The sequence below is a fragment of the Heterodontus francisci genome, chromosome 33 (assembly GCF_036365525.1).
Source record: "Heterodontus francisci isolate sHetFra1 chromosome 33, sHetFra1.hap1, whole genome shotgun sequence".
Taxonomy (NCBI): Eukaryota; Metazoa; Chordata; class Chondrichthyes; order Heterodontiformes; family Heterodontidae; genus Heterodontus; species Heterodontus francisci.
In genome coordinates this window covers 59,376,860-59,498,755 of record NC_090403.1, presented here as the reverse complement: position 1 = coordinate 59,498,755, position 121,896 = coordinate 59,376,860, and the positions used below count along the sequence as shown (strand labels likewise).

Sequence of the window (121,896 nt, the reverse complement as noted above, 5' to 3'; positions counted from 1 at the left end):
ATCCACTTCAGCTAATTTGCCCCTCATACCGTCATAATTTCCTTTGTTCAAATTTAACACCCTGGCTTCAGATTGAACTACCTCACTTTCAAACAAAGTGTAAAATTCTATCATATTATGGTCATTCATCCCTAAAGGTTCTTTAACAGTGACCCGAAACGTTAACGCTGCTTCTCTTTCCACAGATGCTGCCAGACCTGCTGAGTGATTCCAGTATTTCTTCTTTTTATTTCAGATTTCCAGCATCTGCAGTATTTTGCTTTTGTTTTAGTACATTCTCAGTACTGCACTGTAGTCACAACCTGGACCTCAAGGACCTGGAGTAGGGTTTGAAGATTAACTATAGGTATGTATTTGTAAATAAGCCAGTAAATCTAATGCAACACATTTTCTAGTACTAAAATAAGTTGTTTTAATTTTGATAAAGTTTTTACATTTGCACATAAAATCATCTGTATAGTGCAGTAAATGTACACAAAGAGACAGGAAACATGCAGTGAACAGTTAAATTAAAAAATGTTTTTCCATTGCATAGTGAGTTTAAGACACAATAATGAAGGGTAGTCCCTGTGTAAAACCAAAGCTGCCAGCAGCTTTAAACAATGGGCCTGATAACTATAGATGGTGCTGTTTAATAGCAGCTTCAGATTTACGGAAGCTGATCCAATAAATTACCTCCTGGTTCCAGAGGAGGATTTTGTACATGCTGTTTCCTGTAGATCGTTTAAAACAGCACAGTAACCAAAAGGTTCCAGACTGGTTAGCCCACATCCTGTCACCAACAGTCCTTGAGCCCTTTAGCCTTTTGTTCATGTAACAGAGTTGCAGCATTTTTAAAATGAAAGCAGTAATTGTATGGAGTTCTGTTTTTTTTAAAGTAAGAAAGACCAAATTAACTCTCAATGTTTCATGATTTCTGGCTGGATACTAATGTCATCAGACATTGACATTTTGTCTCAATCTTGCATGTGTGACATCAGAAGCGCTATCTGAATTTTAAAGAAATGTTCTAATCCCTACTTTGTTTCCTCTTGCACTTAATCTGTGCCAAAGCAATTAAGTTGTTGTAATCCTCATTAATCAAATGACTATGGTTTGGAGTTAGGAGTCTTTGCAGCTTTTGTTGAGATACCAGGTGGTTCGTTAATGTGAGGATTGATGTACAAGGGAAACATTTCACTGGAATACCTTCCCATTGTTTTGATTTATGCAAAGTGGCATTAAGCTGCCTTTTGTTCTTTTCCAGCCCCAGACTGTCAGGCATTTCCTTCAGAGAGGAGCACTGGATTCATTCACTCCTCTTAACTGCCTTCAAGACAGTCTGACAAAGCAAGACTGCAGCAGGGACCTTTGATTCTGACACCTCCCTGTGTTTCTATGAGGTGTTTTCATAATGGTTCATAAACATCTAGAAAATTATACCGTATGGCAGTCATAGAGTGTGAACTTTGACTTGGAGAAGCCGGTTTGCTCATATGATTTATAGTATATTAAATGTTTGTGATATTACCACAGTGTTGCTTTGCAGACTGTAAAGAGGCTTGGAAAGAAGCTGCACCAACTAGTGTTTCAGTAAATGTCCTAAAAGGGACCAAATCCCTGCTGCAGAAACTTATACATAGGTTGTTAGAAAGAATAAAAGGCACTAGCTGTGTGGTTGCTGAGGCCTACTGATACAGTAGTAGTAAGAACAGGGAATATTTCGCCAAATATAGCTCTCAATGTGCTTTGTTGTGTCAGATGCCTCACAAGGTTAAAGTTTCCTCTGTGTTGGAATCCCTGTATGGGATACGGTGGTGACTGTTGGCCAGGCCACCCGTTGCGATGGCTCTAGTTCGATGGCCACCAGCTTGGGCTTGTGTTCTGACATGATTGGCACTGTAAATTGTCATTAGCTGAGCAATCTCTTGGACCTAAGGATTAAAAAATAAATTAATTTAAAAAGACATCATTCAGAAAATCATTTCTTCACATCAGCCAGCTGTATATTTCGGGAAGCCCGTAGTTTGAAAATAAAAGACATCACATGACTTACATCTGCTGTCATTGTTAAATGAGAGAAAGATCATCCAATGGAACAGAGGATAATGATTACGCTGATTGAACTGAACAGGGAGTCAGTGGGAACACAGTGTCAGACAATTCAAGAGGGAGTTTATTAGCAAAATGAAGTGATTGCATATAAGGGACCTAGTATAGTTTGAGATCTTTGAATCTGGGACTGCCCACATCTATCCCATTATCATCCTTGTGTTCTTGTACTCTTCCAAGTATTAGATTTCACATTTTACAAAGATTTTCTGATTCTAGGCTATTAAAAGTTACAGCTTTTTTTAAAAAAAGTGATTAGTTATCTGTTACTATTTTAACAAATTGCTTCACAGTGTCTCTGAGATTTACTATGTCAGGTAATGAATGCTGAATCAGTGAAAATATTCACAGTGGCAAACAATCACAGAGGGAAGATGCAATGGACTTGGTGGTTAAATAAACCTCACCGTTGCATAAGATCTTGGAAAATGCAGAGCAAACAAGGATGTACATTCTTGACAGTAATGGAAGGTACATACGAGGATAAATTTCCCTGGTTGCCTATACAATTCCTGTCTGCGGGTTTGAGAGAGGTGGGAAGCAAGCTCATCCCCTTCAGGAAGTTAATGAATGCAAGAAATTTGGGAATTTCACATGATTGCAAATTGGTATTTTATTGATTATTACGGATCATAGGTAGGTCAAATTCTATAAGAACCCAGTCTGACTGGAAAGTGTAAGGAGAGTATTCAGATTACAAAGTGGTTTTGTGTTTACAGGAAGTGGGTATTTGGAGTTGGGGGCTAACATGAGCAGAATTTATTTCATGGTAATGGATTTCCTGTGAAACCACTATTTCCCATTGAGGCACCTCAAAGATGATGCATATTGATTAAAGTCGGACTTTACTGGCACCATTTCAAAATAAGGGGTCTCCCATTTAAGACAGATGAGCAGGAAATTCTTCTCTGAGGGTTGTTACTCTTTGGAATTCTCTTCCCCAGAGAGCAGTGGAGGCTGAGTCATTGAATTAATTCAAGGCTGAGTTAGACAGATTTTCGATCTAAAAGGGAGTCAAGGGTTATTGGGGGGCAGGCAGGCATGTGGTGTTAAGGCCACTATCAGACCAACCATGATCTTACTGAATGGTGGATCAGACTCGATGGGCCGAACAGCCTACTCCTGCTGCTATTTCTTATGATCTTAGGTTCGAGATTCTTGCTCCCTGTGTGGACGAGAACAGAGACTTTAGGGAGGATGAGCAAACTGACCATAGCACCGTGGTACAGGGAGCCATTTAAGTGGGGGGAGAAAAGAGAAATGTAGTCCTAATCGGGGATATTATAGTTAGGGGCATAGACACTGTTCTCCGTGGCCAGGATCGAGAGTCCAGAAGGCTATGTTGCCTACCTGGTGCCAGGGTTCAGGATATCTCATCTGGGCTGCAGAGGAACTTGGAGTGGGAGGGGAAAGATCCAGTTGTCGTGGTCCACGTAGGTACCAACGATATAGGTAGACCGAGGTTAGAGGTTCTGCTGAGTGACTATGAGCAGCTAGGGGCCAAATTAAAAAGCAGAACTAAAAAGGTAATAATCTCCGGATTACTACCTGAGCCACGAGCTAATTGGCAAAGGGTCAATAAGATTAAAGAGGTAAACGTGTGGCTCAAAGATTGGCGTGGAAGAATTGGATTAGAATTCGTGGGACATTGGCACCAGTACTGGGGAAGGAGGGAGCTGTTCCGATGGGACGGGCTCCACCTGAATCATGATGGAACCAGAGTCCTGGCGAATTGCATAACTAGGGCTGTAGATAGGGCTTTAAACTAAATAGTGGGGGGGAGAGTTCAGTTGCATGGAAAAACAGGAAGTTAAAGGAGAAGGTAGGAGTGCAGGTTAGTGGTGAGGCTGATTGTTACCAAACTGCAAGAAGTATACTGGTTAAACCAGAAGAGAGAAATAATAAACAGGCAAACAAAGTATCAGTGCTGAGGGACAGGTTAGTGGGTATAGCCCAATTAAGAGTTCTGTATACAAATGCACGGAGTGTAAGAAATAAAGTAGATGAGCTGCAGGCGCAAATTCAAAGGGAAGATTATGATGTGGTTCCCATTGCGGAGATGTGGCTGCAGGATGGTCGGGACTGGGAACTAAATATACCTGGTTATAAAGTTTACAGGAGGGACAGGGAAAATGGCAGAGGGGGTGGAGTAGCCTTACTGATTAGAAATAATATCACCTCATTGGTGAGGAAGGATATAATGAGGGGAAAGCATCCAGTGGAGACCTTATGGGTGGAATTGAGGAACAGAAAAGGATCTAAAACTGTAATAGTTGTTGTGTATAGACCCCCTGGTAGCAGTTCTGAGGTGTTAGATTGTATAAATGCACAAATTAGGCAAGTGTGTAACAAAGGCAGAGTATTAATGGTGGATTTTACACTTAGATTGGGAGAGGCAGACTAGCACCTGTCAGAAAGGTAGTGAATTTCTGGAATGTGTCTGGGATAGTTTCCTACAGCAATATGTCCTTGATGTAACAAGGGGACAGGCAATATTAGATTTAGTTATGAGTAATGAGCCAAATTTAATTAGTAGTCTAACTGTGCGTGAACATTTATCAAATAGTGATCACAACATGATCGAATTCAAGGTAGCGTTTGAAAGTGAAAAGCACGAACAGTTACTAAAATTTTAGACTTGGGTAAGGCTGACTTTACCGGGATGAGACAGAGACTGTCCACGGTAAACTGGGTAGATCTGTTAATGGGTCAAACAAGTGAAGAACAGTGGAGAATATTTAAAGAAACATTTTGTGGGTTTTCGCTGGGTGCTTCGGTTTCCTCCCACCTCCAAAGACTTGCAGGTTGATAGGTAAATTGGCCATTGTAAATTGCCCCTAGTGTAGGTAGGTGGTAGGAGAATGGTGGGATGTGGTAGAGAATATGGGATTAATGTAGGATTAGTATAAATGGGTGGTTGTTGGTTGGCACAGACTCGGTGGGCCGAAGGGCCTGTTTCAGTGCTGTATCTCTAAATAAAATAAATTTAACGAAGTACAGAGCGAGTATATACCTCAGAGAGGAAAAAGCTCTACTTCACAGAAAAAACAGCCATGGACAACTAAAGAGATTAGGGATAGCAGAAAACTAAAAGAAAAGGGCTTACAAAAATGCAAAACGCTGCACAGATCCGGCCGAATGGGATCGATACAAAGACCAGCAAAGGGTCACAAAGCAGCTTATAAGAGCTACTAAAAGGGATTATGAAAGGAAACTTGCAAGGGACATTAAAATCAATAAGAAATTTTATAGTTACATAAAGGGAAAGCAGGTGGTCAAGAGCAATGTAGGCCCACTAAAAGCTGAAAATGGAGATATAGTCATTGATAATGGGGAAATGGCAGACATGTTGAACAATTACTTTGCCTCAGTATTTACACTTGAAAAGGAGGATAACTTGCCAGAAGTCCCAAAAAAAATAAGAGCCGATAGGGGACAGTAAGTAAAACATCAGTAACAAGGAAATTAATGGAACTAAAGAGTGAGAAATCCCCAGGACCGGATGGCTTCCATCAGAGGGTGTTAAAGGAAGTAGGGGAGCACATTGTAGATGCCCTAACTATAGTCTTTGAGTTTCCTAGATTCAGGAGTGGTCCTTCTGGATTGGAAAGTTGCACGTTACTCCACTTTTTAAGAAGGGTGAAAGGGGGAACCAAGGAAATTACAGACCAGTTAGCCGGACATTCGTGGTGGGCAAATTGCTGGAGTTTATAATAAAGGATAGGGTGACTGTACACCTAGAAAAATTTCAGTTAATTAGGGACAGCTAGCATGGATTCATGACGGGAAGGTCATGCCTGACAAATCTCATTGAATTTTTTGAAGGGGTGGCTAAGGTAGTGGAGAGGGGAATATCTATGGATGTTATTTATATGGACGTCCAGAAGACATTTGATAAAGTCCCAAAAGGCAGCACAGTGGTGCAGTGGTTAGCACTGCAGCCTCACAGCTCCAGTGACCAGGGCTCAATTCTGGGTCCTGCCTGTGTGGAGTTTGCAAGTTCTCCCTGTGTCTGCGTGAGTTTTCTCCGGGTGCTCCGGTTTCCTCCCACATGCCAAAGACTTGCAGGTTGATAGGTAAATTGGCCATTATAAATTGCCCCTAGTATAGGTAGGTGGTAGGGAAATATAGGGACAGGTGGGGATGTGGTAGGAATATGGAATTAGTGTAGGATTAGTATAAATGGGTGGTTGATGGTCGGCACAGACTCGGTGGGCCAAACGGCCTGTTTCAGTGCTGTATCTCTAAATAAAAAAATAATAAATATAGCAGCTTTAATGTAATTAAATGTCCCAAGGCACAATTTATTGGAAGGGTTGAGAAAGGCAGAAATAAAAACAAGAAATGCTGGAACCACTCAGCAGGGCTGGCAGCATCTGTGGAAAGAGAAGCAGAGTTAACGTTTCGGGTCAGTGACCCTGTTAACTCTGCTTCTCTTTCCACAGATGCTGCCAGACCTGCTGAGTGATTCCAGCATTTCTTGTTTTTATTTCAGATTTGCAGCATCCGCAGTATTTTGCTTTTATTTGAGAAAGGCAGAGCTAGATGTCATCAGCGTACATGTGGAAACTGACGCTGTGTTTTTGGATGATGCCAAGGGGCAGCACGTAGATGAGAAACTGGAGAAGGCCAAGGATAGATAATTTAGGGCACCGGAGGTAACAGGAGAAGGAAGAGAAGCCATTCCAGGTGATTCTCTGGCTATGATTAGATATATAAGGATGGAACCAAGCAGGTGCAGTCCCACCCAGTTGGACAACAGTGGAGAGGCTTTGGAGGAGGATGGTGTGGTCAACCATGTCAAAGGTTGTAGACAGGTAGAGAAGAACGAGGAGGGTTAGTTTACGTTTGTCACAGTCACATAGGATGTTATTTTTGACTTGAGATCCGTTTTGGTATTGTAACAGGGATAGAAATCTGATTGGAGGGATTCAAACATTGAGTTCTGGGAAAGATGGGCATGGATTTTGGCAACACGTTCAAGGACTTGAGAGAGGAAAAGGAGGTTCAAGATGGGACAGTAGTTTGCAAGGATGGAGGAGTCCAGTGTTTGTTGAGGAGAGTGTTAATATCAGTAGATTTAAAAGTGAGAGAACTGTTCATATCAGTTAACATGGGAACTAGGAATGGAGGTTAGGTGGTCAGTAGTTAAGTGGAAATGGGATCGTGGGAGCAGGAGATTGGTTTCATGGATAAGATGAGCTCACAGACGGAGTGAGGAGAGATAGAGAAACTATAGAAAGATGCAAGTTCAGGGCTAGGGCAGGAGAGAACCTTAGAGGAAGTATGGCTCAGTGGGCTGGTGACAGGGAGGAAAGTGACTGACAGCTGATCTGATAGTCTCAATCTTAGTGACAAAGAAACCCATAAGCTCCTCGCACTTGTAGGTAAAGGTGGAGGAGACAAGGGAGAGAGATTTAAGAAGATGATTTGCAGTAAATAAAAGAAGTTGGGGTTATATTTGCATTCCAGGATGATTCTGAAATAGTGAGCACATTTGGCAGATGAGAGCAGGACCCAATAGTGTTTTACGTGGTCCACCCAGATCTGGCAATGAATGGCTCAACCAGTTATCCGCCATGTCTGTTCAAGTCTGCATCAGTTGGACTTAAGGGAGTTGAGAAGAGGGCTGTACTGGGAGAATGGCCAGGGTGACAGAGTAATGGTTTTAATGGGGACTATCAAAGGTGGAGGTGAGGGTGTGAGTAAGCCAATCAGTAGCTGCAGAAATACCATGTATCATACCATACCTTGCAGGACTCAAACAGCAATTCCTTTTTACTCAGAGTCATTTTGAAGATGTTCCTGTTTGTTGCCCCAAATGATGAAACATGCTGGTAATCAAAACTCTCCACAGACTCCGCATCTCCTTGTTTGTAGAGAGCAACACCCTTTGCTCCTACTGCCAGCCACTGTGTTTGAGCCATGCTCCCGGCAGAATCCTGTAATGTATCAGAGGCCAAACTTTATCCACTCTTAAAACAATCAATTGTCCTGCACTCCCATTGCATCCCAGGGTGGTGCAGTCTAGTTCAGGCCAACATTTGAACCTGGAACCTTCTGTGTGATTCAGACATGAGGAGGCATTGGAAAGTCTGCTACTGGGGTCCTAGGTCGGGATATTTAACTATAAGGAAAGCTCATATCATCAACCTTTGGTTGGGGGTTGGGGGGGGGGGGGGGCGGGTGATAAAATGGAAGACAACTATGACTTAAGGTGAATAAAAATAGAAAGTGCTGGAAATACTGAGCAGGTATGGCAGCATCCATGGAGAGAGGAGCAGAGCTGGTGCTCCAGGTCCATGACAGACCTGAAAAGTTAACTCTGTTTCTCTTTCCACAGATGCTGCCGGACCTGCTGAGTATTTCTAGCATTTTCTGTTTTTATTTCAGATTTCCAGCATCTGCAGCATTTTGCTGTTATGTCTTAAGGTGACTTTCACTATCATGGCTAACACCAATGTATTACAAAGAATTCTCATTAGCTACACCATCTGTTTTGTTTATTTATATCTTTCTAGTATTTGAATTTTGTTTTAACATGAAAGGATGACCATGTCAGTGATGGATTTTCTTGACTGAGTTGCTGAGCAGGATTAATATTACTAGATACAGGGTCATGACTAGGAGTTATTAAGTCCAACAGTATGACTGGACTTTATACCAGTCGAGGTAGCCAGTAATACTGATGTAATCCAGCTTCCCTGTACAATTATAAGCTAGTTAGGCTTCAGTTGTTGCAAACCAATAAGGGTCTATAAAATGGGACAAAATTACTAAATACTTGGAGAAACTTGAGTTAATCAGGATTAGCTAGTATAGAATTCTAGAAAGGCAGATTCCACTTGACCAACCTTGTAGTTATTTATAGTAACAAAGAAGGTAAATAGAGGGTGTGGTTTATATGAATTTTCTAAAATATTTGATACCACTGAGACTTGTAGATAATGGCATGGATTTACAACCACATGGATAGCGTGATGATTGGACTTATAATTGTACAGGTCTCAGTTGGAGCTGCTCTTATTTTCACATTGACTGGGTGGGATAGTAAAGGGTGATGGGGAATGACTGGGTGGGATAGTAAAGGGTGATGGGGAAATGACTGGGTGGGATAGTAAAGGGTGATGGGGAATGACTGGGTGGGGTATTAGAGGGTGATGGGGAATGACTGGGTGGGGTATTAGAGGGTGATGGGGAATGACTGGGTGGGGTATTAGAGGGTGATGGGGAATGACTGGGTGGGATAGTAAAGGGTGATGGGGAATGACTGGGTGGGGTATTAGAGGGTGATGGGGAATGACTGGGTGGGGTATTAGAGGGTGATGGGGAATGACTGGGTGGGGTATTAGAGGGTGATGGGGAATGACTGGGTGGGGTATTAGAGGGTGATGGGGAATGACTGGGTGGGGTATTAGAGGGTACGGAAAGTGAACAGGTGACTGGGCTTTTATTCATTCACAGGTCGTGGACATTGCTGGCAAAGCCAGCATTTATTGCCCAAACCTAACTGCTCTTGAGAACATGGTGGTGAGCCACTGCCTGGAATAAAACTTGTTTGCTAGACCATTTGAGAGGGCAGCAAAGAGTTAATCACATTGTTGTTGGTCTGCAGAAACATGTAGGCCAGACCTGGTAAGGGCAGCAGATTTCTTTCCGTAAAGGATATTAATGGGATTAGAATAGTTAGATGCTTGATGGCCGGCATGGACACGATGGGCCGAAGCGCCTGTTGCTGTGCTGTATAACTCTATGACTTTAGTGGACCAGATGGGTTTTTACAACAATCTGGTAGTTTCATGGTCACCATTACTGAGACTAGCTTTTTATTCCAGATTTACTTAATTAATTGAATTTTAAGTCCCCTGATGCCATGGTGGGATTTAAACTCATATCTCTGGATCATTAGTCCAGGCCTCTGGATTACTAGTCCAGCAGTATAACCATTATGCTACTGTACCGTACAGTATTAAAATGTTGGGAAGTGAGCAAGTGATCGGGTGGTGTACTAAACGGGAGGGCGAGAGTGGGTGGGATATGAGAGGATGTGGAGAGTGTGCAGGAGAGCAGATTACGTATGAGGGTACAGGAAGTGCGCAGGAGAGTTTTGAGCCAGTACGGCGGAGAGCGGGAGGTGAATGAGGGGGTACGGGAAATGAGGGGGTCAGCAGGTGGGGTATGTACAAGACAAGACCTATGGGAAGAACTGGCTGATTTTGCTCCAGACTACTGGTTACAAGAACTGTAGTTGCCTGCACTGATGTTAACATTTTACTCATGTTGATTTCGATATATTTGTTCAAATAACGGTAAAGGGGGTGTTAATGAGAATCTTGATTTTTGATACTTTGAGAGCAGATTGGGTGTTTTAAGAATGTTCTTTTCTGAGGATGGGAATTATGACCATAGTCACTCATGTTTGTTTATCGATTGGCTGAGTGTGTTATGCGGGAACGGTGTGTGTAAAGATATTACACTAAACATATAAATATAGGTATTTAAATTAATATTTTACTGATGCTGAGGTTTGGCAGCTTTCATTCACTTCAAAATGCAGTAACTCAAACCAGCTCTGATCCAACCACTTAACCTCCCACTCTAAGGGTGGGCTGAGGATAGACCCAGTTACGTCAGTATGCAAACATTAATTACATCAGTATAGTTGTGAACCATTAACCATTTTAACCACTTCTGCTTGCTTACACAACCAGATGTGAAACCTGTTTAAATAAATCACTGGAATGTGTATCTCCTTGTAAAGCTGAGTGGCTCAGGTTAAAGCAGAAGGCAAATGGTGTCACGAGAGACTTAGAATATCTATGGCTTTCAACTGGATCATCCGATCAACCTAATTCAGCCAAGTCAAACAGTAGCTTCGGAACTTGTTCTCCCAGCATCTAATTGGAATAAAAAGATCAATGTCTGAGGGATGAAGGAAGCTTTGTCTGAGATCAGCAGCTGTTGTTGATGGAGCCAAACCCGTACAAGCACAACTGTCCCGTCCTTCATATCAGAGTTCCTCTCCCTTGCTGGAGAGGATGTCAGAAATTCCGGGTTTGAAATTTTCATATGACTGTCATGGAATTTCACCGTGCCCCCTTTGCACATTTTTTGCTTGTCTGTTATCTGCAAATGGTTCAAAAGGGAAAATGAACAGAATTACCAGAAAAAAAAGATTCTGCTCAATAAATAAAAGAGAACCTGGATAGTGCTGGATGCTGCAGGGGCAAATAGATCCTCTCCTGTATTAGTGTAGGGAATGTATTTCCCCACGCACTAGATACATAGATTCTGATACAAAAACACATGAAATAAACTATCCAATGCACCTACCATAAATACATCTACTTCAAACAGTGTGGCTCCGTATCCAGACCATTCCCTCACTATGCTGAGATATGTTCTCATAGCCTCCAGCTGGGTCATTCCCTGAAGTTGTTTCCACTGTTCAACGATGGTGGCCATTGAAGCTGCCGCCTCCTCTTTCAGCCGCACTTTTAACAGCTGATCCTCCTCGAGTTTTTGTTTGTGGGTTGTGCTGCCCCACAGGCTCTTCCCCAGGGCTCCTGGCAGGAAGTGACTAAAGCCTTTATTATTTGTGCCATTTGTGGAAAGTAATATCTTTACAGATTGCTGGACCTGAACCTGAAGAACATGCACAGGAAACAACTCCTGGAGTTTAGGCAGTGGCACATGTGTGGTGAAATCACGGATTGTAAACTGCAGTCTCAGGGCAGCCAGCGCCTGCAGAGTTTCTTCCGATGCAGGGAAATAGCCTTTGGTTACCATCTCATGAGCCTAGGCCACAAACAAAGCAAATTTCTTTGATACAATGTATAGCTGCCTGGTACACATAGGGGGATTCAAAAATAGGACTGCGTGCACAAAACACACTAACAGACATCTATGGAATTGGTCAGAGATGTCTGGAACCTGGAGCATAGTTGTTGCACTGCTGATGAGGGCTGGAACTTATGCCCAAGGGTTCCATGAGAATTAAAATCATCGGAGCTACTTGTAAATTTTTCAAGTGAATTATATTCAGCAAATTACTTGTACATTTCAGGTGAAGAGGGGAAAGTGATAATGGATCGTGTTGCATTACTCAGGTGAATTGGAAAATATACTAATGCTGTGGCAGGGGGTTACTGGGGAGGGCAGATCATAGAGAGATACAGCACTGAAACAGGCCCTTCGGCCCACCAAGTCTGTGCCAACCAACAACCACCCATTTATACTAATCCTACATTAATCCCATATTCCCTACCACATCCCCACCTTCCCTCAATTCTCCTACCACCTACCTGCACTAGGAGCAATTTACAATGGCCAATTTACTTATCAACCTGCAAGTCTTTGGCTGTGGGAGGAAACCGGAGCACCCGGCGGAAACCATGCGGTCACAGGGAGAACTTGAAAACTCCGCACAGGCAGTACCCAGAACTGAACCCAGGTCGCTGGAGCTGTGAGGCTGTGGTGCTAACCACTGTGCCACCCCAGATGTTGGGGTTCAGCAGCAATGTGGGGAGGGGAGATGCTCAGGTTCAATATTGATATATCTAGCACAGCTCCATAATTAAATATAAAAATAATTTGGAATTTTAATTATTAAACTGAAGAAAACTCATGTTTTGTCTTATTTTGTCTGAGCTCGACCCATAAGATAAATTATAAACAATTATTGTTTACAGAAAATGCAATGTTAGTTGGAAACAACTTTGATCTTTTGAAGAAGTATACATTTATCTTCAAGATTAATTTAAAATAATTTGGAAAAACACTTATTTGAACAGTTACAGTTCAACATATGTAATGAGATACAACAAAGAATAGAAGTGGTATAATCACTTAGTTTGGATGTGGAGAAAAGATTGAGAATTGGGATTGTAGTGCTTTACTGTTATGGCTAACCAAATGGTGGGGTAGCCCCGACAGGCTGAATGGCCATCCTGGTCCTATTTTACCTGTTCGAACAGGAGAGTGAATTCCATATTGCTCTTTGGAACATTGTCTGAATCCAGGAAACAGTACAGCTTGAAACAAAGCTTCCACTGATTTTCCAGCTCATCCACGTTTGCAGCACAACTGGAAAAAGGAAGCAAAAACCACAAGTTCAAACACGTGTCATCCTAACCCTCCTTGGGGCTGCAGCACGGCTCAGTAACTGAATATAGAACATTTCATAAAGGACCATTTGCTGTTGCAGTGAACAGAAGATCTTGTCTCAAACTCTTGGCGCTTCTCCGAATGACTCTCGTTAAACGGGGCAGGTATCTGTTTTAATTCATTCTCGGAATGTGGGTGTTACTGGCAAGGCTGGCATTTATTGATCACCCCTCGTAGCTATGAGAATATGGTGGTTAACAGAGTCTTGCTTGCTCAGCCATGTTGGTGTGGGACTGGAATCACATTAGTCCCAGACTGCGTAAGAACAGCAGTTTTCCATCCCGAAAGGACATCAGTAAACCAGTTGTGTTTTTCCAACAAGCTCACAGCTTTGCGGTCACTTTTACTAAGACAAGCATTTTTTTTATTCCCAGATTAAAAAAAAAAAAATCACAATTGAAGTTTTCTAATTGCCATTGTGGGATCTGAATTCATGTTCAACGGATTTTTAGTCCAGTAACAATTACACTACTGTACCTTAAAAAAATACTATTTGGGTGTAATTCACCTTAATTTTTCTCATTATTTCAACTGGGGTCAACAATCATGTAAGCATTTTCTTGCTTCCAGTGAATTGAAGTGTGATTTTATACACATAATATCTGCCACTCTAGCATAGTCCAGCATTCATGTAATTTACTCAAGGGAAATATAACTAGCCGTCTTATGGTGGCTTGGCTTAGTAGTAGCACTCTTCACCTCTAAGTCAGAAGATTGTGAGTTAAAGGCCTGCTTTAATGACATGACCATAATCCAAGCTGCACTGACGGAGGGACAGCATCATGGAAGCGACGTAAAAAAAGGACTAGGCTAATTAGACCCTCAGGCCTGTCTGCCATTCAATAAGATCATGGTTGATCTGTGACCTAACTCCATATACCCGCACAAATACAAAAGAAAAATACTGTAGATCCTGCCTGACCTGAGTATTTCCAGTGTTTTCTGTTTTTGTTCCATATACCCACCTTTGTTTATATCCCTTAACGCACTTAGTTAACAAAATCTATCAATCTCAGATTGAAAATTAACTATTATTCTAGCATTAATTTTCATTTGCAAAGAGAGTTCCAAACTTGTACCACTCTTTGCATGCAGAAGTGTTTCCTAATTTCACTCCTGAAAGATCTGGCTCTATTTTTTTAGACTATTCCCTCTAATCTTAGATGCCCCAACCAGCAGAAATGGTTTCTATCAACTCTATCTATTCCCCTTAAAACCTTAAATTTTGATCAAATCGCCCCTTAACCTTCTAAATTTCAGGAAATGCAACCAAGTTTGTGTATTCTGTCCTTGTAATTTAACCTTTGGAATCCAGGCATCAACCTAATTAATCTACGGTGCGCTCCCTCCAAGGCCAATATATCCTTCCTTAGGTGTGGTGCCCAGAACTGCTCACAGTACCTCCAGGTATGGTCTAACCAGGGCTTTGTATAGATATAGTATGACTTCTAACCCTTTGTATTCTAGTCCTAGTTATAAAGCCCAGCATTCCACTAGCCTTTTTGATTGTCTTCTGTATCTGTTGATGACATTTTAATGATCTATGCACTGGGGCACCCTAAGTGTCTTTGGACTGCCACTGTTTTTAGTTTTTTTTTACCATTTAGGAAGTACCCTGTTCTAGCCTTTTTAGATCTAAAGTGGATGATCTCACATTTGCCTACTTTGAAATCCACTTGCCACAGTTTTGCCCATTCACATGATCTATCAATATCTTTGTAATTTTATGCTTCCATTTGCATAGCTTCAAATGCCACCTATCTTTGTCACATGAAAACTTGGATATGTGACTTTCTAGCCCATCATTTCAGTTATTAATAAATATGATGAATAGTTGAGGCCCCAACACATTTCCTTGCGGGACACCACTAGTCATATCCTGCCAATTAGAGTACCTGCCAACTATCCCTACTCTGTCTCCTGCCACTCAGCCAATTTCCTAACCAGGTCATTAATTTGCCTTCAGTTCCATGAGCTTCAACTGTAGCTAACAGTCTCTTATGAGGGACTTTATCAAATGCCTCTGGAAATCGATATAAATAACATCTGTAGACATTCCCCTGTACACTTATTTAGTCACCTCTTCAAAAATTCAATTCAATCAGGTATGACCTACTCTTCAGAAATCCATGCCAGCTCTCTCTGATCAGAAAGTTTTCAAGGTGTTCATTCACCCTATCCTTAATTATACACTCTAGTAATTTCTTGGACAACAGATATTAGACTAACTAGTCTATAATTCCCCATTTTCCTGTCTCTCCTTTCTTAAATAATGGAACGGTGCACAATTTTCCAATCTAAAGGAACAGTTCCCAAATCGAGAGAACTTTGGAAGATAATAATGAGGGCATCTGCAATGATCTCACCTACTTCCTTTAAAACCCTCAGATGGAAGCCATCTGGTCCTGGGGATTTGTCTCAATTTAGTGCCATTATTTTCTTCACTACTGTTATTTTGCTGAGTCCCTGATTCAATATTAGTTTCCTTGGCAAGTCCAGCATGCTATTCTCTTCCTCTACTGTAAATACTGACACAAAGTAATTATCCAAAATGTCCACCATTTCCTTATTTCCATTGACAATATCATCGTTCAGTTTTCAAGGGGCCCCCATTGCCCCTGACTACCCTCTTTTTAATATAATGTAAATATTTAAGTCAATTTGATATTCCTTGCAAGTATTGTCTTCCTTTTTATAGCTCTATCATCCTTTGCTGTTTTTTGTATCTCTTCCAGTCCTAAGGAACTGTGCTACTTTTTGAACGCTTTTTCTTTTGGTTTTGTGTTGTCTGTTACTAGTCATACACAGTTATTTTTCTTGAGCAAGTACAGCTCTTAGGGGTAGAAACTGGTTCTGTATTACATTAAATCCTTTCTTGAACATCTCCGACCGACAGATTTGCCCAGTTTACTGTGGACAGTCTCTGTCTCATCAAATTGAAGTCAGCCTTATCCAAATCTAGAATCTGAGTTGTTTCACATTTCTCTCTGTCAAATACTACGTTGAACTCTATCATATTATGATTATTATTAATTAAATGTTCACGTATTGTTAGGCCATTATCTAAACCTGGCTCATTACTAAATCTAATATGGCATGCCCTCTGTTGGTTCTACGACATATTGTTGCAGAAAACCATCCTGGATACATTCAGGAAATTAACTATATTTGGCAGAACCCTTAGGAGTATTGACAGGCAGAGAGATCTGGGCGTACAGGTCCACAGGTCACTGAAAGTGGCAACGCAGGTGGATAAGGTAGTAAAGAAGGCATACGGCATGCTTGCCTTCATCGGTCGGGGCATAGAGTATAAAAATAAGCAAGTCATGCTGCAGCTGTACAGAACTTTAGTTAGGCCACACTTAGAATACTGCGTGCAATTCTGGTCGCCACACTACCAGAAGGACCTGGAGGCTTTGGAGAGGGTACAGAAGAGGTTTACCAGGATGTTGCCTGGTCTGGAGGGCATTAGCTGTGAGGAGAGGTTGGATAAACTCGGATTGTTTTCACTGGAACGACGGAGGTGGAGGAGTGACATGCTAGAGGTTTACAAAGTTATGAGCAACATGGACAGAGTGGATAGTCAGAAGCTTTTTCCCAGGGTGCAAGAGTCAGTTACTAGGGGACATAGGTTTAAGGTGAGAGGGGCAAAGTTTAGAGGGGATGTGCGAGGCAAGTTCTTTACACAGAGGGTGGTGACTGCCTGGAACTTGTTGCCGGGGGAGGTGGTGGAAGCAGGTACCATAGAGACGTTTAAGAGGCATCTTGACAAATACATGAATAGGAAGGGAATAGAGGGATACGGACCCCGGAAGTGCAGAAGGTTTTAGTTTAGGCAGGCATCAAGATCGGCGCAGGCTTGGAGGGCCGAATGGCCTGTTCCTGTGCTGTACTGTTCTTTGTTCTGTTACACTGGTCTGCTTATCCCAATCTGTATGAACATGAATGTCCCCCAACCTATGCACAACTCCCACTACGGTCTTAAATCCTTTTCTGTTTCTTTATTCTATCCATAAAGCCTCCACTATCTGCTTATCTCTCATTACATCCTGTCATCACTGAAGTGATTTCATCCTTAATCACAAAGGCTATTCCTCCCCCTCTACCATTTCCTGTAGATCTGAACCTGGTGCTGAGGAAGTCAGAGGGGCAGTGCTGAGGGAACACTGCACTGTTCTAGGTGTCATCTTTTGATCCAAGGTAAACCAAGGCCCTATCCTCCCTCTTGTTGGATGAAAAAAATTACATGGATGAAGAGGAATTCTTCCAGTGTCCAGTCAACATTCCTGAAATAGATTATCTGATCATTTAACAGATTGTGGTTTGTGGAATCTTTCTTTGTGCATTTTGGTTCCCACATTACAACAGTGACCATACTTAAACACTTCCTTGAAGTGCTTAGGGATTTCCTAACGATGTGAACAGAGCTCTGTAGATATCTGTAACGATACCATTTTTTTTTCTTTGCATAACCTGTACCTGATGCTGAGTATCAGATAATTAAAAGGCAGAGTTCTGGCCCCTTTGAAAACAGTTGTCGTGAACATTAGTTACTAAACAATATGAAATTTAGAAATCATCTTTGGATATTTACTTTTCAAACCTGGTTATAATATCGGCTACGATAGTGTCATTTGCCACGAGCCGCTGATCAGTGATGTTCTGTTCAAAGAGAGCAAACCTATTGCGACTTTGTTCTAAGCCGAGTCTCACCAACAGAATCTTCACAACCTGCCGAGCAATAGAGGGAAGAAGTGAGCTTATATTGGTTACAGTGGCATGTGGATGGCTGTGTGTGTGTGATGTCTTAGTATGTGTCAGTGTTGTGAACATAGGACTTTGTAGTATGATTGTGTTTTAAAAACTGTGATCTTTAATGCAATGTAAAAGACTCTGAGGAGACATGTTACCTCACACCAAGTCTGCCCAGAAATGGGCCAGGGGTCTTGATTACCATGTCAACAAGGAACCCAGATCAAAGACTGTTGAAAGCAGAGTGTAAGATTGTAACACCGGAAGGACAATGGGTTTTGCTCTCCCAGACTCTCAGATCATAAAGAGGGAGCCAGAAGCTCTAAAAATGCAAATTTGAGTTGCAATTGGTAACACTTGAAAACAAAGGAAGGCCCATGTGGTTTTGCTATGGCCAGACTTATGGACTCTAGATATTGTAAAAGGTAAATGACTATTGAATCGTGTTCTGGATAAATTCAACAGGCTTTCCTAAATCTGACAAGCTGTAAGGAAGGCAAGAACGTGGCAGATGGAATATAATGTGGAAAAGTGTGAGGTTATCCACCTTGGTAGGAGAAACAGTATTTCTTAAATGGTAAGAGTTTAGAAAGTGTAGACCCTGGTCAATAAGTCACTGAAAGCTAACATGCAGGTGCAGAAAGCAATTAGGAAGGCTAATGGTATGTTAGCCTTTATCACAAGAGGATTTGAGTACAGGAGTAGTGAAGTCTTCCTTCAATTGTATAGAACCTTGGTTAGACTGCACTTGGAGTACTGTGTGCAGTTTTGGTCCCCTTACCTTAGGAGGGATATTATTGCCATAGAGGGAGTGCAACGAAGGTTCACCAGACTTGTTCCCGGGATGTCGGGACTGTCCTATGAAGAGAGATTGGGGAAACTGGGCTTGTATTCTCTAGAGTTTCGACGAATGAGAGGTGATCTCATTAAAACCTACAAAATACTTAAAGGGATAGACAGGGTAGATGCAGCTAAGATGTTTCCCTTGGTTGGGGAGTCTAGAATCAGGGGACACAATTTCAAAATAAGAGGGAAGCCACTTAGGACAGAGATGAGGAGAAATCTCTTAACTCAGAGGGTTGTGAATCTTTGGAATTCTCTACCCCAGAGGTCTGTGGAAGCTCAGTCATTGAGTATGTTTAAAGCAGAGATTGACAGATTTCTAAATACAAATGACATAAAGGGATATGGGGATAGTGTGGGAAAAAGGCATTGAAGTGGATGATCAGCCATGATCATATTGAATGGCAGAGCAGGCTCGATGGGCTGAATGGCCTACTACTGTTCCTATGAAGAAAGGAAGACGGGAAGACCAGCAGTGGCAGCCTCAGAAGAGAGAGAGCAAACAGCTGCTCTCAGAACACTGATACAGAGAAAGACTGTTAAGATTTGATCGCAGTTTGAAGGTTTGCAGAGCAGAAAAGACCAACAGGGTCCCATAGATTGCCTCATTAACAGAAGATTAGTTGAGTGTGCTTGGATGAAGTGAGCGAAGAGGACACTGGCTTTGTTAAGGACACTGGCTGATCAAACCCATTGCAAGTGGAGTTTGCAGGCTTTTAACTGCAAGGATACCTTTTTGCTGAGAAAACTGTGCAATGTGTGTGGTTTTCAACTGTTTTAATAAGTTAATGGAAAATACCTTTCTCTTTAATTTAATGTATTTGCTACCTAAGTACTGTTTAGTTAATGTTGGTTTTTAGTTTAGATGTTATAGTAAAAGCCTTAGAATGTGAAATCGTGTCGTGTAATTCTTTAATTGGTCTGGGGAGATCATACCACTTGTTTTAAAGTCAACGGTCTCAACTCAGGTTGTAAAAGTCAGTCATCCCTGACCATGCAACACATTCCTACCACAGCAATAACAGCAAGGCTATAGTGATGCAGTTGGGAGCAATGGGGAGTTAAAAGGGGCGCTACCTCCCACTGAGCCTAAGTACATAATCTGCCTGTTGTGGTACCGAATCAGACCAACCATGAAGTGCCACTTTTGAGTCCCAGTGAAAACAGAGTTAGCTACTCTTGGTCAGGCCTGGCCTCACTGGTTTTGGATGATGGAGGGTAAAATCAGCCAGGGTTCGTGCTCCAAATCACTGCCCACTGACCCTGAAAACACAGAAAAATTTACAGCACAGAAGGAGGCCATTTGGCCCATTGTGGCCACAAAGAACAGTACAGCACAGGAACAGGCCATTCGGCCCTCCAAGCCTGCGCCGATCTTGATGCCTGCCTAAACTAAAACCTTCTGCACTTTCGGGGACCGTATCCCTCTATTCCCATCCTATTCATGTATTTGTCAAGATGCCTCTTAAACGTCGCTATCGTATCTGCTTCCACCACCTCCCCCGGCAGCAAGTTCCAGGCACTCACCACCCTCTGTGTAAAGAACTTGCCTCGCACATCCCCTCTAAACTTTGCCCCTCTCACCTTAAACCTATGTCCCCTTGTAACTGACTCTTCCACCCTGGGAAAAAGCTTCTGACTATCCACTCTGTCCATGCCACTCATAACTTTGTAAACCTCTATCATGTCGCCCCTCCACCTCCGTCGTTCCAGTGAAAACAATCCGAGTTTATCCAACCTTTCCTCATAGCTAATGCCCTCCAGACCAGGCAACATCCTGGTAAACCTCTTCTGTACCCTCTCCAAAGCCTCCAGGTCCTTCTGGTAGTGTGGCGACCAGAATTGCACGCAGTATTCTAAGTGTGGCCTAACTAAAGTTCTGTACAGCTGCAGCATGACTTGCTTATTTTTATACTGTAAGCCCCGACCGATGAAGGCAAGCATGCCGTATGCCTTCTTGACTTCTTGGCCACGCTGGCCAAAAAAGAGCAATCCAGTCTGGTCCCAACTTCCAGCTCTTGGCTGTACGTGGCTGGCGCAGTGGTTAGCACCGCAGCCTCACAGCTCCAGGGACCCGGGTTCGATTCCGGGTACTGCCTGTGTGGAGTTTGCAAGTTCTCCCTGTGTCTGCGTGGGTTTTCTCCGGGTGCTCCGGTTTCCTCCCACAAGCCAAAAGACTTGCAGGTTGATAGGTAAATTGGCCATTATAAATTGTCACTAGTATAGGTAGGTGGTAGGGAAATATAGGGACAAGTGGGGATGTTTGGGAATATGGGATTAGTGTAGGATTAGTATAAAATGGGTGGTTGATGTTCGGCACAGACTCGGTGGGCTGAAGGGCCTGTTTCAGTGCTGTATCTCTAATCTAATCTAATCTCAACTGCATATCCGAGTGCTTTTTTAAATGCTATGAAGATTTCTGCCTCTACCACCTGTTCAGGCAGTGAGTTCCAGACTCCCACCAAACTCAGTAAAAAACATCTCTCAACTCCCCTTTAATCCTTCCACCAATTACTTTAAATCTAATTACTGATCTCTGCTAAGGGAAATAGAGTAGATAGGAAGGACCTATCTCAGCAAGAACTATACAGTGGTGATCCTGGGGGACTTTAATTACCTGAATATTGATTGGGATAGTATTAGAGTAAAGGGAAAGGAGGGGGAGGAATTTCTGAAATAGAAACAGAAAGTGCTGGAAATACTCAGCAGGTCTGGCAGCATCTGTGGAGAGAGAAGCAGAGTTAATGTTTCAGGTCAGTGACCCTTCTTCAGAACAGGCAAAGGTTAGAAATGTAATAGGTTTTAAGCAAGTGAAGCGGGGTTGCGGGGGAAAGAGAACTAAAGGGAAGGTGTGTGATAGGACAGAGGGTCACAGAATAACTGACAAGGAGGTCATGGGGCAAAGGCAAAGAGAGTGTGCTAAAGGTGTGGTGAAAGACAAAGCATTAGTGCAGAGAGAGTGTTAATGACAGAATAATGAGCTGAGAATAACGACAGAATAATGAACAGCTCTGTCCAAAAGCACAAACATGAAAAACACAGTTTAAGGCAGGCAGATGGTAAAAAAAAATGATAAAACAAAATAAAATAATAAAAAAGGCCGAGTCATGCTCTGAAATCACTGAACTCAATGTTCAGTCCGGAAGGCTGTAGTGTGCCTAATCGGAAAATGAGATGCTGTTCCTTGAGCTTGTGTTGATGTTCACTGGAACACTGCAGCAGACCAAGGACAGAGATGTGAGCATGAGAGCAGGGGAGTATGTGTTGAAATGGCAAGTGACAGGAAGCTCGGGGTCATGCTTGCGGTCTGAGTGGAGGTGTTCCACAAAGCGGTCACCCAATCTGGATTTGGTCTCCCCAATGTAGAGGAGACTGCATTGTGAGCAGCGAATACAGTATACTACATTGAAAGAAGTACAAGTAAATCGTTGCTTCACCTGAAAGGAGTGTTTGGGGCCTTGGATAGTGAGGTAAATGGGCAGGTATCACACCTCCTGTGATTGCATGGGAAGGTGCCGTGGGAACAGGACAAGGTGTTGCTATGGGTAACCGCAAAATATCATACTATCAGTAGAAGAGGTGGTAGAGGTAATGGACGGGGTGAAAGTTGAGACAGGAGGTAATGGAAAGGCTGGCTATGCTTAAAGTGGCTAAGTGGCCTGGTCTGGATGGCTTGCATCCCAGGTTTCGAAAGGAAATGGGGGTGGAGATAGCAAAAGGGCTTACCATAATCTTCCAATCTTCCCTAGATACGTGGTGGTGCCAAAAATTGGAGAGTTACAAATGTGAAACCCAGAAAGGGTGTAAAGACAGTCCTAGTAATGACAGCCCAATCAGTTTAACATCAGTGGTGTTGGTAATGTTTCAGAAACAATAATGAAGGATAAAATCAACCAGCACTTGGAAAGGTTTGAGCTAATTAAGGAGCCAGCACAGATTTGTGAAAGGCAGATCGTGCTTGACTAATCTAATGGAATCTTTTGATGAAGTAACTGAGAAGGTAGATGAAGGGAATCCAGTGGATGTTGTCTATTTAGATTTCAAGAAAGTGGTCAACAAAGTACCACATAAAAAGCTGGTTAACAAAATTGAGGCCCGTGAAATAGGAGGGTCAGTGCTACAAGGTTTGGTTGGAGATGCTGGGGTAGTTCTCCTTGCAGCAAAGGAGATTGAGGGAGATTTGATAGAGGGGTACAAGATTATGACAGGTTTAGAAACATATAAACATAGAAAATAGGACCATCACCCTCACCAGTATCCAAAATGGAAAACCAATTAGCAAGCGAGATCGTCACAGGGGACTCCTGCACTACCTTCCTGGTTCTCTTAGACTGCATGGCTGTCACTCATTCCCTATCTGCGTGCATGCTCCAAACTGTCGTGTGACCACCTTCCTAAATGTGCTATCCACTTAGTTCTCTGCATCGCGGATGCACCACAGTGACTCCAGCCACCGCTTGAGTTTCGAAGTTCAGAGCTCAAGCTTGTGCAGCTGGTCACACTTTCTGCGGATGTGTTCATCTAGGACACGTGGCGCGTCCATGATTTCCCACATCACAGGCTGTACATTCCACTCGGTCAAGCTGCCCTGCCATTCCTTAGCTTTACACACTATAGCTTACCAGTTACTCACAAACCAGCTCTTTGCACTGTACTGAAGCAAGAATCAAATACTGGAGGGCGAAGAAAGTAGAAAAAGGAGCACCTCCTCCACCACTCACCAAACTCTAATCTCCACACTCTGTTTGCAATCTGCACACTGTTTGCAGGCTGCACCCAGACCTCTGTATTTATACTTTTTGAAGCTGGAACTGCAGCAACCAGATTGGACTGGTCAGCTACTTAACTAGTACAGCCTGTTAATACCTGCCTAAGACTGGAAGAAACTTACTTTACTTTCTTAACCCTACTTTAGTTAGAAGGTAAATCCCAGTTAAATGCTAACTGCAGACCAGATTTTTTGAAAGATAGCAACACTTAAAATCCCCACTCACCAAACTTGTATCTCCACACTCAACTTGCAATCTGCACTCCATTTTCAAAACTTCATGAAAAGAGGAGCTCAGATACGCCAAGGTCGAAGAGGAAAACAAATCTGCAATATTCGGTTCTGAATATTTTCCATAGTTTCAGATTGAATTCAGATAAGTATTGAAAAGTGACCGAAGGGGCGTAGTTGCTTATCTGCAACCAATTTACGGTACAGTGACTGACGCGCGAGCACCTCACCCAGCCCAAGGAAAGGAGCTGGCTGAGTTAATAATGTTCTCCACCAGAAATGAGAGAGAAATGCAGTAAGATTCAGAGACACAGTAAATGAAGCAGAAAAGAGAGAGTCAAAGGCAGAATTATGACAATAGTCCAAAGATAGTGAGTTGGAGCTTTGAAGCAGAATTCCACCCTCCTCCGCCTGACTGAACCTGTTTTCACACTGAACAACTTCTCCTTTAACTCCACTCACTTCCTCCTAATAAAAGGTATTGCTAATGGGTACTCATGTGGGCCCTAACTCTACCTGCCTTTTTGTGGAACATTCCTTGTTCCGGTTCTACTCAGGCCCCCTCCTTCACCTCTTTGTCTGGTACATTGATGACTGTATCAGTGTCATTTCTTGCCCCGCCCTGAACTGAAAGATTTCATCAACTTTGCTTCCAATTTCCATCCTTCTCTCACCTTCACATTATCCAACTCTTCCCCTCCTCAACGTCTCTGTCTCAATTTCTGGCGATAGGCTAACAACGAATATTCACTATACTGACTCCCATAGCTACTTTGACTACACCTCCTGTTCTGATGATACAACCTACCATAACAGCACTTCTGATGTCTTCCTTTTACCTCAACCGAGGACTCCCCTCACACTGTAACTAACAGGGGCCTCGACCGTGTCCATTCTATTTCACATATTTCTGCTCTCATCCCTTCCCCTTCGTCCCAGAACCATGATAGGATTCCCCTTGTCCTCACCTTCCACCCCATCAGCCTTTGTATTCAGTGGATCATCCTCCACCATTTCCGCCACCTTCAGCATGGTGTCACCAACAAATACATCTTTCCCTCCCCTCCCCTTTCAGCACCCCAAAAGGACCCTCCCCTCCACAACACCCTGGTCCACTCCTCAATTACCCCTTCCCCTTCCCATGACACCTTTCCATGCAAGTGCAGGAGATGAAACAACTGCTCTTTTATCTCCTCTTTCCTCACCATCCAAGGGCCCAAACATGCCTTCCAGGTGAACAGTGATTTACATCTACTTCTTCCAATTTCGTATTTGCTTCTCTCAATGCAGTCTGTTCTACACTGGGGAAACCAAATGCAGATTGGGTGACCACTTTGCGGAAAACTTCTGTTCAGTTCCAAGCATGATCCTGAGTTTCTGTTCACCTGTCATTTTAATTCACCGCCTTACTCTCACACTGATCTCTCTGACCACGGCTCCCTGCAGTGTTCCAATGAAGCTCAACGTAAACTCAAGGAACAGTACCTCATCTTTCAATTCGGCACTCTACAGCTTTCCAGACTCAACAATGTGTTCAACTATTTCAGATCATAATCTCTGTCCCTGTTTTGTTTCCTTTTTCTTTGCAGGTTTTGGTTTTAGTCTCCTTTTTCCCCTTGTTTTTGCTTTCAGACGGCAGCTGTTCATCATTCTGGCCTTCACACCTCCTCTTAAACACGTCTTTTTCTTTTACCTGTCCCATTATCATTCCCTTGGGTCCTGCATCATCAACACTTGTGTCATTTAATCTCTCCTGTCTTCCACCTTATCACCAACCTTCCCTTTTGTTCTTTTCCACCCTCCCCCCTTTCACTTTCTTAATCCTGTTACATATTACAGGAATAAGGAAGTCCTGCTACAATTGTACAGGGTTTTGGTGAGACCACACCTGGAATACTGTGTGCAGTTTTGATCTCCATATTTAAGAAAGGATATATTTACATTGGAGGCGGTGCAGCAAAGGTTCACTAAATTGGTCCCTGGGATGAGGGGGTTGTCGTATGATGAAAGGCTGAGTAAATTGGACCAATATTCTCTGGAGTTTAGAAGATAGCGGCGATCTCATTGAAATATATAAGATTCTGAAAGGGCTTGATAGGGTAGAAGCTGAGAGATTGTTCCTACTGGTCAGGGAATCTAGAACACGGGGACAGAGTCTCAGGATAAGGGGTCAATCATTCAGGACTGAGATGAAGAGAAATGACTTCACTCAGAGGGTTGTGAATCTTTGGAATTCTCTACCCGAGGGTTGTGGATGCTCCATGACTGAATATATTTAAGGCTGGAATAGATAGATTTTTGGTCCCGCAGGGAATCAAGGGATATGGCGAGTGGGCAGGAAAGTGGAATTGAAGCCCAAGATCAGCCATGATTGTATTGAATGGCGGAGCAGGCTCGATGGGCCATATGGTCTACTCCTGCTCCTATTTCTTGTGTTCGTGTTGTGTACATTTATAACTTTTCCTAGTTCTGATGAAAGGTCATTGACCTAAAATATTAACTCTTTCTCTCTCCACAGATGCTGCCTGACCTGCTGAGTATTTCCAGCAATTTCTGATTTTTACTATTATTAATAATTCTTTGTCTATGCACTCAGTGATAAGTTAACACTGTAGTGAGAGGCACAGGATTTTATAGTCTGTTATAAATATATTTCCTCCTCAGGAGTTTGGAAAGCACTGATCTCATGGTTTGATCAATTCCACCTCTTACCTCAACAGCGGTCGTATGAGAATTGATGGTGATCCTGCAGAATTTGGAGCCAGCGTAGTGGATAGTGCAACTCATCTCCCGTCGCTGCATCAAGACCAGAATTTCCTCGGAGGATGGTACACATTCCCTACATTTGGTTTTCTCCAACGAATCTGTGATGAATTCTACGTATTTATCTATTTCAGTCCCTGGAAACTGGTTCTGTGACCTGTGCAGAGTAAAAATGTAACAAAGGAGAAGTTAATCACAAACACAAAGAGAACATTATGACTCCCAACTGACCCAATCCACTCTGAGCTTCCGACAGCTGGTGAAATAGTTACCATCTGTCCTGGAATGGTTTGGGATTCAGCTTCAAGCCCTAGAGACTGAGGGGACTCTGACTCTACCCAGGGAGTACATAGAACAGTACAGCACAGTACAGGCCCTTCAGCCCACGATGTTGTGCCAAACCTTCTGGATGGTGAGAGCACCAAATACCAAACTGCTGACTGAGAACAAGCTGATTCCTAGTCCTACACTTCTGTACAATGTCACTTTGAAGATTGCAGCTGAGAAGCACAAAAACATGGGCTGGGGTGAATGTGTCTCACAAAATCCCACCCCACCCCCATTCCTACTACTTCACCAGACACTGCCAAGATCAGCAGCAAACTATTTGATGAAATCTATTTTAAACTGTTATTTTAATTCCACACTTGAATGTTTAAAGACTTCAATAGTAGGAGCTGAGGTTGGAAATTATGAAACTCTTCCACTCTCTCCAAGTCACAGAAGCCTTTGTGTCTGTGCCAGCTCTCTGCAAGAGCAACTCAACTAATCCCACACCCCTGCTCTTTCCGCATAGCACTGCAATTTATTTTCTTCAGATAATCATCCAATTCCCTTTGCAAAGCCGTGATTGAACCTGCCTCCACCACACTCTCAGGCAGTGCATTCCAGATCCTAAACACTCACTGAACCTGCCTCCACCACACTCTCAGGCAGTGCATTCCAGATCCTAAACACTCACTGAACCTGCCTCCACCACACTCTCAGACAGTGCATTCCAGATCCTAAACACTCACTGAACCTGCCTCCACCACACTCTCAGACAGTGCATTCCAGATCCTAAACACTCACTGAACCTGCCTCCACCACACTCTCAGACAGTGCATTCCAGATCCTAAACACTCACTGAACCTGCCTCCACCACACTCTCAGACAGTGCATTCCAGATCCTAAACACTCACTGAACCTGCCTCCACCACACTCTCAGACAGTGCATTCCAGATCCTAAACACTCACTGAACCTGCCTCCACCACACTCTCAGGCAGTGCATTCCAGATCCTAAACACTCACTGAACCTGCCTCCACCACACTCTCAGACAGTGCATTCCAGATCCTAACCACTCACTGAACCTGCCTCCACCACACTCTCAGACAGTGCATTCCAGATCCTAAACACTCACTGAACCTGCCTCCACCACACTCTCAGACAGTGCATTCCAGATCCTAAACACTCACTGAACCTGCCTCCACCACACTCTCAGGCAGTGCATTCCAGATCCTAAACACTCACTGAACCTGCCTCCACCACACTCTCAGACAGTGCATTCCAGATCCTAACCACTCACTGAAACTGCCTCCACCACACTCTCAGACAGTGCATTCCAGATCCTAAACACTCACTGAACCTGCCTCCACCACACTCTCAGACAGTGCATTCCAGATCCTAAACACTCACTGAACCTGCCTCCACCACACTCTCAGACAGTGCATTCCAGATCCTAAACACTCACTGAACCTGCCTCCACCACACTCTCAGACAGTGCATTCCAGATCCTAAACACTCACTGAACCTGCCTCCACCACACTCTCAGACAGTGCATTCCAGATCCTAAACACTCACTGAACCTGCCTCCACCACACTCTCAGACAGTGCATTCCAGATCCTAAACACTCACTGAACCTGCCTCCACCACACTCTCAGACAGTGCATTCCAGATCCTAAACACTCACTGAACCTGCCTCCACCACACTCTCAGATAGTGCATTCCAGATCCTAAACACTCACTGAACCTGCCTCCACCACACTCTCAGACAGTGCATTCCAGATCCTAAACACTCACTGAACCTGCCTCCACCACACTCTCAGACAGTGCATTCCAGATCCTAACACTCGCCATATTGTTGATATAAATGGGAAGCAGTGGTCACTGGTACTCAACCTGCCCTCCAGTGTTGGAACAGAATGTTGAGGCTGCAGCTGAAATGAGATCCATGAGCAATGGGAGATTGGTAGAAGAAAGGTGAAAATGGATTCCAGCCTGGACTGAGTGTGAGAGTTCACATACATCAGCTCTCAGTTGGTGTAGTCGTGCAGTTCAAAGCTCTGCTGTACGTAGGAATAGGTCACATGGCTGTAACAGATTCCTCCAACTGGTATTTTAACAGAGGCATCAAGCAATTCAAATTTTTTTTTAAAAAGGAGATAAAGGAATTAAGTGTTGTTAAAAAATTGCACAGTATAATTTCCAGGTAGAATTTGTATGGATTGGTCCATTCATCCCTAGTCACAAAGAAGCTAAATCAGACACTGCACACCTGAGCAAGAGAGGGCAATTCTTTAGTGTTGGGCATGAAACAGAATTAATTACTTGCAGGGTTGTTGGAACTATTCTAGCGACAGAATCCCAGGGTTTGATTGAACCATATGGGCTTTAAGCACACATCTCTGATCTTTGTATCCAATATCTTTCACTTTTGGAAAGAAGCAAATCTGTTATTGAACATTTGATTAAACAGGTCACTTTCAAATATGACTATTTTAATAATGTTGATGAATGTGGGATGTTTGCTCAGGGACAGTTGACAAAAGTGAAACCACATTTAATTAAAAAGACTAAATACCCCTCTGGGCAAATTTTGCTCCATTCTGTAATCCTGTGTGCCTGGAAGTTCAGACACTTTACTCAAGGAATCTGGGTTATTCCTGCTGTCCAGCAGCTGTGTTTCTGGACATTCTCACCGTTTGATGTGGAACCTGAGGTATCTGAGAACAGTGGTACTGGGGAGGAAGGTGACACTCATGCAGGTGAGCAGCTGCCAATTCCGCAGGTCACTGATATTTCCCACATGTGGAGGGTTGCTTGTCTGCTTAATCAGCTGACAGTAGATCTCATCCCGAAGAGGTTCCAGGTCAAGGCAGGTTTGCAGGACACCCTGGATGAGTGGGATAGGATCTCGTTCAGTCTCTAGTTGCTGCAGTGAATTGAAGACCTTGACAGCTTCATCCCGGAGAGTTGTGTAACCTTTTGTATTCTTGACTAGAATAAAAGAGCAAAATTAAGCAGAACCAGGCTGTTAACAACCTCTCTACCAGTCCTCTTGAATCCAGCAACTTAGCATTTTATACTTGCTTCAAACAATCCAGCGTCATAAAGTATGTCAAACTCATAAATGCAAAGGATCCTTCAGGCATCAGCACTGCTAAAGCCTCACAGGTTACTGATGAGGTGCAATCTATAACTTTATTGGTTACAAACAGATTGTCTCTTCTTACTATTCTGAAACACACCAACCATTTGCATTTGGTGATCTGTGCAGGCAGTCATTAACATGGAAAAGTTGCCGATTATCATTTAACAATGTAATCAGTTATGGTGGACCCTCAAGTTGTAGCTGAACAATTAAGACAGAGAGGCTTCAGATTCTTTGGCCATCAGCAGATCTCCACTGGGGACAGCAGGTACAGATGCTCGAATTGCTGCCTTGTCCTGAGATTAGAGGAGGGAATAAATTAACAAAGGTTCCTGCTCCTAATTTTTAAAATTTGTTTAATGGATCGTGGGTGTCACTGGCAAAGCCAAGCATTTGTTGCCTATCCCTAATTTCCCTTCAGAAGGTGGTGGTGAGCTGCGTTCTTGAACCACTGCAGTCCATCTGAGAACATAAGAAATAGGAGTAGGAATAGGCCATTCAGCCCTTCGAGCCTGCTCCGCCATTCAATGAGATCATGGCTGATCCTCTACTTCAACACCATTTTCCTGCACTGTCCCCGTTTCCCTTGATGTTGATAATATGTAGAAATCTAGCGATCTCAGTCTTGAACATACTCAACGACTGAGCCTCCACAACCCTCTGAGAATTCCAAAGATTCACCACCCTCTGAGTGAAGAACTTCCTCATCTCAGTCCTAAATGACCTGCCCCTTATTCTGAGACTGTGTCCCCTAGTTCTATACCCTTCCAGCCAGGGGAAACATCCTTCCTGTATCTACCCTGTCAAGCCCGGTAAGAATTTTGTATTTTTGAATGAGATCACCTCTCATTCTTCTAAACTCCAGAGAATAAAGGTCCAGTCTATTTAATCTTTCCTCATAGGACAATCCCTCCATCCCAGGAATTAGTTTGGTGAACCTTCATTGCATCCCTTCTACGTCAAATATATCTTTCCTTAGTAATAAAAACAAGAAATGCTGGAAATACTCAGCAGGTCTGGCAGCATCTGTGGAGAGAGAAGCAGAGTTAACATTTCAGGTCAGTGACCTTTCATCAGAACTGGCAAATATTAGAAATGTAAAAGGTTATAAGCAAGTAAAGTGGGGGTGGGGCAAGAGATATCTTTCCTTAGGTAAGGAGACCAAAACTGCACACAATATTCCAGGTACAGTCTCACCAAGGCTCTATATAAATGCAGTAAGACATCTTTACTCCTATACTCAAATCCTTTTGTAATAAAGGCCAACATACCAGTTGCCTTCTTAATGCTTTCTGTATCTGCAGGATAGTTTTAGTGACTCATGAACAAGGACACCCAAGTCCCTTTAAAGTTCAACACTTCCCAGCCTCTCAGTATTTCTGTTTTTCCTACCAAACTGGATGATTTCACATTTACTCCACATTGTATTCCATCTGCCGAATTTTGGCCCACTCCAAATCCCCTTGAAGCATCCTCCTCAGAACTCACACTTCCACCTAGTTTTGCATCATCTGCAAACTTGGAAATATTACATTTAATCCCCACATCCAAATCATTGACATAAATTGTGAGCAGCTGGGGTCCAAGCACTGATCTTTGCAGGACCCCACTCGTCACAGCCTGCCAATCTGAAAATGACCCATTTACTCCTACTCTGTTTTCTGTCCATTAACCAGTTCTCAATCCATGCCAGTATATTCCCCCCAATCCCATGTGCTCTAATTTTGTTTACTAACCTGTTGTGCGGGACCTTATCAAAAGATTTCTGAAAATAGGGGTGGCGCAGTGGTTAGCACCGCAGCCTCACAGCTCCAGCGACCCGGATTCAATTCTGGGTACTGCCTGTGCGGAGTTTGCAAGTTCTCCCTGTGACCGTGTGGGTTTTCGCCAGGTGCTCCAGTTTCCTCCCACCGCCAAAGACTTGCAGGTTGATAGGTAAATTGGCCATTATAAATTGCCCCTAGTATAGGTAGGTGGTAGGGGAATTGAGGGAAGATGGGGATATAAGAGGGTAATGGGATTAATGTAGGATTAGTATAAATGGGTGGTTGATGGTCGGCACAGACTCGGTGGGCCGAAGGGCCTGTTTCAGTGCTGTATCTCTAAATAAATAAAATCTAAATACACCATGTCCATTGGTTCCCCTTTATCTATTCTGCTAGTTACAGCCTCAAAAAGCTCCATAGGTTTGTTAAACATGATTTCCCTTTCATAAATCCATGTTGACTCTGTCATGTTATCACGTCCTTTATTATAGAATCTGGCATTTTCCCTATTACTGATATAAGGCTAACAGGTCTGTAGTTCCCCGTTTTCTCTCCCCCTCCTTTCTTCAATAGTGGGGTTACATTTGCCACCTTCCAATCTGCAGGAACCATTCCAGAGTCTATAGAATTTTGAAAGATGACCACCAATGCATCCAGTAATTCTGCAGCCACCTCTTTCAACACTCTAGGATGTAGATCATCAGGTTCAGGGAATTTATCTACTTTAAGTCCCATTAATTTCTCTAGTATTAATTTGACTAATTTTAACTTCTTGCAGTTCCTCGTTTACACTAGTCCCTTGAATCTCCATTATTTCTGGGAGGTTTTTAGTATTTTCCTCCGTGAAGACAGACACAAAATATTTGTTTCGTTTCTCTGCCATTTCCTTATTCCCCATTATAAATTCTCCTGACTGCGCTTGTAATGGACCCACATTTGTTTTTGCTAATCTTTTCCTTTTTACATACCTAAAGAAGCTTTTACAGTCCATTTTTATGTTTCTTGCTAGTTTACTCTCATATTCTATTTTCCCTTTCTTAATCTTTTTTCTTGGTCCTTTGCAGAATTCTAAAATCCTCAGGCTTACAATTTTATTTTGGCAACTTTATACTTCATTGTGAGTTCTAAGCCTCTTCCCTGGATCTAATACAATCCTTGATTTCTTTCGTTAGCCATGGTTAGAACACTTTCCTTGCTGGGTTTTTGTGCATTAAAGGAATGTATTTTTGTTGTAAACTATGTATTAATTCTTTAAATGTTAGTCATTGCCTGTCTATTATCATACCTTTTAACATAGTTTCCCAATCCACCATAGCCAATTTGCCCCTCATACTTTCATAGTTTCCTTTGCTTAGCTTTAAGACCCTAGTTTCTGATTGAACTACATCACTTTCAAACTTAATGCAAAATTCGATCATATTATGGTCACTCTTTCCTCAAGACTCCTTTGCAACAAGATTATTAATTAGCCCCCTTTCATTGCACAATACCAGATCTAAAATAGCCCGTTCCTTAGTTGGTTCCTCAACTCTAGAAAACCATCTTGCATACATTCCAAGAATATGTCCTCCACAACATTAGTATTAATTAGGTTTACCCCATCTATATGCAGATTGAAATTCCGCATGATTACTGTATAAACATTGTTACATGCACCTCTAATTTCCTGATATATACTGTGATTTACATTGCCACTGCTATTTAGTGGCCTAAAAACAACTCCCACCAATGTTTTCTGCCCCTTGCTGTTTCTTAGTTCCACCCAAACTGATTCTACATCTTGATCTTTAGAACTAAGGTCATCTCTCACTGCAGTACTAATGCCCTCTTTAATTAACAGAGCTAGGAATAGGAGGATAGAGCAGATAAATGTGTGGCTGAAGAGATGGTGCAGGAGGGAGGGCTTTAGTTTCCTGGATCACTGGGTCTGTTTCTGGCGAAGGTGGGACTGTGTACAAGTCGGACGGGTTGCAACTGAACCGGAACGGGACCAACATCCTTGCAGGGAGATTTGCGAGTGCTGTTGTGGGGGGTTTAAACTAATTTGGCAGGGGGATGGGATACAGATTGGAGGTACAGCAGGGGGTGATGCACAACCAAATATAGAAGATAAACTAAGTCAGTCTGGAAGGCAGAGCCAATATAGACCTCATAAGGCACAAGTGAATAATGCAAGGCTGGATTGCATCTATTTTAACACAAGGAGTCTTACAAGGAAGGCAGATGAATTGAGGGCATTGATCAACACATGGGAATATGATACTATTGCTATCACAGAGACATGGTTGAGGGAAGGGCAGGACTGGCAGCTCAATATTCCAGGGTATAGAATCTTCAGGCAAGACGGGGGGTGGGGCGGTGGGGGGGGGGGGGGGGGGTGTGGTTTGGTGTAAAAGAGGAGGTGGCATTGCACTATTGATCAAGGAGTCAATTACTGCAGTAAGGAGGGATGATATCTTAGAAGGTTCTTCAAATAAGGCCATATGGGTAAAACTTAAAAACAAAAAGGGGACAATCACTTGGCTGGGAGTGTACTACAGACCTCCAAACAGTCAGGGAGAGATAGAGGAGCAGATATGTAGGCAAATCTTAGAGGTGTAAAAATAATAGGGTAATAACAGTAGGGGAATTCAACTTCCCCAATATCAACTGGGATAGTCTTAGTGCCAAATTTGGCAGATGGAGTTTAATGTGGATAAGTGTGAGGTTATCCATTTTGGTCGGAAGAATAGAAAGGCAAATTATCTAAATGGAGAGAAACTTCAGAGTGCTTCGGTGCAGAGGGATCTGGATGTCCTCGTGCATGAATCACAGAAAACTAGTATGCAGGTGCAGCAGGTGATGAGGAAAGCAAATGGAATTTTGGCATTTATTGCTAAATGAATAGAGTATAAAAGTAGGGAAGTGTTGCTGCAACTGTACAAAGCATTAGTGAGACTGCAGTTGGAATATTGCGTACAGTTTTGGTCCCCTTACTTGAGGAGGGATGTAGTTGCATTGGAGGCAGTTCAGAGGAGGTTCTCTAGATTGATTCCAGAGATGAGGGGTTTTTCTTAAGAGAGATTGAGCAGTTTAGGCCTTTACTCTCTGGAGTTTAGAAGAATGAGGTGAGATCTAATTGAGGTATATAAGATGATTAAGGGGATTGACAAAGTAGACGTAGAGAGGATGTTTCCTCTGGTGGGGCAATCTAGAATAAGAGGTCGTAGTTTTAGGATAAGGGGTAGCAGATTTAAAACAGAGATGAGGAGAAATTGCATCTCTCAGAGGGTCGTGAGTCTGTGGAATTCACTACCCCAGAGTGCGGTGGATGCCGGGACATTGAGTAAATTTAAGGAGGAGATAGATTTTTAATTGATAATGGGTTGAAGGTTATGAAGAACGGGCAGGAAAGTGGAGTTGAGACCGACAGGAGATCGTATTGAATGGAGGAGCAGGCTCGAGGGGCTGAATTGCCTACTCCTGCTCCTAGTTCTTATGTTCAAAGGCTTAAAGGGGGCGGAATTCTTAAAGTGCATACAAGGGAGCTTTTTGAACCAGCACGTAGAAAGTCCTCCAGGAGAAGGGGCAGTACTGGACCTAATCCTAGGGAATGAAGACGGACAAGTGGTAGAAGTGTCAATGGGACAGCATTTCAGGGATAGTGACCATAACTCTAAGATTTGAGGTAGTTATGGAAAAGGACAAAGATGGACCAGAGATAAAGGTACTGAATTGGGGGAAGGCCGATTTCAATATGATAAAACAGGATCTGGCCAAAGTGGACTGGGAGCAGCTACTTGTAGGAAAGTCTACATCAGAGCAGTGGGAGTCATTAAAAAAGGAAATAGTGAGAGTTCAGAGCCAACATGTTCCCGTAAAGGTGAAGGGTGGGACCAACAAGTCCAGGGAACCCTGGATGTCAAGGGATATAGAGGATTGGATAAGGGAAAAAAAAAGGAGGCTTATGGCAGATTCAGAGGGCTGAAAACAACGGAGGTCCAAGAGGAGTATAGAAAGTGTACGGGGGTAGAAAAAAAATAATTAGGAGAGCGAAGAGGGGGCACGAAGAAAGACTGGTGGGCAAGATAAAGGAAAATCCCAAGGCGTTTTATAAGTATATTAAGGGCAAGAGGATAAACAGGGAAAGAGTAGGGCCCATTAGGGACCAAAGTGGCAATCTGTGTGTGGAGCCGGAGGACATAGGTGAGGTTTTAAATGATTACTTTTCATCTGTGTTCACTATGGAGAAGGACGAAGTAGCTGTAGAGATCAGGGAGAGGGATTGTGATATACTTGAACAAATTAGCATTGAAAGGGAAGAGGTATTAGCAGTTTTAGCAGGCTTAAAAATGGATAAATCCCCAGGCCCAGATGAGATGTATCCCAGGTTGCTGTGTGAGGCATGGGAGGAGATTGCAGGGACTCTGACACAAATTTTCAAATCCTCTCTGGCCACAGGAGAGGTGCCAGAGGACTGGAGGAGAGGGAATGTAGTACCATTATTTAAGAAGGGTAGCAAGGATAAACCAGGTAATTATAGGCCAGTGAATCTAACATCAGTGGTAGGGAAACTACTGGAAAAAATTCTGAGGGACAGGACTAATCTCCACTTGGAGAGGCAGGGATTAATCAAGGATAGTCAGCATGGCTTTGTCAGGGGGAGATCTTGTCTAACTAACTTGCTTGAATTTTTCAAGGAGGTGACGATGTGTCGATGAGGGTAAAGCAGTTGATGTAGTCTACATGGAATTCAGTAAGGCTTTTGATAAGGTCCTGCATGGGAGATTGGTCAAGAAGGTAAGAGCCCATGGGATCCAGGGCAATTTGGCAAATTGGATCCAAAATTGGCTTAGTGGCAGGAGGCAGAGGGTGACGGTCGAGGGTTGTTTTTGCGATTGGAAGCCTGTGACCAGTGGTGTACCGCAGGGATCAGTGCTGGGACCCTGGCTGTTTGAAGTGTACATTAATGATTTAGACGTGAATATAGGTGGTATGATCAGTAAGTTCGCAGATGACACTAAAATTGGTGGTGTCGTAAATAGTGAGCAGGAAAGCCTTAGATTACAGGACAATATAGATGGGCTGGTAAGATGGGCAGAGCAGTGGCAAATGGAATTTAATCCTGAGAAATGTGAGGTGATGCATTTTGGGAGGACTAACAAGGCAAGGGAATATATAATGGATGGTAGGACCCTAGGAAGTACAGAGGGTCAGAGGGACCTTGGTGTACTTGTCCATAGATCACTGAAGGCAGCAGCACAGGTAGATAAGGTGGTTAGGAAGGCATATGGGATACTTGCCTTTATTAGCCGAGGCATAGAATATAAGAGCAGGGAGGTTATGGTGGAGCTGTATAAAATGCTAGTTAGGCCACAGCTGGAGTACTGAGTACAGTTCTGGTCACCACACTATAGGAAGGATGTGATTGCACTGGAGACGGTGCAGAGGAGATTCACCAGGATGTTGCCTGGGCTGGAGCATTTCAGCTATGAAGAGAGACTGAAAAGGCTAGGGTTGTTTTCCTTAGAGCAGAGAAGGCTGAGGGGGGACATGATTGAGGTATACAAAATTATGAGGTGCACAGATACGGTAGATAGGAAGAAAATTATTCCCTTAGCGGAGGGGTCAATAACCGGGGGCATAGATTTAAGGTAAGGGGCAAGAGGTTTAGAGGGGATTTGAGGAAAAACATTTCCACCCAGAGGGTGGTTGGAATCTGGAACACACTGCCTGAAGGGTGGTAGAGGCAGGTACCCTCAACATTTAAGAAGTATTTAGAAGAGCACTTGAAGTGCCATAGCATACAAGGCTACGGGCCAAGTGCTGGAAAATGGCATTAGAATAGTTAGGTGCTTGATGGCCGGCATGGACACGATGGGCTGAAGGGCCTGTTTCTGTGCTGTATAACTCTATGACCCCACCACCTTTTCCCAGCTCCCTGTCCTTCTTGAATGTCACATACCCTTGGCTATTCAGGTCCCAGCTTTGGTTTCCTTGTAGCCATGTCTCTGTAATGGCTTTTAGGTCATTTCTATGAATTTCTATTTGAGCTGACAATTCATCTGTTTTATTGCGAATGCTGCAAGCACTCAGATACAGAGCCCTTAATTCATTTTTTAAAAAAAACTGTTTTTGTAAACTCTGGCCCTATCTGCTGGAACATTCCTAAATTTCAATCACTGTCCCTTCCTGCCATACTCTGAATACCGTTACCTTTATTGCTACATTGATCTATTGCCTTGTTATTTCCCTTTAATTTACTCAATTTTCCCCTATATGATCTCTTCCCCCTCTATTTAGTTTAAAGCCCTCTCTACTTCCCTACTTATACAACTCGTTAGAACACTGGTCCCAGCACAGTTCAGGTGAAGTTTGTTCCAACAGTACAGCCCCCACTTTTCCCAGTCCAGAGATTATTACCTTTGAGGTCCTGCTTTTTAACTTAGCGCCAAGCTCCTCATACTCCCTGTGTAGAATCTCTTTCCTAGTCCTATCTATGTTATTGGTACCCACGTGGACCATGACAACTGGATCGTCCCCCTCCCACTATAAGTTCCACTCCAGCCCTAAGCAGATGGCCCGAACCCTGGTACCGGGCAGGCAACAAAGCCTTGTGGACTCTTGCTCTCAGCTGCAAAGAACAGTGTCAATCCCCCTGACTATACTGTCCCCTACTTCCACTACATTCTTTTTAATGCCCCCACTTGAAGGGCTCCCTGTATCATGGCGCCAGGGTCAGTCTGCTCAGCCACATTACAGCCCTTACTCTTGACCATACAAGCTGCAAGAAGTTCAAACTTGTTGCTCAATTGCAAGAGCTGAGGCTCCTCCACTTCCACCTTCTCAATGCCCTTACCTGCCTGACTTCCAATCACACCCTCCTGTCCATGATCACTGACCAAAACAGACAACCCTATCCGAAGGGGTGTGACTGCCTTCTGGAACAAAGTGCCCAGGTAACTCTCCCCCTCACTGATGCATTGCAATGTCTGCAGATCAGCCTCCAGCTCATTAACTCTGAGCCAAAACTCCTCAAACCGCAGACACTTATTACAGATGTGCTTGCCACGGATTGCCAACAGTGATGTCACAGGAAAGCTGCAAGGTGATTGGTTGGTGAGTCACTGCTGTTAGGGAATAGCTCTAAATAGATGGGTAAGTATCTAAGGTAAGAAAGATTTACAGTTATTTTCATATATAGCAAGTAGTGTTTTTTTAGGGAGTTCTGTAGTAACGAGGACCAGGGAAGAAGGGCCCTAGAGTAACTGATATTATTTGACATTAAGATCTTCCAAAGGGTTTAATTTAAAGGGTTAAGTCATGGCAGGAGAGCTCAAAGCCGTGGTGTGCTCCTCGTGCTCCATGTCGGAAGCCGGGAACAATTCCAGTGCCCAGGACCAGCATGTGTGCAGGAAGTGTCTCCAGCTGCAGCTCCTGGAAGCCCGGGTTTCGGCGGCTGGGGATACTGTGGAGCATCCGCAAGGCGGAGAGTATCGTGGATAGCACATATAGAGAGGTGGTCACACTGCAGGCTCAGACCCCACAGGCAGGAAGGGAATGGGTGACCACCAGGCAGAGCAAGAGGACTAGGCAGGCAGTTCAGGAATCTCCTGTGGCTATTCCCCTACAAAACAGATATACTGCTTTAGATACTGTTGGGCGGAATGGCCTCTCAGGGGAAAGCAGCAACAGCCCAATTCGTTGCACCACGGTTGGCTGTGCTGCACAGGGGAGCAGTAAAAAGTGTGTGAATGCAATAGTTATAGGGGATTCAATTGTAAGGGGAATAGATAGGCGTTTCTGTGGCCGCAAAAGAGACTCCAGGATGGTATGTTGCCTCCCCGGTGCTAGGGTCAAGGATGTCTCAGAGCAGTTACAGGACATTCTGAAGGGGGAGGGTGAACAGTCAGTGGTCGTGGTACACATTGGTACAAATGGCATAGGTAAAAAAAAAGGATGAGGTCCTAAAAGCAGAATATAGGGAGCTAGGAAGTAAGTTGAAAAGTAGGACCTCAAAGGTAGTGATCTCAGGATTACTACCAATGCCACGTGCTAGTCAGAGTAGAAATAGCAGGATATATCGGATGAATACGTGGCTGAAGAGATGGTGAGAGGGGGAAGGTTTTAGATTCCTGGGGCATTGGGACTGGTTCTGGGGGAGGTGGGACCAGTACAAACTGGACGCGTTACACCTGGGCAGGACCGGGACTGATGTCCTGGGGCAGTATTTGCTAGTGGTTGGGGAGGGTTTAAACTAAAATGGCAGGGGATGGGAACCTTTGCAAGGAGTCAGAGGAGGGGGGATCAAGGACAAGAACAAAAGACAGTAAGGGGAATAAGAAGTGATAGGCAGAGAAATCAAGGGCCAGAATCAAACAGGGCCACAGTAAAAAATAGTGGGAAGGGGACAAGTAATGTTAAAAAGACAAGCCTTACGGCTTTGTGCCTTAAAGCGTGGAGCATTCACAATAAAGTGGATGAATTAATCGCACAAATAGATGTAAACAGGTATGATATAGTCGGGATTATGGAGACATGGCTGCAAGGTGACCAGGGATGGGAAATGAACATCCAGGGGTATTCAGTATTTAGGAAGGACAGACAAAAAGCAAAAGGCAGTGGAGTTGCATTGTTGGTTAAAGAGCAAATTAACGCAATAGTGAGGAAAGATATTAGCTCTGATGATGTGGAATCTGTATGGGTAGAGGTGAGAAACACGAAGGGACAAAAAACGTTAGTGGGGTTGTATATAGACCCCCAAACTGTAATGGTGATGTTGGGGATGGCATTAAACAGGAAATTAGAGACGCATGCGATAAAGGAACATCTGTAATTATGGGTGACCTTAATCTGCATATAGATTGGGCAAATCAAATTAGTCACAGTACCGCAGAGGAGGAATTCTTGGAGTGTATACGGGATGGTTTTCTGGACCAATACGTTGAGGAACCAACTAGAGAACAGGCCATCCTAGACTGGGTATTGTGTAATGAGAGAGGAATAATTGACAATCTAGTGGTGCGAGACCCCTTGGGGATGAGCGACCATAATATGATAGAATTCTTCATCAAGATGGAGAGTGACGTAGTTGATTCTGAGACTAGGGTCCTGAATCTTAGTAAAGGAAACTACGAAGGTATGAGACGCAAGTTGGCTATGACGGATTGGGAAACGTTACTTAAAGGGATGACAGTGGATAGGCAATGGCAAACATTTAAACGGAGCATGGATGAACTGCAACAATTGTTTATTCCTGTCTGGCGCAAAAGTAAAACGGGAAAGGTAGCCAAACCATGGCTTACAAGGGAAATTAGAGATAGCATTAGATCCAAGGAACAGGCATATAAATTTGCCAGAAAAAACAACAGACCTGAGGATTGGGAGCAGTTTAGAATTCAGCAAAGGAGGACCAAGGGATTGATTAAGAAGGCGAAAATAGAGTACGAGAGCAAGCTTGCGAGGAACATAAAAACTGACTGTAAAAGTTTCTATAGGTATGTGAAGAGAAAAAGATTGGTGATGACAAATGTAAGTCCCTTACAGTCAAAAACAGGGGAATTTATTATGGAGAACAAAGAAATGGCTGACCAACTAAATGCATAGTTTAGAGTTTAGAGATACAGCACTGAGACAGGCCCTTCGGCCCACCGAGTCTGTGCCGACCATCAACCACCCATACTTTGGTTCTGTCTTCACAAAGGAGGACACAAATATCATACCAGAAATGTTGGGGAACACAGGGCTTAGTGAGAGAGAGGAACTGAAAGAAATCAGTATTAGTAGAGAAATGGTGTTGGGGAAATTGATGGGATTGAAGGCCAATAAATCCCCAGGGCCTGATGGTCTGCATCCCAGAGTACTTAAGGAAGTGGCCCCGGAAATAGTGGATGCATTGGTGGTCATCTTCCAAGATTCTATAGACTCTGGAACAGTTCCTACAGATTGGAAGGTAGCTAATGTAACCCCACTATTTAAAAAGGGAGGTAGAGGGAAAGCAGGGAATTATAGACCAGTCAGCCTGATGCGGTAGTGGGGAAAATTCTACAGTCCATTATCAAAGATTTTATAGCAGAACACTTGGAGAACAGTGGTAGAATCAGGCAGAGTCAGCATGGATTTACGAAAGGGAAATCATGCTTGACAAATGTACTAGAATTCTTTGAGGATGTAACTAGTAGAGTGATGAGGGAGAGCCAGTGGATGTGGTTTATTTGGACTTTCAGAAGGCTTTCGACAAAGTCTCACATAAGAGATTAGCGTGTAAAATTAAAGCGCATGGGATTGGGGGTAGTGTATTGCGATGGATAGAAAATTGGTTGGCGGACAGGAAAGAAAGAGTAGGGATAAATGGGTCTTTTTCCGAATGGCAGGCAATGACTAGTGGGGTACTGCAGGGATAGGTGCTAGGACCCCAGCTATTCACAATATATATTAATGATTTAGATGAGGGAACTAAATGTAATATCTCCAAATTTGTAGATGACACAAAACTGGGTGGGAGGGTGAGTTGTGAGGAGGATGCAGAGAGGCTTCAGGGTGATTTGGACAAGTTGAGTGAGTGGGTTAATGCATGGCAGATGCAGTATAATGTGAATAAATGTGAGGTTATCCACTTTGGTAGCAAAAACAGGAAGGCAGATTATTATCTGAATGGCTATAAACTGAGAGAGGGGAATATGCAGCGAGACCTGGGTGTTCTCGTACACCAGTCGCTGAAGGTAAGCATACAGGTGCAACAGGTGGTAAAAAAAGGCAAATGGTATGTTGGCCTTCATAGCAAGAGGATTCGAGTACAGGAGCAGGGATGTCTTGCTGCAATTATACAGGGCCTTGGTGAGACCACAAATGGAATATTGTGTGCAGTTTTGGTCTCCTTATCTGAGGAAGGATGTTCTTGCTATCGAGGGAGTGCAGCAAAGGTTTACCAGACTGATTCCTGGGATGGTGGGACTGACGTATGAGGAGAGATTGAGTCGGTTAGGATTATATTCACTGTAGTTCAGAAGAGTGAGGGGGGATCTCATAGAAACCCATAAAATTCTAACAGGACTTGACAGGGTAGATGCAGGAAAGATGTTCCCGATGGTGGGGGAGTCCAGAACCAGGGGTCATAGTCTAAGGATACGGGGTAAACCTTTCAGGACTGAGATGAGGAGAAATTTCTTCACCCAGAGAGTGGTGAACCTGTGGAATTCGCTACCACAGAAAGCAGTTGAGGCCAAAACATTGTATGATTTCAAGAAGGAGTTAGATATAGCTCTTGGGTTCTAAAGGGATCAAAGGGTATGGGGGGAAAGAGGGAACAGGTTACTGAGTTGGATGATCAGCCATGATCATAATGAATGGCGGAGCAGGCTCGAAGGGCCGAATGGCCTACTCCTGCTCCTATTTTTCTATCTTACGCGCAATGTTAATTATTATTATAACCTTCTTCTGCACAGAAGGAAAACCATCCCCCCACTGGACATTGGGATGGGAGAGCAGCTTCCTGCCTTCAGTTCAGACCTGCTGGCTTCTAAACCCCATCTGATTGCAGCCCATCCTCCAACCTTTCCTGAGACTGTCTCCACTTCTGTTATCCCCTGCCACATTGTTGGCTCACCTTCCTCAGTTTACTGTGTGTTGCCCTGTTATACCAGTAATGTGGAGCAGGGGCTCCTCTTTAAAACATTTTTTCAATAATCTAGCTGAGGAAGCTAGTTTAATTACAATTATATTTCATGTGGGCTTTTGTTTTATGAATGTTCAAATAAATAGTAATCAAATTATGTTATCTGTCACAGCCTCAAAAACAATCAGAATGATACATTACAGAAGGAGGCCATTCAGCCAATCAGATCTATGCTGGCTCTTTGGTAGAGCTATCTATTTAACTACTCCCCTGCTGTGTCCGCATAGCCGTGTGATTTTTTTTTGCCCTTCGTGTATTTATCCAGTTTCCTTTTGAAAGTTATTATTGAATCTGCTGCCACCGCCCTTTCAGGCAGCGTATTCCAGATCACAACAACTTGCTGTGTGACAAACTACTTCTGCATGTTGTCATAGAGTCACAACGGCACAGAAGGAGGCCATTCGGCCCATCAAGTCCATGCCAGCCCTCTGTAGAGTAATCCAGTCAGTCCCATTTCCCCGCTCAATCCCCATAGCCCTGCAACTTTATTTTCCTGAAGTGCCCATTCAATCTCATTTCAAAATCATGTCATCTCTGCTTTCACCAGACTCATAGGCAGTGAGTTCTGGGTCATTACCACTCCCTGCGTAAAGAAGTTCTTCCTCACATCCCACCTGCATCTCTTGCCCAAAACCTTAAATCTGTGTCCCCTAGTCCTTGTACGATCAGCGAATGGGAATAGCTTTTCTCTGTCTAATTTATCTAAACCTGTCATAATCTTGTACACCTCTATCAAATCTCTCCTCAATCTCCTTTGCTCCAAGGAGAACAACCCTAGCTCCTCCAAACTAACCTTGTAACTAATATCCCCCATCCCTGGAACCATTCTGGTAAATCTCCTCTGCACCCTCTCAAGGACCCTCACATCCTTCCTAAAGTGTGGTGACCAGAACTGGATGCAATACTCCAGTTGTGGGCTAACCAGAGCTTTATAAAGGTTCAGCATAACTTCCCTGCTTTTCTACTCAATGCCTCTATTTATGAAGGTCAAGGTCCCGCATGCTTTACTAACTACTATCTCAATATATCCTTCCACCTTCAATGATCTATGCACATAACCCCCAGGTCCCTCTCTCCCTATACACTCTTTTGAACTGTGCCATTAAGTCTATATTGCCTCTCCCTATCCCATCTGCCAAAATGCATCAGCTCATACTTTTCTGTATAAGTTTCATCTGTCACTTGTCTGCCCATTCTGCTAGCCTATCTATGTCCTATTACAGTTGATTGTATCATCCTCACTTCCAAGTTTGCTTTCATTGGCCAACTTCAGAATCACAGAATTGTTACAGCGCAGAAGGAGGCCATTTGGCCCATCGAGTCTGCACCAGCTCTCCAAACGAGCACTTCACCTAGTGCCACTCCCCCACCTTCTCCCCATAACCTTGCTCATGTTGGGCAACAAGATGGCAGCTACTAACATATGAATTAGGAGCAAGAGTAGGCCACTCAGCCCCTCGAGCCTGCTCCGCCATTCAATAAGATCGTGGCTGATCTGATTGTAACCTCAACTCCACATTCCCACCTACTCCCAATAACCTTTCACCCCCTTGCTTATCAAGAATCTATCTACCTCTGCCTTAAAAATATTCAAAGACTCTGCTTCCACTGCCTTTTGAGGAAGAGAATTCCAAAGATTCACGATCCTCTGAGAGAAATAATTTCTCCTTATCTCTGTCTTAAATGGGCAACCCCTTATTTTTAAACAGTGATCCCTAGTTTGAGATTCTCCCACAAGGGGAAACATCCTTTCCACAAGGATGACATCCTGTCAAGCCCCCTCAGGATCGTATATGTTTCAATCAAGTCGCCTCTTGCTCTTCTAAATTCCAGCAGATACAAGCCTAGCCTGTCCAATCTTTCCTCGTAAGACAGCCCACCCATTCCAGGTATTAGTCTAGTAAACCTTCTCTGAACTGCCTCCAATGCATTTACATCCTTCCTTAAATAAGGAGACCAATACTGTACACAGTACTCCTGATGTGGTCTCACCAATGTCCTGTATAACTGAAGTATAACCTCCCTACTTTTGTATTCAATTCCCCTCGCAATAAGCGATAACATTCTATTAGCTTTCCTAATTACGTGCTGTACCTGCATACTAACCTTTTGCGACTCATGCACTTGAACACTCAGATCCCTCTGCATCTCAGAGCTCTGCAATCTCTCACCATTTAGATAATATGCTTCTTTTTAATTCTTTCTGCCAAAATGGACAATTTCACACATTATACTCCATTTGCCAGGTCTTTGCCCACTCACTTAATCTATCTATATCCCTTTGTAGCCTCATGTCCTCTTCACAAGTCTTCACATCCTTCTTTAAATATGGAGACCAAAACTGCACACAGTACTCCAGGTGTGGTCTCACTAAAGCTCTATACAGACTTCCTTATTCCTGTACTCCAATTCCCTTTCAATAAAGGCCAACATACCATTTGCTTTCTTAATTGCTTGCTGTACCTGCATACTAACTTTGTGTGTTCCTTGTATGAGTTCACCTAAAGTCCCTCGGAACATCAACATCTACAAGTTTCACGCCTTTTAAAAAATATTCTGCTTTTCTATTCATACTACATAAGAAATGGGAGCAGGAGCAGGCCATTCAACCCCTTGAGCCTGCTCCACTGTTCAATAAGATCATGGTTGTGCACAACTGCATCGCTACCACCAGCTCTTAAACAAATATACCAAACGCTATAACAATGATTGGTAAACTAAACGAAGGATTCTTTATAGAAGAAAAACAGGATTCTAGGAAAGCTCTTCAATACATATGCCACCTGCTGACTAACACTGCTCCAACTACTGTATCACATGCTGACTTGCATCACTTCTTGTGATGATGTATACTAAACTATTTAGATATTCAGTAGTATGTTAATCAGTATTAAAGCAATTAAAACAATATCACAACAGGTTGTAGGATGGTAATCAGCTGGAGGTTTCCTTGCCCATGTTTGACTTGATGCCATGAGACTTCATGAGTCTAGAGTCAATGTTGAGGATTACCAGGGCAACTCCCTCTCAACTATATACCACAGCTCTGCCGCCTCAGGGATGGTGATGGCTCAGTCTGGGACATTAGCTGTAAGGTATGATTCAGTGAATATGACAATGTCCGGCTGTTGCTTTCCCAACTTTGGCACAAGTCCCCAGATGTTAGTAAGGAGGACTTTGCAGGGTCAACTGGGCAGGTTGTATTATCGTTTCTGGTGCTCCATCCAGTATTATTCTTTATTCAACTTTTCTGTAGTGGTTTGGTATAACTACGTGGCAACCACATTCCTGTAGGTCTGGAGTCACACCCGAGCCAGACCGGGTAAGGATGATTTCCTTCCCTTAAGGGCATTAGTGAACCAGATGGATTTTGACAACAATCTTGTAGTTTCTTGGTCACCATTACGGAGACTAGTTTTTAATTCCAGATTTATTAATGAATCCATTGTTCCATTACAGTTTTTCTTGCCAAACATTTTCCCCTGGCCAGATCCCCTCTCATCTCATTGAAGTTAGCCCTCTTCCAATTTAGAAGTTGTAGTTTAGATTGTTCCTTACTCTTCTCCATTACTAATCTAAACCTTATGATACAATGATCACTCTTACCCAAGTGTTCCCCCCCCAGACACTTGGTCCACTTGTCCCACCTCATTCCCCAGCACCAGATCCATCAATACCTCCTTCCTAGTTGGACTGAGAACATACTGATCAAGGAAGGTCTCCTGAACACATTTCAGAAATTCCTCCCCCTCCTTTCCCTTTACTCTAACATTATCTCAATTGATACTTGGGTAATTAAAGTCCCCCAATATCACCATGTTACAGTTCTTACACATCACTGATTTCCCTGCACATTTGCTCCTCTATCTCTCTCTCCCATTATTTGAAGGCCTATAGAATAGGGGCGGCACAGTGGCGCAGTGGTTAGCACCGCAGCCTCACAGCTCCAGCGACCCGGGTTCAATTCTGGGTGTGGAGTTTGCAAGTCCTCCCTGTGTCTGCGTGGGTTTCCTCCGGGTGCTCCGGTTTCCTCCCACATGCCAAAGACTTGCAGGTTGATAGGTTAATTGGCCATTATAAATTGCCTCTAGTATAGGTAGGTGGTAGGGAAATATAGGGACTGGTGGGGATGTGGTAAGAATATGGAATTAGTGTAGGATTAGTATAAATGGGTGGTTGATGGTTGGCACAGTGAAGGGCCTGTTTCAGTGCTGTATCTCTAAAACTAAAAAACTAAGAATACCCTCAGTAGTGTGATCATCCCCTTTTTGCTTCTCAACTCTAACCAAATGGATTACATACGAACATACCGGTAGGCCATTTGGCCCTTTGAGCCTGCTCCGCCATTCGATAAGATCATGCCTGATCTGGTTGTGGTCTCAACTCCACTTTCCTGTCTGCCCCCATAGCCCCTGACTCTCTTGTCTTTCAAAAATCTATCTAACGCAACCTTGAATAAATTCAATGACCTAGCCGCCACTGCTTTCTGGGGAGAGACTTTCACAAACTAACAACCCTCTGAGAGAAAAAAATTCTCATCTCCATTTTAAAAAGGTCTTATTCTTGAACTGTTAACAAAATTATCAATCTCAGATTTTAAAAGCTTCAGATCTAGGGTGAATTGCCATTTGCAGAAGAAAGTTTCAAAAATCCATCACCTTTTGTATGTAGAAGTGTTTACTAATTTCACTCTTAAAAGGAATGGCTCTAAATTTTAGATTCTGTTACCTAGATTCCCCAGCCAACGGAAATAATTTCTCTCTATCTACCCTATCTGTTCCCCTTAATATCTTGGAAACTTGGATCAAATTACTGCTTAACCTTCTAATTGCCAGGGAATACAAGCCCAGTTTATGTAATCTCTCTTCATAATTTAACCTTTGGAATCCAGGTTATCATTCTGGTACCTCTATGCTGCGTGCCCTTCATATCCTTCCTAATGTGTGGTGCCCAGAACTGCTCACAGTGCTCCAGGTGTGGTCTAACCAGGGCTTTATATAGCTGTAGCAAAACTTCTATCCCCTTTATTCTAGTCCTCTAGATATAAAGCCCAGCATTTCATTAGCCTCCTTAATTATTCTGTGTACCTATTCATGACATTTTAATAACCTGTGCTCCTGGACCCCAAAAGTCTCTTTGGACCGCAACTGTTTCTAGCTTTTCACCATTTAGAAAGTAACCTGTTCTATCCTTTTTAGGCCCAAAGTGGATGAGCTCAGAGGGAAACAATGCAATCACTGAGCCAAGTTTATAGTTTCCCTTTGGTCTTCATGTAGTTTGCTGTTCTTTCTTGTTCCTACTTTAAGTTCCATAGTAATCGATTTTAGGAATTGCTTGTTTAGCATCCACAACACCAAACACCTATTCCTGCTGGGGGACTTTAATGCCAGGGTTGGGGCCGACCATGACTCATGGCCCTCCTGCCTTGGGGACTATGGCGTTGGAAGGATGAATGAGAACGGGCAGAGACTGCTTGAGTTGTGTACCTATCATAACCTCTGCATCACCAACTCGTTCTTTCACACTAAACCCTGTCACCAGGTTTCATGGAGGCACCCAAGATCGCGTCGTTGGCACCAGCTAGACCTCATTGTCACAAGGCGAGCCGCCTTAAACAGTGTTCAAATCACACGCAGCTTCCACAGTGTGGACTGCAACACCGACCACTCCCGGGTGTGCAGCAAGGTTAGACTCAGACCAAAGAAGTTGCATCATTCCAAGCAGAAGGGCCACCCGCGCATCAACACGAGCAGAATTTCTCACCTACAGCTGTTACAAAAATTTCTAAATTCACTTGTAACAGCCCTTCAAAACACTCCCACAGGGGATGCTGGGACCAAGTGGGCCCACATCAGAGACGCCATCTATGAGTCAGCTTTGACCACCTATGGCAAACGTGCGAAGAGGAATGCAGACTGGTTTCAATCTCATAATGAAGAGTTGGAACCTGTCATAGCCGCTAAGCGCATTGCACTGTTGAACTACAAGAAAGCCCCCAGCAATGTAACATCCGCAGCACTTAAAACAGCCAGAAGCACTGCACAAAGAACAGCTAGGCGCTGCGCAAATGACTACTGGCAACACCTATGCAGTCATATTCAGCTGGCCTCAGACACCGGAAACATCAGAGGAATGTATGATGGCATTAAGAGAGCTCTTGGGCCAACCATCAAGAAGATCGCCCCCCTCAAGTCTAAATCAGGGGACATAATCACTGACCAACACAAACAAATGGACCGCTGGGTTGAGCACTACCTAGAACTGTACTCCAGGGAGAATGTTGTCACTGAGACTGCCCTCAATACAGCCGAGCCTCTACCAGTCGTGGATGAGCTGGACATACAGTCAACAAAATCGGAACTCAGTGATGCCATTGATTCTCTAGCCAGCGGAAAAGCCCCTGGGAAGGACAGCATTACCCCTGAAATAATCAAGAGTGCCAAGCCTGCTTTACTCTCAGCACTACATGAACTGCTATGCCTGTGCTGGGACGAGGGAGCAGTACCCCAGGACATGCGCGATGCCAATATCATCACCCTCTATAAAAACAAAGGTGACCGCGGTGACTGCAACAACTACCGTGGAATCTCCCTGCTCAGCATAGTGGGGAAAGTCTTTGCTCGAGTCGCTTTAAACAGACTCCAGAAGCTGGCCGAGCGCGCCTACCCTGAGGCACAGTGTGACTTTCGTGCAGAGAGATCGACCATTGACATGCAGTTCTACCTTCGTCAGATACAGGAGAAATGCCGCGAACAACAGATGCCCCTCTACATTGCTTTCATTGATCTCACCAAAGCCTTTGACCTCGTCAGCAGATGTGGTCTCTTCAGACTACTAGAAAAGATTGGATGCCCACCAAAGCTACTAAATATCATCACCTCATTCCATGACAATATGAAAGGCACAATTCAACATGGTGGCTCCTCATCAGACCCCTTTCCTATCCTGAGTGGCGTGAAACAGGGCTGTGTTCTCGCACCCACACTGTTTGGGATTTTCTTCTCTCTGCTGCTCTCACATGCGTTCAAGTCCTCTGAAGAAGGAATTTTCCTCCACACAAGATCAGGGGGCAGGTTGTTCAACCTTGCCCGTCTTAGAGCGAAGTCCAAAGTACGGAAAGTCCTCATCAGGGAACTCCTCTTTGCTGACGATGCTGCTTTAACATCTCACACTGAAGAGTGCCTGCAGAGTCTCATCGACAGGTTTGCGGCTGCCTGCAACGAATTTGGCCTAACCATCAGCCTCAAGAAAACGAACATCATGGGGCAGGACGTCAGAAATACTCCATCCATCAAAATTGGCGACCACGCTCTGGAAGTGGATCAAGAGTTCACCTACCTAGGCTCAACTATCACCAGTAACCTGTCTCTAGATGCAGAAATCAACAAGCACATGGGAAAGGCTTCCACTGCTATGTCCAGACTGGCCAAGAGGGTGTGGGAAAATGGCGCACTGACACGGAACACAAAAGTCCGAGTGTATCAAGCCTGTGTCCTCAGTACCTTGCTCTATGGCAGCGAGGCCTGGACAACGTATGTCAGCCAAGAGAGACGTCTCAATTCATTCCATCTTCGCTGCCTCCGGAGAATACCTGGCATCAGGTGGCAGGACCGTATCTCCAACACAGAAGTCCTCGAGGCAGCCAACATCCCCAGCTTATACACAGTACTGAGTCAGCGGCGCTTGAGATGGGTTGGCCATGTGAGCCGCATGGAAGATGGCAGGATCCCCAAAGACACATTGTACAGCGAACTCGCCACTGGTATCAGACCCACCGGCCGTCCAAGTCTCCGCTTTAAAGACGTCTGCAAATGCGACATGAAGTCCTGTGATATAAAACTACCTCGACTACACTTCTTCACACCCTACCTCCTGTAAGGACTCCATTCCATTCTCCCAGTTTCTCCGTCTCCGACGCATCTGCTCTGATGATGCTACCTTCCATGACGGTGCTTCTGATATGACCTCCTTTTTCCTCAACCGAGGATTTCCCCCCACTGTGGTTGACAGGGCCCTCAACCGTGTCAGACCCATTCCCCGCACCTCTACCCTCACCCCTTCCCCTCCCTCCCAGAACCGTGACAGGGTTCCCCTTGTCCTCACTTTTCATCCCACCAGCCTCCACATCCAAAGGATCATCCTCCGCCATTTTCGCCACCTCCAGCGTGATGCCACTACCAGTCGCATCTTCCCCTCCCTTCCCCTGTCAGCATTCCGAAGGGATCGTTCCCTCCGCGACACCCTGGTCCACTCCTCCATTACCCCCACCACCTCGTCCCCGTCCCAGGGCACCTTCCCCTGCAATCACAGGAGGTGTAATACCTGCCCATTTACCTCCTCTCTCCTCACTATCCCAGGCCCCAAACACTCCTTTCAGGTGAAGCAGCGATTTACTTGTACTTCTTTCAATGTAGTATACTGTATTCGCTGCTCACAGTGTGGTCTCCTCTACATTGGGGAGACCAAGCGCAGACTGGGTGACCGCTTTGCGGAACATCTCCGCTCAGTCCGCAAGCAGGACCCTGAGCTTCCGGTTGCTTGCCATTTCAACACTCCCCCCTGCTCTCATGCTCACATCTCTGTCCTGGGATTGCTGCAGTGTTCCAGTGAACATCAATGCAAGCTCGAGGAACAGCATCTCATCTACCGATTAGGCACACTACAGCCTGCCGGACTGAACATTGAGTTCAATAATTTCAGAGCATGACAGCCCCCCATTTTACTTTCATTTTTAGTTATTTTTTCTTCCTTGTTTTTACATTCTTTTTTAAATTTTTTACAATCTTATTTTTGCATTTATTTCATTTCATCTTAGTTTGTTCAGTTTGCTTACCCACTGTTTTTTTTCAGGTTTGCATTTGCTGCTGTTCAATATTCAATGTATTTACACCTAATCTGTACTAATGCTTTGTCTTTCAACACACCATTAACATATTGTTTGCCTTTGCTCCGTGACCTTTTGGTCAGCTATGTGGCCTGGTCCAATCTACACCTTCTCCTTTGTTATCTCTTGCCCCACCCCCACCTCACTTGCTTATAATCTGTGACTTTTCTAATATTTGTCAGTTCCGAAGAAGGGTCACTGACCCGAAACGTTAACTCTGCTTCTCTTTCCACAGATGCTGCCAGGCCTGCTGAGTGATTCCAGCATTTCTTGTTTTTATTTCAGATTTCCAGCATCCGCAGTATTTTGCTTTTAATGAAGTCCTGTGACATTGATCACAAGTCGTGGGAGTCAGTTGCCAGCGTTCGCCAGAGCTGGCGGACAGCCATAAAGGCGGGGCTAAAGTGTGGCGAGTCGAAGAGACTTAGCAGTTGGCAGGAAAAAAGACAGAGACGCAAGGGGAGAGCCAACTGTGTAACAGCCCCGACAAACAAATTTTTCTGCAGCACCTGTGGAAGAGCCTGTCTCTCTAGAATTGGCCTTTATAGCCACTCCAGGCGCTGCTCCACACACTACTGACCACCTCCAGGCGCTTACCCATTGTCTCTCGAGATAAGGAGGCCAAAGAAGAAGAAGATCTTTCTTGGTCTTATATATCAATGATTTGAGTCTGGGCATAGGGAGCACAATCTCAAAACTTGCTGACAACACAAAAGCAGGAGGTTTGACAAACAGTGGGGAGTGTTACAGTTCAGGAAATAATTGGTGAGCAGGATGGTCTGACAGGTGGTGGATGAAATTGAAAATGGATATAAGTGAGAGGTAAAGCAAAACACGGACTAAGCCACAATTAGAGATTGTGTGCAGATATAGTTTCCATTTAGGTTTACCTTTCATCCCTCATGTGTCTGCCCATTTCACCAGTCTATGTCCTTCTGGTACTGCTACCCTCCTCAACATTTTCAAGTTTCATATCATCTGCAAACTTTGAAATTGTGCCCGGTATATCCAAGACCAAGTCATTAATTTTTTATCAATAAGAGCAGTGGTTCTAATACTGACCGCTGGGGAGCACCACTGTATACATCCCTCCAGTCAGAAAAATTGTTCACCCCTGTTTTCTGTCCCTTAGACAATTTTGTATCCATGCTGCCACTGCCCCTATAATCCGGTGGACTTTAATTTTGCTCACAAGTCTATTATGTGGTATAAAAGCAAAATACTGCAGATGCTGGAAATATTCAACAGGTCTGGCAGAATCCGTGGCGAGAGAAAACAAGTTCCAATGAAAGGTCACAGACTTGAAACGTTAACTCTGCTTCTGTCTCCACAGATTCTGCCAGACCTGCTGAGTATTTCCAGCATTTTTTTGTTTCTATTGTGTGATACTTTGTCAAATGCCTTTTTAATGTCAATTTACACATCAACTGCAATACCCTCATCAACCCTCCCCTTATGTTCCTCCTCCTCATCCTCCATACCTTCCCAAACCCCTTCTCGAACTCCCCCAACTCTTCTAAAAATATGATCCATCTCTGAAGCTGTCCCGCTGATGTTGATGGATTAAGTCAGGGTTTTAACATCAGTATGTTCGTCATTTTATTGATTTGAAGAATATTACATTCAATCACCAAACAGGGTTTTGTACTTACAGTGGTGGCCCACACATCCATAGGGGAATGGGAGGAGAGGGGCGTAAAGTGGTTTCTGGGTATGCTGCAGAATAGGATTCCATTTATAAATGTGCTCCAGGACTTCTGAATTGGAGTAATTCTCCTTGAATAAATAAAGCAGGACAGATTTCAGACTCACGGACTGAGGGCAGGAGCTCAACTCAATCAGAATCAGTCACAAGCGAGGAGGCAATTTCATAAATAGCTGACAAGAAAATCAAAACTAAAAACTGCAAATGCAGGAATAATACAGTAGGTCAGTTAGAATCTGTAAACAGAAAAGGCAAGATCCAGAAAAGAAATTCCGAGTACTGAAATCAGTCAAAACAAATTCTTCTTCAAATAGTGTCTGAGAATTCTTAATGCCAAATGCCTGCCTTTCATTAATATGTTGTTCATTACAGAGAATGAACAGACACAATGGGCCGAATGGCCTTCTTCTACATCATACATTTTTCTACGTTTCTTGTGTCCCGAACCACTGCACAGCTATAAGCCAATAAATCTACCACCAATCACCAAATACCCAATGATGTAATTTCCCCCGCAATCAGTAATGCATTGCATCAATGAGTAACTATGCATCATTTGCAGAATACCTCAATATCCTGAATCAGGAGCAGTGTCGGTGTCTCCACAGGAGCTTTACAATTGATGACATTCTGGATGGCACAAGCCCACTGAATGCACTGGTTCAGATGTTTCGTGAAGAGTTGGTAGCGATGCTTTCGTCCATACACTGTGATGTTCCAGTAGCCTGAGAACAATCGTGAAATTATCAGGATTGGAATAATCTCCTTTGTTTATTCAGGGTGAAGGTCACTCGTTGTGTAACTGGACAGAGTCACTGTTTATTCAGGGTGAGGTCGCTCACTGTGTATCTGTACAGAGTCACTGTTTATTCAGGTTGAGATCAGTCACTGTGTAACTGTACAGAGTCACTGTTTATTCAGTGTGAGGGTCACTCACTGTGTAACTGTACAGAGTCACTGTTTATTCAGGGTGAGGGTAACTCACTGTGTAACTGTACAGTGTCACTGTTTATTCAGGGTAAGGGTCACTCACTGTGTAACTGTACAGAGTCACTAAAATAAAAGCAAAATACTGCGGATGCTGGAAATCTGAAACAAAAACAAGAAATGCTGGATTCACTCAGCAGGTCTGGCAGCATCTGTGGAAAGAGAAGCAGAGTTAACGTTTCGGGTCAGTGACCCTTCTTCGGAACTGACAAATATTAGAAAAGTCACAGATTATAAACAAGTGAGGTGGGGGTTGGGCAAGAGATAACAAAGGAGAAGGACGTCCAATCGCTCTACACCTCCATCCCCCACCAGGATGGTTTGAGGGCTCTCCGCTTCTTCCTGGAACAGAGGCCCAACCAGTCCCCATCCACCACCACCCTCCTCCGCCTGGCTGAACTTGTTCTCACATTGAACAACTTCTCCTTCAACTCCACGCACTTCCTTCAAGTAAAAGGTGTCGCTATGGGTACCCGCATGGGTCCTAGTTATGCCTGTCTTTTTGTGGGATATGTCGAGCATTCTTTGTTCCAGTCCTACTCAGGCCCCCTCCCCCAACTCTTTTTCCGGTACATTGATGACTGTATCGGTGCCGTTTCCTGCTCCCGCCCCGAACTAGAAAACTTTATCAACTTTGCTTCCAATTTCCACCCTTCTCTCACCTTTACATGGTCCATCTCTGACACTTCCCTTCCCTTCCTCGACTTCTCTGTCTCCATCTCTGGGGATAGGTTGTCTACCAATATCCATTATAAGCCCACTGACTCCCACAGCTACCTCGACTACACTTCTTCACACCCTACCTCCTGTAAGGACTCTATTCCATTCTCCCAGTTTCTCCGTCTCCGACACATCTGCTCTGATGATGCCACCTTCCATGACGGTGCTTCTGATATGACCTCCTTTTTCCTCAACCGAGGATTTCCCCCCACTGTGGTTGACAGGGCCCTCAACCGTGTCAGACCCATTCCCCGCACCTCTACCCTCACCCCTTCCCCTCCCTCCCAGAACCGTGACAGGGTTCCCCTTGTCCTCACTTTTCATCCCACCAGCCTCCATATCCAAAGGATCATCCTCCGCCATTTTCGCCACCTCCAGCGTGATGCCACTACCAGTCGCATCTTCCCCTCCCTTCCCCTGTCAGCATTCCGAAGGGATCGTTCCCTCCGCGACACCCTGGTCCACTCCTCCATTACCCCCACCACCTCGTCCCCGTCCCAGGGCACCTTCCCTTGCAATCGCAGGAGGTGTAATACCTGCCCATTTACCTCCTCTCTCCTCACTATCCCAGGCCCCAAACACTCCTTTCAGGTGAAGCAGCGATTTACTTGTACTTCTTTCAATGTAGTATACTGTATTCGCTGCTCACAGTGTGGTCTCCTCTACATTGGGGAGACCAAGCGCAGACTGGGTGACCGCTTTGCGGAACATCTCCGCTCAGTCCGCAAGCAGGACCCTGAGCTTCCGGTTGCTTGCCATTTCAACACTCCCCCCTGCTCTCATGCTCACATCTCTGTCCTGGGATTGCTGCAGTGTTCCAGTGAACATCAACGCAAGCTCGAGGAACAGCATCTCATCTACCGATTAGGCACACTACAGCCTGCCGGACTGAACATTGAGTTCAATAATTTCAGAGCATGACAGCCCCCCACTTTACTTTCATTTTTAGTCATTTTTAGTTATCTTTTCTTCCTTTTTTTTTGCATTCCTTTTTACATTTTTTACAATCTTTTTTTGCATTTATTTCATTTCATCTTAGTTTGTTCAGTTTGCTTACCCACTGTTTTTTTCAGGTTGTTTTTCTTCAGGTTTGCACTTGCTGATGTTCAATATTCAGTATATTCACACCTAATCTGTACTAATGCTTTGTCTTTCAACACACCATTAACATATTGTTTGCCTTTGCTCCGTGACCTTTTGGTCAGCTATGTGGCCTGCTCCAATCTGCACCTTCTCCTTTGTTATCTCTTGCCCAACCCCCACCTCACTTGTTTATAATCTGTGACTTTTCTAATATTTGTCAGTTCCGAAGAAGGGTCACTGACCCGAAACGTTAACTCTGCTTCTCTTTCCACAGATGCTGCCAGACCTGCTGAGTGAATCCAGCATTTCTTGTTTTGGTACAGAGTCACTGTTGGTTCAGGGTAAGGGTCACTCACTGTGCAACTGTTTAAAGTCACTGTTTATTCAGGGTGAGGTTCACTCACTGTGTAACTGTACAGAGTCACTGTGTATTCAGGGTGAGGGTCACTCACTGTGTAACTGTACAGAGTCACTGTTTGCTCAGGGTGAGGGTCACTCACTGTGTAACTGTACAGAGTCACTATTTATTCAGGGTGAGGGTCACTCACTGTGTAACTGTACAGAGTCACTGTTTATTCAGGGTGAGGGTAACTCACTGTGTAACTGTACAGAGTCACTGTTCAGGGTGAGGGTAACTCACTGTGTAACTGTACAGAGTCACTGTTTACTCAGGGTGAGGGTCACTCACTGTGTAACTGTACAGAGTCACTGTTTGTTCAGGGTGAGGGTCACTCACTGTGTAACTGTACAGAGTCACTGTTTATTCAGGGTGAGGTTCACTCACTGTGTAACTGTACAGAGTCACTGTGTATTCAGGGTGAGGGTCACTCACTGTGTAACTGTACAGAGTCACTGTTTGCTCAGGGTGAGGGTCACTCACTGTGTAACTGTACAGAGTCACTGTTCAGGGTGAGGGTAACTCACTGTGTAACTGTACAGAGTCACTATTTATTCAGGGTGAGGGTCACTCACTGTGTAACTGTACAGAGTCACTGTTTATTCAGGGTGAGGGTAACTCACTGTGTAACTGTACAGAGTCACTGTTTATTCAGGGTGAGGGTAACTCACTGTGTAACTGTACAGAGTCACTGTTTGTTCAGGGTGAGGGTCACTCACTGTGTAACTGTACAGAGTCACTGTTTATTCAGGGTGAGGGTCACTCACTGCGTAACTGTACAGAGTCACTGTTTGTTCACGATGAGGGTCACTCACTGTGTAACTGTACAGAGTCACTGTTTATTCAGGGTAAAGGTCACTCACTGTAACTGTACAGAGTCACTGTTTATTCAGGGTCAAGGTCACTCACTGTAACTGGACAGAGTCACTGTTTATTCAGGGTGAGGGTCACTCACTGTGTAACTGTACAGAGTCACTGTTTGTTCAGGGTGAGGGTCACTCACTGTGTAACTGTACAGAGTCACTGTTTGTTCAGGGTGAGGTTCACTCACTGTGTAACTGTACAGAGTCACTGTTTATTCAGGGTGAGGGTCACTCATTGTGTAACTGTACAGAGTCACTGTTCAGGGTGAGGGTAACTCACTGTGTAACTGTACAGAGTCACTGTTTATTCAGGGTCAAGGTCACTCACTGTGTAACTGTACAGAGTCACTGTTTATTCAGGGTCAAGGTCACTCACTGTAACTGGACAGAGTCACTGTTTATTCAGGGTGAGGGTCACTCACTGTGTAACTGTACAGTGTCACTGTTTATTCAGGGTAAGGGTCACTCACTGTGTAACTGTACAGTGTCACTGTTTGTTCAGGGTGAGGATCACTCACTGTGTAACTGTACAGAGTCACTGTTTGTTCAGGGTAAGGTTCACTCACTGTGTAACTGTACAGAGTCACTGTTTGTTCAGGGTGAGGATCACTCACTGTGTAACTGTACAGAGTCACTGTTTGTTCAGGGTAAGGTTCACTCACTGTGTAACTGTACAGAGTCACTGTTTATTCAGGGTGAGGGTCACTCACTGTGTAACTGTACAGAGTCACTGTTCAGGGTGAGGGTAACTCACTGTGTAACTGTACAGAGTCACTGTTTATTCAGGGTGAGGGTCACTCACTGTGTAACTGTACAGAGTCACTGTTCAGGGTGAGGGTAACTCACTGTGTAACTGTACAGAGTCACTGTTTATTCAGGGTAAGGGTCACTCACTGTGTAACTGTACAGAGTCACTGTTTGCTCAGGGTGAGGATCACTCACTGTGTAACTGTACAGAGTCACTGTTTATTCAGGGTAAGGGTCACTCACTGTGTAACTGTACAGAGTCACTGTTTGCTCAGGGTGAGGATCACTCACTGTGTAACTGTACAGAGTCACTGTTTATTCAGGGTGAGGATCACTCACTGTGTAACTGTACAGTGTCACTGTTTATTCAGGGTGAGGATCACTCACTGTGTAACTGGATAGAGTCACTGTTTATTCAGGGTGAGGATCACTCACTGTGTAACTGTACAGAGTCACTGTTTATTCAGGGTGAGGATCACTCACTGTGTAACTGTACAGAGTCACTGTTTATTCAGGGTCAGGGTCACTCACTGTAACTGGATAGAGTCACTGTTTATTCACTCACTGTGTCATGTTGCTGATCAATGAAATTTTAACTTGAACAAGGAATTAACAGCAGAATGGGAAACGGAGCAGGAGGAGCCGGGCAAGTTGGCTTTAGCAGAAATTCGAAAATTATGGAAAGAAGAAAGGTCGCTGATTGAATAATGTCATTACGAGAGATTCTGGTGATGTAGTCGTGTTGGAAACCACACAAATAGCCTTAGGATTAGATAAGCATAGGGGTAAGAGTAAACCAGAGAGATGGAAGCTGGGGACAGATGAAGCAAGATGTCAATGCATAGGGACAGGAGAAAGATTACATATAATCATAGAGGCATTGAGTCATAGAGTTATTTAGGGCACAGAAGAAGTCCTTCCTGCTCATCAAGTCTATGCTGGCTCTCCACAGAACTATCTGGTCAGGTCCCACTCCCCCGCTCGATCCCCGTAGCCCTGCAAGTTTATTTATTTCAAAAGCCTATCCAATTTCTTTGACTGTCATTGTTTGTCTCCGCTTCCGCCACCTTCATGGGAAGCGAGTTCCTGGTCATTGCCACTCACTGCGTAAAGACGTTCTTCCTCATATTCCCCCTGCATCTCTTGCCGAAAACCTTCAATCTGTGTCCCCCAGTGCTTCTACCATCAGTTATTAGGAACAATTTTTCCTTGTCTAACTTATCTAAGCCTGTCGTAATCTTGCTGAAAATAGAGACATTGTGTCAAAGCTTTTCGTTATGCACACATCAGGACAATCTGCAAGAATACCAAAGTAAGGGAAAACAACAAATTTATACTGTATGAGAAGATCGTGCTGATTGGTTAGCAAGTGAACTCTGATTGGTCGAGGTGTTGCCATGGAGAATGCACCAGTTTACAGTGACTGACAGTTAACTGCCAAGCTTTGTTTAAAATTTAAACCAGACACCTTGACTCTGATTGGTGGCATTGCCCTGAGGAATGAACCAGCGAATGGCTGTCACTTATTTTGTTCAGCTGAAACAGGCACATTGTTTGTACATATTCTTTGTCTGCAAAGAACAGGGCCCTGTGTATTAATATATGTAGCTTCCAGTATGCGCAATGCGCCACACTGTGAGCCCTACTGACAACCTTAAATTAGTTGTCAGTGTAATTCTTAGCATACTGAGTATTATTCAGCAAATGCTGTCCAATCGCGGAATCACATCTAATGTTGGACACTGTGTTTTGAGTTTTGCAAGCACGGGCTGGTTGGGTACGGTCTGTACCTTGCCCATTGCAAACAGCAGAAGGGACATGTCATAGAGTCACAGAGTTGTACAGCATAGAAATAGGCCCTTCGGCCCACTGTGTCCATGCCGACCATAATGCCTATCTATACTAATCCCACCTGCCTGCATTAATTCCATATCCCTCTATGTCTTGCTCATTCAAGTACCTGTCCAGATGCCTCTTAAATGTTGCTACTGTTCCTGCCTCCACCACCTCCTCTGGCAGCTCATTCCAGATACCCACTATTCTTGGTGTGAAAAATTTACCCCTTTGATCCCCTTCAAACTTCCTCCCTCTCACCTTAAATCTATGCCCTCTAGTTTTAGTCACCACTACCATGGGAAACAGACTCTGGCTATCTACCCTATCTATGCCTCTCATAATTTTATATACCTCTATCATGTCCCCTCTCAGCCTCCTTCGCTCCAGGGAAAACAGACCCAGCCTATCCAATCTCTCTTTATAACTCAAGCCCTCCAAACCAGGCAACATCTGAATTGTTCTAATTCTAAAACATCCTTGTGAATCTTTTCTGCACCCTCTCTAGCCTAATCACATCTTTCCTGTAGTGCGGCGACCAGAACTGCACACAGTACTTCAAATGCAGCCTAACCAACGTTATGTACAACTGTAACATGACGTCCCAACTCTTGTACTCAATGCCTCGGCCGATGAAGGTCAGCATGCCGTACACCTTCTTCACCACCCTGTCTGCCTGTGTTGCCACTTTCAGGGAACTATGTACTTGCACCCCAAGGTCTCTCTGCTCAACAACACTCCCCAGGGCCCTGCCATTCACTGTATATGTCCTGCCCTGGTTTAACTTCCCAAAATGCATCACTTCACACTTGCCTGCATTAAATTCCATTTGCCAATCCCTTGCCCACTTTCCCAGTTGATCTATATCCTGTTGTAACCTTAGACAACCTTCTTCACTGTCCACTATACCACCAATTTTGGTGTCATCTGCAAACTTATTAATCATGCTCCCTGCACTCACATCCAAGTCATTAATATATATGACAAACAACAGCGGGTCCAGCACCGATCCCTGCAGCACACCACTGGTCACCGGCCACCAATCTGAAAAACAACCCTCCACTACCACCCTCTGCCTCCTATCACCAAGCCAATTCTGTATCCAATTGGCCAGCTCACCCTCGATCCCATGTGTTCGAACCGTCTGACCATGTGGGACCTTGTCAAAGGCCTTCCTAAAGTCCATGTAGACAATGTCCACCGCCCTGCCCTCGTCAATCCTCTTGGTCACCTCCTCGAAAAACTCAAATCAAATTCATGAGACATGATTTCCCACGCACAAAGCCATGCTGACTATCCCTAATCAGACCATGCCTTTCCAAATGCATATAAATCCTGTCTCTCAGAATCCCTTCCAATAACTTTCCCACCACTGATGTAAGGCTCACTGGCCTGTAGTTCCCTGGCTTATCCTTGCTGCCCTTCTTAAATAAAGGCACATTAACTATCCTCCAGTCTTCCGGTACCTCACCCGTGGTTAACGATGATACAAAAATTTCTGCCAGGGCCCCTTGCTTCCCATAGCATCCTAGGATACACCTGGTCAGGCCTTGGGGATTTATCCACCTTAATGCGCTTCAAAACCTCCAACACCTCCTCCTTTGTAATGTTGATATGCTCCAAGATATCGGTGTTCCCTCCCTTGAACTCACTAGCTTCCATGACCTTCTCCACAGTAAATACAGATGAGAAATATTCATTTAAAACCTTGCCCATTTCCTATGACTCCACACATAGATTGCCACACTGATCCTTAAGGGGACCTACTCTCTCCCTAGCTACCCTTTTACTCTTAATATACTTATAGAATCTTTTAGGATTCTCCTTTATCTCATCTGCCAGGGAAATTTCATGGCCCTTTTTTGCGCTCCTAATTTCCTTCTTAAGTGTACTCCTGCATCCCCTATACTCCTCGAGAGACTCGCTCGATCCCAGCTGCCTATACCTGACATATGCCTCCTTCTTTGTCCTGACCAGACCCTCAATATCCCTCGTCAACCAAGGTTCCCTAGACCTGCCAGCCTTGCCCTTCCGTCTAACAGGAACATGCCGGCCCTGAACTCTTCCTATCTCACTTTTAAAAGCCTCCCACTTGCCAGACGTCCCTTTACCTGTAAACAGCCTCTCCCATTCAACTTTTGAGAGTTCCCGTCTGATGCCATCGAAATTAGCCTTCCCCCAATTTAGGACTTCAACTTGAGGACCAGTCCTATCCTTTTCCATAACTATCTTGAAGCTAATAGAGTTATGGCCACTGGTCCCAAAGTGCTTCCCCACTGACACATCAACCACCTGCCCAGCCTCATTTCCTAAGAGGAGGTCGAGTGTAGCCCCTTCTCTAGTAGGGCCATCCACATACTGCTTCAGAAAACTATCCTGGACACACTTAACAAATTCTTCCCCATCTGATCCCTTAGCACTAAGGCAGTCCCAGTCAATATTAGGGAAATTAAAATCACCTACTATTACAACCCTATAATTCCTACACCTATCTGTGATTTTATAGAACATAGAACATAGAACATACAGCACAGAACAGGCCCTTCGGCCCACAATGTTGTGCCGATCCTTTGTCCTCTGTCAAGGACAATTTAATCTATACCCCATCATTCTCCTTTATCCATATACCTATCCAAAAGCCTTTTGAAAGTCCCTAAAGTTTCTGACTCAACAACTTCCCCGGGCAAGGCATTCCATGCCTCGACCACTCTCTGGGTAAAGAACCTTCCCCTGACATCCCCCTTATATCTCCCACCCTTCACCTTAAATTTATGACCCCTTGTAACGCTTTGCTCCACCCGGGGAAAAAGTTTCTGACTGTCTACCCTATCTATTCCCCTGATCATCTTATAAACCTCTATCATGTCACCCCTCATCCTTCTCCTTTCTAATGAGAAGAGGCCTAGAATGTTCAGCCTTTCCTCGTAAGACTTATTCTCCATTCCAGGCAACATCCTGGTAAATCTCCTCTGCACCCTCTCCAAGGCTTCCACATCCTTCCTAAAATGAGGCGACCAGAACTGCACACAGTACTCCAAATGAGGCCTTACCAAGGTCCTGTACAGCTGCATCATCACCTCACGGCTCTTAAATTCAATCCCTCTGCTAATGAACGCTAACACCCCATATGCCTTCTTCACAGCCCTATCCACTTGAGTTGCAACTTTCAATGATGTATGCACATAGACCCCAAGGTCTCTCTGCTCCTCCACATGCCCAAGAACCCTACCGTTAACCCAGTATTTTGCATTCATGTTTGTCCTTCCAAAATGGACGACCTCACACTTTTCAGGGTTAAACTCCATCTGCCACTTTTCAGCCCAGCACTGCAACCTATCCAAGTCCCTTTGCAGACGACAATAGCCCTCCTCGGTATCCACAACTCCACCAACCTTTGTATCATCTGCAAATTTACTGACCCACCCTTCGACTTCCTCATCCAAGTCGTTAATAAAAATCACAAACAGGAGAGGACCCAGAACTGATCCCTGCGGCACGCCACTGGTAACTGGGCTCCAGGCTGAGTATTTACCATCTAAGACCACTCTCTGCCTTCTATCAGTTAGCCAATTCTTAATCCAACTGGCCACATTCCCCACTATCCCATGCCTCCTGACTTTCTCCATAAGTCTACCATGGGGGACCTTATCAAATGCCTTACTAAAATCCATGTACACCACATCCACTGGTTTACCCTCATCCACTTGCTTGGTCACCTGCTCAAAGAATTCAATCAGGCTTGTGAGGCAAGACCTACCCCTCACAAAACCGTGCTGACTGTCCCGAATCAAGCAGTGTCTTTCCAGATGCTCATAAATCCTATCCCTCAGCACCTTTTCCATCAACTTGCCTACCACCGAAGTAAGACTAACTGGCCTGTAATTCCCAGGGTTGTTCCTATTCCCTTTCTTGAACAGGGGCACAACATTTGCCACCCTCCAATCACCTGGTACCACCCCCGTCAGCAGAGAAGATGAAAAGATCATTGCCAGCGGCTCTGCAATTTCATCCCTTGCTTCCCATAACATCCTTGGATATACCCCGTCAGGCCCGGGAGACTTGTCTATCTTCAAGTTATTCAAAAACCCCAACACATCTTCCCTCCTAACGAGCACTTCCTCGAGCTTACCAGTCTGTTTCACACCGTCCTCTTCAGTAATACACCCCTTCTCATTCGTAAATACCGAAGAGAAGTACTCATTCAAAACCTCACTTATCTCTTCCGGCTCAACACACAGTCTCCCGCTATTGTCCTTGACCGGACCTACGGTCCCCCTAGTCATCCTCATATTTCTGACATACGCGTAAAAGGCCTTGGGGTTTTCTTTTATCCTACCCGCCAAGCATTTTTCATGCCCTCTCTTAGCTCTCCTAATCCCTTTCTTCAGATCCTTCCTGGCCATCTTGTATCCCTCCAGAGCTATGCCTGTGCCCTTTTTCCTCAACTTTATATACGCATCCTTCTTCTTCCTAACAAGACTCTCAACCTCTCTTGTCACCCACGGTTCCCTCACATGACCATCCCTTCCCTGTCTGACAGGGACATGCTTATCAATGGCCCCTACTATCTGCTCCTTGAAAAAGTTCCACATTTCGACCGTGCCCTTCCCTGCCAGCATATGCTCCCAACTTATGCTCCTCATTTCCTGCCTGACAGCATCATATCTACCCTTCCCCCAATTGTAAACCTTGCCCTGTTGCACATACCTATCCCTCTCCATTACCACAGTGAATGCTACAGAATTGTGATCACTATCTCCAAAGTGCTCGCCCACCAACAGCTCTATCACTTGCCCTGGTTCATTACCTAGTACCAAATCCAATATTGCCTCCCCTCTGGTCGGGCAGTCTACATACTGAGTCAGAAAAGCTTCCTGGACATACTGCACAAACACTACCCCATCCAAACTATTCGATCTAAAGAGTTGCCAATCAATATTTGGGAAGTTGAAATCCCCCATAATTACTACCCTGTGACTTCTGCTCCTTTCCAAAATCTGTTTCCCAATCTGCTCTTCCACCTCCCTGCTGCTATTGGGGGGCCTATAGAAAACTCCCATCAAGGTGACTGCTCCTTTCCTGTTCCTGACCTCAACCCACAGTGCCTCAGTCGGCAGATCCTCCTCGAAAATTCTTTCAGCAGTTGTTACACTATTTCTAACTAACAATGCCACCCCCCCACCTCTTTTACCACCATTCCTAATCTTATGAAAACATCTATAACCAGGTACCTCCAAAAACCATTCCTCCCCCTCACCTATCCACGTTTCAGTGATGGCCACAACATCGTAGTCCCAAGTGCCCATCCACGCCTTCAATTCACTCACCTTATTCCTGATGCTTCTTGCGTTGAAGTATACGCACTTTAACCCTTCTCCGTGCCCATCTGTCCTCTGTGACAGTGCTACCTTCCCCAATACCTCACTACACTCTTTGTCTTTCTGAGTGGACCCACTGGTCCCTGGATTACAAGTCCGGTTCCCATCCCCCTCCCAAACTAGTTTAAACCCTCCCGAACAGTACTAGCAAACCTCCCTCCCAGGATATTGGTGCCCCTCTGGTTCAGATGCAGCCCGTCCTGTTTGAACAGGTCCCATCTTCCCCAGAATGCAGTCCAATTATCCAAGAACTGGAAGCCCTCCCTCCTACACCATTCCTGCAGCCACGTGTTTTCCTACATATATGCTCCTCCATTTCCCTCTGACTATTGGGGGGCCTTTAGTATAATTCCATCAAAGTGATCACCCCTTTCTTATTTCTAAGTTCTACCCATATAGCCTCGCTGGACATTCCCCCTGGGATATCCTCTCTAAGTACTGCCGTGATGTCCTCCCTAATCAATAGTGCAACTCCCCCTCCTCTCTTACCTCCACCTACGTCACGCCGGAAGGATCGGTACCCCGGAACATTGAGCTGCCATTCCTGCCCATCCCTCAACCACGTTTTCGTAACAGCAATAATATCACAATCCCATGTACCGATCCATGCTCTGAGTTCATCTGCCTTACCTGTAAGGCTTCTTGTATTAAAGTAAATGCAGTTTAGCCTACCAGACCTTCCACGCTCCCTGTCCTGATATGTCGTTTGATATGATCTGCCAGTCTTTGGGATGTATGGCCTGTATACCTAGCATCATATTGGCATTGAAATTCATAGATCACATTACTCATTTGTGTGAAAGGCAGAACGTCTTTTTGACAGCATCCGGTTAGTGGCGAACACCACATGTGCTGCAACTGCATGGTAGCAGCATGAAACAGCTAGCTTTACCTGTTGCTCAAATTTTTGGGATACATTACCCTTCCAGGGTAATTTGAAGTAGACTGGATACTTTTCGGGGCCGAAAAAGACGGCCTTAGGCCCATTCATAAGTTTGTGTGATATACAGTGAGAAATGATCTGATCAGGGTAGCCATGGTCATGCAGGTTGTCTCTGATTTGCCCTATTTCAGCATCAAGCTTGCATGATGAACAAATGGCTCAGGACCTATTTATGAGGTTGCCGATAAGGCCAATCTTTAGTGCGTGGAAATGTAAGAATCCCAACGTGTTATTGACTATATCTTGGTGATACAGTCCTGCCACCATTGCATGAAACAGTATTTATTGAATTTATGAACTTGGCAACTCGTGCAGTTAAGTTCAGTTTTAATGACACCATGTAGCCCAAAAGATGGTGTTGCCATGGGATCCCCTGCAGGCCCAGCTCTCGCGAACATCTTCGTTGGATTCCATGAAAGACATGTCTTTGAGGGAATGACACCTAACCTCCTACATCTTGTATATTTCCGATATGTTTGCTATATTTGAATCCGCAGCTGCATGCAATAATTTCCTTACACGTCTTAATGGGCTCCATCCTGCGCTCAAATTCACCTTTGAAATTAAGCAGTCAAATAAGCTCCCTTTCCTTGACGTACTGGTTGAGAAATCTGCTAAGGGGTTCTTTACCACGGTCTACCACAAACCTGTCTTAACTGGTCAATACACAAGTTGGGATTCTTACACTGTTAACTGCTGTATTTTCCATGGCAACGCCTCTACCAATCAGAGTTCACTTGCCAACCAATCAGCACGATCTTCTCATACAGTATAAATTTGTTATTTTCCCTTACTTTGGTATTCTTGCGGATTGTCCTGATGAGTGCACGATGAAAAGCTTTGACATAATATCTCTATTTTCAGCAATATTCAAGTTCTGTACTGTTAAATTTTACACCTCTATCAAATCTCCCCTCAATCTCCTTTCCTCCAGTGAGAACAACCCCAGCTTTTCCAACCTAACTTTGTAACTAAAATCCCTCATCGCTGGAACCATTCTGATAAATCTCCTCTCCACCCTCACATCCTTCCTAAAGTGTGGTGACCAGAACTGAATGCAATTCTCCAGTTGGGGCCTTACCAGAGCTTTATAAAGGTTCAGCATAACTTCCCTGCTTTTGTTTTTATTTCAGATTTCCAGCATCTGCAGTATTTTGCTTTTTAAAAAATTCATTCATGGGATGTAGGCATCACTGGCCAAGCCAGCATTTATTACCCATCCCTAATTGCCCTTGAGAAGGTGGTGGTGAGCTGCCTTCTTGAACCGCTGCAGTCCATGTGGGGTAGGTACACCCACAGTGCTGTTAGGAAGGGAGTTCCAGGATTTTGACCCAGCGACAGTGAAGGAACGGCGATATAGTTCCAAGTCAGGATGGTGTGTGACTTGGAGGGGGACTTGCAGGTGGTGGTGTTCCCATGCATTTGTGCCCTTGTCCTTCTAGTTGGTAGAGGTCACGGGTTTGGAAGATGCTGTCTAAGGAGCCTTGGTGCATTGCTGCAGTGCATCTTGTAGATGGTACACACTGCTGCCACTGTGCGTCGGTGGTGGAGGGAGTGAATGTTTGTAGATGGGGTGCCAATCAAGCAGGCTGCTTTGTCCTGGATGGTGTCAAGCTTCTTGAGTGTTGTTGGAGCTGCACCCATCCAGGCAAGTGGAGAGTATTCCATCACACTCCTGACTTGTGCCTGTAGATGGTGGACATACTTTGGGGAGTCAGGAGGTGAGTTACTCGCCTCAGGATTCCTAGCCTCTGACCTGCTCTTGTAGCCACGGTATTTATATGGCTACTCCAGTTCAGTTTCTGGTCAATGGCAGCCCCTAGGATGTTGATAGTGGGGGATTCAGCGATCATAATGCCATTGAATGTCAAGGGGAGATGGTTAGATTCTCTCTTGTTGGAGATGGTCATTGCCTGGCACTTGTGTGGCACGAATGTTACTTGCCACTTATCAGCCCAAGCCTGGATATTGCCCAGGTCTTGCTGCATTTCTACACAGACTGCTTCAGTATCTGAGGAGTCAGGAATGGTGCTGAACATTGTGCAATCATCAGCGAATATCCCCACTTCTGACCTTATGATTGAAGGAAGGTCATTGATGAAGCAGCTGAAGATGGTTGGGCCGAGGACACTACCCTGAGGAACTCCTGCAGTGATGTCCTGGAGCTCAGATGATTGATCTCCAACAACCACAGCCATCTTCCTTTGCGCTAGGTATGACTCCAACCAGAGAGTTTTCCCCCTGATTCCCATTGACTGCAGTTTTGCTAGGACTCCTTGATGCCATACTCGGTCAAATGCTGCCTTGATGTCGAGGGCAGTCACTCTCACCTCACCTCTTGAGTTCAGCTCTTTTATCCATGTTTGAACCAAGGCTGTAATGAGGTCAGGAGCTGAGTGGCCCTGGCGCAACCTAAACTGAGCATCACTGAGCAGGTTATTGCTAAGCAAGTGCTGCTTGATGGCACTGTTGTTGACACCTTCCATCACGTTATTGATGATTGAGAGTAGACTGATGGGGCAGTAATTGGCCAGGTTCGACTTGTCCTACTTTTTGCGTACAGGACATACCTGGGCAATTTTCCACATTGCCGGGTAGATGCCAGTGTTGTAGCTGTACTGGAACAGCTTGGCTAGGGGTGTGGCAAGTTCTGGAGCACAGGTCTTCAGTACTATTGCCGGAATATTGTCAGGGCCCATAGCTTTTGCAGTATCCAGTGCCTTCAGTCGTTTCTTGATATCATACGGAGTGAATCAAATTGGCTGAAGTCTGGCATCTGTGATGCTGGGGACTTCAGGAGGAGGCCGAGATGGATAATCAACTCGCCACTTCTGGCTGAAGATTGTTGCAAATGCTTCAGCCTTATCTTTATCTTTCTTTCCTGTTTTTGTATTCTATGCCCCTATTTATGAAGCCCAAGATCCCATATGCTGCCGGGGGAGGTGGTGGAAGCAGGTACGATAGCGACGTTATATATGAATAGGAAGGGAATAGAGGGATATGGGCCCCGGAAGTGCAGAAGGTGTTAGTTTCGGCAGGCATCAAGATCGGCGCAGGCTTGGAGGGCCGAATGGCCTGTTCCTGTGCTGTACTGTTCTTTGCTTCACTAACCACTCTCTCAATATGTCCTGTCACCTTCAAAGATCGATGCACATGCACCCCCAGGTCCCTCTGTTCCTGCACACTCTTTAGAACTGTGCCATTAAGTCTATATTGCCTCTCCCTATCCCTTCTGCCAAAATGTATCACCTCACACTTCCTTGTATTAAATTCCATCTGCCACCTCCCTGCCCACTCCGCTAGCCTGCTATGTCCTATTGCAAGTGGTTCACATCATCCTCACTGCTTGCAGCTCCTCCAGGTTTGGTATCATCGACAAATTTTGAAATTTTACTCTGTATTCCCAGATCCAAGTCATTTATATATAGTAAAAAAAAAATCAGTGGTCCCAGCACTGACCCCAGGGGAACACCACTGTCTACCATCCTCCAGTCTGAAAAACAACCATACTATGACTCACTGTTTTCTGTCCTTAAGCCAATTTTTTATCCAGTTGGACACTGACATATTCCTTGAGCTTCAGTTTTGTTATCCAGATTTGTATGTGGTACTTTGTCAAACACTTTCTTAAAATCCATATAGACAACATCCATTACTTTTCCTTCATTAACCTTCTCTGTTACTTCATCATAAAATTCAATTAGATTTGCTAAGCACGATCTGCCTTTTACAAATCCGTGATGGCTCTCCCTAATTAACTCAAACCTCTCCAAGTGCATGTTGATTTTTTCCCAGATTATTGTTTCTAAAATCATACCCACCACTGATGTCATGCATGGAATATACAGCCCAGAAACAGGCCATTCAGCTCAAGCAGTCCATGCTGCTGCTTATGCTCCACTCAAACCTCCTCTGCCTATCCTCATCTAACTTCAAGCATAAACCTGCAAGAAAAGTTTTGAAATGGTTCCCGATTCAGCCCCTTCCTCAGTGAGCCAAGAGAAACATGTCGAGGATTCTCGAGGGGTTCTGGGCAATCCAAGCACCCCCCCGCACCTCCAAGAGCAGGAGTGAACCCAGAGAGTTTTGCCCAGCACGAGCAGGCACGTGCCAGAGATGGCGCCTGAGGTACTTGCTTGTTGATGAGGTGCCCACTCCCTGAGCACAAGGTGCTGTTCACACACCTGCCTGAGGCATAACTGGCCTCCCTCTCATCGATTGCTTGGCCCTGCTTCTCTGTATCTGATTCACTTTCAGCTTCTTCTGCTTTCCATCCAGTCCTCTATTCACCTTTCTCTGCTATAACATGCGTCATGGGAACTTTACTGTCACTATCTTTAGATTTTTGAGTGTGAGGATTTAGTTGGGTGAATAACTACTTGCTTCATACAGAGTAGCCGCGCAGGAAACCCTGAGGAGTTGCGCGGGAGACACAGATGCTTCACTCTACTACCTAATGCTACTTGTCACCAGAGATCAAATATCTGTTCGGAAAGTTCTACCTGTTCCCTTGTAAGTGCTCTTATCGGGCCAGAGTACGGAACACAGACTGGTCAGGACCAACGTGCCAAGTCGCTTCGCATTCAGCTCATTGCTGGTGTAATAATCTAATGAATCCTGTGTCAACACAAACCAGTGTTTCCGAACCTTCAGCCAAGGCGTCATCACATTGTGCTTCACCTCTTTAAACAGCCAACCTAGCAATGAATAAGATACAGAGCTAGTAGGAAATGAGTCTCATAATATCTGAAAACATAATAACCAACACAGAATGGAACTGGAGTTCAGTCTCTGGGTCTGGGGTTCAGTCTCCAAATAGGGAGCAGAGAATCCTTTAAAAAATGCCATCTCCTTTGCCTTTGCTGCTATTTTTTGAATCCTAGATCCTTACAGCACAGAAGGAGGCCATTCAGCCCATTGTACCTGTGCTGGCTCTTTGAAAGAGCTATCCAATTAGTCCCACTCCATGTTCTTTCCCCCATACCCCTGTAAGTCCTTGTTAAGTTATGCAAAGGCTGACTGTCCTCCAGCACTCAGTCATTCTACACCAATGAGCCCAAGCATTGAAGGTTGGTCGAATGTTGATCAAATGCAAGGCTATGGGCCAAGTGCTGGCAAATGGGATTAGGTAGACAGGTCAGGTGTCTTTAATGCATCAGTGCAGACTCGATGGGCTGAAGGGACTCTTCTGCACTGTATTATTCTGTGATTCTGAAATGTTGATCCGAGATTGATAGATTTTTGTGAACCAAAGCTATTAAGGGATATGGGGCAAAGGTGTTCAGTATGGAGTTCAGTCACAGTTCAACCATTGAATGGCGTACTGGCTCAAAGGGCTGAATGGCCTCAGCCTGCTCCTGTAGTGATGCAGCAGTGAATGTGGATGCAACCCACAATCTATGTGCCTCTGCACTGCTCCAGACTCTCTATATATTCACTGAGCTCATACAGTTATAACACAGCTATCAGAAATATTTAAATTAAGCTAACTTGAGACATTATTCTGAGGTGCCATTGTTCCTTCTGGTTCACTCAGCTCCAATAGGCCAAAATATGACTTCAATAAATCATCACAGACCAAGACTCAGGCATCTGAGACTAAAATAGACTCTGGCGTGATCAAGGTTTATTGAAGTAAAAAAATGGTTTTGGTGTTTTTCAGTTCCTGGGACTCAGCGAGCAGACAGTATCTGTGTGTTTGGATTATAGTGGAATGAGCCCCTGTCCTTTCTAATGACAGGGTGTACAGACCACATCAGACAGATACTAGGTGACCATTATGAACTCAAAATTATTTCAAATTACCGTTACAGTATTAAAAATAGTCATCCTATTCACTGTGAATAGCATCTGCAGATGCTGAATTGCTGGAAGAGAGGCTGGGATATGGCTGCTCTATGTGCCAGTGACACTGCCCAGTGACCTCTTCAGTGACTCTCCTGGAAAATGCAAGTTTAGAGAGATTGGGAGTCAGGATCAGACTAGGTCCTCTTGTTAAATTAGGGGTTGGGGGTTCTGGGTTTGGGGTGGGAAGTGGAGGGGATTTGGAAGTGAGGATAGGGGTGGGGAACTTGGAGCAACTGAGGCCCATACACTCCTACTGTTCCTAGCCACAGGGAGGCTTTGGACTTACTCGCAAGAACAACCTCTTCTTGCCCACTTAGTCACTATTAAAATGCCACTGCGGCCTAACGATACCGATTAGCATTTATTAATGAGCCTCCCCGGAGTCAGACTAGCACTCTGACCTCTTGAATACAGCCCAATTCAGATGGTGGCGGGTAGGCATTGGCGGGAAGTCTTTACCCAGATGTTTTCACTGTGTGCTGCTCATTCCCGTGGGTTAAAATTGCTCCCTAGCTGTTTGCTTCACACAATTGAGAGCAAGGTTTTGAGTCACATGTCCAAAGAAACCACAGTAAAATGGCACAATCCCATTGCTGCCCGTTCTCCACCCTGAACCACAACAGCTTCAAACTAAAACCAAAACCACTCCTTCAGTACAAATAAACAGCCAAAGTTATTTCTTTAAAGGCAGCTCGGAATTGAATATTGCTGTCATTTCTTCCCAAGTTTAGGGAGTAGTAACTATCAGTTTAAATATTAATTTAACTCCAATCCTCTCACCCTGTATGATGATGCCCTTGTCCAAGGCAGTCACTGCTTTTCTTTTGACTTTCTCTTTGATCAGGCTCCTCATTTCCTCTGGAATCTCTTCTGGTCTGAAACAAAACCTTAAATCCTCAGAATGGCTGCAATGGATCACTAACCAGTAACATTGTCAAATTAACTAGCGACAGAACACTGAAAACAGTAACATTGTTAAATTAACTAGCGACAGAACAATGAACAGTAGCACAGTCAAATTAACTAGCAATAGAATACTGACCACCAAAGCAGTCAGTATAACTAGCAATAGTATACTAACTAGTAACACAGTCAATTTAACTAGCAACAGAATAATGACCAATAATGAGATCAGTAGCATAGTGGACTAAACTAATGCTCCAAAAACATGTGTTCAAATCCCACCATGGCAACTGGGGAAATTTAAATTCAATTAATTAATAAATCTGGAATAAAAAGCTAGTGCCAGTAATGATGACCATGAAACTAGTGGACTGTTATAAAAATCAATCAGGGAAGAAAAACTGCTAGGCCTACACGTGACTCCAGACCCACAGCAATGTGGTTGACTCTTAACTGCCCTCTGAAATGGCCTAGCAAGACACTCAGTTATGTCAAACTGCTACAGAAAAGACAGGTTTTTGTTTCATATATTCATTCTTGGAATTTGTGTGTTGCTAGCAAGGTGCCCATCCCTAACTGCCCTTGAGAAGGCGGTGGTGTGCTACCTTCTTGAACAGCTGCAGTCAATCTGATGTAGATACACCCACACTGCTGTTGGGGAAGGAGTTCCAGGATTTTGACCCAGTGATACAGAAGGAATGATTATACGGTTCTAACTCAGGATGTTGAGTGACTTGGACGGAAATTTGCAGGTAGTGGCAGCATTGGCAACAGCTGTTAAATCAGAGCAAGGGAAGAGTGGGCTTTCCATGGTATTTTCCAAAAAAAGCAAGGAGTGATGTCAGAAGAGAGCAGGAAGGTGATTGATTGTTGAGTTTTAGGGTTTTTTTTCTCTCTAAACTAGGGCAATGGTTATGACTGGGAAACTATAAGTACCATATTAAATATACAGCTTTGCTTAATTAATACGGGAGATGGTGGTGTAGTGGTATTTTCAATGGACTAGTAACCCAGAGACCCAGGGTATTCCTCTGGGGACAGAGGTTCGAATCCCAACATGGCAGAAGGTAGAATTTGAATTCAATTAATTAAAAAAAAATATGGAATTAAAAAGCTAGTCTAATGATGGTCATGAAACCATTGTCACAAAAACCCATCTGGTTCACTAATGTCCTTTAGGGAAGGAAATCTGTTGTCCTTACCTGGTCTGGTCTACATGTGACAGGAATGTGTTTGACTCTTAAAATGCCCTCTGAAATGGCCTAGCAAGCTATTCAGTTGTACCTAACTGCTAAAAAGTCAATAAGGAATGAAACTGGACGGAACACCCGGCATCAACCTAGGCACCAGAAACGACAACGACAAACCCAGCCCTGTCGGCCCTGCAAAGTCCTCCTTACTAACATCTGGGGGCTTGTGCCAAAGTTCGGAGAGCTGTCCCACAGACTAGTCAAGCAACAGCCTGACATAATCATACTCACCGAATCATACCTAACAGACAATGTCCCAGACACAACCATCACCATCCCCCGGTATGACCTGTCCCACCAGCAGGACAGACCCAGCAGAGGTGAGGGCACAGTGGTATACAGTAGGGAGGGAGTTGCCCTGCGAGTCCTCAACATCGATTCTGGACCACATGAAGTCTCATGGCATCAGGTCAAACATGGACAAGGAAACCTCCTGCTGATTACCACCTACTAGCAACCTCCCCTCCCCAGCTGATGAGTCAGTACTCCTCCATGTTGAACACTTGGAGAAGGCACTGAGGGTGGCAAGGGCGCAGAATGTACTCTGGGTGGGGTACTTCAACGTCCATCACCAAGAGTGGGTCGGTAGCACCACTACTGACCGAGCTGGCCCAGTCCTAAAGGACACAGCTACCAGACTGGGTGTGCGGCAGCTGGTGAGAGAACCAACAAGAGCAGCCTCACAGCTCCAGCGACCCGGGTTCGAATCTGGGTACTGCCTGTGCGGACTTTGCAAGTTCTCCCTGTGACCACATGGGTTTCCGCCGGGTGCTCCGGTTTCCTCCCACAGCCAAAGACTTGCGGGTTGATAGGTAAATTGGCCATTGTAAATTGCCCCTAGTGTAGGTAGGTGGTAGGGGAATTGAGGGGATGTGGTAGGAATATGGGATTAATGTAGGATTAGTATAAATGGGTGGTTGTTGGTCATCACAGACTCGGTGGGCCGAAGGGCCTGTTTCAGTGCTGTATCTCTCTATGACTAAGAGGGAAAAATATACTTGACCTCATCCTCACCAATCTGCCTGCTGCAGATGTATCTATCCATGATAGTATTGGCAGGAGTGACCGCCGCACAGCCCTTGTGGAGATGAAGTCCCGTCTTCACATTGAGGATACCCTCCATCGTGTTGTGTGACACTACCATTGTGCAAAATGGGACAGATTTCGAACAGATCTAGCAATGCAAAACTGGGCATCCATGAGGCGCTGTGGGCCATCAGCAGCAGCGGAATTGTACTCAACCACAATCTGTAACCTCATGGCCCGGCATATCCCCCACTCTACCATTACCATCAAGCCAGGAGACCAACCCTGGTTCAATGAAGAGTGCAGGAGGGCATGCCAGGAGCAGCACCAGGCATAACTCAAACTGAGGTGTCAACCTGGTGAAGCTACAACCCAGGACAACTTGCATACGGAACAGTATAAGCAGCATGTGATAGACAGAGCTAATCGATCCCATAACCAATGGATCAGATCTAAGCTCTGCAGTCCTGCCACATCCAGCCGTGAATGGTGGTGGACAATTAAACAACTAACTGGAGGAGGTGGCTCCACAAATATCCCCATCCTCAATGATGGGGGAGCCCAGCACATCAGTGCAAAAGATAAGGCTGAAGAATTTGCAACAATCTTCAGCCAGAAGTGCCGAGTGGATGATCCATCTCGGCCTCCTCCTGATGTCCCCAGCATCACAGATGCCAGACTTCAGCCAATTTGATTCACTCCACGTGATATCAAGAAATGACTGAAGGCACTGGATACTGCGAAAGCTATGGGCCCCGACAACATTCCGGCAATAGTACTAAAGACCTGTGCTCCAGAACTTGCCGCGGCCCTAGCCAAGCTGTTCCAGTACAGCTACAAGACTGGCATCTACCCGGCAATGTGGAAAATTGTCCAGGTATGTCCTGTACACAAAAAGCAGGACAAGTCCAACCCGTCACTTGCTTAGCAATAACCTGCTCAGTGACGCTCAGTTTGGGTTCCGCCAGGGCCACTCAGCTCCTGACCTCATTACAGCCTTTGTTCAAACACAGACAAAACAGCTGAACTCAGGAGGTGAGGTGAGAGTGACTGCCCTTGACATCAAGGTAGCATCTGACTGAGTATGGCATCAAGGAGCCCTAGCAAAAATGGAATCAATGGAAATCGGGGGAAAACTCTCCGCTGGTTGGAGTCATACCTAGAGCAAAGGAAGATGGTTGTGGTTGTTGGAGGTCAATCATCTGAGCTCTAGGACATCACTGAAGGAGTTACTCAGGGTAGTGCCCTAGGCCCAACCATCTTCAGCTGCTTCATCAATGACCTTCCTTCAATCATAAGGTCAGAAGTGGGGATGTTCCCTGCTATTTGTGTACAGGACATACCTGGAACATTTTCAACATTGTCGGAAAGATGCCGGTGTTGTAGCTGTACTGAAAAAGCTTGGCTAGGGGCACGGCTAGTTCTGGAGCACAAGTCTTCAGTACCACAGCCAGGATGTTGTTGGGGCCTCAGAGCCTTTGCTGTATCCAAAGCACTCAGCTGTTTCTTGATATCATATGGAGTGAATCGAATTGTCTGAAGACTGGCTCCTGTTATGGTGGGGATTTCAGGAGGAGGCCGAGATGGATCATCCAACTTGGCACTTCTGCCTGAAGATGGTTGAAAATGCTGACTAGTAACACAGTCAATGTAGCTAGCAATAGAATACTGACCAGTAACAGAGTCAGGAAATGAGAGGGGTGAGGTACTGGGAGTTTCATCTTCAAGTGGAAATAGCTCCAGCAACACCTGGTGCAGTGACTCTGACTCCGGTTCCACACCATGTGACATTTTGTTAGCAGTGATTAGGAGACTAGTGTTACCTGTCTGGGGCATCAGGGGCCAATGACTGGGTCAGGCTCAGATCTGAAGATGCCTACAATAGAAAAAGAAAATATTTAGTATCATAAAAATAGGGTCAGTAAGCAACACTCAACTGTATGCTCCATCTCACAGTAGAGGTTCAGGGAATATTGGGGTATGGAAGCTGGAACAAGGGGTACAGGAATTGAGACCATTGTCTGGAGGAGTATGGAAAATGCAGAGGTGAAATTAAACAGGAAATTAGGAAAGCCAAGAGCAGGTCTGAAAAAATATAGACATATTAGATAGGAGCAGACTAAGAAGGACCTGTGTCCGAGGCCTCTGCAGTACCGGCAGTTCCACCGCTCCTGGTGGTACTGCTGATACTTCTGAGCTGCTGGCCCTCTGATTGGATAGCAGCTCTTGGAGGTGGGATCCCCTGTTTTCAAAGGGACAGAGATCCCGGCTCCTGAAAGTTTGATTTAAAAAGACCAGAGGATCACTCCGTGGGGCATGAAAAGGCAGAGGTGGGATTCCCCCCGTCTTTTCGGCCTGTCGCCAGGAGCCACGCCTCCAGCACAAAATCCAGCCCTATGACTCGGTGACTCATATATAAATAATCATATAAATACATAAAGGGCAAGATTATAACTAAGGTAAAAGTACGGCCTATCAGAAACTGTAAGAACATAAGAAATACAAGCAGGAGTAGGCCATTTATCCCTACAAACCTACTCTGCCATTCAAATAAGACCATGGTTCTTCTGTACCTCAGCTTCACAATCTTGCACTATCCCCATCCCCTTTAATTCCCTTAGCACCAAAAAATCTATCAATCTCTGTCTTGAATATACTCAACAACTGAGCATCCACATCTTCTGGGTAAAAAAATTCCAAAGATTCACAACACTTTGAGTGAAGAAACTTCTCCTCATCTCAGTCCTAAATGATCGACCCCTTACCCTGAGACTGTGACCCTGTGTTCTAGACTCTCCAACCAGCAGGAACAATCTCTCAGCTTCTACCCTATCAAGCCCTTTCAGAATCTTGTATGTTTCAATGAGGTTATCTTTCAAGTCCAGGGAATTATAAATCAATTCATTTAATATCAGTGCTAGGAAAGATAATGGAATCTTTACTCAAAGATGCAATAGAAAACCATCCAGAAACCAAAAATATGATAGAGTAGTCAGCACGGATTTCAAAATGGAGGGTCAGGCTTGACCAACCTTATTGAATTCTTCAAAGTAACAGAAAGGATAAAGGTAATGCTGTAGATGTAACATATTGGATTTTCAAAAGGCCTTCGATAAGTAGTAGACTCATTACTAAGGTCAGGGCCTGTGGATTCAGGAAGCAGGTAGTAGAATGGATAGCAGGCTGGCTACAAAATAGAAAAGTGAGTGCAGCAGTTAAAGGTAGTTATTCAGCCTAGCAAGTGGTGGGAAGTGTGGCTTCACAAGGATCAGTGCTGGGACCATTGTTGTTCACTATTTACATTAATGATTTGAAGTCAGGAATCGGATGTACAATTTCAAAATTTATGCACAACACCAAATTGGGAGGTGCAGTTAATACAGAGAAAGAATATGAAAAAATACAGGCAGCCAGTAATAAACTTGCAGAATGGATGTGTAATCAGCAAATGAATTTCAATATAGGTAAGTGTCAGATGGTGCATTTTGGTAGGAAGATTAAGGAAACCACATACTGCTTGGATAATGAAAGTCTGAATCAGGTTGAGGAGAAAAGGGCCAATGGGTACGGGTACACAAATCACTGAAAGTAACAACGTAGTTTAATAAGGCCATAAAAAAACCACAATCACTGGGATTCATTTCTCAAGGGATAGAACTGAAAAGCAGAGAAATTATGTTTAACTTGTATCTACCAAAAAGGTAACCTGTGTGTGGAGAGGGAAGATGTGGACATGGTTCTTCATGAATATTTTGTGTCTGTCTTCGCAAAACAGGGAGTCTATGCAGACATGGTAGTTAAGGAGGAGGAATGTGAAGTATTGGACGGGAAAAATATAGTGAGAGAGGAAATATTAAGGTATTTAGCACCTTTGGAAGATAAATCGCCAGACCTGGATGAAATGTATCCCAGGCTGTTAAAAGAAACAAGGGAAGAAACAGCAGGAGGCACTGACCATCATTTTGCAAGGAAAGTGGCAAGTTGGATCCAAATGGTCAATGGGTGTTTTTATGACTGCAAGACTGTTTCCAGTGGGACTCCACAGGGCTCAGTACTGGGTCTCTTGCTTTCCGTGGTAAATATCAATTTAGACTTAAATGTACAGAGCATAATTAGGAAGTTTACAGATGATACAAAAAATTGGTCATGTGGTTGATAGTGAGGAAGAAAGCTATAGACTGCAGGAAGATTTAAATGAAGTCATGTGGGCAGAATAGTGGCAAATGAAATTCAATCTGAAAAAGTTTGAGGTAATGCATTTGGGGAAGGCAAATAAGGCAAATAACCAATAAATGGTAGGGTATGCAGAAGTGTGGAGGACCAGAGGGACCTTACCGAGTGTATGTTCACAGATCCCTGAAGGTAACAGGACAGATACACAAGAACGTAACATAAGTAGCAGGTGCAGGAAAGGCCATATGGTCCCTCGAGCCTGCTCTGCCATTCAGTACAATCATGGCTGATCTGATCTTAGCCTCAACTCCACTTTCCTGCCTGCTCTCCATAACCCTTTGGCTTCCCTATAGTTCAAAAATCTGTCTATCTCAGCCTTGAATATTTTCAATGACCCAGCCTTCACAGCTGTCTGGGGTAGAGAATTCCAAAGAGTCACAACCCTCTGAAAGAAGAAATTCCGCCACATTTCCATTTTAAATGGGCGACTCCTTATTCTGAAACCATGCCCCCTAGTTTTAGATTCCCCCACAAGGGGAAACATCCTCTCAGCAGCTACTCTGTCAAGCCCCCTCAAAATTTTACATGTTTCAATAAGATCACCCCTCATTCTTCTAAGCTCCAATGGATATAGGCCTAACCTGCTTAACCTTTCCTCATAAGACAGCCCCTTCACCTCAGGAATGAACCTAGTGAACCTTCCCTAAACTGCCTCTAATGCAAGTATATCCCTGCTTCAGTAAGGAGACCAAAACTGTTCTCAGTTCTCTAGGTGGGTCTCACCAACGCCCTGTACAGTTGAAGCATGACTTCCCTACTTTTATACTCCATCCCCCTTGCAGTTAATAGGAACCTAGGAACAGGAATAGGCCATTCAACCCATCGGGCCTGCTCCACCGTGAGTAAAGAAATCTCTCCTTAACTCGGTCCTAAATGGCTTCCCCGTTATTTTGAAATTGTGTTCCCTGATTCTAGACTCCCCAACCAGGGGAAACATCTTACCTGCATCTACCCTGTCTATCCCTTTCAGTATTTTGTAGGTTTCAATGAGATCACCTCTCATTCTTCAAAACTCTAGAGAATACAGGCCCAGTTTCCCCAATCTCTCTTCATAGGACAGTTCCGCCATCCCAGGAACAAGTCTGGTGAACCTTCATTGCACTCCCTCTATGGCAATAATATCCTCCCGAAGGTAAGGGGACCAAAACTGCACACAGTACTCCAGGTGCGGTCTAACCAAGGTTCTATACAATTGAAGCAAGACTTCACATCTCCTGTACACAATTCCTCTTGTGATAAAGGCTAACATACCATTAGCCTTCCTAATTGCTTCTGCACCTGCATGCTAGCTTTCAGTGACTTATTGACAAGAACACCCAGGTCCCTTTGTACATCTACAGTTTCTAATCTATCATTTATGAAATACTCTGCACATCAATTCCTCCTACCAAAGTGGATAACCTCACATTTTTCCACATTATATTCCATCTGCCATGTTCTTGCGCACTCACTAAGTCTGTCCAAATCTCCTTGAAGCCGCTTTGCATCTTCTTTACAACGCACATTCCCACCTAGTTTTGTGTCATCTGCGAACTTGGAAATATTACATTTGGTCCCTGAAGAGGGCAAGTAAAGGGTTAAGATTAGTTAGCTTCATGATTAACCGGGCTGGAGTTGCACAAACACAGATGCAGCTGCCAGCAGACAAGGGAAAGATGCGTACAGGTTGAAGATTTCTGATAAACCACAAAGTGCTGCCTGCTCACGGTCACAGGAACAAAGGCGATGTGAATTTTTAATACAGAATGTAATAAGTGTTAATTGCTCGAGGATAACAGGTCTGCTGACATGTACTTTTGAGCTTCGGTTAAAGGCTGTGTAACCACTGCGGACGTGACTTCATTGTAATAGGATAATATAATCACTGTGTACGAGTAAGCTTTGATTAAATAATGTCAATTTCATGTCAACCCGTGATTGATGTATGCTAATAATTGCATCTATCTCAACTGTATAATAATGATGGAATGTAATTGATCGGGAAGCAGTACGGGATCACTGGTTATGTGCAACTCCCTTGCATATGTTCGAATAAACCAGTGAAAAAAGACTTGAGTATCGTCTGGTGACTGCGAGTGCGGAGGGCGAGTGAACTCCTAGGACAATTGGCGTGGTTGGCAGGATCTGCCCAACTCTCCCTGAGGACGGAACAATGTTTTGGTGAGTATTGTTTCTATTTGAAAAATACTTCAAGACATAGTTGGCATCGGACTAGAAGGGAGGGTCTATTCGAACAGGACCAGAGAGACTTAAGTTGGGGGGAACAAAGTGCACGTAAGGAAAGCGAACAGGGTTCCTTGTAAATGACTGCAGCCAAAAGAACTGAACTCGAGTTTGTTGAAGAATGGGGAGGGGGAAGGACGATGTCCCTTCACCTCGCTCGCAAATACAGGAAATTGATAGATAAAATGAAAAAACAAGGATGGCAACCGAGTGACCCACCTCAATGTTCTAAGTCGTGGGGGGAATCTCAGACAAATAGCAACAGCGATAAAGCCACAATAATAATCGTGAGACTATATCTACAACAAACTAAACTCATACAAAAGTATATAAAAGGACCTCTGGCACCAGTCGCGTCGGTAGATCGCTTCCACTCTGAAAATAATGACTGGGATTTGGATGTTCAGGCAGCAAAATGCAATGATCAATGGGAGGGTTGGGACAGACAGGGTAAACCAGCCCCCTATAACGGGCCGATGGCCACTCCAGCCCCAACTCGAATGGCCCCAATTCAAACAGTAGAGAAATGAAATGCTAGAGGGGATATGGCAAGGGACACTGTAGTTGTACCATTTACAACCACAGAAAGACAGATGTTACTGAGGGAATTACCCACCCCTAAGAAAAATAGTGGAAGTACAGATTTCTGGTTAAAATTGGAGGAGTTGAAGGAAGCACACGTGCCATGCTTCAGCGAAGGTTAAAACAGATAGGGTGGCTTGGGACAAGATAGCAGAACGGGTTAAGAACGGGACATACTTAACCGAAATGAGACGGACAGATGAACAAAAAACACAGACCCTATGACAGGAAGTAATGGCGGCCCTAGGGGAAGTATGAACCAACTGGGGATTAGTTATGGGAATGTGACAAAAGAAAGGAGAATCCCCCTCAGAGTATGGAGAAAGAGAGTGGGCAGCGTATAAAGACCATACGGGGGTTGAAAACCCCCAAAAGGACGATCACATCTTCATTGCTATGGTAAGTGAAAGCTTAAGCGAGGACCATCGAAAGGTCCTCGCAACGGGCTTGCCGTCGGCTCGGAAGTACAATGATATTATGGTCTGGGCTGAGGAATTGGAAAACCAAAAAGCAACAGGTAAAGGAAAAGCAGCAACAAGGACAGTCGGGGCGGTCGCTGAATCAGTCTGTTACAGATGTAAACAGACCGGCCATTTTGCCCAGGAGTGTCCAAAGGGGACAAACCCAGGAAAATCGAGATGTGATAATTGTAAGAAAACTGGACAGGTCCCCGTGCGCCACTGATAAAATCCAAATCGCCCTGTAAAATTCCTGTTAACTGCCCTTTTAAATACCTCAATTGGTGTCCCGCCACTTCGATGTCAGAAGTCTGCTCTCCATGGTTCCCACCATTGGTAAAACCCAGAAGCAACACCAAGACGTCGGATTTCTGCCCCAACAAGGTCCACTCGGATTTTATGGATCATCCCCGCCCCCTGGCCTTTGACCTCACTCTAACTGGCCAGGTAAAATTCCAGCCATAGCCTCTGACCTCTATCTAAAGAAGTAGTATGGTAAAACAGGAATAATAAACCAGAGAACAAGATAGCACAGAAGGAAGCCATTCGGCCCATTGCATCCGTGCTAGCTGTTTGCCAGCTTAATCAAAAACTAACCCTACTAATCTGCTTTATCTCCCCATTTCCTGGTATCTTTCTCTGCAGATCTCTGAATATTTATCTTCTATTTCCTTAAAAGAAGTAATGGTCTTTACCTACATTTTCCTGTGGCAAAGCTTTCAATTCTCCAACAACGGCGCAGTGGTTAGCACCGCAGCTTCACAGCTCCAGGGACCCGGGTTCGATTCCGGGTACTGCCTGTGTGGAGTTTGCAAGTTCTCCCTGTGTCTGCGTGGGTTTTCTTCGGGTACTCCGGTTTCCTCCCACAAGCCAAAAGACTTGCAGGTTGATAGGTAAATTGGCCATTATAAATTGTCACTAGTATAGGTAGGTGGTAGGGAAATATAGGGACAGGTGGGGATGTTTGGTAGGAATATGGGATTAGTGTAGGATTAGTATAAATGGGTGGTTGATGTTCGGCACAGACTCGGAGGGCCGAAGGGCCTGTTTCAGTGCTGTATCTCTAATCTAATCTAATCTAATCTAAAAAGGATTGTTGGGCAAAGGGAGGAGGCAGAACAGGTAGTGGCCCAAGGCAGGGAGAAACAGGCAGAGCAGGGACTGACGAACCCGTCACTAAACAGGATTTGGCAAACCTACTGAAACTCATACAACCGAAATAGGTAGCACCAGCCCCCGGTAGAGGGAGGTTGGGGGATCCTAGAATGTTTATTGACGCTGTGTTAGGGGGCTGGCACTGTAGAATGTTAATAGACACAGAAGCCTTGATAGCCCTCACAAACGAAGACATCCCGACAAGTGACCAAACAACGACTATACAAGGAGTAGGAATGGGGAGAATAGACACAAAACGGAGTGAATGGGTGCAAGTAGAAATGGGAGGAATAGAAATACCCATTAGATTCTGGGTAATGCCCAAATAGTAAAGGGGCCATTCTAGGAATAGAAACACTCCAATCATTAGGCACCATCATTGATGCCCAAGAGAATACCCTAATATGGGGAAAAGGGGGACAGTCCCGTCTGACTTTTGACGGTCCCAAAACCGCCTCCCACTGGGTAGATCCGTAGAAACCATAGAGGTAGACTGGACAAGGAAGGGAGAGTTTGGAGTTATTTGCCAACTATTCCCAGGAATTTGGGCACAACACAAACTGGACTGCGGCTATATGCCAGTAGAACCCATCAGGGCTCCCACCTGACACACCCGCCCAGACGACAAATCAAATCAGATGCCCTAAAGGCAGTTACAGAAATAATTAAAGATCTAAAGGGGCAGGGAATAGTTATTGAAACCACCTCAACCACCAACTCTCCCATCTGGCCCGTCAGGAAACCAGACGGATCCTATCGCCTCACCATTGCCTATATGGTCCTAAATTCAGCGACACCCCGGCTGCACCCCATTGTCTCCAGCCCAGTCACCACTCTGAATGGGCTAAGTCCAAACCACCAAATATTCACAGCGCTTGACATTTCAAACGGATTTTGGGCCCTCCCCCTACATGAAGAGTCTCAACCAAAGTTCACCTGTACCATGGGTGAGACACAATACACCTGGACCCGGATTCCACAATAGTCTGGGGATATTCCATCGGTACATGGTCCAAGCCCTCGAGAAAATTGATATATCCCCTACGGGAGGGGTACTACTGCAATATGTGGATGACCTCCTTCTGACACCCGAGCACCCAAAACCACACATTCGAACTTTTACAATTGTTCAAAACCATTAAGATAGCCGGACTAAAAATGAACCCCGCCAAACCCAGATCGGGCAAAAATCGGTGATATACCTGGGATACATGATATCCCAGGACAAGAAAATACTCCCACCAGAAAGGAAACAGGCTATCCTAACTTTGCCTCGCCCGACAACGGTACGAGAAGTAAGACAAATATTGGGCTTATTTAATTATTGTAAGAACTTTGTGGACAAGTACACCAGCACAGTCCAACCGATTCAGGAATTAACGTAAGGGGGGGGGGGGGGGGGCGCCCATCTGCGAAATCACTGGATGCGCCCGAGTGGACCGTGGAATATGAAGAGATATTCATACAGATCAAGCAGGCGCTGGCTACGGCACCGGCATTGGGGCTCTCTGACCTCAGTTGTCCCTTTCATGTCTACTGTAACAACAATGAGGGGCAATACACTGCCGTAGTGACAACACCATGGATTTGACAAAAGACCGGGTGGCCTATTACTCTAACAAACAGTCGCCAGTAGCGGCAGGACTGGCCCAATGCGTCCAAGCCTTAGATTGCGCAGCCTGGGCACTGGAAGTTAGTGAGCCTATAACAATATTGGGGGGTAAGTGTTGCATACTCCCCATACCCTGGTTCAGATGTTAAACAGAAGGCGACTGAAGTCAGTATCCGATGCCAGACGAGTGCAGTGAGAAAGCCTCCTACTCCCCAAGAATGGCGGAATTACGATAGTTAGGGATGACGGAAACAACCCCGTGGACTTTATGAATATCGAAGGGACGGAACATGTATGTGTTGCAATGGAAGAAGCAGATAGAGTTAGGGAAGAGGCCCTACCAGAGGCTGACATGACCCTTTACGTGGATGGGACCCGACGGATAGTGAACGGGAATCCACGGACTGGGTGGGAAGTGGTGGAACAAGGAGGAAATGTAGTAGCAAAGGGACGATTGCCAGGGAGGCCCACCGAAGGATAGACAACAGAACAATTAGGGAAACAGGCAGGCGGATGAGGCCGCAAAAAATATGACTAGTGGAGGAGAGGTAGAACCAGTGGCAGCAGTAACTGACCCATGGGGAGGGATTCCCGAAAACAATATCAAAGGAGGCAGCGAGCGAAGAATGGATACAGGTGGAAGAGTGGCGGGCTAGGAAAGAACTGGACAAAGTCTTGAGAAAGGATGGTAGGGTTATAGCTCCCCAGAGTATACAACGAACCCTGTTAGAAGTCTATCATGGTAGCCAACATACTGGACAGTTTAGTATGATAGATTTGATGAATAGATGTTGGTGGTGGAAAGGAATGGGAAGGGAGGTCACCAAGTACTGCCAACAGTGCATAATCTGTGCCCAACACAACCCCAGCAGGCTGTAAAAGTTAGGCTCCAGCACCAACCACAGCCTATGGTACGTTGGCAGCAGATTCAGATTGACTTTACAGTCCCCTGCTGGCATCAGAGAGAAAGCATTACTACTTGGTAATCATTGACCAATTCACTTGGTCCCACCAGAGACTGTTCAGCCACGACTGTAGCCAGGATCTTAGCAGAGGAAGTAATGCTCAGGTGGGGGATACCCACTCAAATGGACTCTGATAAAGGCACCCATTTTATGGGAAAAATAGTAAAGGAGATGTGCAGACTCATGGGGATCAAGCAGAAGTTTCACATTCCTTACCATCCTCAAAGTTCAGGAATGGTGGAAAGAATGAACAGAACCTTAAAGACCTCCCTGGCGAAAGCAATCCAGGAAACTGGGAATGGCTGGGCACAGGTTCTGCCCAGTATCCTGATGTGGCTCATGGGACCCCCCTGATTAGGACTACTGGGTTCACCCCATTCGAGCTAATGACCAGTCGCACCATGCAACTGCCCGAAGGGGTCATAGCAGGTGGAGGGGATGTGGGATCCCTTAAGGGAAAGGTGCGGGAATTTGTAAGAGAAATGAGCAAACAATTGCACGAGTTAAGGCGAGAGGTCAGAGATAGACAGGCAGTAATAGATATGGAAATAGACAAATCCAACGAACAGCAGAAAATTCCACAAGTGGGGAAAAAGATAATGGTGAAAGTCAACCCGCAGCGAGTTGGGTTCGCCCCAAGGTGACACAGGCCACATAAGGTAATTATGACAAGTGATACGTGCGCTCTTATAGACATGAAGGGAGGAAGCACGATACACAGTTAAAGATGCATGAAAATTCATAACCGGCCACCTGAACAACGGGAGGCGATATTGATATTTTCGCAGGGTTCTGACTTCAGTACTTGGAGGAGTACTAGCAGCGGCTTGGGAGGTCCCAATGGTCACAGTGAACCGCAGCACCTGTCTCCATCCAGGACAGTCTGTTCAACTGCCAAAGGGAGGAATGGGAGAATGGATCAGAAAGCGAAACATCTGGATATCCAACCGGGTGACGTCCACCAGCCACCAAACATCTGGATATCCAACTGGGTGACGTCCACCAGCCACCAAACATCTGGATATCCAACTGGGTGACGTCCACCAGCCACCAAACACAAACAGTGACATTTTCAAGAGTATTAGGCAGAAAACAATGAAAGTGGTTCTACAGAAGCCAGGTACACCCTTGAGGCTTGTGAACCCTGGATGCAGATGGACTGAGGAGTTGGGGCAGTGCAGTACTCCAGTTGGGTCGTGGTACCATTACCACAGGACTTTAACAGAAAGTTTAAATATTGAAACAGACACAAAGGAGAATGTAGATATTAAAGCTATATAGGATAAAAACATGGGCTTGGCAAAGCGGTGGCAGATGTGTGATGGTACTAACAACTGCTTCATGAAAGATGGTGTATATGTCACGGCGGCTGGACAGACCTACCCCCATTCGTGGTGGGTCTGGATGGACAGTACTGTCAAGAACGATGTAAGCATGTGATCGACCGACATGGTTGTACAGAGGTTAGATGTTATAACTTAAGCACTGGTGGATATCAGCAACCCACCTAATGCCCCAGGATAGTAATGCCACCACCAGATGGTATAGTCAGGATAGGGAAAGTAAAACCATTACTGCACGATGTGACCGTGGTCACCCTTGAAGTGACGTATAACGTCTCAGGCTTACTTACATTGTTACAACCACCCGAGCTCAACACACGGGCGAGACAACAGGTGACAAAGATAGTCCAAGATTCTAAGTTTCAGATTGCACCAAGACTGAGGACAAACTCTCGGACATTACATAGAGGAAAAGAAGCTTATTGGGGGACATAGGAGGATTGTTTGGTAGCACCAATTCCGCACTTAACTCTTATAACGTAAACCAAATAAACAGTTACACCTTTTATTTTATTTTATTTTAGTTTGTTCAGTTTGCTTACCCACGGTTTTTTTTCATGCTTGTACTTGTGGCTGTTCAAATTTCAGTCCCTATCTGTACTAATGCTTTGTCTTTAAACACCATTAACATATGGTTTGCCTTTGCTCCACGACCTTCTGGTCAGCTAATCTGTGGTCTTGTCCAATCTGCACCTTCTCCTTTGTTATCTCTTGCCCCACCCCCGCTTTACTTGAACCATTCACATTTCTAATATTTGCCAGTTCTGAAGAAGGGTCACTGACCCAAAACGTTAACTCCGTTACTTTCTCCACAGAAGCTGCCAGACCTGCTGAGTATTTCCAGCATTTCTTGTTTTTATTATATTAAACAGTTACACCTCCTGTGTGGCCACTGAAGCGGCTTGCGGGTTCCGTTTTGTGGCCAGAGGGATGGAGTATGTCCTGACAGCCATAGAGGTACAAGGCGAGTGCCTGTTAGAGATACTTAGAGAAACAACAGAAGGAATTATAAACGCCACCGAGTCTCAGGCCAAAGGGCAAGCGTGCGATATGCTGGCCCGGGACCTCATAGATGGTATAAGAACCAATATTGAGGACATCCGATTCGGAACCATTCCGAACACATGTTCGAGTCGGTTCGCCGACTGAACCTCATAAACCTGCACCCTACGAGACAGGAACTGGTGGTAACACAACCCCAAGACGAGGGAGATGAAGGGATCATCAAATTCCTGATCATCATCCCGCAAGAGCATCATCCAAATGGAACCTTCCCCAACAGTTATCGATCTGAGTCCTTGGGAGTATATAAGAAAGGGTGGATGTACCCTGCGGGATCACATGGATACCTCCCAGATTTTAATGACTCGCTCTTGTTAAGCACCAGGGACTGTTGTGCTGAATCAATAAATTACATAGTCTGTTCCTGTTGGACACTGGAACCACTGACAAATAACAGTGGGATCACACTCTCAGTTCTACCAGTAGGGGACGCTTTTAAAGCCGTCCAGGTGTCCCCGACCCAATGGTGCCTTATTACCAGCGCGGCTGAGTTTGTCTATGGCGAGTTGGTGTACACAATCAACACCAGCTTTTGTCTGCAAATAACCAACTCGCTCATGGTAGGAGATTTTCACCTCCCAGGCCGGACAACAGGATAGTGCCTGGTGGGACGATACAACTTTCAATGACCAAACCCCAGGCGGAATAGCATGCCTAGCTATGCAGAGGGCCACACAGATAGCACAGGACTATGTAGAAACCTCCAGGGAACAGATCACCAAGGGATGCATACAAGTGGATTTAGCCACAAACTCTGTTAAGTAGTTGATCAGTTCTGCTTCTCAGTCAGCTACAGCAGGGAGACTGGTTACTTGGTGGGGGATAGTAAAGCTGGTGACAACAGCAGCATCGGGTATAAGATTACTGCTAACGATCTGCCTCTGCTGCTATCAAAGACAGGTCTTGAATCAGGCGTTGCAACTTCGAACTGTAGCCTTACAGGGATTTATTTATTTTATTTATTTATTTAGAGATACAGCACTGAAACAGGCCCTTCGGCCCACCGAGTCTGTCCCGACCATCAACCACCCATTTATACTATTCCTACATTAATCCCATTACCCTCTCACATCCCCACCTTCCCTCAATTCCCCTACCACCTACCTATACCAGGGGCAATTTACAATGGTCAATTTACCTATCAACCTGCAAGTCTTTGGCTGTGGGAGGAAACCGGAGCACCCGGCGGAAACCCACACAGTCACAGGGAGAACTTGCAAACTCCGCACAGACAGTACCCAGAATCAAACCTGGGTCGCTGGAGCTGTGAGGCTGCGGTGCTAACCACTGCGCCTCTGGGCGCAATGGTTTGGAGGAAAGTATAGGTGGTCTGATTAGCAAGTTTGCAGACGACACTAAGATTGGTGGAGTAGCAGATAGTGAAGGGGACTGTCAGAGAATACAGCAGAATATAAATAGATTGGAGAGTTGGGCAGAAAAATGGCAGATGGAGTTCAATCAGGGCAAATGCGAGGTGATGCATTTTGGAAGATCCAATTCAAGAGTGAATTATACAGTAAATGGAAAAGTCCTGGGGAAAATTGATGTACAGAGAGATTTGGGTGTTCAGGTCCATTGTTCCCTGAAGGTGGCAACACAGGTCAATAGAGTGGTCAAGAAGGCATACGGCATGCTTTCCTTCATCGGACGGGGTATTGAGTACAAGAGTTGGCAGGTCATGTTACAGTTGTATAAGACTTTGGTTCGGCCACATTTGGAATACTGCGTGCAGTTCTGGTCGCCACATTACCAAAAGGATGTAGATGCTTTGGAGAGGGTGCAGAGGAGGTTCACCAGGATGTTGCCTGGTATGGAGGGCGCTAGCTATGAAGAGAGGTTGAGCAGATTAGGATTATTTTCATTAGAAAGACGGAGGTTGAGGGGGGACCTGATTGAGGTGTACAAAATCATGAGAGGTATAGGGTGGATAGCAAGAAGCTTTTTCCCCAGAGTGGGGGATTCAATTACTAGGGGTCACGAGTTCAAAGTGAGAGGGGAAAAGTTTAGGGGGGATATGCGTGGAAAGTTCTTTACGCAGAGGGTGGTGGGTGCCTGGAACGCGTTGCCAGCGGAGGTGGTAGACGCGGGCACGATAGCGTCTTTTAAGATGTATCTAGACAGATACATGAATGGGCAGGAAGCAAAGAGATACAGACCCTTAGAAAATAGGCGACATGTTTAGATAGAGGATCTGGATCGGCGCAGGCTTGGAGGGCCGAAGGGCCTGTTCCTGTGCTGTAATTTTCTTTGTTCTTTGTTCCCCTGCAGGGGAATCCACGGATAGGGAAAGGTGAACAGATTCCGGGGAGAATGTACCATGAGCACAAGGCTGTAGTTTAGGATTCCTCCCTCTTGTCTGGATGACTGGCCATCTGAAGGATGAGGAAAAAGGAATTCTCAACTGCTGGTTTGGCCAGCTTTGGCATTTGCCAAGGGCCAAAAGGGGGGATTGAAGAGGACAAATAAAGGGTTAATATTAGCTAACTTCATGATTAACCAGACACAAACACAGATGCAGCTGCCAGCACACAAGGGGAAGAAGTGTGCAGGGTGAAGATTTCTGATAAACCACAAGGTGCTGTCTGTTCACGGTCACAGGAACAAAGGCAATGTGAATTTTTAATACAGAATGTAATAAGTGTTAATTGCTCAAGGATAACGGGTCTGCCGACATGTACTTTTGAGCTTCAGTTAAAGGCTGTGTAACCACTGCGGACGTAACTTCATTGTAATAGGATAATATAATCACTGTGTACGAGTTAGCTTTGATTAAATAATGTCAATTTCATGTCAACCTGTGATTGGTGTATGCTAATAATTGCATCTATCTGAACTGTATAATAATGATGGAATGTAATTGATCGGGAAGCCGCACGGAATCACTGAATATGGCTCCCTTGCATATGCTTGAATAAACCGGTGGAAAAAGACTTGAGTATCGTCTGGTGACTGTGAGTGCGGAGAGCGAGTGAACTCCCACGACAGTCCCCACATCCAAATCATTGATATATATTGTTAAGAGCTGGGGCCCCAAGTACTGAGCCTTGCAGTACCTCACTAATCACATCCTACCAACACGATATTGACCCGTTTATTCCTACTCTTGGTTTTCTGCCTGTTAACCAATCCTTAATCCATGCCATGATATTACCTCCTATCCCATGTGCTTTAATTTTGCTAACCAATCTCCTGTGGGGGCCATTATCAAAAGCCTTCTGAAAATCCAAGTGTACTAAGTCCCCCTTTATCAATTCTGTTAGTAACATCCTCAAAAAACTCCAACAGGTTCATCAAACATGATTTCCCTTTCATAAATCCATGTTGACTATGCCCAATCAGATCATTATTATCCAAGTGTCCATTTATCACATCCTTTAGAATAGGTTCTAGCATTTTCCCTACTACTGATGTAAGGCTAACAGGTCTGTAGTTCCCCATTTACTCACTCTCCCTTCTTAAATAGTGGGATGACATTTGCTACCTTCCAATCTGTAGGAACCATTCCAGAATCTATAGAATTTTGGAAGATGGTCACCAATGCATCCACTATCTCCATAGCTACCTCTTTCAACACTCTGGGATGTAGAATATCAGGTCCTGGGGTCTTATCAACCTTCAGCCCCATTAATTTCTCCAATACAACCTTCTTACTAATACTAATTTCCTTCAATTCCTCATTCCCCCTAATCACTTGGATCTCTAATTCTGGGAGATTTCTTGTATCCACCTCAGTGAAGACAGACACAAAGTAATCATTTAGCTTGTCTACCATTTCTCTGTTCCCCATTATAAATTCTCCTGACTCTGCCTGAAATGGACCCACATTTGTCTTAGCCAAACATTTCCTTTTAATGTTCCTATAGAAGCTTTTACACTCCGTTTTTATGTTTTTTGCTTGTTTACATTCATATTCTATTCTCCCTTTCTTTATCAGTTTCTTGGTCCTCCTTTGCTATATTCTAAAATCCTCCCAATCCTCAGCTTTATTACTATTTCTGGCAACTTTATAGGCCTTTTCTTTTAATCTTATACAATCCTTAACTTGCTTTGTTAGCCATGGTTGACTGCCTTTTCTTTTTGGGGTTTTTGTGCCTTGAAGGAATGTATAGTTGCTGTAAACTATGTAATAATTCTTTAAAGACTATCTATATACCATTTAATGTATTTTCCCAATCCACCTCAGCCAATTTGTCCCTCATGCCTTCATAATTTCCTTTGTTTAAATTTAACACAGACTGAACTACCTCACTTTCAAACATAATGTAAACTTCTATCATATTATGGTCACTCATCCCTAAAGGTTCTTTTATAACAAAATTATTAATTAACCCTTTCTCATTATATAATACTAGATCTAAAATAGCCTGTTCTCTAGTCGGTCCCTCAACATACTGCTTTAGAAAACCATCCCCAACACACTCCAGAAACTCGTCCCAGCATTAAAGCTCATTAGGTTTACCCAGTCTATATGCAGATTGAAGTCACCCATGATTACTGTATTACCCATGCAACATGCTTCTCTAATCTCCTGATTAATACCACGCCCCACACTACCACGACTGTTTGGTGGCCTATAAACAACCTCTACCAATGTTTGCTGCACATTCCTGTTTCTTAGCTCCACCCAAATAGATTCCATATTTTATTCTTACGATCTACGATCCTCCCTTACTAATGTACTGATCCCATCCCTCCTTTTCCTTTTTGCCTGTCCTTCCCAAATGTTGAATATCCTTGAATATTCAGTTCCCAGTCTTGGTCACCCTGTAGTCACGTTTCCGTAATAGCAATTAGATCACACCCATTTACCTCTATTTGTGCCTTTAAATCATCTACCTTGTTGCGAATGCTGTATGCATTCAGGTAGAGTGCCCTTGTCTTCTTGACATTCTGCATTCTAAGCCTAGTTGATGCTCGCCTTTGTTTCGCCTGCCTTCTAATGTCGCTTGCTACCTTTCTACCTCCTGTTACCAGTTTTACTTCCTTCCAATTTGAGCTACCCCTCAGGATCCCATCCCCCTGACAAGCTAATTTAAACTCTCCCCAACAGCACTCCCAAATCTCCCTGCAAGGATATTAGTTCTGGTCCTGTTAAGGTGTAGCCCGTCCATCTTGTACAGGTCCCAACAGCCCCAATGCCTCAGAAATCTGATGCCCTCCCTCCTACACCAATTCTCCAGACACATGTTCAATTGATCAATCCTCCTATTCCTATGCTCACTAGCACGTGGCACTGGGAGTAATCCTGAGATTACTGCTCTTTAGATCCTGCTTTTTAATTTCCTTCCTAACTCCCCAAAATCTGCTTTCAGGACCTCATCCCTCTTCCTACCTATGTCATTGGTACCAACGTGGACAACGACCTCTGGCTGTTCACCCTCCCCAAGAAGGATGTCCTGCAGCTGCTCCGTGACATCCTTGACTCTGGCACCAGGGAGGCAACACACCATCCTGGAATCATGTTTACTGCCGCGGAAATGCCTGTCTGATCCCCTGACTATTGAATCCCCTATCACTATTGCTCTTCCACTCTTCTTCCTCCCCTCCTGTGCAGCTGAGCCACCCGTGGTGCCACGGACTTTGCTCTGGCTGCACTCCCCTGAGGAACCATCGCTTTCACCAGTATCCAAAATGGAAAACTGATTAGCAAGCAAGATAGACTCCTGCACTGCCTGTCTGGATCTCTTAGACTGCCTGGCGGTCACCCACTACCTATCTGCCTACATGCTCCTAACCTGCGGTGTGACTACCTCCCTAAACGTGCTATCCACGTAGTCTTCCACCTTGCGGATGTACAACAGTGACTCCAGCCACCGCCCGAGTTCCAAAACCCGGAACTCAAGCTTCTGCAGCCGTCGACACTTCCTGCAGATATGTTCATCTAGGACATGTGGTGCGTCCATAACTTCCCACATACCGCAGGATTCCACATTCCACTTGGCTGAGCTGACCTGGCATAACGTTACTTTAAAAACCATTTGTCACAATGAGAATAAGTAGAATAACTTACCAGTTACTCATCAATCAGCTTCTTCCCCTGCACCAAAATAAGAGCCAGCTACTGGAGGCTGAAAAAAGGTAGAGGAAAGAAAGGAGCACCTCCCTCAATGAACTCCCTCACTCACTAAACTCCCACTTTACACTCTGCACTCAAAGCAGCACTCAGTTAATGCCAACATTCCATGTGATTTCCAAATTACCTGCTGTACCTGCATGCTAACTTTTTGCATTTCACGTACAAGGACACCCAGGTCCCTCTGTACTGCAGCATTCTGTAGTCTCTCTCCATTTAAATAACATTTTGCTTTTCTATTCATCCCACCAAAGTAGAAAACTTCACATTTTCCCACATTATACTCCATCTGCCAAATTATTGCCCACTCACTTAACCTATCTATATCCCTTTGCAGACTCTATGGGCTGAATTTTCCCAGCCTTTGGAGACGGGCTGGTAATAGGCCAGGGGAAAGCAACAAAAGCCGAGCCCGACATCTTCCCACCGCCATAACATATTGCCAGTGGTGGGAACCTCAGCAGCATGGCCGTGATGCAACGAATTGCCCAATTAAGGGCCACCTCCTGCCCCCGCCAGCATTTTACCGGCGGTCGGAGGGACAGCCGCCACATGGGGAGACTGCCAGGTAAACCCTGGCGGTCTCCCAGTAGGTTCCTGGGGAGTGGTCCTCTATGATGTGAACTCCATGGTCCACCCAGAGGCAACCCCCAGCGCCAATGGCTGCCCCCAAGGTGCTATCACCAGACAAACTAGACTGCCCTGGAATTGCCGGGGCCTGCCTCTGAGGCTCCGGCATCCTCAAAAAACATACTAGTCTTCGAGGGTGCCTCACTATTGCGGGTCTTCTTCATGCTGCAGCCTCAGCAGTGGCCACCATGAGCAGTGGCGCTACCGAGACTACTGAGCTATCGACCCTCTGATTGGGCCGGCAGTTCTGGAGGATAGCCCACCGTCTCCTGGCGCCCACCTGTTAATTGGCCACTGCTGGCAAAATGCCGCTCCAGGGACACACCTCCCACCAGAGTGGGTTCAGCTCCCGCTTTCAGCCCCGGCAGCTGGACTTGATCCTCTTCTGGAAAATTCCAGCCTTCATGTCCTCGTTACAATTGCTACCTATCTTTGTCTCATTAGCAAATCTGCCTACAATATACTCGGTCCCTTCATCCAAGTCATTAATATAGATTGTAAATAGTTGAGGCCCCAGCACTGATCTCTGTGGCACTCCACTAGTTACAGTTTGCCAACTTGACTCGGTTTTCTGTTAGTTAGCCATCTATTCATGCTAATATATCACCCCCAACACCATGAACTCTTATCTTGTGCAGTAACCTTTTGTGTGGCACTTTATCGAATGCCTTTTGGAAATCCAAATACACTACATCTACTGGTTCCCTTTTATCCACCCTACTCGTTAAAGGCCTGCTACCCGACCCAAATCAGATGGGACCTGACGATGTGTCGGTTTCGGGTTGGGTCGGGCCGCTCTTCTGTGTCCGGCTTTCGGGCTTGGGTCGGACACACACAGCAAGAAGTGTCAGAAGTAAAATACCTACCTGACCTGGGAGTCTGGGACATCAAAGTGGGAAACTCTGAGTCTGCGCAGTGAGCGTCTCTATGATGTCATCACACTCATGCTGCAGCTTCCTGCAGATTGGGAAGCGCAAGGTAGGGAAAGGGAACATTCCGGTGGTCGGGTCGGGCTCAGAAAAAAAATGGCGGGACTCGGGCAGGGTCGGGCTCGGGTCCGATGTGGTTCAGACGGGTTCGGGTCCGTTTTTTTTTTTGTGACCTGAGCAGGCCTTTACTACTCGTTACATCCTCAAAGAACTCTAATAAATTTGGAAAAGATGATTTCCCTTTCCTGAAAACCATGTTGACTCTGCTTGACAGTATTCGGATTTTCTAAATGTCCTGAAACTACTTCTTTAATAATGGATATAGTCGAGGCTGAGTTAGATTTTTGATTGACAAGGGAGTCGAGGATTATGGGGGGCAGACAGGAAAGTAGAGTTGAGGCCACGATCAGATCAGCCATGATCTTATCAAATGGTGGAACAGGCTCGAGGGGCTGAATGGCCTACTCCTGTTCCTAATTCTTCTGAGCTACCAGTAACCTTTGCAACATTGTATGCCTTTTCTTTTAAACTGATACCATCCTTATCTCCCTTAGTTAGCCACGGACGGTCCATAAATTTGTCTAGTACTTTTTCTCTAATGGTAAATGATTGTTTTAGGTTCCTCCCTCCCTTTTGCCCCATGTTTTATTTATTATTATTGGGATGCTTTAGACGTCATCTACTGTGGAGACAGATACAAAATATTTGTTCAAAGTCTCTTCCATTTCCTTGTTTCCCATTATTAATTCCCCTTTCTCATCCTCTAAGGGGCCATCATTTACTTGAGCTACACTCTTCCTTTTTATATACTTGTAGAAGCTCTTACTGTCTTGCTCGTTTGCTCTCAATCTATTTTCTCTATCTCTACTTGTTTTTAGTCATCATTTGCTGGTTTCTAAAATCTTTCCCAATCTTCTGAGCTACCAGTAACCTTCGCAACACTGTATGCCTTTTCTTTTAAATTGATACCACCCTTAACTTCTTTACTTAGCCACAGATGGTTCATCCTTCTCAGAGTCTTTCTCAAAGGAATATATCTTTGTTGAGAATTATGAAGTATTTCCTTAAATGTCTGCCACTGCTTATCTACTCTCTTACCTTGTAATCTATTTCCCAGTCCACTAACCTTCATACCCTTGTAATTGCCTTTATTTAAATTTCAGACACTAGTTTCAGACCCAAGTTTTTCACCCTCAAACTGTATGTGAAATCCATCATGTTATGATCACTCTTCGCTAGAGGATCCTTTTTTTTTAAAGAGATACAGCACTGAAACAGGCCCTTTGGCCCACCGAGTCTGTGCCGACCAACAACCACCCATTTATACTAACCCTACAGTAATCCCACATTCCCTACCACCTACCTACACTAGGGGCAATTTACAATGGCCAATTTACCCATCACCTGCAAGTCTTTGGCTGTGGGAGGAAACCAGAGCACCCGGTGAAAACCCACGCGGTCACAGGGAGAACTTGCAAACTCCGCACAGGCAGTACCCAGAATTGAACCCAGGTCCCTGGAGCTGTGAGGCTGCAGTGCTAACCACTGTGCCACTGTGCCGCAGGATTAATTAATCCTGACTCATTACACATTACCAGACCTAGAATAGCCTGTTCCCTGGTTGGTTCCACAATGTATTGTTCGAAGAAATTGTCCCAAATACACGCCATGATCACATCCTCAAGGCTACCTTTGCGAATTTTATTTGTCCAATCTGTATGATTAAAATCACCCACGATTATTGTAGTACCTTCCTTACAAGCCCTCATGATTTCTTGAGTTATACTCTGGCCTGAAGTGTAGTTCCTATTGGGGGCCTATAGATTACTCCCACCAATGACTTCTTTCCCTTGCTATTTCTTATCTCCACCCAAACTGATTCTACATCTTGAGCGTCCAAGCTAATATCATTTCTCACTACTGCTCTAACCTCATCCTTTATTAACAGAGCTACCCATATCCTTTCCCTTTCTCTTCCAAGACGTCAAGTACCCCTGAATATTCAGTTCCAAGTGTCAGGCAAACCCCCCACCTGCCAAGACTGAGGCACACATTATTTTGCCACATGAACATTAACACTAAAAAAGTGCAAGCTGGAAAGACGTTTTTTCATAGTAACAGACAATGCTGAAACAATGGGGACCCAGCAGTTGCTTCCCCAATACACAGAAGTGGTCAGACCAGTTTTTGACACATGACTAACTGGCTGTTGCAGAGGTTTGAAGTGAGAGTTTTAATTTGGAGAAAACAGTACTTGAGATCAGAACACCATGTGCTCATGGACTGAGAACATCTCCTCTCCTGTCTGCCTGCCTCCATCTCTTTCCCACGGAAATGAAGACAGGTAAACTCAAAGAGAGAACAATCTCCTATGTGAACAAGGTTTAAGACAAATACTGGGCCCCAACGAAGCTCAAGACCACATCTTCAATCAAGGACTACAGCGAGTTCGAGAAACAGTAACAAGATATTGCCTCAAACTGTTACATCTTCTCTTTTCTGTCTCTATCTGCATGAGATATCGCGTGTGCATGCTAGCATGAGCACGTCGTATATTCGTAGGCGTGAACCGTATTAGAGTTTAAGTTTAAGGTTTAATAAACTTCACTTTTCTTCTTTAAACCACAGAAAGCCTGTTTGTGCTCATTTCTTTGCCTTATAATTGGAAAGCAGTAATCAAGGATTCACAAAAAGGGGAGCTCAAAACACAGTGTGTTTAAAATTAAACCCTGTTACAATAAGACCAGGTAAAAAGACAACAGAAGACTCAGAGACACATTTCTCACTTGGTCATAACACAAGACTTGGTCACCTTGCAACCACAATTCTGTAATGGCCATGAGATCATACCCATTTATTTCTATTTGTGCAATCAATTCATCTTATTACGAATGTTACATGCATTCAGATAAAGGGCCTTTAATTTTGTCTTTTTACCATTTTTCCCTACTCTGACCCTATTTACTAGTAGATAAATTGGTCAAGAAGGCATACGGGATATTTCGCTTTATTGGCTAAAGCCTAGAGTATAAGAGCAGGGAGGTTATACTGGAACTGTATAAAGCGCTAATTAGCTGCAGCTGTACACAGTTCTGGTCACTGCACGACAGGAAGGATATGGTTGCAATAGAGAGGGTACAGACGAGATTTATGGGGATGTTACCAGGACTGAATAATTTTAACTCTGAGGAAAGATTGGATTGGTTGGGGTTGTTTTCTTTGGAACTGAACTGTTCTGAAGAAAGGTCACTGACCTGAAACATTAACTCTGCTTCTCTCTCCACAGATGCTGCCAGACCTGCTGAGTATTTCCAGCATTTCTTGTTTTTATTTCAGATTTCCAGCATCTGCAGTATTTTGTTTTTATTTTAGTAGAAAAGACCTATTTCCCTTAGCAGTGAGGTTAATAACCAGGGGGCATGGATTTAAAGTAATTGGTGGAAGGATCAGACAGCAGGTGAGGAGAGATTCTTTTCACCCAGAGACTGATGAGGGGTCTGGAGCTCGTAGAGTCATAGAGTCATAATAGCAGAGAAGGAGGCCATTCGACCCATCAAGTCCATGCCAGCTCACTGTAGAGCAATCCAATCAGTCCCATTCCCCTGCTCTAGCCTCATAGCCCTGCTGGTTTATTTCCCTCAACTGCCCATCCAATTTCCTTTTGAAATCATTCATCATCTTTGCTTTCGCCACCATCTTAGGCAGCAAGTTCCAGTTCATTACCATTCTTCCTCACATCCCCCTGTAGCTCTTGCCCAAAACCTTCAGTCTGTGTCCCCGAGTCGTAGTACCATCAACTAATGGGAACAGCTTTTCTTTGTCTACCTTATCTAAACGTGTCATAATTTTGTACACCTCTATCAAATCTCCCCTTAATCTCCTTTGCTCCAAGAACAACCCCAACTTCACAAACCAAACCTTGTAGCTAAAATCCCTCATCCCTGGCACCATTCTGGTAAATCTTACAGGGAGGTGGTGGTGTAGTGGTAATGTCACTGGACTAGTAACCCAGAGACCCAGGCTAGTGCTCTGGGGACATGGGTTCAAATCCCACCATGGCAGATGGTGAAATCTGAATTCAATTAATCTGGGAATTAAACAATTGTTATAAAACCCCATCTGGTTCACTAATGTCCTTCAGGGAAGGAAATCTGCTGTCCTTACCTGGTCTGGCCTACATGTGACTCCAGACCCACAGCAATGTGGATGACTCTTAAAAATGCTCTCTGAAGTGGCCTAGCAAGGCACTCAGTTCAAGGGCAATTACGGATGGGCAATAAATGCAGGCCTAGCAAGCGACACCCACATCCTGCAAAAAACAAAAAAAAAATCTCCTCTGCATGCTCTCAAGGACCCTCACATTCTACTGAAAGTGCGGTGACCAGAACTGGACACAATACTTTAGATGGGGCCTAACCAGAGTTTGTAAAAGTTCAGCATAATTTCCCTACTTTTGTACTCAATGCCTTTATTTATGAAACCCAAGATCCCATATGCTTTGCTAACCACTCTCTCAATATGTCCTGTCACCTTCAAAGACCCCCAGGTCCCTCTGTTCCTGCACATTCTTTAGAACTGTGCTATTAAGTATATATTGCCTCTCCCATAATTCCTTCTGCTAAAATGCATCACCTCACATTTCTCTGTATTAAATTCCATCTGCCATTTGTCTGCCCATTCTGCTAGCTGATCTATGTCTTGCTGCAGTTGATTGGTATCATCCTCACTGTTTGCCACTCCTGCAAGTTTGGCATCATTGGCAAATTTTGAAATTTTACTCTGCATTCCAATATCCATGTCATTCATATGTAGCAAAAAAAAAGCAGTGGTCTCAGCACTGACCCTTAGAGATCACCACTGTCTACCATCCTCCAGTCTGAAAAACAACTATTTATGATGACTCACTGTTTTCAGTTCTTAAGCCAATTTTTTTAAATCAAAGCTTCCACTGACCCTCCCATCCAATGAATCTCAATTTTGTTAACCAGCCTTTTATGTGGTATCTTGTCAAACGCTTTCTTAAAATCCACATAGACAACATCCATTGACTTGACTTGGTCAACCTCCTCTATTAGTTGAACAAAAAATTACATTAGATTATTCAAGCATGATCTGCCTTTTATAAATCTGTGCTGGCTCTCCTTAATTAACTCAAACCTCTGCACGTGCCTGTTAATTCCTTGGCTCACTGCCTGAAAGTGTGATAGAGGCAGGAACCCTCAAGACAGTAAAAAAAACTTGGAAATGCACTTGAACTACTGTAACCTACAGGGTTACTAGCCAGGAACTGGAAAGTGGGATTATGCTAATTAGCTCTTTTTTCCAGCTGGCACAAACATGATGGGCCAAATGGCCTCCTTCTGTGCTGTAAATTTCTATGATTCCACAAGTTTGGAACATGGGGTACAGGAGAATGGATCAGTTGAGGTGCAGGAAATGGGATCATTTGGGATACAAGAGATGGAAACATGAGGTACAGGAGCTTCAAATTGCTCAAATGGGGCATCAAAGAGCGAGTCCTTTCCTGCAGGCAGTCTGAGTGGAGCGATGCAGCACTTTGCAACATCTGATCCTCACATCTGGAAACACAGAAATTTGCAAAGAACAGGAAGATCCCAATTGTTGCAAAATCCATGCTGGCTCCCCGGATCTGACCCTTATTCACCAACCCCCCAACACCCCACTGTGACTCCTCTATGTGCTGCAGGCCAGTGTTTCAACCTCTGAGGGAGTTTGCATTTGAGTTAATCTGAAATCTTTCATTTTTATTTCAGTGGATGTTGGGAGAAGCAGCTTCCATTCACCCCCAAACCCCATCATCTCCTCCCCACCCTTCGCCCACTGTGTCCTCACACCCAAACCCCAAAACTCCCCCTGTCCTGCCACCCCTCCCTAGTCCCCCCACCCACTCTCCCCTCCCCCTGCTCTGCCACCACTCCCCCCATATTCCCCCCCGGTGCTGACCCCACCCCTCCCCCCATCTCTCCCCCTCCTCCCGATCTCGGGTCTCACTCACCGCCGCCGGGACCTGTTTTCTCTGCAGTTCCCGCAGTTCTTCTGCTTTTTCGGCCTCTCCTGATTCCCGCTCCAGTAAAGTGAAGCCTCGGCGGCAGCAAAGCAACAAAAATAAACCCCGCAAAGGCATCGGGACTGCGGCCTCTCGCTCGGCAGCGGCTGCAACACCGTCTGCTTCACTTTGATCCTCCACTGGGAACCAAACTCCCGCAGGAACTGTCACCCGATCACCGGAGGAACTCCTTTCCGGTGCCGGAGAGAGAGCGGGATCCTCCGCTCTGGGTCATTGACCGCAGCGAAGCGGCGCCGGGCGGAGTGAAGCTAAACTGGGCTCTGCCCGGTTACATCATTGTATCCTCTGGATTGTATCCACTGGATAGTATTAGCTGGATTGTATCCACTGGATAGTATTAGTAGGATTGTATCCACTGGATAGTATTAGCTGGATTGTATCCACTGGATAGTATTAGTTGGATTGTAATTAGTAGGATTGTATCCACTGGATAGTATTAGGATTGTATCCACTGGATAGTATTAGTAGGATTGTATCCACTGGATAGTATTAGCTGGATTGTATCCACTGGATTGTATTAGTAGGATTGTATCCACTGGATAGTATTAGTTGGATTGTAATTAGTAGGATTGTATCCACTGGATAGTATTAGCTGGATTGCAATTAGTAGGATTGTATCCACTGGATAGTATTAGTAGGATTGTATCCACTGGATAGTATTAGCTGGATTGTATCCACTGGATTGTATTAGTAGGATTGTATCCACTGGATAGTATTAGTTGGATTGTAATTAGTAGGATTGTATCCACTGGATAGTATTAGCTGGATTGCAATTAGTAGGATTGTATCCACTGGATAGTATTAGTAGGATTGTATCCACTGGATAGTATTAGCTGGATTGTATCCACTGGATAGTATTAGTTGGATTGTAATTAGTAGGATTGTATCCACTGGATAGTATTAGCTGGATTGTAATTAGTAGGATTGTATCCACTGGATAGTATTAGTAGGATTGTATCCACTGGATAGTATTAGTAGGATTGTATCCACTGGATAGTATTAGCTGGATTGTATCCACTGGATAGTATTAGTTGGATTGTACTTAGTAGGATTGTATCCACTGGATAGTATTAGTAGGATTGTATCCACTGGATAGTATTAGCTGGATTGTAATTAGTAGGATTGTATCCACTGGATTGTATTAGTAGGATTGTATCCACTGGACAGTATTAGCTGGATTGTATCCACTGGATAGTATTAGTTGGATTGTAATTAGTAGGATTGTATCCAAAGAACAAAGATAATTACAGCACAGGAACAGGCCCTTCGGCCCTCCAAGCCTGCGCCGATCCAGATCCTCTCTCTAAACATGTCGCCTATTTTCTAAGGTTCTGTATCTCTTTTCTTCCTGCCCATTCATGTATCTGTCTAGATACATCTTAAAAGACGCCATCGTGCCCGCATCTACCACCTCCGCTGGCAATGCGTTCCAGGTGCCCACCACCCTCTGCGTAAAGAACTTTCCACGCATATCCCCCCTAAACTTTTCCCCTTTCACTTTGAACTCGTGTCCTCTAGTAATTGAAACCCCCACTCTGGGAAAAAGCCTCTTGCTATCCACCCTGTCTATACCTCTCATGATTTTGTACACCTCAATCAGGTCCCCCCTCAACCTCCGTCTTTCTAATGAAAATAATCCTAATCTGCTCAACCTCTCTTCATAGCTAGCGCCCTCCATACCAGGCAACATCCTGGTGAACCTCCTCTGCACCCTCTCCAAAGCATCCACATCCTTTTGATAATGTGGCGACCAGAACTGTACGCAGTATTCCAAATGTGGCCGAACCAAAGTCCTATACAACTGTAACATGACCTGCCAACGCTTGTACTCAATGCCCCGTCCGATGAAGGAAAGCATGCCGTATGCCTTCTTGACCACTCTATTTACCTGCGTGGCCACCTTCAGGGAACAGTGGACCTGAACACCCAAATCTCTCTGGACATCAATTTTCCCCAGGACTTTTCCATTTACTGTATAGTTCACTCTTGAATTGGATCTTCCAAAATGCATCACCTCGCATTTGCCCTGATTGAACTCCATCTGCCATTTCTCTGCCCAACTCTCCAATCTATCTATATTCTGCTGTATTCTCTGACAGTCCCCTTCACTATCTGCTACTCCACCAATCTTAGTGTCGTCTGCAAACTTGCTAATCAGTCCACCTATACTTTCCTCCAAATCATTAATGTATATCACAAACAACAGTGGTCCCAGCACGGATCCCTGTGGAACACCACTGGTCACACGTCTCCATTTTGAGAAACTCCCTTCTACTGCTACTCTCTGTCTCCTGTTGCCCAGCCAGTTCTTTATCCATCTAGCTAGTACACCTTGGACCCCAAGCGCCTTCACTTTCTCCATCAGCCTGCCATGGGGAACCTTATCAAACGCCTTACTGAAGTCCATGTATATGACATCGACAGCCCTTCCCTCATCAATCAACTTTGTCACTTCCTCAAAGAATTCTATTAAGTTGGTAAGACATGACCTTCCCTGCACAAAACCATGTTGCCTATCACTGATGAGCCCATTTTCTTCCAAATGGGAATAGATCCTATCCCTCAGTATCTTCTCCAGCAGCTTCCCTACCACTGACGTCAGGCTCACCGGTCTATAATTACCTGGATTATCCCTGCTACCCTTCTTAAACAAGGGGACAACATTAGCAATTCTCCAGTCCTCCGGGACCTCACCCGTGTTTAAGGATGCTGCAAAGATATCTGTTAAGGCCCCAGCTATTTCCTCTCTCGCTTCCCTCAGTAACCTGGGATAGATCCCATCCGGACCTGGGGACTTGTCCACCTTAATGCCCTTTAGAATACCCAACACTTCCTCCCTCCTTATGCCGACTTGACCTAGAGTAATCAAACATCTGTTCCTAACCTCAACATCCGTCATGTCCCTCTCCTCGGTGAATACCGATGCAAAGTACTCGTTTAGAATCTCACCCATTTTCTCTGAGTCCAAGCATAACATTCCTCCTTTGTCCTTTAGTCGGCCAATCCTTTCTCTAGTTACCCTATTTCTCCTTATATATGAATAAAAGGCTTTGGGATTTTCCTTAACCCTGTTTGCTAAAGATATTTCATGACCGCTTTTAGCCCTCTTAATTCCTCACTATCCACTGGATAGTATTAGCTGGATTGTAATTAGTAGGATTGTATCCACTGGATAGTATTAGTATGATTGTATCCACTGGATTGTAATTAGTAGGATTGTAATTAGTAGGATTGTATCCGCTAGATAGTATTAGTATGATTGTATCCACTGGATAGTATTAGCTGGATTGTATCCACTGGATAATATTAGCTGGATTGTAATGAGTAGGATTGTATCCACTGGATAGTATTAGTAGGATTGTATCCACTGGATAGTATTAGCTGGATTGTATCCACTGGATAGTATTAGCTGGATTGTAATGAGTAGGATTGTATCCACTGGATAGTATTAGTAGGATTGTATCCACTGGATAGTATTAGCTGGATTGTATCCACTGGATAGTATTAGCTGGATTGTAATTAGTAGGATTGTATCCACTGGATAGTATTAGCTGGATTGTATCCACTGGATAGTATTAGCTGGATTGTAATTAGTAGGATTGTATCCACTGGATAGTATTAGTAGGATTGTATCCACTGGATTGCATTAGCTGGATTGTATCCACTGGATAGTATTAGCTGGATTGTATCCACTGGATTGTATCCACTGGATAGTATTAGCTGGATTGTAATTAGTAGGATTGTATCCACTGGATAGTATTAGTGGGATTGTATCCACTGGATAGTATTAGTCGGATTGTATCCACTGGATAGTATTAGTAGGATTGTATCCACTGGATAGTATTAGCAGGATTGTATCCACTGGATTGTATTAGCTGGATTGTATCCACTGGATAGTATTAGCTGGATTGTAATTAGTAGGATTGTATTCACTGGATAGTATTAGTAGGAATGTATCCACTGGATAGTATTAGCTGGATTGTATCCACTGGATAGTATTAGCTGGATTGTATCCACTGGATTGTATTAGTTGGATTGTAATTAGTAGGATTGTATCCACTGGATTGTAATTAGTAGGATTGTAATTAGTAGGATTGTATCCACTAGATTGTATTAGTTGGATTGTAATTAGTAGGATTGTATCCACTGGATTGTAATTAGTAGGATTGTATCCACTGGATTGTATTAGTTGGATTGTAATTAGTAGGATTGTATCCACTGGATTGTATTAGTAGGATTGTATCCACTGGATTGTAATTAGTAGGATTGTAATTAGTAGGATTGTATCCACTGGATTGTAATTAGTAGGATTGTAATTAGTAGGATTGTATCCACTGGATTGTAATTAGTAGGATTGTATCCACTGGATTGTATTAGTTGGATTGTAATTAGTAGGATTGTATCCACTGGATTGTAATTAGTAGGTTTGTAATTAGTAGGTTTGTAATTAGTAGGATTGTAATTAGTAGGATTGTATCCACTGGATTGCATTAGTTGGATTGTAATTAGTAGGATTGTATCCACTGGATTGTATTAGTAGGATTGTATCCACTGGATTGTATTAGTAGGATTGTATCCACTGGATTGTATTAGCTGGATTGTAATTAGTAGGATTGTATCCACTGGATTGTATTAGTAGGATTGTATCCACTGCATTGTATTAGTTGGATTGTAATTAGTAGGATTGTATCCACTGGATAGTATTGGTAGGATTGTATCCACTGGATTGTATTAGCTGGATTGTAATTAGTAGGATTGGATCCACTGGATTGTAATTAGTAGGATTGTATCCACTGCATTGTATCCACTGCATTGTATTAGTTGGATTGTAATTAGTTGGATTGTATCCACTGGATTGTATTAGTAGGATTGTATCCACTGCATTGTTTTAGTTGGATTGTAATTAGTAGGATTGTATCCACTGGATAGTGTTAGCTGGATTGTAATTAGTAGGATTGTATCCACTGGATAGTATTAGCTGGATTGTATCCACTGGATAGTATTTCTTCTTTCTTTTCTTTTGGGCCTCCTTATCTCGAGAGACAATGGATACGCGCCTGGAGGTGGTCAGTGGTTTGTGAAGCAGCGCCTGGAGTGGCTATAAAGGCCAATTCTGGAGTGACAGGCTCTTCCACAGGTGCTGCAGAGAAATTTGTTTGTCGGGGCTGTTGCACAATTGGCTCTCCCCTTGCGCCTCTGTCTTTTTTCCTGCCAACTACTAAGTCTCTTCGACTCGCCACAATTTAGCCCTGTCTTTATGGCTGCCCGCCAGCTCTGGCGAATGCTGACAACTGACTCCCAAGACTTGTGATCAATGTCACACGATTTCATGTCGCGTTTGCAGACGTCTTTGTAGTGGATAGTATTAGCTGGATTGTAATTAGCAGGATTGTATCCACTGGATAGTATTAGTAGGATTGTATCCACTGGATAGTATTAGTAGGATTGTATCCACTGGTTAGTATTAGATGGATTGTATCCACTGGATAGTATTAGCTGGATTGTAATTAGTAGGATTGCATCCACTGGATAGTATTAGTAGGATTGTATCCACTGGATAGTATTAGCTGGATTGTATCCACTGGATAGTATTAGCTGGATTGTAATTAGTAGGATTGTATCCACTGGATAGTATTAGTAGGATTGTATCCACTGGATAGTATTAGCTGGATTGTATCCACTGGATAGTATTTCTTCTTTCTTTTCTTTTGGGCCTCCTTATCTCGAGAGACAATGGATACGCGCCTGGAGGTGGTCAGTGGTTTGTGAAGCAGCACCTGAAGTGGCTATAAAGGCCAATTCTGGAGTGACAGGCTCTTCCACAGGTGCTGCAGAGAAATTTGTTTGTCGGGGCTGTTGCACAGTTGGCTCTCCCCTTGCGCCTCTGTCTTTTTTCCTGCCAACTACTAAGTCTCTTCGACTCGCCACAATTTAGCCCTGTCTTTATGGCTGCCCGCCAGCTCTGGCGAATGCTGACAACTGACTCCCAAGACTTGTGATCAATGTCACACGATTTCATGTCGCGTTTGCAGACGTCTTTATAGCGGATAGTATTAGCTGGATTGTAATTAGTAGGATTGTATCCACTGGATAGTATTAGTAGGATTGTATCCACTGGATAGTATTAGCTGGATTGTATCTACTGGATAGTATTGGCTGGATTGTAATTAGTAGGATTGTATCCACTGGATAGTATTAGTAGGATTGTATCCACTGGATAGTATTAGCTGGATTGTAATTAGTAGGATTGTATCCACTGGATAGTATTAGTAGGATTGTATCCACTGGATTGTAATGAGTAGGATTGTATCCACTGGATAGTATTAGCTGGATTGTATCCACTGGATTGTATTAGCTGGATTGTATCCACTGGATAGTATTAGCTGGATTGTAATTAGTAGGATTGTATCCACTGGATAGTATTAGTAGGATTGTATCCACTGGATAGTATTAGTAGGATTGTATCCACTGGATTGTATTAGCTAGATTGTATCCACTGGATAGTATTAGCTGGATTGTAATTAGTAGGATTGTATCCACTGGATAGTATTAGTAGGATTGTTTCCACTGGATAGTATTAGTAGGATTGTATCCACTGGATTGTATTAGCTGGATAGTATTAGTAGCATTGTATCCACTGGATGGTATTAGCTGGATTGTATCCACTGGATTGTATTAGCTGGATTGTATCCACTGGATAGTATTAGCTGGATTGTAATTAGTAGGATTGTATACACTGGATAGTATCAGTAGGATTGTATCCACTGGATAGTATTAGTAGAATTGTATCCACTGGATTGTATTAGCTGGATTGTATCCACTGGATAGTATTAGTAGGATTGTATCCACTGGATTGTATTAGTTGGATTGTAATTAGTAGGATTGTATCCACTAGATTGTATCAGCTGGATTGTAATTAGTAGGATTGTATCCACTGGATTGTATTAGTTGGATTGTAATTAGTAGGATTGTATCCACTGGATTGTATTAGTAGGATTGTATCCACTGGATAGTATTAGTAGAATTGTAGCCACTGGATTATATTAGCTGGATTGTATCCACTGGATAGTATTAGTAGGATTGTATCCACTGGATTGTATTAGTTGGATTGTAATTAGTAGGATTGTATCCGCTGGATTGTATCCACTGGGTTGTATCAGCTGGATTGTATCCACTGGGTTGTATCAGCTGGATTGTATCCACTGGGTTGTATCAGCTGGATTGTATCCACGGGATTGTATCCACGGGATTGTAGCCACGGGATTGTATCCACTGGATTGTATTAACGGGATTATATCCACTGGATTGTATTAACTGGATTGTATTCGCTGGATTGCATCCACTGGATTGTATTCGCTGGATTGCATCCACTGGATTGTATCCAGTTTATTGTATCTGCTGCATTGTATTAACTGGATGTATCCACTGGATTGTATTAAGTGGATTGTATCCACTGGACTGTATCAGCTGGATTGTATCCACTGGATTTGTCTCCAGCTAAGGGAACAGGACCTGCTTCACCAACATTTCTTCCAGAAAGAAACTCAGACGTTTTTAATGCTGACTTATTGAACAGTTCCTGTCAGATTTTTAAATAGTTTAAAATGTGGTGAAATTGCTCATTTCTTTTCCACTTTTTAAACCCAATTAAAATGTGCATAACTGTAGGAATTGTATTCCTGAATTACTTTCTCTTTATGTCCCCTGAGCAGAAGGTGCTGCATGTTTTAGGCTAGTCTCGGCTGCAGGTTTCACCCAGAATATGAAAAGAAACTTAAGATGTCAAGATTAACACAAAATGTTTTCAGTTATATTAGAGGTAAGAGAATAATGATAGAATCAGCACGGGGGAGGCCATTCAGCTTATCGAGTTGTCCCAGCTCTTTCCAGTTCGTCTCACCATAGTCCTGCATTTCTTCAGACAGCATATTCCAATTCCTAACCACTCATTACATAAAAAACAGTTTCCTCATGTCATCTCTGATTCTTTTGCCAATCATCTTAAATCTCTGCGTTCTGATTATCGACTCTCCTGCCACTGGAAACAGTTTCTCCTTTATTTGCTCTATCTAAACCCTTCAAGATTTTGAACATCTCTATTAAATCTCCTCCTAGCCTCTGCTTTAAGGAGGAAAAGCTCAGCTTCTCCAGTCTATTTGCATAACTGTAATCCCACATCAAAGAGGAGTTCCCTGATGAGGACTTTCTGTACTTTGGTCTTCGCTCTTAGACGGGCAAGGTTGAACAACCTGCCACCTGATCTTGTGTGGAGGAAAATTCCTTCTTCTGAAGACTTGAATGCGTGTGAGAGCAGCAGGGAGAAGATCCCTAACAATGTAAGTGCGAGAACACAGCCCTGTTTCACGCCACTCAGGATAGGAAAAGGGTCTGATGAGGCACCGCTATGCTGAATTGTGCCTTTCATATTGTCATGGAATGAGGTGATGATACTTAGTAGCTTTGGTGGACATCCGATCTTTTCTAGTAGTCTGAAGAGACCACATCTGCTGACAAGGTCAAAGGCTTTGGTGAGATCAATGAAAGCAACGTAGAGGGGCATCTGTTGTTCGCGGAATTTCTCCTGTAGCTGACGAAGGGAGAACAGCATGTCAATGGTCGATCTCTCTGCTTGAAAGCCACACTGTGCCTCAGGGTAGACACGCTCGGCCAGCTTCTGGAGCCTGTTCAGAGCGACTCGAGCAAAGACTTTCCTCATATACTGAGCAGGGAGATCCCACGGTAGTTGTTGCAGTCACCGCGGTCACCTTTGTTTTTATAGAGGGTGATGATATTGGCATCGCGCATGTCCTGTGGTACTGCTCCCTCGTCCCAGCACAGGGAAAGCAGTTCGTAGAGTGCTGAGAGTATGGCAGGCTTAGCACTCTTGATTATTTCAGGGGTAATGCTGTCCTTCCCAGGGGCTTTTCCGCTGATGATGCTGCGTTAACATCTCACACTGAAGAGTGTCTGCAGAGTCTCATCGACAGGTTTGCGGCTGCCTGCAACGAATTTGGCCTAACGATCAGCCTCAAGAAAATGAACATCATGGGACAGGACGTCAGAAATGCTCCATCCATCAATATTGGCGACCACGCTCTGGAAGTAGTTCAAGAGTTCACCTACCTAGGCTCAACTATTACCAGTAACCTGTCTCTCGATGCAGAAATCAACAAGCGCATGGGAAAGGCTTCCACTGCTATGTCCAGACTGGCCAAGAGAGTGTGGGAAAATGGCGCACTGACACGAAACACAAAAGTCCGAGTGTATCAAGCCTCTGTCCTCAGTACTTTGCTCTACGGCAGCGAGGCCTGGACAACGTATGTCAGCCAAGAGCGATGTCTCAATTCATTCCATCTTCGCTGCCTCCGGAGAATCCTTGGCATCAGGTGACAGGACCGCATCTCCAACACAGAAGTCCTCGAGGTGGCCAACATCCCCAGCTTATACACACTACTGAGTCAGCGGCACTTGAGATGGCTTGGCCATGTGAGCCGCATGGAAGATGGCAGGATCCCCAAGGACACATTGTACAGCGAGCTCGCCACTGGTATCAGACCCACCGGCCGTCCATGTCTCCGCTTTAAAGACGTCTGCAAACGCAACATGAAGTCCTGTAACATTGATCACAAGTCGTGGGAGTCAGTTGCCAGCGTTCGCCAGAGCTGGTGGGCAGCCATAAAGGCGGGGCTAAAGCGTGGCGAGTCGAAGAGACTTAGCTGTTGGCAGGAAAAAAGACAGAAGCGCAAGGGGAGAGTCAACTGTGTAACAGCCCCGACAACCAATTTTATCTGCAGCACTTGTGGAAGAGTCTGTCAGTCTAGAATTGGCCTTTATAGCCACTCCAGGCGCTGCTCCACAAACCACTGACCACCTGCAGGCGCGTATCCATTGTCTCTTGAGACAAGGAGGCCAAAGAATAAGAAGAAATCCCACATCCCTGGAACCATTCTAAAGCATGGTGCTCAGAATTAAACACAATGCTCCAGATGAGGCCAAAACAGTGTTTTATAAAAGTTCATCATAACTTCCTTGCTTTTGTATTCTCTGCCCAGGATACCCTTTGCCTTTTTGATTGCCACCTTCGACAATTTGTGTGCATACACCTTCAGGTCCGTCTGCTCCCGCACTCCCATTAGAATTGTAGCTTCTAGCTTATATTATATAGTTTATATTATCTTCTAGTTTATATTGCCTCCGCTAGTTCTCCCTACCACATGTATCACTTTACACTTCTCTGCCACATGTCTATTTTCATCACATCCAGTATCCCAACAACCTCCTCATTTACCATAGCTTTGACAAAGTCCTTTTCCATTGTAGATACTGATACAAGTACCTCAATACCCTCGTAGTTCAACCATGGCCTCTGCCTCCACCAATAGATCTCTATTTTGGTCCTTAATCGGCCCAACTGCTCCTCTGACAGCCATTTTACTGTTAATATGCCTACAGAAGATCCTGGATTCCTTTATGTTACTCAAAGGTAATGTGGGCCCTTTAAAAACAGATCTGAGTAAAATTGCAAATGAAAATAAGGAAATAGCAGACTAGTTGAACAATTACTTTGTGTCAGCCTTCACAGTAGCAGGAGAGGATAATATACCTGACATTCCAGGGAAATTAATAATGAATCAAGGACTGGAACTCATTCAAATTAACATAAGCAAAAAAAAAACAGTATTAGAAATGTAATAACACTAAATTTTGATGGTTTCCACTCCAGGGTTTTAAAGGAAGTAGGTGGGAAAATTTCAGATTCTTTAGCCATAATCTTTCAAAACTCTCTCGATTCAGGAATTGTCTCTTTACATAGAAACATGGAGTTTTTTGATGAATTAACTAGAATAGTAGACAGTGCAATGTCAATGAATGTAATCTATAATCCTTTCCAGAAGGCATTTGGTAAGTTTCCACATAAGAGATTGTTAGTTAAAGCTCATGGAATTAAAGGCAAATTATTTGTGGCGCAGTGGTTAGCACTGCAGCCTCACAGCTCCAGCGACCCGGGTTCAATTCTGGGTACTGCCTGTGTGGAGTTTGCAAGTTCTCCCTGTGTCTGCGTGGGTTTCCTCCGGGTGCTCCGGTTTCCTCCCACAAGCCAAAAGACTTGCAGGTTGGTAGGTAAATTGGCCATTATAAATTGCCCTTAGTATAGGTAGGTGGCAGGGAAATATAGGGACAGGTGGGGATGCGGTAGGAACATGGGATTAGTGTAGGATTAGTATAATATGGGTAATTGATGGTCGGCACAGACTTGGTGGGCCGAAGGGCCTGTTTCAGTGCTGTATCTCTTAAATAAAAATAAATCAATAATAAATAAATTGGTTTGGTTAAGAAATTTGCTTTTTCAGTAGAAGACATAGTAGGAATAATGGATAAGTATTCAAATTGGAAATATGACTCGTAGTATCCCACAAGGATCTGTGCTGGAGCCTCAACTATTCACTGTAATAATTAATGACTTTGATAACATTTGAAGGGGGGAATAGCACTAAGTGAATTGCACTTTTGGAGAGCTGGTATAGTCACAATAGGCCAAATGGCCCCTTCTGCGCTTTCACAGTTCTGTGATTCTGTGATAATGCAATCGCGAGCCATATGTACAAATTTGCCAATGACACAAAGGTTGGTGAATGCAGTAAATAGTTTAAATGGGAACATAAGATTACAAAGAGGCATTGACAGATTAAGTGAGTGGGTCAAACTTTGGTAGATTGATTTCAGTAGAGGTAAGTGTGAGGTCATCCATTTTGCACCAAAAATGGATAGATCCATGTATTATTTAAATGCTGAAAAGCTCGGAACAGTGGAGGTCCAAAGAGATATAGAGGTCCACGTACACAGATCAGCAAACTGCAGTAGTCGAGTATAATCAAAATGGCAAATGGAATGTTACCTTTATAACTAGAGGGCTAAAATATAATGAGGAGGAGATTTTGCTACAGCTGTACAAAGCCCTGGTTAGATCACATGTGGAGCACTGTATACAGGAGAAAGGTTGTATTGTCATTGGAAAGAGGGTAGCACAGATTTACCAGAATGTTACATGGAAAGAAACAAAAGATGTGTCTAGAGGAGGTGTGAATGGCAGGATCCTGAATAACTGCCATCCAAAAGCAAAGGAAATAAGAGGGGAACGAGAGAAAAAAACAAGCCAGCAAAGAACAACAAAACAAAATGGGGGCAGAGGTTACAACCAAAAATTGTTGAACTCAATGTTGAGTCCACAAGGCTGTAAAATGCCTAGTCGAGAGATGAGGTACTCATAGAGCCATAGAGAGATACAGCACTGAAACAGGCCCTTCGGCCCACCGAGTCTGTGCTTCATTAGAAAACTGCAGCAGGCCAAGGTCAGAATGGAGCAAGATGGGGAATTAAAATGACAGATGACTGGAAGCTAAGGGTCCTGCTTGCAGACTGAACGGAGGTGTTCCTCAAAGTGGTCACCCAGTCTGCATTTGGTCGCCCCAATGTAGAGGAGACCGCATTGTGAGTGATTAATACAAAATTGAAAGTACAAATAAATCGCTGTTTCACCTGGAAGGAGTATTTGGAGCCTTGGATGATGACAAGGGAGGAGGTAAAAGCGCAGGTGCTGCATCTCCTGTGTTTGCATAGAAAGGTGCTGTAGGAAGGGGAGGGGTGTTGGAGGGTGACTGAGGAGTGGACCAGGGTATCAAAGAAGGAACAGGCCCTTCAGATTGCTGAAAGGGGAGGGGAGGAGAAGATGTAAAAATAGAAAGTGCTGGAAATACTCAGCAGGTCTGGCAACGTCTGTGGAGAGAGAAACAGAGTTAACGTTTCAGGTCTGTGACCTTTCATCAGAACTGGGAAGATGTGTTTTGTGGAGGCAGCACAGTGAAGATGGCAGAAATTCCATTCTAGTAAATTTCCTCTGCACCTTTTTTTTATTCATTCCTTGGGATGTGGGCGTCACTGGCCAGGCCAGCATTTATTGCCCATCCGTAATTACCCTTGAGAAGGTGGTGATGAGCTGCCTTCTTGAACCGCTGCAGTCCATGTGGGATGAAGGTATGCCCACAGTGCTGTTAGGAAGGGAGTTCCAGAATTATGACCCAGCGACAGTGAAGGAACGGTGATATAGTTCCAATTCCGGGTGGTGTGTGACTTGGAGGGGAACTTGCAGGTGGTGAGGTTCCCATGCATCTGCTGCCTTTGTCCTTCTAGTTGGTAGAAGTCGCAGGTTCGGAAGGTGCTGTCGAAGGAGCCTTGGTGCGTTGCTGCAGTGCATCTTGTCGATGGTACACACTGCTGCCACTGTGCGTCGGTGGTGGAGGGAATGAATGTTTGTAGATGGGGTGCCAATCAAGCGGGCTGCTTTGTCCTGGATGGTGTCGAGCTTCTTGAGTGTTGCTGGAGCTGCACCCATCCAGGCAAGTGGAGAATGTTCCATTATATTCCTGACTAAAGCCTGGCTACCCGACCCAATCCCGACAAGACCCGACTACGTGTCGTGTGCGGGTCGAAATTCCGAGTCCAGCATTCGGGCTTGGGTCGGGTCGGGCTGGACATTGCTTCCAGGAAGTCATGGGATCAGGCTTACCCATGATTCCCCACAACTCCAGCTGCAGGAATATCCTGCTGCCGGAACAAATGAAGGAGATTTGTGTCGGGTCAGGCGCGAAGCAAAATTAAAGGGCTCAGGTCGGTTTCGGGTTGGCTGTGGTCGAGTCGGGCCCGGATCGGGTTTAATTATATACCCGAAACAGGCTTTAATCCTGACTTGTGCCTTGTAGATGGTGGACAGGCTTTGGGGAGTCAGGAGGTGAGTTACTCGCCACAGAATTCTCAGCCTCTGACCTGCTCTTGTAGCCATGGTATTTATATGGCTGGTCCAGTTTCTGGTCAATGGTAACCTCCAGGATGTTAATGGTGAGGGATTCAGTGATGGTAATGACATTGAATGTCAAGGGGAGATTGCTGGATTCTCTCTTTTTGGAGATGTCATTGCCTGGCACTTGTGTGGCGCGAATGTTACTCTCTCCAAGGTCTTGTCACCTTCCTAAAGTGTTTTGCAGAATTGAACGCAATGCTCCAGCTGAGACCCAGGCAGTGCTATATAAAGCTTTAGCATAATTTCCTTGCTTTTGTAATTAATTCCTCTATTTATAAAGCCAAGGATCCATGTGCTTTTTTAACAGCCTTTGCAACTTATCCTGTCACCTTCAAAACATTGTGTACTCTCTGTTCCTGCAGCACCTTTAGAATTGTTGTTTGCATCTTGTTCATTCTGACTAGCTCACCATGCTCTGCTTGGTCTATACTGTCCTTAAGGTCTACACTTAGATATTTATGATCAGCAAAATGTTGCATAATTTGTGGGAAATTTGAGTTCTGAGTTGATATTATGTTCAAGATATGGGACAACAAAGCAATGGTTACAGCCATGGATCCTGCTATTTAACAATGGAAAATAAAAACCATGGGATGAATTTCTTCCGTTCTCTGCCTCCATTGGGAGACCGGATTAATGTAAAGAATAACCGAGGGAATTCAGCACTTCAGGTTTCCCTTGCTATCCTTCGAAGAGTGTCTCAGGATCTTTTCAGTCCACATTAGAGGGCCAACATGGCCTTGGTTTAATGTCACATCCCAAAGAATATAATTGTGCAAAGATGGTGACAGGTCAGAAGATTGGACAGAATATAAAAAACAGCAAAGAATGACTAAAAGATTGATAAGGAAGGAAAAATTAGAGTACAAGAGAAAGCTAGCTAGAAATTTAAAAACAGACAGTAAGAGTTTCTATAGATATTTAAAAAGAAAAGAGTAAACAAAGTGAGTGTTGGTCCTATAGAAAGTGAGTCTTGGGAATTAATAATGGATAATAAGGAGATGGCAGATGAATTGAACAGACATTTCGCTCAGTCTTCACTATTGAGGATACAAGTAACATCCCTGTATTAGCTGTAAATCAGGAAATGGAAGGGAGGGAGGAACTCAAGAAAATTACAATCACCAGGGAAGTGGTACTGAACAAATTGTTGGAGCTGTGGGCTAACAAGTCCCCGGGTCCTGATGGACTTCATCCTAGGGTCTTAAAAGAAGCGGCTAGTGAGATAGTTGATGCGTTGGTTTAAATTTTTCAAATTTCTCTAGATTCAGGGAAGGTTCCGTTAGATTGGAAAATAGCAAATGTAACTCCTTTATTCAAAAAGGGAGGGAGACAGAAAGCAGGAAACTACAGGCCAGTTAGCTTAACATCTGTCTTAGGGAAAATGTTAGAAGCTATTATTAAAGACCTTATAGCAGGGCATTTAGAAAAATTCAAGGTAATCAGGTAGAGTCAACATGGTTTTGTGAAAGGGAAGTCATGTTTAACCAATTTATTGGAGTTCTTTGAAGAAGTAACATGCGCTGTGGATAAAGGGGAACCGGTGGATGTACTGTATTTAGATTTCCAGAAGGCATTTGATAAGGTGCCACATCAAAGGTTATTGCGGAAAATAAAAGCTCCTGGTGTAGAAGCAACATATTGGCATGGATAGAAGATTGGCTAGTTAACAGGAAACAGAGAGTAGGCATAAATGGGTCATTTTCTGGTTGGCAAGATGTAACGAGTGGTGTGCCACAGGGATCAGTGCTGGGGCCTCAACATTTTACAATTTATATAAATGACTTGGATGAAGGGACCGAAGGTATGGTTGCTAAATTTGCTGATGACACAAAGCTAGGTAGGAAAGAAAGTTGTGAACAGGACATAAGGAGGCTGCAAAGAGATATAGATAGGTTAAGTGAGTGGGCAAAGATCTGGCAAATGGAGTATAATGTGGGAAAATGGTGAAATTGTCCCATTTGGTAGGAGGAATAAAAAAGCATATTATCTAAATGGTGAGAGATTGCAGAGCTCTGAGATGCAGAGGGATCTGGGTGTCCTAGTGCATGAATTGCAAAAGGTTAGTATGCAGGTACAGCACGTAATTAGGAAAGCTAATAGAATGTTATCGTTTATTGCGAGGGGAATTGAATACAAAAGTAGGGAGGTTATGCTTCATTATACAGGGCATTGGTGAGACCACATCTGGAGTACTGTGTACAGTATTGGTCTCCTTATTTGGAAGCAGATCAGAGAAGGTTTACTGGACTAAAACCTGGAATGGGCGGGTTGTCTTATGAGGAAAGGTTGGACAGGCTAGGCTTGTATCTGTTGGAGTTCAGAAGAGTAAGAGGCAACTTGATTGAAATATATAAGATCCTGAGGGGTCTTGACAGGGTGGATGTGGAAAGGATGTTTCCCCTTGTGGGAGAATCTAGAACTAGGGGTCACTCTTTAAAAATAAGGGGTCACCCATTTAAGACAGAGATGAGGAGAAATCATTTCTCTCAGAGGATCGTGAGTCTTTGAAATTCTCTTCCTCAAGAGGCAGTGGAAGCAGAGTCTTTGAATATTTTTAAGGCAGATGTAGATAGATTCTTGATAAGCAAGGGGGTGAAAGGTTATTGGGGGTAGGTGGGAATGTGGAGTTGAGATTACTATCAGATCAGTCATGAACTTGTTGAATGGCGGAGCAGGCTCGAGGGGCTGAGTGGCCTACTCCTGCTCCTAGTTGGTATGTAGGTGGCCCCTCTGACAGTGCAGCACTCCCTCAGTACTGACCCTCCGACAGTGCAGCGCTCCCTCAGTACTGCCCCTCCAACAGTGCAGTTCTCCCTCGCTACTGCCCCTCCAACAGTGCAGCACTCCCTCAGTACTGACCCTCCGACTGTGTGGCACTCCCTCAGTCCTGACCCTCTGACAGTGCAGCGCTCCCTCAATACTGCCCCTCTGACTGCGCAGTACTCCCTCAGTACTGCCTCTCTGACAATACTGCACTCCCTCAGTACTGCACTGGGAATGTCAGCCTAGATTTTGTGCTCAAATCTGTGAAATAGAGTTTGAACCCACAACCTTCTTAATCAGAGGTGTGCGTGTTACCACTGAGTGATAACCAACACCCATTGCTTTCTGTGTTCTGTGTGTTGGTGGGTGCAGTGGATTCTGATTCCCCGTTGAGTCTGACGGCAGCACATTGGGCACCAGGTCATTTTGAGCTGGAAGGAAGCTCAGCTGTGCTAAAATGACTCATCAGACACACCCAGTGTTAGTAACTGGTTCTTTGTCATGTTCCAAAGAGGATTGCCCTTCCTGAGCAATTGCAGACTGTTGATGAGATACAGTACATGCTAGGCTGTGCCAAGCCAGGCCGGGCTAGGCTGGATTTAACCAGGCTAGGCCAGATATCTATGATTGGCAGAATTTTTAGTGAGCCAGTGTTACTGACAGCAGGTCCCACTACGACTTTGACACATTTTTCCTCCTCTCTTCAGGAGGTTGTAAGATTATTAGGTTACTAAAAGCTACTAACTGGAGTACTAATTGTTAAAATCTAGCTATTATAAACTAACAATTAACTTATTATAAACTAACATTTAGCTTTATTAGAACCCTTCTTTGTAGTAAAGTGGGAAAATTTAGGAAATAGGGCACAGTATAAATAAGATGTCAAGGTAGAGGAATTCTGGGAGATTATGTCACATTTTAAAATGCTTACTTGCAGCAAAAGGGTGAGACCTTGAGAGCAGACAGTGAAAACAGCTTCTGTGTAGATATAAAAGCAAAATACTGCGGATGCTGGAAATCTGAAATGAAAACAAGAAATGCTGGAATCACTCAGCAGGTCTGGCAGCATCTGTGGAAAGAGAAGCAGAGTTAACGTTTCGAGTCAGTGACCGAAGAAGGGTCACTGACCCGAAACGTTAACTCTGCTTCTCTTTCCACAGATGCTGCCAGACCTGCTGAGTGATTCCAGCATTTCTTGTTTTCGTTTCTGTGTAGATATGTCTCGTAGTGAGATAAGGAACCTCGAAATGTAAAAGCATTAAGACAAAGTAGTACCTGCGCAAATTCGAAAGGTTAGCAACCATCACAAAATGATCCATGGTTGGTTAAGAAAGGCATCCTTTAATACAAGACTAATCACTGATTTGGAGAGAGGATGGTTAATTGGAAAGCTGCCAGGGTAAAAGAAGTCTTGTCTTTGACACTGTACGGCAGAGAAAGTTTGAGCAACAAGAGACAAGAGAGAGAGGAAGAGAGAGACCGACAAGGAAAACATGAAGACCAAAAGCTGCGAGAGAAAGTGTCGTGCCCTCTACTGTCCAGTCTCTAATAGGGGTAGTATCTGTGTTAGACTCTTAATCACTGCCTGAGTTTGTGACTAATACTTTATTTGAAAACTTAATTGTCCTCACCTTTATCTCAATATAGTTCATTCATAACAAGCTTTGTGCTGCCAAGTCTGTTCCCACCTTAGAAGGGGGCATAAACTACCCCTATCTTATCAAATCTTACAAGAGTAACACTTCTGGAGTGTCCCACAGTCACAGATACCATCTTCCTTAGCCCTCCCTCTAACCCTTCTCCATCCGACACCCCTCCCTCCAATTCCCTTCCCTCTGACTCAGCTCTCTCCAACTCCCATCCTTCCCTCAGCCCTCTCTTTTGGGCTAGTGTGAAAAATGTCGAAAGAGG

The 121,896-nt window shown here is 44.4% G+C and overlaps 1 protein-coding gene across 3 annotated transcripts; it reads right to left on the bottom strand.

Annotated features, from left to right (window-relative positions):
- Window positions 1-405: 405 nt before the first annotated feature.
- Window positions 406-103,625, bottom strand: plekhh3 (pleckstrin homology, MyTH4 and FERM domain containing H3). 3 transcript variants are annotated; one of them, XM_068013700.1, is made up of 13 exons: window positions 103,293-103,624; window positions 77,835-77,887; window positions 73,613-73,707; window positions 71,488-71,682; window positions 54,602-54,759; window positions 53,982-54,105; window positions 29,575-29,872; window positions 26,564-26,771; window positions 17,852-17,988; window positions 13,056-13,176; window positions 11,425-11,889; window positions 7,842-8,033; window positions 406-1,913 (listed from the first exon to the last, which is right to left on the bottom strand). In XM_068013700.1, exons 1-13 carry the CDS (start codon window positions 103,419-103,421, stop codon window positions 1,746-1,748), a joined length of 2,343 nt encoding a protein of 780 aa, XP_067869801.1. In that variant the 5' UTR covers window positions 103,422-103,624; the 3' UTR covers window positions 406-1,745. The 3 variants fall into 3 exon arrangements, with proteins under 3 accessions (XP_067869801.1, XP_067869803.1, XP_067869802.1); XM_068013702.1 differs by lacking the exon at window positions 71,488-71,682; XM_068013701.1 differs by lacking the exons at window positions 406-1,913; window positions 7,842-8,033 and adding an exon at window positions 10,421-11,217 and having other exon boundaries at window positions 103,293-103,625.
- Window positions 103,626-121,896: the final 18,271 nt, after the last annotated feature.

Excerpts from the sequence above, each read along its gene's own strand:
- plekhh3 (XM_068013700.1), bottom strand. The coding sequence starts at position 103,421 with ATGCCTTTGCGGGGTTTATTTTTGTTGCTTTGCTGCCGCCGAGGCTTC. Across the intron at positions 77,888-103,292 it reads GAAAACAGGTCCCGGCGGCG|GCATCTTCAGATCTGAGCCT; the intron begins GTGAGTGAGACC and ends TTTCTATTGTAG. Across the intron at positions 73,708-77,834 it reads GCCCCTGATGCCCCAGACAG|ACCAGAAGAGATTCCAGAGG; the intron begins GTAACACTAGTC and ends GTTTTGTTTCAG.